The sequence below is a fragment of the Macaca thibetana genome, chromosome 2 (assembly GCF_024542745.1).
Source record: "Macaca thibetana thibetana isolate TM-01 chromosome 2, ASM2454274v1, whole genome shotgun sequence".
NCBI lineage: Eukaryota > Metazoa > Chordata > Mammalia > Primates > Cercopithecidae > Macaca > Macaca thibetana.
In genome coordinates this window covers 154,927,728-155,033,125 of record NC_065579.1, presented here as the reverse complement: position 1 = coordinate 155,033,125, position 105,398 = coordinate 154,927,728, and the positions used below count along the sequence as shown (strand labels likewise).

Sequence of the window (105,398 nt, the reverse complement as noted above, 5' to 3'; positions counted from 1 at the left end):
AACCTTTGGGTCTAACTGTGCTGTACACACACACACACACACACACACACACACACACACACGCTCAACGAATCTATGCTATTTGATAAGAGGCAATTTGATGTCAAGAGAAGAACTATTTAGCCTAGGCTCCATGCCAAGCCTTGGTTGTGCCACTAACTGTGAAACATACCCTCTCTGACCTTCAGTTTTCTGGCTGCAGACCTATTTTCCCTGGGATGCCAGGGAGGGAGGATAGGCAACTGGTCCATTGGTTTATTCTCCCCACCTTCCTGGCGCAGCCTTCTCAGGGAAACTCCGCCTCAAGGCTGGGGACTGGAGGAGGGGTGCGGGGGGAGGAGGCAAGGTGGCCATCTTTGTGCGGGGCCGCGCTTCCGCCAGCGCCGCGGCGGGGAATCTGCAGCAGGTCGGCTGGCGATGGAGTGGTGGGCTAGCTCGCCGCTTCGGCTCTCGCTGCTGTTGTTCCTCCTGCCCCCAGCGCAGGGCCGCCAGAAGGAGTCAGGTGGGCTCCGGGCAGTGCCGAGCCTGCCCCTTGGGCTCGTGGTCTGGTCGTAGTCCCGAGGCGCTCCCCCGCGCGGCCGGCGCCCAGGAAGATGCTGTGGCCGCTGTAGCGCGGATCTGGGCAGAGGGCATCGGGGCGCCTTGCGGCGGAGAGTGAAGTGCCGGGGTCTCTGCTCTTGCTCTGGATCCTGGAGAGTAACCCATCCCCCAGAATTCAGAATGACAGGGAGGAGAGAGAATTCCCCGTTCACCCGCAGGAGGCGTCGCCCGTGCTTGGCTACTCTGGACCTGCCTGAAACACTGAGGGTCGGGGATGGGGGTGAATGTCATTCGCGCGCGCGTGTGTGTATATGCGTTGCCAGAAGAAAAGAAGAGGGGTTTATTGTCTGTAGCTTTTAACCGATCCTCTTTGTGGAGTTCAATTTGATTAGTAGAAAGTGAGAGTCCGCGTCACTATCCATAGCATTCTGAGGGTTGGGCGTTAAGCTTGGGAATTTTCCAGTTTCTTGGACACCTGACACCCGGGTAGAGGAACACACAAAAATTCCTCCCTGGCGTTTCGTTTCCATCAGTTGGATGGGAAGGGGATTTCTGAAAGTTTTGGTCTTCTGTTGCTTCTGCCTGTGTGGTGTTAGCAAATAACGCTCAGGAGACTTTTTTTTAACTCTTATTTACTTCACTTTTTAAAGGTTCAAAATGGAAAGTATTTATTGACCAAATTAACAGGTCTTTGGAGAATTACGAACCATGTTCAAGTCAAAACTGCAGCTGCTACCATGGGTGAGTTCTTTTCTTTGATGTGTCTTTGAGAGTTTAGTTGCTGTCACAGGAAGTATTCTAACATCCTCGAGAGATTTTGGTTGCAGTGGTCCGAAAGGCAAGGATGTTTTTCTATTTCTAGGGAATAAATATGCCCTGGGATGGGAAGGGCTCAGGTGGTCTCAGCCTAACCACTGACTGGCTGTGGGATTCAGTGCACGTGCATCTGTTTTTCCCACTGGGCTGCAAGCTTCCTGAGGTCAGGGTCTGTGTCTTATTTGTTGTTGTCTCCCTGGTGCTAGCCCTCAGTACGTGCTCAATAAATATTGTTGAGGAAATAAACCCATCTATAGCTGAATCTAGTCCTAAATTTCCTGATGGTTATCTTTAGAAAATGCACATCAGGCTGGGCATGGTGGTTCATGCCTGTAATCCTAGCACTTTGAGAGGCCATGGCCGGTGGATCACCTGAGGTCAGAAGTTCGAGACCAGCCTGACCAACATGTGGAAACCCTGTCTCTACTAAAAATACAAAAATTAGCTGGGCGTGGTGGCACATGCCTGTAATCCCAGCTACTCAGGAGGCTGAGGCAGGAGAATTGCTTGAACCCGGGAAGCAGAGGTTGCATTGAACCCGGATCACGCCACTGCACCCCAGCCTGGGTGACAGAGGGAGAGGGAGAATGCACCTCAGGGCCGGGATGAGGTATGGTAGATAGATAACTCTGAAAACAGACTTGGGTGTTAGTGCCGGTACTCCCACTGGTAACCCCTGTGCCAAGCCACTTCAACTCCTCTGGGTCTCAGATTCTTCATCAGCTAAGTAACAGGGTCTTTTAAGCTCCACTTTATGTTATTTTTGACTCCTCAAAAAATTCCCTGGATGCTTATACTTATTGAAAACTTACTATGCACTCAACTTTAAAAGGAATTATAAAATAGTGTAATTTTGGTTACTGCTGTCAGGCTATCAGAGTAAGGGGGTATCTGTGAGAGCGTGGACCAGACAGACCAGAACAAGAGAGTCCGTGCTATACTGTAAGGCAGAAGCTTCACCTCCTGTGGGATTGGGAGGAGATGCCAGGAGGACTGAAGTGACTGGAAGGACACAGGTGTGGCATGAGTGGTGAAAGAGGAATACAGACCTGCCAAGGGAGGGGCAATCCAGATGGAGGGAGGAAGAAGAGACATTGACCCACTTTTTACTTTTTATTGCCTTATTGCCATTGATGTTTCAGATTACCTACAGGGCTTCTAGGGAAGAGCGGTTCATTCTCACCCTCGATTCTTTCCTTCCACTTACTGTGTTCTCTAATACGAAACCTAAATGCACTTAGGAAGTAGGTGGAATGGCACCACTCTCTTGGCCTGCTTTCCCTGATGACTCCCATTCTTTCCCAGTGTCATAGAAGAGGATCTAACTCCTTTCCGAGGAGGCATCTCCAGGAAGATGATGGCAGAGGTGGTCAGACGGAAGCTAGGGACCCACTATCAGATCATCAAGAACAGACTATACCGGGAAAATGACTGCATGTTCCCCTCAAGGTAAGAGTTACGAGGTAGATATATCTTCTGACTTTATTACATATAGGCTTACCTGATACCCTTTTATAGAGGAGCCAATTCATGGGACTAGCAAGCAGATCCCTCCTCCCATTTCAGGCGGACTACGAAAGAGTGACAAGCTCTTCTCCTTGCCTGGGAATTTTTCTTGCGAGCTACTCTCAAAGCCTGTCTCCTCTGTGAGACTTGGTTCATCACTGGTAGTACTGGTGGTGGCTCTGCCTCTTCTGCTCCTTCCCTGGGATACAGTAGCAGCAGGATACAGGCCGATGAGGCCTAGCAGGAGGGAGCTGGACTGAAGAAGGAGGAGGAATTGGTTGAATGTCATGGGCCAGTGCAGTTCTAGATACTGAATATTCAAGGGGAGGTGGTAGAGTCAAGAGGAGTAACTAGATGGGGTATGGTTGCTCCCACCTGTGATTCCAGCACTTTGTGGTGGATTGCTTGAGCCCAGGAGTTTGAGACCAGCCTGGATTATGGCGAATAATCTGACAGAGTGGCAAATAATACGACAGAGTGAGACCCTGTCTATAAAAAAATATAAAAAATAAAAAACAGGAGTAGCTAGTGCTGCAAATTACGCCAGCCAAGACTTCAGAAATTCAGGTGTGAGACCCGAGGTACCATGTCATTTGGCTGAAGGCAGGGTGGTAGGCAGGGAGGGTCATGGGCTGAGCGTGGAGGTTGAGTTTAGGCAGCATTGCATTTTGGAGTTTTTTGTTTTTTGTTTTTTAACTCAAATCTTTATCAAATTAGAAGATACAAAACTCAGAGGGCATAATATTCCCTTATGTAAGAGCATCTTTCTAAACAATCCCTATTCTGTCATTAAAAGTAAAATAAATGTGCAGAGTTGCAAAAAAATTATCAATTTGTACATAAAGATTTGTATTATTTGTATTTAATAACAACTTTGTAACAATTTAATATTTACTGTTATAAATATGTAAAGTAAGCCAGGTGTGGTGGCTCAGGCCTGTAATCCCAGCACTTTGGGAGGCCAAAACGGGCAGATCACCTGAAGTCAGGAGTTCGAGACCAGCCTGACCAACATGGAGAAACCCTGTCTTTACTAAAAATACAAAATTAGCCGGGTGTGGTGGCGCGTGCCTGTCATCCCAGCTACTCAGGAGGCTGAGGCAGGAGAATCGCTTGAACCCGGGAGCCAGAGGTTGCGGTGAGCTGAGATTGCGCCATTGCACTCCAGCCTGGGCAGCAAGAGTGAGTAAATAAATAAATAAATAAATAAATAAATAAATGTAAACGAGAAAACAGGCTGGGCATGGTGGCTTGTGCCTATAATCCCAGCACTTTGGGAAGTCAAGGCAGGAAGATCGCTTGAGCTCAGGAGTTCAAGACAAGCCTGGGCCACATGGCAAAACCTCATCTCTACAAAAAATACAAACATTAGCTGGGTGTGGTGGCATGTATTTGTAGTCCTAGCTACTTGGGAGACTGAAGTGAGTGGATCACCTGAGCCCAGGAGGTCAAGATTGCAGTAAGCCTGAGCCATGATTATGCCACTGCACTCCAGCCAGGGTGACAGAGCGAGACCTGTCTCAAATAAATAATAATAAGAACAATGAAAAAGAAAGATTATTTAATATCCCACAACCCTGAGGAAATCAGTTACCCTTTGGCTATCAGATATCAGGGGAAATAAGGTTGTAGAGGAAAAAATCATTAAGGTATTTTAAACAGACATTTGTTATTTGGGACTCAATAATAGAGACTTTAAATATAAATTGTGAGTCTGGAGGAATTTTTAATTTCCACAAATGAGAAAGAAAATAAGAATATAGACATTGTTGGACTTTGAAAGCTTACCCAGTGTTTAATAGTTTGCTGAACAATTGCCAAATGAAATGAAATGCTTTCAAAGTTTCTGAAAGGCACAATTCTCTTCTTCCTGAGCTCAGAACATTTTGATCATAATCATGAGCTTAGAAATGTTCTGAAGGGAGTACAGTACATTTCATTAGCAATAAAGTAATGTATATTTCCAATGGCACTGAAAGTTCCCTATCCTAGCTACACGTACAACTAAGTAAAACAGAGAGGGACAAAATACAAATAGAATGCAGTATTCCAGAACACAATACTGAATGAAATGCACACAGTTGTATGATATCTTAAAGATTCCCATATAGCTAGAAATAATATCTTTCTAGATCTAGATACGATCTTTTTTTTTTTTTTTTTTTTTTTTTTTTTTTTTTTTTTTTTGAGGCGGAGTCTTCACTCTGTCGCCCAGGCTGGAGTGCACTGGCACCATCTCGGCTCACTGCAAGCTCCGCCTCCCGGGTTCGCGCCATTCTCCTGCCTCAGCCTCCGGAGTAGCTGGGACTACAGGCGCCCACAACCGCGCCCGGCTAATTTTTTGTATTTTAGTAGAGACGGGGTTTCACCGTGTTAGCCAGGATGGTCTCTATCTACTGACTTCGTGATCCGCCCGTCTCGGCCTCCCAAAGTGCAGGGATTACAGGCGTGAGCCACCGCGCCCGGCCTTTTTTTTTTTTTTTTTTTTTTTTTTTTTTGAGAGGGAATCTCACTCTGTCACCCAGGCTGGAGTGCAATGGCGTGATCTTGGCTCACTGCAACCTGCACCTCCCAGGTTCAAGCAATTCTCTTGCCTCAGCCTCCTGAGTATCTGGGACTACAGGCACCCGCCACTATGCCTGGCTAATTTTTATATTTTTAGTAGAGACGGGTTTTCACCTTGTTAATCAGGCTGATCTCAAACTCCTGACCTTGTGATCCACCTGCCTCAGTCTCCCAAAGTGCTGGGATTACAGGCAGGTCTAGATACTTTTAATCTATCCAGTTTCAGAAACCTATGTGACATTTTAAAAATTCAGTTTTGAATAAAATGAAATATAAACTCCACATTTCAAGGATGAGCAGAGGAACCAGAGATTTATCTAATTCTAGAGACAAGTCATTTCAAAACTGAGTTGTAATAGTATTTTTTAATAACAGCTTTATTGAGGTGTGGTTAACATAAATTACATGTGAAGTATAGAATGTTCCCACAACAAAAAAAGTATGTGAGGCTATGTTAATTAGCTTGATATACTCATTCCACAATGTAAACATGTATCAAAACATTACATTGGATCCTGTAAATATATACAATTATTATTTATCAATTAAAAATAAAACCTACAGTGTACACTAAGTCTTCATGTATGTTTATGCCAAGATAATGAACCTTCCATCACAACCAAAATATTCTTTCTGCCTCTTTGCAGTCCCTGTCTCCTGCATCTCCCTGTCTCCCTCTCCTCCCCATGCCCCACCTTCAGGCAGCTGATGACTACTTTCTCGAATTATGGATTATTTTCTAGAGTTTTCTATAAATGGAATTATATAAGAGAGTACTATTTTAAAAGCCAAATGTGGCTGGGCGTGGTGGATCACACCTATAATCCCAGCACTTTGGGAGGCTGAGGCGAGTGGATCACCTGAGGTCAGGAGTTCGAGATCACCCTGGTCAACATGGTGAAACCCCGACTCTACTAAAAATACAAAAAAATTTAGCCAGGCATGGTGGCAGGCACCTGTAATCCCAGCTACTTGGGAGGCTGAGGCAGGAAAATTGCTTGAACCTGGGAGGCAGAGGTTACAGTGAGCTGAGACCACGCCATTACACTCCAGCCTGGTCAACAGGAAAGAAACTCCATCTCAAAAAATAAAAAAATTAAATTAAAAGCCAAATGTGAAAGAAATATGAGTGTTTTAGCTGTAATGTATAAATTGTACTGCAACTTTTAAAAAACTTTTTAACTAGATTTTTTTTCTTTTAGTGTCAAAGAATATTACATGCACTTTGGATATGTAAAATATCCAAATATTTTAGCATGGTAAAATAAGAAACAGAGAGGGACAAAATACAAATAGAATGCAGTATTCCAAAACACAATCCTGAATGAAATACACAGAGTGGTATGATATCTGGAAGATTCCCATATAGCTAGAAATAATATCTTTCTGGGTCTAGATACGATCCTTTTTTTTTTTTTTTTTTTGAGAGGGAATCTCACTCTGTCACCCAGGCTGGAGGCTGGCTGCCTTTTTGCAGTCCCTCTCTCCTGCATCTCCCTGTCTCCCTCTCCTCCCCATGCCCCACCTTCAGGCAGCCAATGACTATTTTACCATGCTAAAATATTTGGATACCTCCAAAAGACATTCAGTGAAAAGGAAGTTTCTCTTCCACCTCAGACTGCTAGTCCCTGAGACCTCTTTTCAAAAAACAATAAGAATTATGTGTCTTGTATATCCTTCTAGAAATAGTCTATACATATACAAGCATCTAGACTTATCAACGAACTAAAACGTGCTCTATCTTCTGTTCTGCACTTAGATGTCTTTTCCATATAACAGTAGATTTTGAGATTGTTCCATAAGAGTCCATAGAGAACGCCTCACTTTTTCATGGCTGTATAATAATTTATTATATGGATTTCTTTATTCAGCCCTCTATCAATGGACATTTAGATTATCCCTCACCACATCCCTTTGCTTTTTGGATAATGCAAGCAATGCTGCAGTGAATATCCTTGTTACCGTGAACACTCATGTAAATATATATGTAGGCTAAATTCCTAGAAGTATAATAACTAGGCCAATTAATGTCATTTTAAAATCTTGATAAATAGGCTGGGTGCAGTGGCTCATGCCTGTTATCCCAGCACTTTGGATGGCCGAGACGGGCAGATCATCTGAGGTCAGGAGTTCGAGACCAGCCTGGCTAACCTGGAGAGAACCTGTCTCTACTAAAAATACAAAAATTAGCTGGGCATGGTGGCCTGTGCATGTAATCCCAGCTACTCAGGAGGCTGAGACAGGAGAATCACTTGAAATCAGGAGGCGGAGGTTGCAGTGAGCTGAAATTGTGCCATTGCACTCCAGCCTGGACCACAGAGGGTGGCTCCATCTCAAAAAATATATATATATATATATACACACACGTATATATATATAGATAGATAGATAGATAGATAGATAGATAGGCTGGGCACAATGGCTCTCACCTGTAATCCCAGCACTGTGGGAGGCTGAGGTGGGAGGATCACTTGAGCCCGAGAATTCAAGATCAATCTGGACAACATACCAAGACTCTGTCTTTACACACATACATACACACACACACACACACACACACGCCAGGTGTGATGGCACACACCCGTAGTCCCAGCTACTCAGGAGGCTGAGGTGAGAAGATTGCTTGCTCCTAGGATTTTTGAGGCCACAGTGAGCCATGATCATGCCACTGTACTCTTCAGCCTGAATGGCAGAGCAAGAGACCCTGCCTCAAATAAAAAAATTTAAAAAAAAAGAGAGAAATCTTGGTAAATAGAAGCTAATTGTCCTACAAAGAGGCTAAACACTTCCATAGCTCATATATCATATGCTGGAAATAGATCTCACACCCTCACCGACACTGCACTATTGGACTTTTGATCTTTGTCAATCCGATTGGTAAAATTGGTATCTAGTTTCGTTGATATTTCTTTATTATTAATACAGTTGAGCATCTTTTCCTATGTTTGTGAACCGTTGATATTTTCTGCAATTATCTCCCTATATATAAAAAACACTTGTTTTTTTTTTTTGCTGGGGGATCTCACTACATTGCCTACTGTGTCACTATGTTGCAGGTCTAGAACTCTCGGGCTCAAAGAACCCTTCTGCCTAAGTCGCCCAAGTAGTAAAACAATATTTTAAATCAGTCATTTCCATGCTGCCAGGAAATTTTGATCAAGCCTTTGAATGCTGCCTCTAGCATCGTACTGGTCAGGACCTCAAAGAATGAGGCAGAAACCAGCTAAACTGTCAGTGTATCTTCTTTTTCTTTCAAGAAATCCTCTGAGGATTCCCAGGGAATCTAGTCAGAAAGCTATGTTACAGTGTTTATGATTCTGTATATAACACTTTTTCTGGCTTGCAGAACTGATTTTGATAGTGTTCTTTATTCAGGTTGAAGATGATGAAAGGTTTTCTATCTGTTCTCATAAACTAGGAGACTTAATTATAATGAAATAAAAATGGTGTCTGTGAGAAGCAAAGCCAAAGGAGCACAGGTAGAAAATTAGCTATTTCACCTACGAGAAATAGGTTACGAGAGTTTGTATCTTGTCTACTAATTAAACGATGCCATATAAGGGAAATAAAGAAAAGAAGAATGAATAAAGTGGTAGAAGTAGCAATAATATTCCCTTCAAAGCTATGATGATTTATTTGGAAAATTTTATTAAGTATTTTAAGCTGGAGCAGCTTAGCTAGGAGTGAACTTGCACAATGCAAAAAAGCAGAATGACCCCTTTAGAAGCATTGCTTTCAGGGAACTTTGCAGTAGGCTGATGATCTGGAACACTGAGTTGTCTTACTTTAAAATGTGAATGGGACCTCACCTTGTCGTAGAGCCTGCAGGCACTGCTCTGCTGAATTTATGGTATGTCTGGTTGACAGGTGTAGTGGTGTTGAGCACTTTATTTTGGAAGTGATTGGGCGTCTCCCTGACATGGAGATGGTGATCAATGTACGAGATTATCCTCAGGTTCCTAAATGGATGGAGCCTGCCATCCCAGTCTTCTCCTTCAGTAAGGTAAGTACAGGGAGAGCCACATGGGTGGATGGAGGGTGGTCCTCTAAGTTATGAGCATGAGATCATTGTCCTGTGACATAGTCTGATGGGCAATGGTAAGGATGAGGACTGAGGTACAGAAATGGGTCTGTGTCTCTATTAGTGTCACAGTGATTGAGCAAAAAGACAGAGGAGAGGAAGTTGAGAACTGGTAAGTCATGTAAGATTGCTTGAGTGTCTATAGGGCTAGAGATGGAGGCTAGGGCGTGAGAGGCCTGAGAAACCTACAGGAATTAGAGGTGGGTCCTGAAGATCCTACAGAGCATGGGAGGAAGGAGTCCAAGAAAGCTTAGAGTTAGGGAGCACCTTCATTCCAAAAGTTTATTGAGCTCCTACTATGTATATATTCAGCCATAGTGCTGGGTATCATCTGTCCCATTTGTCACCATATTCCAGGGGCCCAGCATGGCTAAAAGTGAACCTGAAGGTGCCAGATAACTCCACACGATGTGTGTGCAGGCAGTGCCTTGAAGGGATAGGCCAGAGATAGCCTAGAGGGCTATGCAAGGGGGTGATCTTTTAGACTCATTATGGAAGATTGGAGTAGCTAGGACACACCTGTAGGCTTAGGGAATTGGGGCAAGGAATATCTTGTCAGTGCTCAGGTTCATGTACATGTTGTATCGCCAGGGATGGGCCTTGGTTCCCCAGAGACAAGGAAAGCATTTGGGGGTGGGGGTGGAAAGGCTAGAAGAGAGTGGATGGAAGATTCTATGGGGTAAGAGTGAATTGAGGAAAACCCCATGGAATTTGGGGAAAGGAACACTATCTCTGATTGGTTTGTCCAAAGCAGAGGGACCTTTTATCCCCACTTTTTCTTTATCACAGTTTACTTTCTCCCTAGACTTGTTTTATTTCCTGTGTTGCAAGTGGGCAGAGGCCACATTTGTGTTGCATTTCCCATGATCTAGCCTCATTTCTCAAAAGTGCTTGGTTCCATTGTTTGTCGTGAAACTCACCCAGAAGAACAGATAGAGGCTCCCATGTAAGTCAGTAGGGACTTCGTGTTTGTTATCTATCTATTGTTTCTGCAGATAATAAAGTATGACCATCGGTATACTAACTTTCTGTTCATCTTTACTTCCCTCCTGTTTTTTAAATCAGTGACTTCTAGTTTCCAAGGGAGGGTTTTACTCTGTCAACTTTATAGTTAATTGTGCAGCTTCTATTGAATAGCTGTTATGTTTAAGGTGGTTGATGAATCACATCTTTTTTTTTACTTATTTGAGAGACAGCAAACAGCATATTGTGCATGTATTTCCAGTGGAAGAAACAGTAGAGTTAGAGGTTAATCAGTGGCCAGATTTTGAACAGAAGTAACCATAAAAAGGGAACAAATGGAGGCCAGGCACAGTGGCTCATGCCTGTAATCCCAGCACTTTGGGAGGCCGAGGCAGGTGGATTAAAAAAAAAAAAAAAAAAGGAACAAATGGTTTCAAACTTCTTTCTTTTTTTTGAGACAGAGTCTCACTCTGTTGCCCAGGCTGGAGTGCAGTGGCGCGACTTTGGCTCACTGCAACCTCCACCTCCTGGGTTCAGGCGATTCCCCACCTCAGCCTCCCGAGTAGCTGGGACTATAGGCACCTGCTACCATGCCCGGCTATTTTTTTTGTTTTGTTTTGTATTTTTTAGTAGAGACAGGGGTTCACCATGTTGACCAGGCTGATTTCGAACTCCTGACCTCAGGTGATCCACCTGTCTCGGCCTCCCAAAGTGCTGGGATGACAGGTGTGACCCACCGTGCCCAGCCTCAAACTTCTTTAAAAAGATGTGATAACACCCCTTCCTCTCATTCTGCTCATCCATACTTCTGACCCTGATCGATGAATAACCAAGAATGTATTGACCAATCAATGTGAGCCCAACAGTGCCATAGTATGAGATAACACTAGCTAATATTTATGAAGTACGTAAAATGTGCCAGATACTGTTCTAAGATTTTTATGTGTATCAACTCATTTAATATTCAAAATAAGCCTTTTAGGTAGATCATATTATTGATATTATTGTTTCCTCCATTACAGTGATAAGGAAGCTGAGGCATAAAACCATTAAGTAACTTGCCTAGAGCTATAAAGAGGTGGAGTCAGCATCCAAACCCATATGATCCACGTCAGGAGCCCACACTCTTAACCATTGCACTGTATTTCTTGGCTCTTGCTCTCAAAAAAACCCATTGGGAAATAACCAAAAACTGGTAAGACAGTGTAAACTCTTAAGCGTAATAGTCAAACAATGAGAGAGCTCTGTGATTATTCAGAATTGGGCATATTGTTTCCTTAAATTGAAAATCTTAACATTATATATCCTCTAGGAAAACAGAATTTGGGGGAACTAAAAATGTTGACCTTTAATGTGATTCTAAATTCTGGAATTCAGTGAGCCCATGACTTTTAATCCATAGTCACTTTTGCCTTTTAATGTCTACAGGCTAGACTTTGGAAAATAGGGAAAATATATCTTTGGCAATGTGACACTAAACCAAGGCTGTCCAGATCCAGTGGCATGATTGCAGTTGCCTCTTTTCACTCTATTCCAAGACTGATTTAGAACGACCTGTCTGTTTTTGTTGAAGACATCAGAGTACCATGATATCATGTATCCTGCTTGGACATTTTGGGAAGGGGGACCTGCTGTTTGGCCAATTTATCCTACAGGTCTTGGACGGTGGGATCTCTTCAGAGAAGATCTGGTAAGGTAGGTGCTTTAAAGAAGTTTTATTTTTTCCTCTTTCTGGGTTTTCTTGAAATAAGCCATAGAATATAACCAATTGTTTACTTTTTTTTTTTTTTTTTTGAGACGGAGTTTCACCCTTGTTGCCCAGGCTGGAGTGCAATGGCACGATCTCAGCTCACCACAACCTCTGCCTCCCAGGTTCAAGTGATTCTCCTGCCTCAGCCTCCTGAGTAGCTGGGATTACAGGCATGTGCCACCACACCCAGCTAATTTTGTATTTTTAGTAGAGATGGGGTGTCTTCATGTTGGTCAGGCTGGTCTTGAACTCCTGACCTCAGGTGATCCGCCCACCTCGGCCTCCCAAAGTGCTGGGATTACAGGCGTGAGCCACCACACCCAGCCTATTTACTTTTAAGTAACTAATTTTTAAGTTAAAAATTAAGGACAGAAAACTGTAACATAAGCAATTTTGTATATGTCTAATAATGTTTACATATCCATAGAAAAGGGCTGAATAGTCCATCCTAAACTATCAGCAATGCCTCTTTGCAAGGGATTGTCAGAGACTTTTGTTTTCTATTTTAAATTTTTCTTTTTTTAAATTTAATTTAATTTAATTGTTTTTTGCAACAGAGTCATGTTCTGTCTCCAGACTGGAGTGCAGTGGTGCTATCGCGGCTCACTGCAACCTCTGCCTCCTGGGTTCAAGTAATTCTCTTGCCTCGGCCTCCTGAATAACTGAGATTACAGGCATGCACCACCACACCCGGCTAATTTTTTGTATTTTTAGTAGAGATGGGGTTTCACCATGTTGACCAGGCTGGTCTGGAACTCCTGGCCTCAAGTGATCCACCCACTGGGTGCTGGGATTACAAGTGTGAGCCACTGTCAGTATTTTCAGTTTTTCTATACTTAAGATTCTTTAAATAAGAGTGTGTTCTTTCATAGTAAGAAAAAATGAATGACCGTGTCATGTGGGGGATAGAAAATTATTTGGAAGAATATAAACGTACTTGGCAATTAAGAATGAAATACTTTAGGCAAGGCTGAGGGAGCATAAATGTTCCATAAGCATCTCAAGTACAAGCTTATTCCAGATCCTCTCTGATTCATGACTGAGACATGCCTTGGCCTGTTGACTCCATCCTGCTATCATTTCAGAATTTAGATTGTGTAGCTCATCCAAGCTGTAGGTATTTCTTAACTAGCTACATTTTACATCATGATTCAAACAACTTTGGTGCTTAATTAGGGAACTTCCAGAAACACAGTCATTATAGGCCTTCTTTCAGGTATAAGGAAAGCAAACAATTCAACCTTGTTTCCATAAATACCTATCACCTCTCCCAAGTGTGGCTGAAGGTTCAAAGAGGGTTAAGGGAATATTCCCCTCCTGAAGAAGCGTACAGGGCTGCAGTCCTCAGTGGTGGGTAGAGCCCTTTGTTAAAAAACAAACTTCTTCAGTGGGTATAATTTGGAAATTTAAAAAAATAATAACAGTCTCATATTTTACAGAACTGGAACTAGAAATTGTCTTTGTCCAGCCCTTAATTTCAGGGATAAGGGAATGAAGGCACAGAAAGGTTTAGTGATCTGGTCAAGGTCAGAAGCAAATCTAGGCCTAAAGTCCTGGTTTCCAAGTGCTTTATGCAACCTTCTTTACTGGTTAATATTCCTTGTGTTTTCCTGACATTGAGACTGTCATTGCTTGTTTATTTTTGGGTTTTGAACATAATTTTGAGACGGGGGAAAAAGGTATGTTTTTTTTTTGTTTGTTGGTTGTTTTTTAAAATTTTTTGTAGAGACAGGTCTTGCTATATTTCCCAGCCTGATCTCAAACTCCTGGGCTCAAGTGATCCTCCCCACTTGGCCTCCCAAAGTGCTGGGATTACAGGCATGAGCCACCACACTAAGCTGGAAAAAAGGTTTTAAACTTTTTTTTCCCTAAGTTATTCTTGGCCTTGGCCTTGGTTTTCTAATCCTTTCCCCCACCCCACCCCCTCAGGTACTTGCAAATACCCTTTTCACATTCTTCTTTTTGTAGCTCTTTTCCCACCTGCCATGCAGCTACCTTGTTTTTAAAATCTTTAAAAACATTTAACTGATTATGAAACCTATATATGCTCATAAAATTTTACAAATATGTATAACTTAGGCAACTTTCCCCCTAACTTATTGGTGTATCTAAGTAATCTTTCCATGTCAGTACATATGAAGCAGTCACTTTATTTATTTATTTGTTTATTTGTTTATTTTTAAGAGGCAGGATCTCACTATGTTGCCCAGGCTGGACTCAAACTCCTGGGGTCAAGGTGTTATCCAGTTACTCCACCATGTAGTTATTAATACCATTTTCCCCCATGTAAACTAGTAAACAATTTTTAGGCAGATAGAATGTTTTAAAGTATAATCTTATATGAATGCTTTTTTTCTTTTGATACCTTCCTATTTTATTCAATTGAATTTATTCATGGTTATAGAATTGCCATTTTGTTTTTTAGAACCCTCCGTTTGGAATCTCTAGTGATGTTCATTGGTTACCTTGAAAATTTAATAATCTGCTTGTTTATCCATCTGCACTGATGTCTGCCTGCCATTTTCCATTCTATTTTTCTGATATTTTGGGAGTTTGTGCCCACTGATTTATATTTGACTCTGTAGAAGAATTCATTGTTCTTTACAGATTAAATATTTCATTTGTTATTGTCAGAGAGAGTTTGAAAAAGAGGGCTGGGGTAGCACCAGGCTGTGGTGGCCACTGTTAGCACTTGCCTGGAGAAACAAGTCCTAACCTAGGTCTTTTGAGGGAGGATGGGTAGGTTAGGAGAATGAAAGAGAGAGAACAGTGATACACAGTTTGGGTCCTGTGTATGTATATTAAACACAGCTTCCCCAGGAACCAAGGAAATAAAGAGAAGTAACTTTGAGTATAAATTGATACATTTTTTGTTAGATAGATTGACAATATGTATCAAAATTGGAAATGTATACTGTGTATCCTTTGACCCAGCTGTTTCACATCTAGAATGTATCCTAAGGAATTAGACAAGTGTGCAAAGATTTGTGTACAAGGATGTTTACTACCATGTTGTTTCTTAGAGCAGAAAGTTGGAAACTACCCAAAAGCCCATCAATAAAGGATGAAGTGAATCATAATATGACTGTAAAATGGAATTTTTGCAGTGAGTCTTTGCCAGAGGTTATAAAATGGAACATCGTGCATGAATGGAAAGGCAGTGTAGGTTTTAAAAGCTCTGCGTTCAAATCCTGGCTCTTATTAGCTGCATGACTCTGCGCAAGTTGCTTAACCTCTGAAGGACCTCATTTGTAAAATAGGGATCATAAAACCTACCTCTTAAGATAGTGAGAATGATTTTATATTTACAAAGCACTTATAACAATGTCTGTAACATAGTGAAGTGCTATATAGATGTTGGCTGTTATTATTATTTATATTTCCTATTAAGATTGTTACCTGGGCTGGGTGCGGTGTCTCACACTTGTAATCCCAGCACTTTGGGAGGCCGAGGCGGGCGGATCATGAGGTCAGGAGATCGAGACCATCCTAGCTAACACGGTGAAACCCCATCTCTACTAAAAATACAAAAAATTAGCCGTGTGTGGTGGTGGGTGCCTGTAGTCCCAGCTACTCGGGAGGCTGAGGCAGGAGAATGGCATGAACCTGGGAGGGGGAAGTTGCAGTGAGCAGAGATGCGCCACTCTACTCCAACCTGGGCAATAGAGTGGGACTCTGTCTCAAAAAAATAAAAAATGATTGTTACCTAACAGTATGTATGGTGTGACCTCTGTTACATAGAGCAAAGTTTCTCAGTATTAGTGTTGCTGACATTTTGGGCTGGATAATTCTTTGTCCTGGGAGCTATCCTGAGCACTGTAGGATTGTTTAGCAGCATCTCTGATCTCTGATCTATACCCACTAAATGCCAGTAGCAGTCCCCTAGTAGTAACAATCAAAAATGTCTACAGACATGGCCAAATGTCCCCTGGGTGGGAGGGAAGGGCAAAATTACCCCCAGTTGAAAGCTACTAATATGAAGAAATGATTGCCAGGAAATTCTTGGCTAAAATGTTACATTGTTACCTGTGGACCGGGAGATTCCAGAGGACTTCTTACTTTTATCTTTATGCTTTTTCATGAGAACTTTGCATGAGGAGCATGAAATATTTTCCACTAAAAACAAAACAACAAAAATCCAGTGCTATAGTGTCTCTGCTTGGGCAGGAAGAAGTAGGAGGTAAACAAGATAGTTCTGGCCTTAAGACTGGAGAATCAGGTAAAGGTGATCCATCCAGAAAAGGCCAGAGGATGAGCCAGGTTGGCTGAGGGTGGAGGTCTGAGGACCTGGAAGATACTGAGTGCATTCTCAGCTGAGTGAAAATGAGCAGCATGACATTATATGTATCTGAAAAGGATCTATGCCTAGAAAGTTTATATCCTGAGTTTCTCCATTACTGTAATACAGCCCACCAATCCCTCATTAACTTCAGTTCAGCCTTCCCCTCCTTTTTCAGAGGAAGATGCTGTGCAGACTTCTGTACAGGGAGGGTTCCTACAAAGCAAGTTAAGAATGATGCATCTGTGAGCTAGCAGTTTCAGTAAGGAAGGCTGGCCGTGGTAATGTGTACTGAGATCTGAGTTTCAAGGACTTCATCTTTATGGAGCACTTAGTCTGGCTTTAAGAATACAAAGGTGCTTTTCAAATATCAGACTAAATCCGATGACACTTCCCACCTATGCAAAACATAAAATGAGAGAGTGATTTCCCTTTCATTCCATTTCTGGTGCTTTTTTATTTTTTTGCAGTTTTGTTCACATAATTAATTTCATCAGTAGCACCCTACTTAAGGTACAGAGGAAATTCACATTTGCCAAATTATAAAGAGACCTAATCATGACCTTCACGGTTTGGGGGCTTTTCTTTCAATGTTGTTAACTTGTTAATGGGGAGTAGATTTGTAGATACAACTGAGTAGCACCTCCAGAGCCATGAAATGGTAGCAAAAGGAAACAAAGTGTCCTTTAGGGCTTTTTCTTTTGAGTAGCTTTGATTAGACTTATTTAGAAATATGAAGCTCTGAACTAATCTTCAGAAATGGTTTAAGCACATTCTTACATAGTTGAAAAAGATATATTGAAACTAATTAAATTCTGTATTCTTAGGTCAGCAGCACAGTGGCCATGGAAAAAGAAAAACTCTACAGCATATTTTCGAGGATCAAGGTGAATTATTTTCTGACATTTTACAAATACATTCTTCCAAGTAATGTAAAATATAAGTAACCTTGAGGGTATGACAAGCTCTGTAGTTCAAAGGGAAAGCTAAGATAACAAAGAAAGAAATGTGGAATCACAATTTTAGATTTGAGAATAATTCACATTATTTGCCCAAATCGCCATTGATTGAGTTGATATTCAAAGAAGTAAAGTTCATCCACTTCAGTCATTTAGCAGATATTTTACATAGTGTTACAAGTGTGTTGGGCATTGATTGTGTGATGTCAAACACAACAGATGGGTGTCTTCTTACAGTCCCTAGGAGTAGCTTATGATCAGTTTCTAGTAGCTTATGATCATGCCACGGTCACTCTGCTGGTTAATGCAGAGCAGGACTCAACACCATATTTCTTAACTGCCTTTTTTATCAGAACATGTGGCTGCCAAATAGTAGTTAAGAGCACAGACTGAGACTGCTGAAAATGAAGAAGAGAGCAGGGAGGAAAGAGAAGAGAAAAATGGCAAAGGTAGTAGAAGGACCCTGTGTTGTTCAGTTCCATAGTCCCAGTGCCAATAACAGTTCCTAGCATGTCAATATACGATAAGTATCTGTGGAGTAGATGAATAGAAAAGACCATGAAGGGAGAAGGGTTTTGTAGTTTTAGCAAGTGAGGCCTTGCCAGAGATTATACTCTCTCTTCACCCTCCTCTTCGCTTGGGAGATAGACTTTAGGAGGTAAATGGATTATCCAGCTACTATGTCCTGTTTCTTACCAACTTCTTTGATTCTTAAATCTTGAAGTCACAAATTAACTTGGGGACCATGTCTGGACTTCAAGAGTTTTAGGACTCCCTTGAAATTATGTGGGGATATGTGCATTTTTCTGGGAAGGAGAGGAGGTTGGTTCATAGTTCTTAACAAATTATCAAGGAATCCATGATGCCTCACATGTCAAGACCCTCTGCTACTTGGAACATCACTAGAAATTTTTCCACATATAGTCATTAGGTTTTTAAGCCCTTTGGTTTTTGTGCATTTTTAAAAAATTAAATATTATACTGGACTGTACAGAGTGTACATAACAAAGGTCATGTAGCTGTTTTAGTGAGTGGTGACTAGCTAGCCTCACAGTTATAAGCACCAGTGATTATAGAAGCTACATGAACTTTCCTAAAAGGGAAATCATCCCTGGAATTTGACTATAGTGACCTGAACAACATACCCTTTAAGACCAAACGCAGACAAAGAAGGGCCAAGCACTCCCCAACCCTAAAGGTACAGAGGGGACCAGCCCTGGACAACCTAGAGGCTGCAGTACCCAGTGTTCCTCTCCTCTGCTGTCACGGCACCAGTGAATTGTCCATTTGTGCAGAGTCATTGCCTTGGGTCCTAGTCCTGCTCACCTTTCAGGGATTGGGAACAGTATTCTAATACAGGCCACACAGTTTTATGTCACGTGTTTCTTTTATAGGACAAGTCCAGAACGAGATCCTCTCATTCTTCTGTCTCGAAAAAATCCAAAACTTGTTGATGCGGAATACACCAAAAACCAGGCCTGGAAATCTATGAAAGTAATCACCAGTCATCTGACTAGAACTACGGCAGTGAACATTCTCACTCAAAGAACATTGCCACCTGGGTAGAATTTGAGATTAGGTTTCCTCTCAGTGGTGAGGTGAATGTAAAGAAAGTTCCATGAACCAGCATTAGCATATATGTAAATTCTCCTTTTTCAAACTTACATTGCTTTTCTGGCCATATTATGACTAGTATATTGCACTACTTTGAAGGTTTAAACCAGGGGTCACAAACTTTTTCCAGGAAGGGCCAAATAGTAAATATTGTAGGTTTTGCAGGTCATATGGTCTCTGTTGTAGTTGCCAGCAGTAGTATGAAAGCAGCCATAGGCAGTGTGTAAATGAATGAGCCTGGCAGCGTTCTTATAAAAACTTTATTATGGCCGGGCATGGTGGTTCACACCTGTAATCCCAGCACTTTGGGAGGCTGAGGCGGGTGGATCACTTGAGGTCGGGAGTTTGAGACCAGCCTGGACAACATGGTGAAACCCTGTCTCTATTAAAAAATACAAAAATTAGCCAGGCATGGTGGTACGCACCTGTAATCCCAGCTACTTGGGAGGCTGAGGCAGGAGAATCGCTTGAACCTGGGAGGCAGAGATTGCAGTGAGCCAAGATTGTGCCATTGCACTCCAGCCTGGTGACAGAGCAAGACTCCATCTCAAAAAAAAATAAAATAAAATAAAATAAATAAAAAAATTAAAAGTTTATTTATGGGCACCGAATTTTGAATTTCATGTAATTTTGTCATAAAATATTCTTCTTTTGCCTTTTCTTTTAACCATTTGAAATGTAAAAATTTCTTAGTCCATGACAAAAACAAGCAGTGGGTCAGATTTGGCCTATGGGTCATACTTTGCCAACCCCTGGTTTAAATTAATGGTCTCAACCCTGGCTGTGCAGTACAACCAGAGAGCTTTAAAAAATGAATTAAATGAGTCAGAATCTCTGGGGCTGGTGTCCAGGAATCTTCATTTGTTTAAAACTTTTCAAGTGATTCTAAGGTGAAGCCAGAAATTGGACCATTGGTTTACAGTCCACTCTTTCCTCTTAACTCTATGGCTTTTTGCCTTAATCAAAGAAATTAAAGCCTTAACCTTCCTTTATATGACATTTCCATATACCATATGAGGATGCTATGAGAAAAAGCTTTAGACTTCTTGGGAGAAAACTAAGTAAATCTGAGGTGTATGTATTATTGCATACAGTTTTTTAATCAGATAGGAGCAAGTGAGCTTACAAAACTTTATTAAATAATAAAAATATGAAAAATGTATTCATTTAGAATACAAATTGTTAGCATCTACTGTGGGAGGCTGCAGAAGCAAACAAAACTTGTCCCCTCATCAAGGAGTTTACCATCTGCTAAGGTAGATGGAGTGTACATGGGGATCTCAAACTCAGATGTCCCCAGGGACCAGCAGGTGATATCAGTAGGTGAGCAAGAGAGAATACTAACACTTCCAAGTGTTAGTAAGAGCCCAGTTTGCCAGATCATCCTTTTTATTCCCCAAGAAAGATTGGAAATCTGGATTTTTGCAAGAAATATCCTACCACCTATAAAGGTTGGCAATGATTTGATTTTTTTTTTTTTTTTTTTTTTTGAGACAGAGTCTCGCTCTGTCGCCCAGGTTGGAGTGCAGTGGCCGGATCTCAGCTCACTGCAAGCTCCACCTCCCAGGTTTACGCCATTCTCCTGCCTCAGCCTCCTGAGTAGCTGGGACTACAGGCGCCCGCCACCTCGCCCGGCTAGTTTTTTGTATTTTTAGTAGAGACAGGGTTTCACCGTGTTAGCCAGGATGGTCTCGATCTCCTGACCTCGTGATCCGCCCGTCTCGGCCTCCCAAAGTGCTGGGATTACAGGCTTGAGCCACCGCGCCCGGCCTTGATTTGATTTTTTTAAAAAATACTTTGCATGCCCAACATAATTTGAGCATGGGCTGTATACACCCCTAAGGTTATCAGCCAGCACTTGGGATCTTCTCTGCATACATAATTTATACAGAGTGAAGTGTGCTGCGGGCTGTGACATCTGAATTCAAAGAAGGGCAACATGGCTTTAGGTGAGCTTAAACTCTGAAATCAGACAGGCCCTGGTTAAAACTCTGTCTTCTATTTAGAGCCACATTGACCTTGAGCAAATCTCAACTTCCGAAGCCTTGGCTTCTGCATTTATATAATGGGAATAATAATGTCTCCTGGTATATTGATTATGAAGCTTAAATGAGGTAATGTTGATGAAATGTTTAACAATGCTTGCTGCACAGTGATCACAATAAATGCTGTTGCTGCTAATACTAATAACTTCCTTTCCACTTAAAGGATACCTTAGGAAAGCCAGCTGCTAAGGATGTCCATCTTGTCGATCACTGCAAGTACAAGTAAGATTTCCAGTATGGTTTCCATACTGCTTTTGAAATAGCTTCACTTTGGGTGAGAACTTTAATATAAAGGCCCAGCTGGAGTAAATGAAAGTTGCATTAATGCATTTCACTGGCTTTTTCTGAGGGCCTGTATGCACTGACCTGAGTTCTACGGGGACTGTAGAGAAGAATGGAACATCTGTAGAACAGAACAACAGATAGCTGCATGCTAGCTAGCAATCACAGTAATGTAATTACCTCTCCATATGCCCCACCCACTCAATAGTTGAAGTTAGAATAAATATTTCTCAGTTAATAAGTATTAGAATTATTATCCTGGTGTGCTGGCATGCTCCTGTAGTCTTAGCTACTCGGGAGGCTGAGGTAGGAGGATCCTTTGAGCCCAAGAGTTCAAGACCAGCCTGGGCTACATAGTGAGACCCTGTCTTTAAGAGAAATAAAATAAAATTCTGGGACTAAGAATTCGATGAACAGGTAAAACCAGGTCTAGAGGAGGGCAGCAGTGGTGGGGGTGGCTCAGAGTTAGGAATGCCAGTGACACACAGAGTAGGATCTACATGGTGAAAGCAACACTGGTTGGAGACAGGTGCATGCATGAGAAATGCTGAGAAGACAGCCTTTTTTTTTTTTTTTTTTTTTTCCTGTGGGCAATCTCTGAAAATTGATTAGGTTTTCCTCATTCTCCTCTCTATACCAGAGGGCCCTTATCCCCGGCCATGGTACTGGTCGGTTAGGAACTGGGTTGCACAGCAGGAGGTGAGCAGTGGGGAAGTGAGCATTACCACCTGAGCTCTGCCTTCTGATCAGATCAAACCCTATTGTGAACTGCGCATGCAAGGGATCGAGGTTGCGTGCTCCTTATGAGAATCTAATGCCTGATTATCTGAAGTGGAACAGTTTCATCCAAAATCATCTCCCCCACACTGCCCATCCATGGAAAAATTGTTTCCCATGAAACCAGTCCCTGGTACCAAAAAGGTTGGGGACCATTGCTCTATACTTTAAGAGAAGAGGGTGATGTCTAGGAAGCAGTGGAGACCTTTGAGCAGATGGGGTACACTAGAGGAAAAACAAGGCTTTGGGAGGCCATGACTAGTTAGAGACGTTAGGCCTAGAAAAGCTTGGGAATTTTTTTTTCACTCTTTATATTTTATGTTTACCATTGAACATTTATTTTCTCAAATATGTTCCAAATCTACAAACTGTCATTTCCTTCTGAGCCCTGTATACACTCTAGCCGGCACCCAGCTCCTGACCCTATCTAGCTCTGTCTGGAGAAAATAATCCCCTATTTTTCCTCACCCTGACATTCCCAGAACAACCTGTAGTCCTAGCCCTGGCAAAGCAAAGAGTTGATAGAAACCCCTTAGGAACATACAATGTGTCCTTGAAAACTCAAAGTGGAAAGAGAGTGGAGAGGAATCATGAAAGAAGGGGAGGGGAGAATAAGCATAAAAGGTCATATTTGTGGCAGCAGGCATATAGTATCAAGTGTATTTTGCTCTTTTTTCCCCAGGTATCTGTTTAATTTTCGAGGTGTAGCTGCAAGTTTCCGGTTTAAACATCTCTTCCTGTGTGGCTCACTTGTTTTCCATGTTGGTGACGAGTGGCTAGAATTCTTCTATCCACAGCTGAAGCCATGGGTTCACTATATCCCAGTCAAAACAGATCTCTCCAATGTCCAGTAAGCAGTTATCCCCCAATGCAGAGTTTCTAAAGACCCTTCCAATCTGCTTTTAAAAATGCCTTAATGCCTTAAAACCAGTCATGTAAGACATTTAGTCCTATGATTTTTTTCCATTGAAAGCTTTTTTTCCTCTTGGTTTACATACATAGTATTGCATTATTATCCAAGTAGGCTATAAGTGGAATTTAATTTGAAAAAGCGCTTTAATACTGGTTTCAAATGAAACATTCAGACAAAATGAAGTTAAAAAGCTCTAATCTCTCCAAGACTAAAGATAGGGATATTCAATCTTATTATATTGTCAAAAGGATTTTCAGATACAGCGTGAGAATTGATTCAAGTGAAGCTTCGGCAAATTTCCTCTCATGATGGGAGGAACAAGGAAGAGGTATAGAGAAGGACCAGAGTTATCTGCATATTGTTATGATGGTGATATCTGTGTGTATATATATATTTTTCTATATATAAAAATATATTTATATATAAATATGTAAGATAAATATAAATATATAATATATTGTAAAATATACGTATACAAAATATATGTAAATATATAATGTAACTTCTGTATTTTCTCAAATATGTCCCAAATCTACAATAGGGTATCTTTAATCAGTGTGTGGGTTTTTTTTTTTTTTATTATTTTGTTCTTGAGAGAACCCTGATATCTTTGCTTTAAGGAAATAATCCACCATCCACATACCTAAAATTATCCATAGACCTCAATCTATATGGTCTTTCTGACTTAGTGCTAATGAAGTTGGTCTACATTTCAGAATCTAAAATTCTTTTCATTTTAGAGAGCTGTTACAATTTGTAAAAGCAAATGATGATGTAGCTCAAGAGATTGCTGAAAGGTGAGTTTTGTTCATTTTCCCTTTCCATTTTACTTTGTCATCCCCATTATGCCCTAGCCAAAGTTACCTGAATACTGTTATCATGGTGATATCTGTATTTTATCCTCATCATATGGAGATAATTCAGAACTAAAGCTGTCCTGGGGGGAAACATATACACACGTCTACATATGCCCAAGCTTTATAGAAGTAGACTAAAATCTTTGAGGTAGTTAAACAGGTATGAACCTTGGCTGTTTATAAGTTGTTTTAAAGGAAAAAGATGTTAAGTTCTATTGCTACATGCATGTATGTGGATATGATTGCCATATGGTGGGTTCTTGAGGCTCAAATGAATTAATTTATATAAAATGCTGAATAATGCTTGGCACAAGGTGAGCACTCAAATGCAGACTGTTATTATTATTAAATTCTGTGCTTTAACATTTTCTTGTTAAATCTTGTCTCTAGGGGAAGCCAGTTTATTAGGAACCACTTGCAGATGGATGACATCACCTGTTACTGGGAGAACCTCTTGAGTGAATACTCTAAATTCCTGTCTTACAATGTAACAAGAAGGAAAGGTTATGATCAAATTATTCCCAAAATGTTGAAAACTGAACTATAGTAGTCATCATAGGACCATAGTCCTCTTTGTGGCAACAGATCTCAGATATCCTACGGTGAGAAGCTTACCATAAGCTTGGCACCTATACCTTGAATACCTGTTATCAAGCCAAATACCTGGTTTTCCTTATCATGCTGCACCCAGAGCAACTCTTGAGAAAGATTTAAAATGTGTCTAACACACTGATATGAAGCAGTTCAACTTTTTGGATGAATAAGGACCAGAAATCATGAGATGTGGATTTTGAACCCAACTCTACCTTTCATTTTCTTAAGACCAATCACAGCTTGTGCCTCAGATCCTCCACCTGTATGTATCCACCACTGTGAAATTGACCGTGTCCATGTGATGATGCCCTTTGTCCCATTATTTGGAGCAGAAAATTCATCATTTGGAAGTAGTACAACTCATTGCTGGAATTGTGAAATTATCCTAGGTGTGATCTCTGTCACTTTATTTTAATGTAGGAAATCCTATGGGGTTTATGAAAAATACTTGGGGATCATTCTCTGAATGGTCTAAGGAAGCGGTAGTCATGCCATGCAGTGATATAGGAGTTCTCTTTTGTAAAACCATAAACTCTGTTACTCAGGAGGTTTCTATAATGCCACATATAAAGAGGCCAATTGCATGAGTAATTATTGCAATTGGATTTTGGGTTCCCTTTTTGTGCCTTCATGCCCTACTTCTTAATGTCTCTCTAAAGAAAAAAAAAAAAGACAAAGCCTCTTAATAAATTTAGGAAGTAGTCCTCATTCTTTAATGGAACTATACATAGAGCAGCAGCTCTTCCTCACCCTTTGCATACCTTTAATATTTTTCCTTCTTAAATTGGCCACAGCAGGGGTCATTCACACTCTCACTGTCTTGCAGGAACCACAAGAAGTCTTCATATGTGAATGTGCCGTTCATTTGGTAGTTAAGAGCTTTCAACTTCAAATATATAGGAGATGTTTGTTTTAGTGCAAATCCATGTTGGAGTGCCTCATTTTTCCTTTTTTCCCTTTTTGAAAAAGATGTTTTGGGTAGTAGTTTAATATCTCAGGGTGCTCTTTCTAACATAGTATAAAATGAAGAAAAATATTTAGATTAAAACTCTGGAGTCTGATGACTTAGAACTATCCTTGACCCTTAGGCCCACCCTTTCCACAGAGAAATCACCTCTCTTCTTTTGTCTCTTAAGACCTATTTGGTATTAACTAGTTTCAGAATTAGTAAATGTGAGATTCAGTCACATAATTATCAGACATTCCATTTGTCAGAAATCTATTAGGCTTTTTAAACTCTTTTCCACAAAATTTTAAGTCTGTTGACCTTCTTAGAGAAGTTGAACATGCTTGGCAAGATCATTTCACGGAATAAGCAGATGTTTAAAGTTGGATTTTTGTGTGTGTGTGTGTGTTTGTTTGTTTTGTTTAGTACTAGCAATGCACAGGGACTGTGTTCTTAGGTGCTGTGAGTCTGTCTATAGGCAGTCCAGATTTCTGAGTTGTACTATGGTTTTGCCTTGTCACTATGAGGCCCTACTAGGTGTAAGCATTGTCTCTGAATTTTAATTTCCTCTCATTAAAATAGGAACAAAATTTACTATCCTTTATATTAGGAGCTGAAGATTCATTTCCCTGGGAATGTTTCCCATTTAGCTTCAAGTTTTAGCTCAAACATCACCTTCTTTCTGACTCCTTTCATTCATTCCTCGAGGCAGTAAGGGGCTACCATAGTACTTTGCTTATGCCTGTATTATATGACATCACTGTAGTTGCTTGACTGTTTCTCCTACTGTTCTGTGAACTTATTAATAGGTGAGAATCTAGTTTTACTCATCTTGATGTCTCCAGGATCCAGCACAGTGCCTCATACAGAATAGATCCCAAAGAACTGGTGGGTGGGTGGATGGATGGAGGAATGGAGACAGTTGGCTTAACTGGATCCTATATACAGATTGTTACTGGCTCCAAAGGATGATTAGATAAGACTGTAAGAATTGGATCAATGTAAATCCTCACTTGCCCTTTGAAGAGCCAATAAGAGCATCTTTGTCTTTAAATACAGCAAATATTATTCAGATTTTGTACTTGTCTGTTTACCTCAGTGTAGATGATATGAGGATGGTATAACTATGTAAATGGTTTGTTTTTGAAAATAATTTGTTTCCCCACAACTTTTGAAGGTTTTATTTGTTGTTGTTGTTACTAGTTCAGTCCCAAACTTACCCTTTCCTTTTCAGAGAGCTAATGGCCATGCTTTTCTTCAAGGAAAGAATAGTTTATTTGAATGAAGTTGGATACTTGGATAACACAAATAATGCTTTTTATTTATTTATTTCGGGAGTGTTATCTATGTGCTGTCAGTGACCCACCTTATTCTACTATATCAGGTCAAATTTTCCTAGTGGTCAAGAACAGAAACTGCCTCTTGCTAGTTTAAGCAAAGTAACTTACTAGAAGAATATGAGGGCATCTCGTGGAATCTAAAAAGGTTTCATAGTGGTTAGAAGGATAGAAGCAAGGGCACCTCCAGGAATCTCAGTAAGAATTTTGACTGTTTCCAGGGTGCTACCATAATGCAGTTCCCTTGCCTATTGGACTCTGTCTCAGCCCAAAATTCCCAAGGGCAAAAAATTTAATTGGCTCATTTGGGTCCCCTCCAAGAGTTCCCTACACTTAACCCCCTAGACTGACTACAAACAAGAGCACAAACAGGCCAGACACAGTGGTTCACACCTGTAATCCTAGCTCTTTGGGATGCCAAAGCAGAAGGATCACTTGAGCCCAGGAGTTCAAGACCAGCCTGGGCAACATGGTGAGACCTCAGCTCTACAAAAAAAAAAAAAAAAAAAAAAAAAAGAGGCAGGAGGATAGCTGGAGCTTGGGATGTTGAGGCTGCAGTGAGCCATGATCACACCACTGCACTCCCACCTGGGCAATGGGAATGAGACCCTGTTAAAAAAAAAAAAAACAAAAAACGAAAAACAAAAACCACAGATACACAAAAGTCTATCTTTACATGCGTCTAAACATGCCCTCTCTTGGGATAATCTTACTGCATCCAGAGGTAAGGTGCTGTGGATGGAGCAGAGAGTTATATTTACAAGTCACTCATTTAATACTTACCAGATACTTCTTGAGCATCTACTATGCACAGAGACAAGGTAAGTTTACATGAGGCTTCCAAACTTCAAGAGGCTGTGCTGTTGAGATGATAAACAATATGAGAGGCATCATATATACGTGGAAGGTGATTAAGACAACAGGAGTGCTGAGTATTCATGAAGACAATGTGGATCTGGAGTTTAGAGGAAGAATAAACTTCCAACTGGAGCAGATGGGAAACTTTGTGGAGGTAAAAATTAATTTACACCATGAAGGATAAGTAAATGAAATGGTCCTTGGAGTTCTCAAAATTCATTATCTCTCTACATGTGGAAAAGTTTTATATCATACATAATGTAACAAAATGTAAAATATGTAGCAAGGGCAGTACTTGGTGAAACTGGCAGGGAAGGGAACCTGCTGACCCCTGGGAAAAAAATTCACTATGAGGGAAGAAACTATTAGGTTCTACAAACAGAATTCAGCAACAAGGGCTGATGGTGGAAGAATGGTGTTCCAGGCAGTATGGTGATTCCACTGAAATCCTTCCCTGATGCAGTTACTCTGCTGTCAAACACATGTCCTGGGGACAAGAAAGCCATATGTGAAACAGTGGTCCAGTAAACCCCATAACACCTTTTGGTTTAGACCAAGCTTGTCCGACCCATGGCTCACAAGCTGCATGCGGCTCAGGAAAGCTTTGAATGCGCCCCAACACAAATTTGTAAACGTTTTTAAAACTTGAGATTTATGCATGGACTTTTATTATTATTATTATTATTATTATTTTTAGCTCATCAGCTATAGTTAGTGTTATGTGTAGGCCAAGACAATTCTTCTTCCAATGTGGCCCAGGGAAGCCAAATGATTGGACACCTCTGGCTTAGACTGTGTTGATCTGAGAACCTTCAAAAAGAGCAGACTACAGACTACAGGGTTGGGCACGGCGGCTCACACCCGTAATCCCAGCACTTTGGGCAGCTGAAGCAGGCAGATCACTTGGGGCCAGGAGTTTGAGACTAGACTGGCCAACATGATGAAACACTATCTTTACTAAAAATACAAAAATTAGCCAGGCATGGTGGCACATGCCTGTAATCCCAGCTACTCAGGAGGCTGAGGCACAAGAATCGCTTGAATTTAGGAGGCAGAGATTGCTGTAAGCTGAGATTGTGCCACTGCCCTCCAGCCTGGGTGACAAGAGTTTAGACTGTATCAAAAATAAAATAAAATAAGTAGACTACAGAGGAGGGTGAGCATTTCCTTCATTCTAAAAGAAGGTAATCCCTAAGGGATTGGGGAAGTAGGAAATGTGGGAGGGCTCAGATGGAAGAGCAGCAACAGTGTGAGCAGTAGCCAAAGGACTGGGGACTTTTTTGAAGTACTAAGTGGCAAAAGAAACCTTACAAATGAGTCTTCAGTTACCCAAAGGAGAAACAAGTTATGGAGTTTAAAATTTGCCTGTTAATATGACCTCATCTATAGGCTAGTGAATCCTGGGGCACTTGAGTTGCACACAAATGATTTCGTCAGTATCTTCCCAACACCCACCCAAACCCTCCTACCCATTTCAAGTCCTCCTACATCCCAGAATAATTCTGGGGTCATCTTATGCATTTAGCTTTTTCTACATATGGGTTAGAAACAGACTGTACAGCCATTTTCTTGGGCTTCCAAGCTTTGCTAACTTATCTTGGTGCCTACTTCTACCTAACATGAGATAAGCAGCAACCCAGCGCCAGAAGTCAGGGAATCTAAATTATTCATTCAACAAATATTTACTGAGCACCTACTACAGTTCTAGGTCCTGGAGATACAGAGATGAATATATGTGGTCTGTGACCTCAAGGATAGTTTATTGAGACGGATGAACAAATAGGAAATTATGATGCAGTGTCATAAGTGCCATGATGAGTGCTGAATCAAATATTGTATCCCAGAGTAGTCTTTGTAGCGCCGTCACTAATTCAGCTGGTCACTCTAAGTGGTCAGCCACTTCTCGGAGACTTGTGTATAGAATTTCCAGCTATCAAATTCCAGAAGTCTGTTTACTGTATTTACTACAGTGTGGCAATTTTGATTTACAACTAGAAAGGAATAAAGGAGGTGAAGGGATTGGTAAAATGAATAAGGGAGCATGCTTGTTAAGGATTGAATGAAATTACACGAATACTGAAAATATTTTAAATGCATTCATTTTAATGAAAACTATACTTCGAAGCATGTTAGCAGAGGTTGTAGTGACGGCAAATTATACAAACACAGAAATTCCAGAAATTCTCCTGCCTTTTGAGAAGCAGTAGGCATATGAACTAAAGGGAGTGAAATCCACCTTATGAAGAGCTGCCAAAAAGCTGATTCTTCAAAAAAGTGTTCTCGAAATCTTGGTGTAACTGGCACCAAGACCCATCCCCTTTACCTGCACAAATCGCCTTTCCCTCTTTCCCTATTCCACTTGCACTGAATATTGCACTTTCTTCCTCACTGAAGCGGGATTCCTGGCTTTTTTTTTTTTTTTTTTTTTTTTTTTTTGAGACGGATTTTCGCTCTTGTTGACCAGGCTGGAGTGCAGTGGTGTGATCTCGGCTCACTGCAACCTCCGCCTCCTGGGTTCAAGCGATTGTCCTGCCTCAGCCTCCCAAGTAGCTAGGATTACAGGCGCCCGCCACAATGCCCAGCTAATTCCTGGCATTTTAATTACGCTAAATTACTTCAACCTATGACCACCTCAAGCTGAATGTAACTAGCCGCAGACGCTGTTTGCATGACCCAGGAACCACTAAGACACGGAACGAACGCCTGCCGGCAACACGCAGAGCTTCACTACCCGCAGCCAACTCACTTCCGTGGTGGACTCAGCACAGCAGTGGCCCGACCCCCCCTCAACCGGAAGTCTTTTGGGCTCCGGCTTTGCCGTCGCCCGGCCCCCTGGCCTTTGCCCCGATTGGGCGGGACTTCCTGTGTCGTATTTCCAAGGACTCTAAAGCGAGGCCCAGGACTGAAGGCGTTGGTGTCGAGCCCTTTGGCAGAGGGTTATCCTGGGCCAAATGCACGGATTCTCACCTCGTACAGTTACGCTCTCCCGCGGCACGTCCGGGAGGACTTGAAGTCTTGAAGGCTCAATTTGCCCGTAGGTCGAGAGAAGGACATGGAGGTGCCGCCACGGGCACCGCGGAGCTTTCTCTGTAGAGCCTTGTGTCCATTTCCCCGAGTCTTTGCTGCCGAAGCTGTGACTGCAGATTCGGAAGCCCTTGCGGAGCGTCAGAAGCGGCCTCTCTACGTCCCAGAGCCCTATTACCCGCAATCTGGATGGGACCGCCTCCAGGAGCTGTTTGCCAAAGAGTAAAAGTGCCTGGGGTCTGAAGTGGGTAGGGGGACGCGAAAGCGATGTCCTGCAGCGTTGGCAGCCTGGGTCAGCCTTAGGACGCCAAGTGTGCTTCATTTTTAAATTATATTTAAAGGTTCTGATATTTGTAACCCAAACTTGTATCTTTTTTTTTTTTTTTTTTTTTCCAGACAGGGTCTTGCTCTGTCGCCCAGGCTGGAGTGCTCTGGTGCGATCTCGGCTCACTGCAACCTCTGCCTCTCGAACTCGAGTGATCCTCCCACTTCAGCCTCCCGATTAATTGGGACTACAGGCGCGCGCCACCACGCCCGGCTAATTTTTTTAAAATACATTTTTTATAGACAGGGTTCTTACCATACTGCCCAGGCTGGTCTTGAACTCTTGGACTTAGGTGATCCTCCTACCTCAGCCTCCCAAAGTGCTGGGATTACAGGCGTGAGCCACCGCGCCAGCCCAAACTCGTATTTTTTTTTTTTTTTTTTTTTTTTTTTTTTTGAGACTGAGCCGTGCTCTATCGCCCAGGCTGGAGTGCAGTGGTGCGATCTTTGGCTCACTGCACCCTCCACCTCCGGGGTTCAAGCGGTTCTCCTGCCTCAGCCTCCCGAGTAGTTGGGATTACAGTTGCCCACTACCATGTCCAGCTAATTTTTGTATTTTTAGTGGAGACGGGATTTCACCATTCAGCAGGCTGGTCTCTAATTCCTGACCTCACGTGATCTGCCTGCTTTCGCCTCCCAAAGTGCTGGGATTACAGGCGTGTGCCACCGTTGTTGGACTGCGCCCGGCCTAGAAGGGAAATTATTTTATAGTAACTTAAGACAGCTATTTGTTAGAGCAGTTTCAGGATGACATCTTGGAAGCTTCATTAGCAGTTCTAGCTTCTTATGCGTTTAAGAGTAACAAACTGAATTAAATAGTAGCTTTTCCTTATTATTTTAGATTAGCATGTGCCACCCACTGCATAGTGAACTTTCTCAGTGCGTTTTTTAAAAAACATGTATTTATTTGTTTATTTTTAGAGCCAGGATCTTTGCTACGTTGCTATGCTGTCCAGAACTGGGCTCAAGTCCTGCCTCAGCCTCCTAAGTAGCTGTGACTACAAGCATGTGCCACTGTGCCCAGCCCAGTGCTTTTATTAATACAGTCCTATCTGAGTATTTCATGAAATTATTTAGTAAAATAGAATTTAGATTTTTTGTCTTAACGTCCACGTTTTTTTTTTCTTTGATACATTGCCCTAAAATCTCACGAGTTGGTGTGATTTCTTAAAGTTAGCTTAAGATTTAAACGGAAATATTGGTCTATCTAACTCACAAATTCTTCCTGTTTCTAGGGGTGTAATAGTCATCAAATAAAAGCACCTTTTAAAAAACTTTTTATTGAAGTAGGAAATGCGTTTCAAAAAATGTACATAAGTAGACTGATGAATGCATTTTCACAGACTGAACATAGCTGTACCCAACACTCAGAAGGAAACGGCAACTATTATCACATCCCAAAAGCTCCCTTTGTGCCTTTTCCAGTCATTGTCTTTTCAGGAGTTGCCACTATCCTAATTCTAACAGCATAGCTTCGTTTTGTCTGAGACTTACGTTCCTTTTAATATAACTGAACAGTTTAATTCATCTGCGGATTCTACCTATGATGAAAAATGTTGTGGTGTTAGCATTCGGGATAATTCTGATTATAGATTCTTTTGGAGAGCAATGTCCATAAACTAATCCCAAACAACATTGTCTTTTTGATGTTGCAGTGAACAGCAGAGAATTTCAAAGGAACTTGCTGATATCTGTAAGATGGCAGCTACAGCAGGCGTCCTCGGCTGGGTGTATGGGGGTATACCAGCTTTCATTCATGCTAAACGACGATACATTGAGCAGAGCCAGGCAGAAATTTATCATAACCGGTTTGATGCTGTGGTATGTACTGGTGGTCTAAAGAAATTTAGGGCACACTGACTTAGCAATTCACTTTACACTTAATCATTCAATTAGCTTGTGGGGATGGAGGGTTGTTTTAAAGTGTCAGAGTAAAGAAATAAAGTCTATACTTAATAACAGTGGAAGTACTAACATTAAAGTGCCTGCATGTGGCTTGAGACTACTTTCTTATCTTCAGAACAGACATGTTTGGCATCACCACTGTGGCTTTTCTTTCTGAAATATCTTTCTTCCAATCCCCTGCTAAATCATCAAGGCTCAACTGTAACATATTTACCTCATTCACAAAGCCTCCCTGAGTATAGGAGCTTACACTAAGACAATAGTTAACATTTATAACTTTATAGGAGTGCTAACTCATTTGTTACATCATTAGATCTGTACATCAGTTCTATGAGAATATTAAAGCTCAGAGAATTTTTAACTTTTTATTTTGAAATTATGGCAGGCTTGAAAGTTGCAAAAATAGTACAAAGATTTCCTATATAACTTTCATCCAGATACTCCACTGTTAACATTTTACCGTATTTTATCATTCTTCCTCTGTATAATATGTACTAATTTTTTCTGAACTACTTGACAGTAGGTTCTAGACATGATGAATACTTCAGTATGTATTTCCTAAAAACAAGGAAATTCTCTTATACAACCACGATTATAATATCAAGATCAGGAAATTAACACTGATATAGTACTATTACCTTATTTAAAGACCTGTAAATTTTGCTAGTTATGCCACAGTATCATTTATTTTAAAAATAAATTAAAAATATGTATTTTTCAGAAGTTAGGCTTGAGTTCTTATTAAAAAATTGAAAAAATTTTTTTGTCTGGTCCAGAAACTGACCCTGATCACAGGTTGAATTTGCCTGTGGTGCTGCTTTGGTCTCATTTAGTCTGGAAGAGTTTCTCTTTGTCTTTCATGGCCTTGACTATGGGTGATTTATTTTGTAGAATATCCCTCAGTTTGGGTTTGTTTGATGGTTTCTCATGATTGCATTCAGGCTATGTTTTTTGACAGGAATACCCTAGACCTGAAATTAAATTAGAAACCTGTGATATCTCTGTCCCTTTACTGGTGATATTTACTTTAGTTACTTGGTTAAGATGGCCTCTGCCAACTATACACTGTAAAATTACTATGTAATTTTATAAGTAATTTGTACGTTTGTAATTTATAAGTATTTTGAGTACTTGTTAGTTCCTTTGAGACTATGTAAATATCCTGCTTTACATCAAATTTCTACTATATAAAGGCTATTATAAACTATAATATTTCTACTATCTAAAAACTATTCTAAATTATAAATGCTATCTTAGCATTTGATTTAAAAAAAAAAAAATATTTTTTCATTTATTTATTTTTTGAGACAGAGTCTCACTCTGTTGCCCAGGTTGCAGTACAGTGGCACAATCTTGGCTTGTTGCAACCTCCACTTCCCAGGCTCACTCGATTCTCCTGCCTCAGCCTCGCGAGTAGCTGGGACTGTAGGCATGTGCCACCACTCCCAGCTAATTTTTTTTTTTTTTTTTTTGAGACGGAGTCTCGCTCTGTCGCCCAGGCTGGAGTGCAGTGGCGCGATCTCGGCTCACTGCAAGCTCCGCCTCCCGGGTTCACGCCATTCTCCTGCCTCAGCCTCCCGAGTAGCTGGGACTACAGGCGCCCACAACCGCGCCCGGCTAATTTTTTGTATTTTTAGTAGAGACGGGGTTTCACCGTGGTCTCGATCTCCTGACCTTGTGATCCGCCCGCCTCGGCCTCCCAAAGTGCTGGGATTACAGGCGTGAGCCACCGCGCCTGGCCTCAGCTAATTTTTGTATTTTTTGTAGAGACAGGGTTTTGCTATGTTGCCCATGCTGATCTCAAACTCCTCAGCTCAAGCAGTTCACCCTCCTGGGCCTCCCAAAGGGTTGGGATTATAGGTGTGAGCCACTGTGCCCAGCCTATTTTTATTTTTTAATTTATTATTTTTTTTTTTTTTGAAATTTTTTGAGGCAGGGTCTTGCTGCCTCAGTGCAGGCTGGAGCGCAGTGGCGGGATCATAGCTCACCACAACCTCAAACTTCTGGACTCAAGGTTTCCTCCCTCCTCAACCTTCCGAGTAGCTAGGACTGCAAACACACATCACGATGCCCAGCTAATTTTTAAATTTTTTTTGTAGAGGCAGGATCTCGCTATGTTGCCCAGGCTGGTCTTAAACTTGTTGGCTCAAGTGATCCTCCCTCGTTGCCTCCCAAAGTGCTGAGATTACAGGCATGAGCCACCATACCCAGGCAGTTTTAGCATTTAATGATGATTCTTGCCTGTAACAATTATGACTGTGGTGGCCAAATGGGCATTTTCTAAAGTCTATCATTCTTTCTACATTTATTTGTTAGTATTATGCTCTAAGGAAATGTTTTCCCTTCCCCCTCTATTTACATATTTATTTATCTATTTATAATTTATTTCTATCAGTAGGGTCTCATGGATTCTTATTTTATTCTGTAGATTTATAATTCGTTACAGGTTGAGCATCACAAATCTGAAATCCTGAATGCTCAGATTCAAAACTTTTTGAGCATTGACATGTCATTCAAAGAAATTGCTCACTGGAGCATTTCAGATTTCGGTTTTTTGGATTTGGGATACTCAAGCAGTAAGTGTTAAATACGCATATTTCCAAATCTGAAAAAATCCGAAATCCAAAACACTTCTGGTCTCAAGTATCAGATAAGGGATACTCAGCCATTTTTCATCTCCTGACAGGAAAAGCTACACATGGAACCTCAATAATTAAAGAATAATATTTCTAGAGATTTTCTAGTGTTTCTGTCTGTTTAAGTGTACCTGACTAATCCATGGCTAAAATTCCTCTACCACAGTTCTAGAATAGGGAAAATATGATGGTGTCTTAGAACCTCACAGTTTTTAAATTAACTTTAGCATTCTGCACATCGTGCTGCTACACGAGGCTTCATTCGTTATGGCTGGCGCTGGAGTTGGAGAACTACAGCATTTGTGACTATATTCAAGTAAGTTCACTCTGAATTGTGAGATAGTGACTTTTCTTGATACGGTTTTAGGAGTGTGTCTTTTGAGCGGGTGGGGTTATGAAAACTGAATACCCACATGAAAGTGATTCATAATGCCTTTTTTTTTTTTTCCAAGAACTTTTGTCTGTGTAAAAGACTGGTGCAGTTATGGTTTTATAGCCATGTCTGGAACACATTGAAGGGCCTAGGCTAGGACCAGGGGTTGATATAGTAGGCTTTTCTAAATCTATTAAGTCAGTGAAAATAACACTAAAGAAGGTAAATGGGATATGCTTTAAATCTTATATTTTCCTTCTCCTCCCTTTTTCCCAGCACAGTGAGCACTAGTCTGAATGTATACCGAAATAAAGATGCCCTAAGCCATTTTGTAATTGCAGGAGGTAAGACATTTTTGTTTATATTTTTCAATCTTCTCAAATATAGTTTAGAAAATATGTAAGGACTTATACATCAGAACTACTGAATTCTTTAGTTGGCTTCCCATCGCATCTCATCAACATTCATGCAAAATGTATTTATGGACAGTGTTGTGCTTCACCCTTGATATACTCAATGGGCAAAACAGCAAGGCCCTTGCTTTCTTTGAATTTTAATGTCTAATATGTATGTGATAAAACAGGTTGCTGTGATAGAAAGTAACAATTCGGTGGAACAATGGCATCTCATATGGACAGGGTAGTCGGAGAAGGCCGTTCTGAGGAAGTGACATTTGAGCTGATACCCAAAGAATAGGAAGGAACAAGACTTGCAAGGAAGGGTGTCCTAAATAGAGGGAACATAAAGGGGGGAAGGCTCTAAGGCAATACATTTCCTTAAAAGCAGGATAGTAACCTGGTGAGTGAGGGTAAGAGTAGCTTGAGATGAGATTGGTGAGGACGGTAGGAAGGGACTAAATTTTTTATGCTAAGAACTTGGATTTTATTTTAAAGCTTTCTGCCTCTAGTATATATGTCTTCTTTTAAATGAGCATTAAAAATAGAAAGTACAATGGTGATTACCAGAGACTGGATATGGGGTTGGGAAGATGTTGGTCAAAGGATATAAAATTTCATTTAGACAGGAGGAATAAGTTCAAGAGATCTATTTAGAACATGGTAACTGTGGTTAATAACAGTGTATTGTATACTTCAAAATTGCTTTTAAAAAGTAGATTTTTGTAATCCCAGCACTTCGGGAGGCCAAGGCAAGTGGATCACCTGAGGTCAGGAGTTTGAGAGCAGCCTGGCCAACATGGTGAAACCCCCTCTCTACTAAAAATACAAAAATTAGCTGGGCGTGGTGACAGGTGCCTGTAATCCCAGCTACTTGGGAGGCTGAGGCAGGAGAATCACTTGAACCCAGGAGGCAGAGGTTACAGTTAGCCAAGATCACACCATTGCACTCCAACCTGGGCAACAAGAGTGAAACTCTGTCTCAAAAAAAAAAAAAAAAGATTTTAAATGTTCTCACCACAAAAAATGGTATGTGAAGTAACATGTAGGTTAATTCGCTTAATTTAGACATTCCACAATATATACATATTTCAAAACATGTATACCATATGTGTACAATTTTTACTTGTCAGATTTAAAAAATAATTTTAAAATGAGCATTCGTTTCAGAAAGGTAAATTAAGTTAACTGCCGTATACACTCAATCACTAACTCATGTACATTCTTGTACGTACAAAAACACACATACATATTCTGAACATGTTTGTTTGTTTTTGTTTTTGTTTTTTTGAGAATCAGTCCCTCTTCTTGAATGCACTTTCTCACTACCACGATTAATTTTGTTCGGCTCCTACTTAACCTTACCTTTCAAAGTCTAGATCATTTGTCAGCCTCAGCTTCCCTAGAGAGTTCTCCCTAGCCATTTTCCTATGTTTAGTTCTGTTTAGGTGTCTTTCCCCTGTGTTCACATACTTCACTATTTTTTTCTTTATCTTTGATTTTCTGCAGTTTGAAAATGATATGCCCCGGTATAATTTTGAGAAACATTTACTGTGCTTGGTGTTTTCTGAACTTTCTGGATCTGTGGTTTGTTGTCTGACTTACTTTAAGATAAATTCTCAGTTATTGTTTCAAAGATTTCTTTAGCTTTCTCTTCTCCTTCTGGTGTTATAATACACTTACACCTTTTGTAATTGTTTCACAGTTCTTGGATATTTTATCTGTTTGTTTGTTTGTTTGGTTTTGGTGGGGGAGGTTCCCATCTTTTTTCTCTTTGTCTTTCGGTTTTGGAAGTGTCTGTTGATACGTCTTCAAGCTCAGGGATTCTTTCCTCAGCTGTGTCCAGTCTACTATTCTTGAGTTCTGTCACAGTGGGTTTTTAATTGTTTTATTGCTAGCATTTCTCTTTGATTCTCTCTTAGAATTTCCATCTTTCTGCTTATATTGCCTATCTGTTCTTGCATGCTATCTACTTTATCCATTAGAGCCCTTAGCATATTAGTCATAGTTGCTTTAAACTCTTCATCTGGTAAGTCCAGTATCCCCACCATATCTGAGTCTGGTTTTGGTGCTTACTCTGTTAGTCTTACTTGGTCTCTTCAAACTGCTTTTGCCTTTTGGGATGCCTTGTAATTTTTTTTCTTAATAGCTGGACATGATGTACCTGGGTAAAAAGGAATTGTGGTAAATAGGTCTTTAGTAATTTGGTATTAAGATGTGGGAGAGGGAAAGTGTTTTATAGTCCTGTGATTAGGTTCTTAGTCTTTTGGTGAGCCTGTGCCTCTGAAATGTTAACTTCACAAGTGCTTTTCAGTTTTTTTCCTCTCCTTTGGTGGGACAGGATACTACAGTGGGTTGGAATGGGTATTTCCCTTCTCCCACATGGGAGACTAGAGCAGTTGCATTTGGATATTCCCCAGATTGGTTAATCTCTGACAAAACCCCAGTAGGTTGGGCTGTGCAAAACCGTTTATCTTGAGGGCAGGCCTTGGTGAGAATAACAGAATGTTCTGGCATATTTCATAATGGTTACTTTTCTTCCCCCTTGCCAGAAGCCTGAGGGGATTTTTCTCAGATCTTTACTGGGAGAACCTGGTAGAGCTCCTGGAGTGTGGGGACCCTCTGTGACTGGGCCCCCTACAGTTTTTATGTCTTAGACTTTTCTATACTGAGCTTCCAGCGATTTATCATTTATAGTCAAGGTTTCCTACTCTGGTACTGGTTTCAATGGAGGCTTCTGCTCATGGGTTTCTACTATAATAAGGTGTGATTCTCTGTACTTATCTGTCTGTCTCTCCTATTTTGAGGGCAGCAGTTTACCCATGGTCTCACTTCTTTGATGCATCTAAGAAGAGTTGTCAGTTTTTCCATTTGTTTAGGAATAAGTGTTAAATTGTTGTTAACACTTGTTGTTAGGAATAAGTGTTAAATTCTAAACTTCTCACATGCCACACCAGAAACTGGAAGTCTCCCTTTGCTTTTTGCCCCACATCTTGAGAAGCTGATAAGAAAGCCCAAGTGCTACCTTGATTGACACTGGCAGGAAGTTTCAACCATTCAAGCTCAGGCCTACATGAGGGACCTCTTGCTCTAGCCCCACCTTCTAAAACCACAAGCCAGTCAGTCACCCTTCAGGTTCTCAAGTAATTTTGGGATGTGCTTGGGATCCTGCCTTGCTCTCCCTAGAAAGCCTCATTATGTGTATAATAAACCTAATACCTCTTAGTACCTCTCGGTACTTTCGCATCTCAATATCTAATTCAAATTTTGGGTAGGGAAGTTTATTGTCTCTGGAGGGTAACCACAACATCTTGGATGTAGAAAAGCCAAATGAATTCAGAAAACTGTTGGAAGGCCAGGTGCAGTGGCTCATGCCTGTCATCCCAGTGCTTTGGGAGGCCAAGGCAGGCAGATCTCTTGAGGTTGAGAGTTCGAGACCGGTCTGGCCAACATGGTGAAACCCCGTCTCTACTAAAAATACAAAAATTAGCTAGGCGTGGTGGTGCATGTCTGTAATCTCAGCTACTTGGGAGGCTGAGGCAGGAGAATGACGTGAACCCGGGAGGCGGAGCTTGCAGTTAGCCAAGATGGCGCCACTGCACTCCAGCCTGGGCTACAGAGCAAGACTCCGTCTCAAAAAAAAAAAAAAAAAGTTAAGCATAATTTAGTGTGCAATTCAGCAGTTCCATGTCTTAGAATCTGCCCAAGATAAATGAAAACATGTCCACGCAAAGACTTACGTATAAATTTTTATAGTGATGTTATTCCTGACAGCCTCAAACTGAAACAACCCATAAGTTCATCAACTAGTGAATGGGTAAATAAATACATGTCCATTCACTTGAATATTTTCATCAATGAAAAACTGATACATGCTGCAACATGAATAAAACTTAAAAACATTAAGTGAAAGAAGCTAGACACGTAAGACTTCATAATGTGTAATTCTATTCATATGAAATGTCCAGAATAAGCAAATCTGTAGAGTTAGAAAGTACATTAGTGGACTGAGGTAAGATTGGGAACCAGGAGTAACCACAAAGGGGCATGGGGGATCTTTTTGTAATGATGGAATCATTTTAAAATTGGATTTTGGTGATGATTATATAACAATGCAACTAATTTTTTTTTTTTTTGAGACGGAGTCTTGCTCTGTCACTCAGGCTGGAGTGCAGTGGCGTGATCTCAGCTCACTGCAACCTCCACTCCCGGGTTCAAGCGATTCTCCTGCCTCAGCCTCCTGCGTAGCTGGGATTACAGGTGTGTGCCACCATGCCTAGCTAATTTTTGTATTTTTAGTAGAGATGGGGTTACAGCATCTTGGCCAGGCTGGTCTTGAACTCCTGACCTCATGATCCACCCATCTCAGCTTCCCAAAGTGCTGGGATTACAGGTGTGAGCCACTGTGCCCAGTCCCAGTTTTTTTTTTGTTGTTGTTTGTTTTTTTTTGTTTGGAGGATCAGAAAAAAAGACTCACTCATTACTGACTCTGGGTAATGGGATTAAAGGTGATTTTGGTTCTGGTGAATTTTGAAAATTTTAAAAATGAATATATAGTACTTAAAAATATAAACCTCAACTGTTATTTCTTTTGTTTTTTTGAAACAGAGTCTCATTCTTTCGCTGAGGCTAGAGTGCGGGAGTGTGATATCTGCTCACGGCAGCCTCCGCCTCTGGGGTTCAAAGAATTCTCATGCCCTCAGCCTCCTGAGTAGCTGGGATTACAGGCGTGCACCACCACACCTGGCTAATTTTTGTATTTTTAGTAGAGACAAGGTTTTGCCATGTTGCCCAGGCTGGCTTAGAACTCCTGACCTCAAGTGATCTGCCCACCTTGGCCTCCCAAAGTGTTGAGATTACAGGTGTGAGCCACTGCACCTGGCCTCAAATGTTATTCTTTAAAAAGTGTTACCTCCTTAGATGGTATTAGTTGCATTGTGCATAGTGAAAGGAAAATGAATGAGCATGATTGATGCACAGTCCCAGCAGAAAGGAAAGAAGGCCAAATGCTGCTTTCTTGTCACCCTGCCTGAGCGGTGTCGTGTAGCAGTACAGAGAGAGTGAGTCTAGGGGAAGGCATAAACTGGAGGGGCTATTGAAGGTTTTTTTACTTTTTTATTTTCCTTGAAGAAAGAAGAAAGAAAGAAGGGGGAAAACATTTTCAAGTTTTTAAGGAGAGTTGGAGAAAAATGAAGCAGAATAAATGGATCCATAGAACAGATTGGAGATTTTTTTTGTAGGAGAGATGTTTCTTCCTTTGAATCTGCGGAGTGGATGAGAAACTGCCTGTGTTGGCATATTCGATTCAGGAAGTATAGGCTGTAGTGGTATATTAACATTGGATTCAGAAAGCTCACTTAGGGATTTGGGCCCATTTTATAGAAGGAAAGTTTTAAAATAGGATTCTAGTATTTAAAGATGATTTAATATTGCCTTTCTTGTTTTTAAATAGCTGTCACGGGAAGTCTTTTTAGAATAAACTTAGGCCTGCGTGGCCTGGTGGCTGGTGGTATAATTGGAGCCTTGCTGGGGTAAGCATTAACATGGTTTGGTTCTAGATTGGCACAACTTTCATTAATGCCTTGCCTATTAAAAAATCTCATTTATTTTCAAAAAACAAATTTAATCCTTAGAATCTATAAAAGATCTCTACTCTTGTATTGGTAGTTTGACTGTCCAGTTCTAATTCTACCCCAATAGTTTATCTTACTTACAGTTTTTTTTATAGTTTATTTTACTTAACAGCTATTTCAAAAAATAACATTTATTCAGTACAACTATCTAAGATAGGGCCCTTATTCAAAATTCCTTTTTACCGGGTAAAACTGTTTAAAAACTGCTAACACCTGAAACTATAGTTTGAACAAACGTATTTATGGGAGCAGGGAAAAAAGAACAAAAAACAATTAATTAACAGGCATATTCTATAAAAATTGTTGGTAGGATTTTATTTGTTTTGCTTAACCCCGTCTCTACTAAAAAATACAAAAAACTAGCCGGGCGCGGTGGCGGGCGCCTGTAGTCCCAGCTACTCGGGAGGCTGAGGCAGGAGAATGGCGTAAACCCGGGAGGCGGAGCTTGCAGTGAGCTGAGATCTGGCCACTGCACTCCAGTCTGGGCGACAGAGCGAGACTCCATCTCAAAAAAAAAAAAAAAGTTCTTACCCCAACTTTTTACTTTGAACAATTTCAAACCTACAGAAAAGTGGAATGAATTAGTACATTAAAATCCCATATACCCTTCACCTAGATTCACCAATTGTTAATGCCTTGGTGATGTTTTCCATATCTGTGTATATGTGTGGGATGTGAATATATTTCTTTTTCTTTCCCTTTGCTTCTTGGATAAACTGTTTGAGACCTCATAATACTTTGCCTCCATATATATTAGCGTGTATCTCCCAAGATGAAGAATACTCTTCCATGAAATCATAATACAATTATCACAGTAAACATCGTTTCAACACAACTATCTAAGTTAGGGTCTATATTAAAAACTCCTCAATTATCATACTAATGTCCACAATGTTTCTCCATTTTGTTTGATCATCCCATCATGATTACATTAATGTACTTCTGTCAAGAATACAACATAGGTGAAGTTGTATCCTCATGTATCACATCGGGAGATACTCTGTTACCCATTATAAGTAATATTAACTTCAATTACTTGATATATTGGTTTTCTGCTGTGTAACAAATTACCACGAACTGAGCATGTATTGCATGTGAAACAACACCCTTGTAGTTCTATAGATTATAAGTTTGGCTGGGTTTCACTGCTCAAGATTTTACAAGGCCAAAGTCAAGCTCTTGGCCGGGCTGGGCTCTTTCCTGGAGGCTCTGGGGAAAAATCAGTTTCCAAGCTCATTCAGGTTGTTGACAGTTTAGTTCCATGTGGCCAGGCACAATGGCTCACACCTGTAATCCCAGCATTTTGGGAGGCCGAGGTGGGCAGATCTCTTGAGGTCAGGAGTTTGAGACCAGCCTGGCCAACAGGGTGAGACACTGTCCCTACTAAAAATAGAAAAATTAGCCAGGCACGGTGGCAGGTGCCTGTAATCCCAGATACTCAGGAGGCTGAGGCAGGAGAACTGCTTGAACCCCATATACCCTTCACCTAGGCAGAGGCAGAGGTTGCAGTGAGCCAGTATTGCACCATTGCACTCCAGCCTGGGCGACAGAGTAAGACTCAGTCTCAAAAAAAAAAAAAAAACAGAGAGAGGAAAAGCAAAAAAAGAATTTAGTTTCTTGTGCCTGGAGGAGGTCTGAGGTCCATGTTTCCTTGTTGGCTGTGAGCCAGACTATTCTCTGTTCCTGGAGGCCACCACCCACATATCTTCTCCCAGGGCCCCTTTGTGTTTAAACCAGCTATAGCACATTGACTCCTTCTCATACTTCGAATCTTCAACTTCTACTCTGCCACCAGCCAGGGAAAACTCTGCTTTTAAGTGTTCACTCAGATATCTATCTCCTTTTTCATTACCTCAGATTTAACTAATTAGTAACCTTAATTACATTTCTCACATAAATTTTGCCATGTATGATAATATAATCATGGGCATAATATATTCACAGTTGAGTGATTAGGCAGGATATTTGGGGGGACCACTTTAGAATTCTGCCTACCACATTTGGTTAAGGTGTTATCTGTTCAGTGCCTCCATTGCAAAGATATCTTTTTCCCAATGTGATTAATTAGTAATCTGGAGGGTGACACTGAATATCCTGCTCTCCAACTATCTTTTCATCATGTGTTTTTAATGATCCATTGACGACCCATGCTGTAATCGGTTTGTTACTAGAAAGGTGGTTGTAAATGTTGATAAGCTAATTCTGTCAGTTCTTCTGTTTTTAGTAGTTGGTATTTGAGTAGAAGAGTGCTACCTTCCTCCTGCACCTGTTCACCCCTTTTTCTGCCTCCTTTAAAGGAGAAGATAATGCTATAGATTTAATGATTTTTTAAAAATTTAAATTAAATAAAATCAGCATGTCATAATCTACTACTGCCATTACTTTTGTTGTAGTGTTAATATACCAGTTTGGTTTGAAGGGAAGACTTGTAGAAGTTAGCAACAAAAATATTTTATATTGTGGTAATAAACACATAGCATAACATTCACCATCTTAATCATACTTTAAGTGTATAGTTCAAAAATGCTAAGTATATTCACATTGTGTGTGAGATCTCTAGAACTTTTTTCTCTTGCGAAATGAAACTATATCCGTTAAAAACTAATTTTCCCTCCTCATACCCTCCAGCCCTCAGCAAACATATTTCTACTTTCTGTTTCTATGATTTTGACTACTTTATATACTTCATTTGAGTAGAATCATACAGTATTTTCCTTTTGTGACTAGCTTATTTTACTTAGCATAATAATGTCCTTGAGGTTTATCTATGTTGTAGCCTGTGACGGATTGCCCTCTTTTTTAAGGCTGCATAATACTCCATTGTATGTGTATGTCACATTTTCTTTAGCCATCTGTCAGTGAACATTTATGTCGCCAAGTAAAAGTAGTTTTTAGTATGAGGTTACTTAAATTGTAGCTGGAGGAAATTTAAGGTATGTGAAGGTCAAATACTTCTAGTTTGAGAACACAAGAACCAAATTCTCTTCATCACTATAGCAATTATTATCTAAATCAGTTTCTCAGTGGGTTGCTATTGGCATTGTTGGTGAGACAGTTATGCCAGACTCTTGAACTTTAGGATATTTTGGTGATCCCACCCTCAAAAGCCAGTAGCATCCCTTCCTCAACCAAAAATGCCTTCCACATTTCCTGTCTCCTAGAGGAGCTGGTGCCATTCTGAACTAGAAATTTCATTTCTGAGAATTCTTTGGTGTGGGACTACTTACTAGATCCTGTCATAATTATATACTTTTTTCTCTTCGTTTTGATTTATTTCTCATTCCTCATAAAAACAACCAGTTTCTAGATCTGTTGTTTTATTATATATCAGTTAACTTTAGGAGGTTGTAGTGATTGTTTTTCTCTGTTGTTCAGACCAGAGAAGAGATTACCTCAATGTTTTTCTTTATTTGACAAGGACACTTTAATTCTCAAATGTTCCTATACCTAATAGTGAACAAGTGGCTCTGGTGTTGCTCACACCTTAGCAGAGAATCTCACATGTTGCAAGGTCTAATGATTCTTTTTTCCTAAGCTTTCCCTCTCCTTTCTTCTCAGTACTCCTGTAGGAGGCCTGCTGATGGCATTTCAGAAGTACTCTGGTGAGACTATTCAGGAGAGAAAACAGAAGAATCGAAAGGCGCTCCATGAGCTAAAACTGGAAGAGTGGTAAGGAACATGTTAAGCCCAGGGAATCTTGGCTGTCTTGCCCCAGGCCTTATATAGTGGTGCTCTGTTAAACTTGTGTACTCTAAACTGCCACTCAGTTCAAAGAAGAGTTTATTTTTACTGAGTCCTTCAACTCATTCTGTATATTGTCTTTTAATCTATTTAAGGAGAATGGAAAAATGAAAGACATTAATTTTAGTTTCAATTTAACAAAGGTCTTTCTTTGCATTTTTTTTTTAAGTTAAAATGTTGTAAATCTTACTTGCTTGCATATTTTTTATTTTCCTATGTTCTTGACTGCATAGGAAATTACCTAAAGGGAATATTCACCAAGGAGTGAGCTTTACCTGGCTTACTTAAAAAGTGACATCCTTAGCCAGGCAGGGTGGCTCATGCCTGTAATCCCAGCACTTTGGGAGGCCAAGACAGTTGGATCACCTGAGGTCAGGAGTTCGAGACCAGCCTGGCTAACATGGTGAAACACCATCTCTACTAAAAATACAAAAATTAGCTGAGCATGGTGGCACGTGCCTGTAGTCCCGGCTCCTCAAGGAGGCTGAGGCAGGAGAATCACTTGAACCCAGGAGGTGGAGGTTTCAGTGACCCATGATTATGCTCCAGCCTGGGCCACAGATCAAGACTCCATCTCAAAACAGGAGAAGAAGTGACATCTTTTTTTTTTTGCACAAATATGTATGTAAGACACAGCATGTTAAGTCTCCACAAAGATTCTGTTTCTTGCTGTAGACACAGAGGAATTAGGTGGACAGCGGTTGTTCATGCACTGAATGCCACTGAGGAGCATGAAAACTTTTACCTATTGCATCTAATCATTTCCTGGGATGCAATTTGTGGGGTAGGGCAATCAGACTGATAGCTGACTTTGCACAGATTCAATATGTAAGATGAATATAACAGGCTGCTATCTAGTGCTCCTGAGTACAAATGATTCTCACTAGTTCAGCTTCCTGGGTACCTAAGATAGCATTGGCTGCTGCTGCTGTTCTGTTTTGGTATTATAATTGGATAGATAAGAAATCATTTTTTTCCAATGTTTTCATTTGAAACCTCCATTTCTGCTAACCACACACACATACATGGAAATTCTTAAGAGCTGTAGTCCATTATCCAAAGACTTATGTGCTATATGAGAAAAAAAGCATTGAGGTTGCAGTGAGCCGAGATCACACCACTGCACTCCAGTCTGGGCCACAGAGCAAGACTTCATCTCAAAAAAAATAAATAAATAAAAATTTAAAAAATAAATGAAAAATTAAAAACTACAGAAGTTTGTCAGTGATTTAGGGGTCAGTGATTTTGAGATAGAAAAGCTTAAGAGTGGCTGGCTAAGGCCATTCTAAGGTCATTCACCTGGAGTCTTCCACCACTGGCAACACTGCCAATTCTAGTGGTTGAGCTGTCATGTGCACTGCCTAAAGACTGGCCCATCCAGGGCCTGCTGCCACCATTTACCTCCCCCCATCCGGTTAACAGCAGATTTGCCAGCAGAAAACTTACAGGTCAGGAGAGAATGGGATGACACATTCAGAATGCTGAAAGGAAAAAACAAACAAAAAAACCCAAAAAAACTCCTGCAAAGGGTATTATACCTAGCAAAGCTGTTCTTCCAAAATGAAGGAGAAATAGTCTTCCCAAGACAGGCAAACACTGAGGGAATTCATCACTACTGGACTGCCTTATAAGAAATGCTTAAAGAACTCCTGCATGTGAATGCAAAAGTATGGTAACTGCCATTATGGAAACACATGAAAGAATAAAACTCACTAGTAGAGCAGATAGATACACAAATAAGAACGAGAAAGGAATCAAACTTTATAATTACAAAAATCCACCAACTATGGAAGTAAATAAGAGGGGAAGAAAGGAACAAAGATTATACAGAACAACCAGGAAACAACAAAATGACAGGAGTAAATCCATACCCACAATAACAACGTGGAATATAAACACTTTAAATTCCCCAATTAAAGATTTAGACTGGCTGAATGAATAAAAAAGAATTTAAAGACTCAACTATATATACTGACTATAAGAAACTCACTTCACCTGTAAAGGTACAGATAGGCTGAAAGTAAAGGGATAGAAAAAGATGTTCATGCAAATGGAAACCATAAATGAGCAGGAATAGCTATACTTAGGCCAGATAAAATAGGCTTTAAATAAAAAACTACAAAAAGAGACAAGGTCATTATATAATGATAAAGAGATTAATTCAGCAAGAGGAAATAACTGTAAATATATATACATCCAATACGAGAGCATCCATTTATATATAAACAAATAATAATAGAGCTAAAGGGAGAGATAAACCCTAATGTAATAGCTGGGGACTTCAACACCGCACTCCCAGCACTGGACAGATCATGTAGACAGAAAATCAACAAAGAAACATCAGACTTAAACTGTACTATAGATCAAATGGATCTAGCAGACATTTACAGAACATCACATCCAAGAGCTGCAAAATACACCTTTTTCTTATCTTGGAATGTTCTTCAGGATAAACCATATGTTAAGCTACAAAACAAGTCTCAACAATTTTTTAAAGCTCAAAATAACATCAAGTATTTTTTCAGACCATAGCAGGATAAAACTAGAAATCAGTAACAGGAAGGACTTTGGAAACAGTGCAGATACACAGAAATTAAATAATATGCTCCAGAACAATGAATAGGTCAGTGAAAAAAGAAGGAAATTTAAAAATTTCTTGAAACAAATGAAGGTAGAAACACATCATACCAAAACCTATGGGATACAACAAAAGTATCACTAACAGGTACGTTTACAGCAATAAATGCCTCCATCAAAAAGTAGAAATGTTTCAGATAAACAACCTAACACTGCACCTGAGGGAACTCGAAAAGCAAGAACAAACCAAACCCAAAATCAGTAGACGAAAATAAATAAAAATATCAGAGCAGAGCTGAGTGAAATAGAGACTTAAAAAACACACACACACACAAAAGAACTAAATGAAAAGTTCGTTTCTTGAAAACAAACAAAATCAAGAAACTACTAGGTAGACTAAGAAAAAAGACCCAATTAAGTTAAAAAACAAAAAAGGAGACATTACAACTGATACCACGGACATACTCGTATCATTAGAGATTATTATGAAACAACTATATGGCAAGAAATTGGAAAAGCTACATGAAATGGATATGTTCCTGAAACCCTATAATCTATTGAGATTGAGCCAAAAAGTAATAGAAAACCTCAACAGACCAATAACAAGTAACAAGATTGAACTGGTAATAAAAAGTCTCCCAACAAAGAAAAGTCCAGGACCACATGGCTTCGTTGCTAAATTCTGCCAAACAGTTAAAGAAGAATTAAGACCAATTCTCAAACTATTCCAAAATATTGAAGGTGAGAGAATTCTTCCAAACTCAGTCTACAAGGCCAGCATTACCCTTATACAACAAAAACCAGACAAGGGCACGTTAAAAAACACCACCACCACCACCACCACCTACAGGCCAATGTATTCTACAAAACAATCCTTAACAAAATACTAGCAAACCAAATCCAAGGGTACATCAAAAAGATTATACATCATGAACAAGTGGGATTTATCCTAGGTATGCAAGGATGGTGCAACATACACAAATCAATAAATGTGGTACATCATATAAACAGAAGGAAGAACAAAAACCATATGATCATCTCAATAAATGCAGAAAAAACATTTGGTAAAATTCAACACCCCTTCATGATAACACCTCCCAAAAAGTTAGGGGTACAAGGACTATTTCTCAGTACAATAAAGGCCATATATGCCAGACTCACAGCTAATATCATACTGAACAGGGAAAAATGAAAAGCTTTTCCCTGAAAGAACTGGAATGAAATAGGAGTGCCCACTCTTACCAGTCTTATTCAACATAGTATTGGAAATCCTAGCCAGAGCAGTTAGGCAAGAAAAAGAAATAAAAGGCATTAGAGGCCAGGCACCATTGCTCACACTTGTAATCCCAGTGCTTAGGAGGCTGAGGCAGGTGGATCACTTGAGGTCAGGAGTTCAAGACCAGCCTGGCCAACGTAGTGAAACCCTGTGTCTACTAAAAATACAAAAATTAGCTGGGTGTGGTGGTGCACACCTGTAATCCCAACTACTTGGGAGGCTGAGGCAGGAGGATTGTTTGAGCCTGGAAGGTGGAGGTTGCAGTGAGCCAAGATGGCGCCACTGCACTCCAGCCTGAGTGACAGAATGAGACAAAAGAAAATTAGCCGGTCACAGTAGTGCATGCCTATAGCCCCAGTTACTTGGGAGACTAAGGCCAGTGGATCCCTTGAGCCCAGGAATTCAAGGCAGCAGTGAGCCATGATCGTGTTACTGCACTCCAGCCTGGGCAACAAAGTAAGTCCCTGTCTCTTCAAAAAAAAAAAAAAAAAAAAGAGTGGGGCAGGGGGTTGGGGGGAAACTTGTGTTTCTCAAAAAATACATACAAGTGGCTAAAAAATATATGAGAAAGTATTCAACGTAACTAATCAGGGAAATGCAAATCAAAACCACAGTGCAATGTGGTTTGGGGACAGTTTGGGGAATTGGGGTGATATTTACCCCAATTAGAATGTTATCAAAAAGACAATAAATTTTGGCAAGGATGCAGAAAGAAAAGGGAACTCATGTACTTTTGGTAGGAATGCAAATTAGTACAGCCATTATAGAAACGGTATGGAAGTTCCTCAGAGAACTGAAAAGAGAGCTACTGTATGATCCAACAATCTTCCCTACTGGGTATTTATCCAAGGAAAAGAAACCAGCATATCAAAGAGTTATCTGCACCCCCATGCTTATTGCAGCACTATTCATAATAGCCAAGGTATGGAATCAATGTCATTGTCCAACAGATGAATGGATAAAGAAAATGTGGTATATATACACCATAGAATACTATTCAGCCATAATAAAGAATGAAATTCTGTCATTTGTGGGAACGTGGATGAGCCTGTAGGACATTGTTGTGTAAAATAAGTCATACACTTACAAATACTGCATGTTCTGTTGCTCATGTGGGAGCTAAAAAATGGGCTCATAGAAGTAAAGAGTAGAATTATGGTTACCGGAGGCTGAGGGGACAGGGAGAAGCATAAGAAAAGGAGATTTAAGGGATTGATTAATAAATACAAAATTATAACTGGATTGGAGGGATAAGTTCTAGGGTTCTGTGGCACTGTAGGATGACTGTAGTTAATAATAATTTATTGTGTATTTTCAAGTAGCTAGAAGAGAGGATGTTCGAATGGTCCCAACAGTATGAAATGATAAATGTTTGAGGTGGTGCATATGCTAATTACCCTGATTTGAGGTGATGCATATGCTAATTACCCCAATTTGATCATTACACATTGTATATGAAAATATCACTTTGTACTTCATAAATATGTACAATTATTAGTTTCAATTGTAAGAAGGATAGATAAAAACAACTTGAATCATAGTAATGAAAGAATACTTTGGCAGAATGAAAGTGTCAAAATTGTATAGCATATACACCTATGTGTGTTTATGTGTGTGTGTGATATTTCTAAGGACGGTTAATTCAATAAACGTTTAAGTGTCTTGTATGTGCCTACTTCTTCGCTTGAAAATAATACAGGAAAATCAAATTGAGAGTCAAGAAAATTGCCTCAATGAGCAGAAAATGTAGAAAACTGACTATAGAGATATAGAAGAACAAATGACCAAATCTGTTTGTGAAGAGTTGAGAAGAAGCTTTAACCCTGATAATCACTTAAGGAAGATACTAATACTTGATTTAGAAACAGAACTGATCTATTATTTGGAAATTAGATTTTAACTCTTCATGAATGTAAATCTATAGTGTTGTTCTATCTGACTTTTCTCTACCTAGGATTACCTTTTTTTTTTTTTCTTTTGAGACGGAGTCTCTCTCTGTCACCCAGGCTGGAGTGCAGTGGTGCTATCTTGACTCACTGCAAGCTCCGCCTCCCAGGTTCATGCCATTCTCCTGCCTCAGCCTCCTGAGTAGCTGGGACTACAGGTGTCCGCCACCACGCCCGGCTAATTTTTTCTATTTTTAATATAGACAGGGTTTCACCATGTTAGCCAGGATGGTCTCGATCTCCTGACCTTGTGATCCACCCGCCTCAGCCTCCCAAAGTGCTGGGGAGGCATGAGCCTCTACGCCCGCTGATTACCATTGTTACAGCCTTTGTCCAGTTCCTACAAGGTCTGGTCACAGAGTTTAAGAGTGGCAAGGTACTCACATTCCCCCAGCCCTGGGAGCAAGAGGAGAGCAAGACTTCAAGCCTTCACACCTTAGCACAAAGTGTGTTGGTTCCCACACATCACTCCTGTGAGAACTCTAGGACCCAGCATACTAGGAATATCTTACGGATCAGAACTGTCACCACAACGGTATCCATTATGGTAATGTGAAAAATAATTGGCTTTCTTCTCTCCTAACCTATTAGAATATAGAATATAGTCTCCTCATAGAATATAGTTTTACAAAGGAGAGAAGAGAGTTACTGCATTTGAAGTGCAGGCAGCAGTGTTCACTTCTAAGTTGCTGTACCAAAGCAGGGAGGAAAAGACAAATGCTATCCTTTTTGTTTTAAATCTGTAAGAACTAAAGAAGTGGAGCAGTATTTGATTTATCCTTTTTTTTTTTTTGATTACAGGAAAGCCAGACTACAAGTTACTGAGGACCTCCCTGAGAAAATTGAAAGTAGTTTACAGAAAAATGTACCTGAGAATGATGCTACGAAAATTGAAGCACTGCTAAACCTTCCTAGAAACCCTTCAGTAATAGATAAACAAGACAAGGACTGAAAGTGCTCTGAACTTGAAACTCACTGGAGAGTTGAAGGGAGCTATGCTGCCATGTCCGTTGAATGCCAACAGACAGGCCACTCTTTGGTCAGCCTGCTGACAAACGTAAGTGCTGGTACCTGTGGTGGCAGTGGCTTGCTCTTGTCTTTTTCTTTTATTTTCTTTTTAAGAATGGGGCTGTTGTACACTCTCTTTACTTATCCTTAAATTTAAATACATATTTATGTTTGTATTAATCTGTCAATATATACATACATGAATATATCCACTCACCTAGATTTTAAGCAGTAAATAAAACATTTCCCAAAAGATTAAAGTTGAATTTTACAGTTCATATATTCATGTGGTCCTTTGAAAGGGTATTCTAGAAATCACTGGAAGGAGGAGAGGAAAGAACCAGGTAGGCAAATGGTCTGTGAAACCCTTGGGTCCTGGAAGCAGTGTGAGTGTAAACGTGTAGTAGTGTTTGGTTTAATCTTAATAAAGGTCATTTATTTCACACTTGAAATAAATACAAATTCAACAAAAAGTAGATCAGTGTTATTAAAGAAACTGTTCAACTTTGTTTCTTCCCTTAGTATTGCTGACAAAGTATTGCTGTAGAATACAGGAATTACTTAGAATAGGAACATAGTCATCACAACTGTTACTAAATGGAAAAGAAAAGAATTTCTGAATTAATTATTCCTGTCAATACAGGAAACACTGCTAGTATCTTATGTTGGTATTAGACCTCTCTGCCTGCATTGAGAATATAGTTTTACATAGTAGCAAGGTTTGTGAAGCAGCATAGTGAGGTAGCTAAAGCCATGGGCTGCCTCTAAAGGCTTTGAATCCCAGCCATGTGGCTTAGCCATGAGATGTGCATTTGAGAAATGTTGTCGTCTTTTGCTGTCCAACTCCAAATTTTCAGATGATAATGTGATTATCCCAGCTTAAGTTGCATCCTGAAGGGGTGGCCTGCCCCTCCACACCTGTGAGCGTTTCTCGTTAGGTGGAACGAGAGACTTGAGAAAAGAAATGAGACACAGAGACAAAGTATAGAGAAAGAAAAAGTGGGCCCAGGGGACCGGCACTCAGCATACAGAGGACCCACATGGTCTCTGAGTTCCCTCAGTATTTATTGATCATTATCTTTACCATCTTAGAAAAGGGGAAGTGGCAGGATAATAGGATCATTGTAGGGAGAAGGTCAGCAGTAAGACATGTGAATAAAGATCTCTGTGACATGAATAAGTTTAAGGAAAAGTGCTGTGCCTTGATATGCATATGCAGACATCTCCATAAACCTTTTTAGTGCATAAAGAGCAGCATTGCCACTAGCACGTCCCACCTTCACCCCTAAGGCGGTTTTCTCCTTTCTCAGTGAACAGAACATACAATCAGGTTTTACACCGAGATGTTCCATTGCCCAGGGATGGGCAGGAGACTGATGCTTTTCTCTATCTCAACTGCCAGGAGGCCTTCTTTCCTCTTATACTAATCCTCCTCAGCACAGACCCTTCACCCTTCACGGGTGTCAGGCTGGGGACGGTCAGGTCTTTCCCTTCCCATGAGGCCATATTTCAGACTATCACATGGGGAGAAACCTTGGACAATATCTAGCTTTCCTAGGCAGAGGTCCCTGTGACCTTTGGCAGTGTACGTGTCCCTGGGTACTTGAGATTAAGAGAATGGTGATGACTTTTCACAAGCATACTGCCTTCAGGCACTTGTTTAACAAAGCACACCCTGCACAGCCCAAAATCCATTAAACCTTGAGTCACCACAGCACATGTCTCTTGCAAGGACAGAGTTGGGGGTGGGGTCACAGATTAACAGCATCTCAAATACAGAACAAAATGGAGTCTTTTATGTCTACTTCTTTCTATATAGACACAGTAACAGTCTGATCTCTCTTTCTTTTCCCCACATGTCCCCCTTTTCTTTTCAGCAAAACAATGGTGATTTCAGCATAACAATGGTGATTGTTATCATGGCTCGTTCTCGATGGTCGCTGTCTCTTTGGAACTTGGGTATACCTGCAGACTAACAGCAGACAGGCACACAAGGATTAATGTGAAATTTACAATAGTAGTACTTTACATGGTCTTAACCGAAGTGACAGGGTTAAGATTTGTGAGGCCATCAGCAACTCCTGCAATTGCCTCAGTTTCTGCTACCAACACAGAGATCACATACTTCACAAGGTAATAAAATATCACAAAGCAAGTGGAGGCAGGATGAGATCACAGGACCACAGGATGGCGTTAAAATTAAAATTAAAACTGAAAATGCTAATGAAATTTTGGGCACACTTTGTCATTGATAGCATCTTATCAGGAAACAGGGTTTGACAGCAGACAGCCTGTGTGACCAAAATTTATTAGGCGGGAATTTCCTCATCCTAATAAGCCTGGGAGCACTACAGTAGACCGGGGCTTATTTCATCCCTTTGGCTTCTACCGTAAAAGGCGGCACACTTCCAAGGGGGTCGTTTATAGGCCTACCCTCAAAGTGCATTCTGTTTCTCAGGGATGTTCCTTGCTGAGAAAAAGAATTCAGTGATATTTCTCCTATTTGCTTTTTAAAAGAGAAGAAATATGGCTCTGTTCCATCCAGCTCACTGGCGGCCAGTTCAAGGTTACCTCCCTTGTTCCCTGAACATTGCTGGTATCCTGTTCTTTTTTCAAGATGTCCAGATTTCATATTGTTCAAACACACATGCTCTACAAACAATTTGTGCAGTTAACGCAATCATCACAGGGTCCTGAAGTGACATATATCCTCCTCAGCTTACAAAGAAGATGATGGGATTGAGAGATTAAAGTAAAGACAGACATAGGAAATTATAAAAGTATTAATTTGGGGAACTAATAAATGTCCATGAAATCTTCACATTTTATGTTTTTCTGCTGTGGCTTCAGCGGGTCCGTCCGTTCAGGGTCCCTGACTTCCCACACATCTGTTCTTCTGATATCACCACTTTGTTCATCTTGCAAATCAATGGTGCTCGATTGCGGTGTTTCCGACTCCGTGGAGGCGCTTTTCTTTGCATCTCTGATGGGTTCATTGTAGAACTTCAAATGTCTAGTGGGTATCCAAACAGGAAGCTGATTTTCTTCTGGTGAAACACAAGCAAAACCTCTTCCCCAGGTTATCACCTTCCTTATTTCCCATGTCTTATTTTTGTTATCTTTCCACCAAATCAGTTTTCCTTCATGTGGACTGTTCTTTTTACCAGTAAGATATTGCTCTGCAGAAGTAGTAGTCTGATTTCTATAAATGTTTAAAAAAATTAAAGTATAGAGTGCTAGATTAAGTTGCATCTGAGGAGTGGTATACTCCTTATTGTCTCCCCCTTCTTTTTGTTTAACTAACTGAGTTTTGAGTGTTCTATTAGTTCTTTCAACTATGGCCTGTCTTTGGGAATTATAAGGAATTCCTGTTATATGTGTAATTTTTCAGTGATTTAAGAATTTTTGGGAAGCTTTACTACAATATCCTGGTCCATTGTCAGTTTTAATTTTTTCTGGAACTCCCATTACAGCAAAACAAGATAATAAATGCTTTTTAACATGGGAAGTACTTTCTCCTGTCTGGCAGGTTGCCCATATGAAATGTGAATAAGTATCAACTGTTACATGAACATATGATTATTTTCCAAATGAAGGTACATGTGTGACATCCATTTGCCATAATGCGTTAGGACACAGACCTCTGAGATTAACTCCTGCCTCTTTAGTGGGCAGGTGTAGTACTTGACACTGGGTGCAATGTTGTACAGTATCTTTTGCCTGTTTCCATGTGACATCAAATTTGTTTTTTAACCCTGCTGCATTTACATGAGTCAAAGCATGAAGTTCTTGTGCTTTTATGAATGCAGAGGATACCAGTAAGTCAGTTTGTTCATTTGTTTTAGTTAAAGGTCCTGGTAAATTAGTGTGTGCTCGAATATGAGTAATATAAAACGGGAAATTCCTTTTTCTTACAGTTTGTTGTAATAAATTGAACAGCTGGTTTAACTGAGCATCCATGCTATATTTAATTAGTGCTGTCTCAACATCCCTTGTAGCCTGTACTACATTTGCAGAATCTGATACAATATTAACAGGTTGATTAAAATCTTGTAACACTGTAATGACTGCAACCAACTCTGCCCTTTTAGCCGATTGATATTGAGTTTTGATTACTCGCTCTTTTGGCCCTGTGTAAGCCACTTTTCCATTGCTGGAACCATCAGTAAATACTGTCAGAGCATTTTCTAAAGGTTCATGTCTGGTAATTTTAGGTAAAATCCAAGTAGTCAATTTTAAAAACTGAAGATTTTTGGTTTTGGGTAATGATTAGCAATAATTCCCACAAAATCAGCAAGACCAATCTGCCATGCACCAGAATTGATAAAGGCTTGTCTAATTTGTTCCTTGGTTAAAGGAACAACTATTTTGTCTAGGTCATTACCACAGAATTTTATTATTTATAATCTTGCCTGACCAATTAATGTAGCTATTTGATCCAAGTACAATGTAAAAGTCTTAATTGTACTGTGAGGAAGGAATGATCACTCCACAAGATCAGTATTTTGAACAATGATGCCTGTTGGAGAATGTGCAGTAGCAAAAATCAAAAGTTGGAATGGGGCTATTTTACTTATTTGCGCTGACTGAAGTTTTTCTTCCACTAATTTAATTTTTTTTTGTTGCCTCTGGGGTTAATATTCTTTTACTATTTAAGTCTGGGTCTCCTCTTAGGATAGAGAACAAATTTGACATGGCATAAATAGGAATGCCTAGAGTTGGCCGAATCCAATTAATATCGCCTAACAATTTCTGAAAGTCATTTAATGTTTTTAATGTGTCTTTTCTTACTTCTATTTTTTGTGACTTAATTTTTTTATTTTCTATCTGCATCCCTAAATAATGAAAAGGAGTAGAGGTTTGAATCTTATCAGATGCTATTGTTAGTCCTGCGTTGGCAACCTCTGCTTGCAGAAAAGTGTAACAGTCAATTCATTTGTCTGTTTCTGTAGCACATAAAATATCATCAATATAGTGAATGATATAACAATCTGAAAATTTGTCTCTAACTGTTTGAAGGACTTGACCTACAAAAGTCTGACAGATAGTTGGACTGTGAAGCATTCCCTGAGGTAACACTTTCCACTGAAACCTGGTGGCTGGTTCCTTATTATTTACGGCTGGTATAGTAAAGGCAAAGTTTTCACAATCCTGCTCTGCCAGAGGAATGGTAAAAAAGCAATCCTTTAGATCAATTATAATTAAAGGCCAGTCTTTTGGAATCATGGCCGCGGAGGGCATCTTGGGTTGGAGAGGCCCCATGGGTTGAATTACAGCATTTATGGCTCTTAAGTCCGTTATGCCATTTGCCTGATTTTTTCTGAATTACAAATGCAGGAGAATTCCAGGGCAAGAATGAAGGCTCAGTGTGTCCCTTTTCTAATTGTTCCTTTGCTAATAAATGTAAAGCCTCCAGTTTTTGTTTCAGTAGCAGCCACTGATTTACCCATACCGGTTTTTCTGTTTTCCAAGTTAATGGAATGGGTTTAGGAGGCTCTACAGTGGCCGCCCCTAAAAAGGATACCCTATTCCTTTTCTTTCTTGAGTTTTCTCAGTCTCAATTGGGACTTTAATGCCATTTTCATTTTTTCCCATTCCCTTTCCTGGTATATATCCCATCTTAGTCATGATTTTTTGACTCATGGGGCTGTATAATGGAGCAGGCATAATGATTTCTGCACCCCACTGTTGTAACAAATCTTAACCCCATAGACTAACAGGAATTGAAATAATCATTGGCTCAACAGTACTTTCTTGATTATCTGGCCCTAAACAATGTAAAATCATTGTACTTTGAGACACTTCTGAAGCTGTGCCTACGCCGACAAGTCTTGTAACAGCCTTTTGTTTAGGCCAATTTTCTGGCCACTGATTTAAAGCAATGACAGAGACATCTGCTCCAGTGTCTACTAACCCTTCAAACTGTTTTCCTTGAATAATGGCCTTACACACAGGTCTGCTCTCAGAGACCTGACTTGCCCAATATGCAGCCTTTCCTACAGGATCAGTGCTTCCAAACCCTCCTGTTCTTTTTATCTCACTGTTTCCAACTTTAATATAAGGTAGGAGTAATAATTGAGCAATCCTGTCTCCTGGACTGGCACTCCAAGGAATTAAGGAACTAATAACCAATTGAATTTCGCCTTTATAGTCTGAATCAACCACACCAGTACGAATTTGAACTCCCTTTAGATTTAAACTTGATCTTCCTAAGATTAGTCCTACAGTCCCCTCAGGCAATGGGCCGTATACCCCTGTGGAGATTTTTTGTGGAGGCTCCCCTGGAAGCAGAGAGACTGCTTGTATAGTACATAAATCTACTGCTGCACTGCCACTTGTGTGGGGGGGATAATTGCCTATTGTGATAACTGGCTCATTCCCTGAGGCACTTGTGGCAGTGGGGGTTGTTCCTGAAAACCCTGGGGAACAAAGGGCTGAATTGGGAATGCCCCAGTTTGTTGCGGGGCCTGAGGCTGGCCCTCCTCTGTTTCCCGACTGGTTGCCCATTTTTATCAAATTTAGAACGACATTGATTACCCCAATGTTTTCCCTTTTTACGTCTTGTACATAGGCCAGGTGGCTCTTTATCTGTTGTAGTAGCTTGAGTAGTTATATTTTGTTTATTTGAGACTAGGCAATTCTTTTTTAGATGACCAATTTGACCACAATTATAACATTTTCCCCCAAATGTTCTAACTTGTCCTCCTAAAGTAACTCCTGTGATTGCTTGAGCCATAAGCATAGCTTTATGCATAGCCTCTCCAATTCCATCACAGGCTTTAACGTACTCTGAGATTACATCTGATCCTGCTGGGACCCTTCCTTTTAATGGCTTAATGGTTGATTGACAGTCAGGATTGGCGTTTTCATACGCCATCAACTCCACTATGACCTTTCAGGCATTCTCATCGGTAACTGACTTTTGAGCAGCATCTTGAAGCCTTGCTACAAAATCAGGGTAGGGCTCTTTAGAGCCTTGTCTTGTTGTATTGAAGGAGGGGCAGGCGGTTCCTGGGTCTTGGATTTTCTCCCAGGCCCTAAGGCAGATAGCCCTAATTTGCTCAATGGCCTCATTTGGCATTATTACTTGTTGACTTAGCAGTGCTCCAATTTTGACCTGTTCCTAATAGTTGATCTACGTCTATGTTAATTGGAGGATTGGCAGTCATATTTCTTAGGACCTATTCTTGTGCCCCATCAATCCACCAAGTCTTACATTGTAAAAATTAAGAGAGTGAGAGTGATGATTTTGCCAGAATCTCCCAATATAAGGAATGAGTCTATGTCCATGAGCAATGGAATCTAATAATGTTCTCATGTGAGGAGAGTCAGGTCCATACTGTTTTACTCCCTCTTTCTTTTAGCATTTTTATAGAAAAGGACTCATATCTGGCTTCAGCTATGGGAGGCTCTCCCTCTTCGGCCCCTTCTCCAGGTGGTCTTGATTCTAATATTACTGGGAATTGCCACGCTTCAATAGCTCCTTATTTTCTTGCCTCATCAATAATTTTATGTAATGCACCACTCCGTCCACTAGGCAGTGCTGTAGGATTACGTTCCATGGTGGGCAGCTGAGGATTTAGCGCCCTGCCCTGTGGCGCTGGAAACATTCCTGGCTGTCCATATGGATTTTCTGCGGGCAGCCGATACTGAAGTTTGTCTGGTGGCCACTATTGATAGGCTACTGGCGGCTGGGTCTTATTTTCTACCAGCTGATATTGTGGACACTGTATTTGGATTGGCATTGCCATGACAGAGACTCTATCTTTTTCTATTTGATCTTCTTTTGGAGTTTGTACTTGTTTAACCTGCATTTGAGGTTGTAAAGTTACAGGCATCTGAGCTGCTGTAAGAGGAGTTGGCCATCGTGGTTTAGACTCTGATGGCTCTGCTAATTCTGGACCTTTTTCTTCTAATTTTAACGTTTCAGGATCTATCACCTCCTGTAATTGATTATCGCCAACATTTTGCATTGACCGAGCCATTACCGGCTCTGATTCACATTTACAATGTGAACTTTCCGTTCCTGTCCAGGATTCTATCCCTGCCTCTTTTTCACAATCTACTGCACAACTTTCAGGGACATCAGAAACTGAAACACTATCTTCTGTTTGAAACGGTTCTAAAGCTATTTTAATAATGACCCAATCATTCCATACTGTAAGTGGGATGATTTTACCTTCCCTACTTGCTTGTTGTAATTCTTTGCCAATTTTTTCCCATCTTTTAGTTCTAAAGTTCCCTGTTCTGGAAATGATGGACAAAATTGTTCTATTGTTTGAAATAGTATAATTAGATTTTTGGTACAGACTTTAACTCCCCCTCTTTTTAAGAGAATTTTAATAAAGCTGCGATAAGAGGCATATTTACTTTTAGTTTGCCCCATTGTAACCCTAGGTTCTTCCGAGTGCACAAGCTTACCGCAAGGCTGACTGTAGACATACTCAGGAGTCTCTCGTCGACTTGTCCTCAATGACCAAGCTCAAGCGTACCTTCACCTTAGAGAAAAGCACCCACGTCGGGCACCAGATGAAGGGGTGGCCTGCCCCTCCACACCTGTGGGCATTTCTCGTTAGGTGGAACGAGAGACTTGAGAAAAGAAATGAGACACAGAGACAAAGTATAGAGAAAGAAAAAAGTGGGCCCAGGGGACCGGCACTCAGCATACAGAGGACCCACATGGTCTCTGAGTTCCCTCAGTATTTATTGATCATTATCTTTACCATCTTAGAAAAAGGGAAGTGGCAGGATAATAGGATCATAGTAGGGAGAAGGTCAGCAGTAAGACATGTGAATAAAGATCTCTGTGACATGAATAAGTTTAAGGAAAAGTGCTGTGCCTTGATATGCATATGCAGACATCTCCATAAACCTTTTTAGTGCATAAAGAGCAGCATTGCCACTAGCACATCCCACCTTCAGCCCTGAGGCAGTTTTTTCCTTTCTCAGTAAACAGAACATACAATCGGGTTTTACACTGAGATGTTCCATTGCCCAGGGACAGGCAGGAGACAGATGCTTTTCTCTATCTCAACTGCCAGGAGGCCTTCTTTTTCTCTTATACTAGTCCTCCTCAGCACAGACCCTTCACGGGTGTCAGGCTGGGGACGGTCAGGTCTTTCCCTTCCCATGAGGCCATATTTCAGACTGTCACATGGGGAGAAACCTTGGACAATATCTAGCTTTCCTAGGCAGAGGTCCCTGTGACCTTTGGCAGTGTACGTGTCCCTGGGTACTTGAGATTAAGAGAATGGTGATGACTTTTCACAAGCATACTGCCTTCAGGCACTTGTTTAACAAAGCACACCCTGCACAGCCCAAAATCCATTAAACCTTGAGTCACCACTGCACATGTCTCTTGCAAGGGCAAGGTTGGGGGTGGGGTCACAGATTAACAGCATCTCAAATACAGAAAATAGAGTCTCTTATGTCTACTTCTTTCTATATAGACACAGTAAGTCTGATCTCCCTTTCTTTTCCCCACAGCATCCACTTCTGGTCTTGTGAATTGTGGAAGGCAGTTTTAGAGAAAGGAGTCATGAGTAACATGACAGCAGTTGGCTATGTCTTTCCAGTTCTCTGCTGATGTCGGAAAGACCCAGAAATAAAAAGGAGGAAAAGCCATCTTAGGGATCTAAGGAGGCCCTATGTGAAAAGTTACTACCTTAGACATTTGAAGATAGCTTACTGTTTAGTGCGTACACCGTAAACAATGATCTCATTTTAAATGAGAACTTTCTCATAAATGGTTTACAAATGAGGTGAAACTAGTATAAAGCCATTTAAAGAGATTATCAGTCCAATATGAACCAGTTAAGTCTTTGGACTATCCCTTTCCTCCTTGACTACTGCTTTGAGGTACATAAATCATTCATCTTACATGTCAGAGGAAATTAGTTTTGGATAGTTCTACTTTCTCCTGTGTCTCATGGGAGAGTGAGAGAGCAACAATAGAGAACACAATGAAAAAAATGGAATACTGGGTAAACACCAATAATATTTCCATTAGCCTTCTAAAGATGTTCATGCCATACTTCCTATGCATTGCATTGGGCTTTTGTAAACAGCAATATAAAATCTACTCTGACATTAGGAAATCAGACAGTCTCTGAAGTTGACCTGATATTGGACAAATTCTACTTCCAGCAGCACTTTGCCTGACATGTATATGTATACACCAGTTAACAGGCCACAGTCAAACTGATGAAAGAGCACCAGAGTTAGGACATCTGGGTTCTGGCTCTGGCCTTTATAATTCTGGTCACCTCCCTGGGCCTCAGTGCCTTTGTCATTAATAACACTGGTATTCTCTAAAGTCCCTTCTAGAACTCAAGAATTCTGCATTTCAAAACCTGTTGATCAAGGTCACCACAGCTACTTCTGTGCCCACCATATTCCTCTAGACACTTCCTGCAAAGCAACTGAAGTGAAGAAGCATCTAAGAACAGATATATAAAGGGCAAGGTGGGGTAATCTTGTCCATCTGAAGAAGTTCCCAGAAGAGGTCAATTGCAAACGGAGCTGGGACCTGAGAAAACAAATGATTACATCAAACCCTATATTGGCAAAGGAGGAGAACATCTTAAATTTATATATCCACATACATATAAATTTTAATGTTAATCTCTTAATTTAGATTTTAATCTCAAGATCAAGGGTATTCCCAACTTGTACATAGTAACCTTGATAGCTGAAGAATATGAAGGGAGAGCTAAATTATGAGAGAACTTAAAACTACTCTGGCGATTTTTATCACATGAAATACTGATCAGGCAAATGTTTAGTTATTACCAGCTATTACTAAACGACCACATGCTTGATGAAGGTACTCAGATTCTATGTATGGGGCTATCAGGCATGGTTGCTTTTCTCAGTAAGCCTACATACAGTCCGGTAAAGGATGGAAGGAAGATGTGGTACATGAAAATCAACCTATGCTAGTGGTATGAGATGTGCTCTACAGGTGGAACTGCTTGAGCTGGATAAGATGGCCACAGAAGGCCTTGTGTAGAAGATTGGATACATGGCTTCATTCTGAAGTATCAGCAGACTGAGCAGAAGACTTTTTAGATAGAAAGTCAAGAAAATAATGACAGAACTGAGCCACAGCAACATCCTGGAAAGGACATTCTGAGGAGTGAGCAAGCATTCAGTGGCAGTGAAAAAACAGGATAGGAAGTTGAGAGACTGCCTTGGAGGAAAATATGTATAGGCTGGCAGGTTGTAGGGAAAGGAACCTGAACTTGATGTCCAGTTTGAATCTTGGTTTTATTCCTCCTCTGTATGACCTTACAAGCAAATTAGTTAACCTCTGGGAGCCTCTGGTTTCTCTCCCATAAAATGGAAATAGATCTTGCTCATAGAGATTTTTATAAGACTAAGATGAAATCGTGTTTTTGCAAAACAACCTGTTGTATAAGTCTCAGGTATTATTTTTCATTTTTATTTCTATTTCCCCCTCCTGCCCAGGACAATTCTTGCTTTCTTTTATTTTTAAAGATAATTTTGTAGACTAGTTTCTTATACTGGTGTTACTCCAATCTTCACAAGTCAAAGCTGAACTGTTTAGGGAGGCTTGTAACTACCTTAGACCTGGTATCAGTCTCTTGGATTCTAATGTCCCATGTAAGTTTCTCTTGCATGAAAATACCTGGGGATTTGTGACTCACTAAAGCTAGTGCTGTGTTAGGATCTATTAACAGAATGGACATTCCAGACCCCAGATAATAATTATCTCATTGTATGTAGAGTCATTAAGACCAAATCTAAAGTCTTGGGTTCCGTTTTCCCCATTCATGTGAGGCTCTGGAAACCATGCCATGTGAGGAACAACTGACAGAACTCAAGGGTGTTTAGACAAGAGATCAGGTGGAATGTAGAAAGTTAAAAAGCTTTGAAGCTTTTCCTGTAGGCACGGGGGTCTCTTCTGAGTTTTTGAGTGGGAAAATGACATGACAGAGTAATTCTTTATGAAATTTGGCTCCATGATTGGTCAGTAGGATGAGTCTGTTAGTAAGAGGCAGAGAAACCAATGAAAACGTTACCATATTAATACAAAGTGGCCCCAACCCATGTCCATCAATACTGAGAGATATAGGGAAAAATGAATGATCAGAATAAGAAGTTACCACAGGAATATTCAAGACAAACTCAATTAGTGTTTAATAGGTAATGACAGACATTGAATTGGCTGACAGGGGAATATTTCAAGATGGCAGAATGGAAACATGGCAAAAGAAGAGGTTGCATTAAGCAAATTACATATGGGGAGAAAGGAGAGGGATGCCAGCCATCTTATAACTGTCCAGCTTAATCCAAAAGATTTTTGGGAAGGTGAGGTAGTAGGTAAAACAGCTTAAATTTACTACTAAGAGTAAGGGAACACTGCCTCATGATCCCCATGATCCATGTATCCCCAAAGAGATGACGGAGGCTACCTTCAGATCTTTTCAGCCCCTTGCTTCTGCCGATACGGTTATATAGGGCGTACACTTTCCCTTCTCAATGTCTCATTCCTTCTTCTCTCTCTGCATCTTGGGGCAAAACCTTGGAGACAAGAACAAACAATAAAAATGATTAGTGAGTTTCCCTTGAATTGTGCCCATATATTAATATTTACTTTAGCAAGGCTTCAGACTGACTTAGAACTGGAGCAGTGGTTCTTACATCAGGGGTGATTTACAACCTACCTCTTCATCTCTTTGTCAAGGGGACATTTGGCAATGCTTGGGGATATTTTTGGTTGTCACAACGGGCAAGGAGTGCTACTGGCATGTAGTGATTAGAGGCTAAGGAAGCTGCTAAACATCCTACAGTGCACAGAACAGCACTCCAAAACAAAGAATTATCTTGCCCAAAATGCCAATAATGTTGAGGATGAGAACCCCTGAATTAAAGGGGTAACACTGGATAGTTGGTATTAGAAACATCCTTGAGCCCACCAGACCTCTTTATCCTACCCTTGGGATAAGTTGTTAACAGCACATACTCTCTAAGGAATTCACTGAGCTTTGGGGTTTTTTTGGTGCTAAATCCTGGGAAAATCAGCAGATGTTGATCTTCCAATTTTATTTGATCAGCGTACATGATTTCTACTCAAAGAAGAATTGGTACCCCTTCATAGTGATTATGGCCTTATTTCAGACCATAGAACTAGCAGTTCCTCTTCATTTAATCATAGAGATTGAGGGCAGCATATGTCTAACACCCAAAGTGTAAATTCATAGGGTAAAATATCTTAGAAATCTCTTCTTTCATCAGCCACTCCTGATCTTTCATCCAAAAATGTATTCTAAAGAACTGAGAAAATTGACATTTTTCCAGACACCTATGTGTGTGGCACTCTACCAGGCACTGAAATTACAAAGACAAGAAGTCCTAGCACTTTGGAAAGCCAAGGCGGGCGGATAACGAGGTCAGGAGGTCAAGACCATCCTGGCCAACACGGTGAAACCCCATCTCTACTAAAAATACAAAAAACAAACAAACAAAAAAAAAAAACTAGCCGGTGTGGCAGCACATACCTATAATCCCAGCTACTCAGGAGGCTGAGGAAGGAGAATTGCTTGAACCTGGGAGGTGGAGGCTGCAGTGAGCAGAGATTGGGCCACTACACTCCAGCCTGGGTGACAGAGTGAGACTCCATCTCAAAAAAAAAAAAAAAAAAAAAAAAAGAACTGAAAATGTGTGTGTTTGTTTTTTGAGATGGAATCTCACTCTGTCGCCCAGGCTGGAGTGCAATGGCGTGATCTTGGCTCACTGCAGTCTCCGCCTCCTGGGTTCTTGGGTTCAAGCGATTCTTCTGCTTCAGCCTCCTAAGTAGCTGGGGCTACAAGTGCACACCACCATGCCTGGCTAATTTTTGAATTTTTAGTAGAGACGGAGGTTTCACCATGTTGGCCAGGCTGGTCTCAAACTCCTGACCTTAAGTGATCCACCTACCTTGGCCTCCCAAAGTTCTGGGATTACAAGCGTGAGCCACCTTGCCCGGCCCAAGAACTGAGAATTGGTAGGATCACCTGTAGCCATGTAGTTTCTCGACTGTATCAGTGCATCTTGCCCTCCTCCAAGAAAATGATTCTTGGCCCCAAAATTTGTCAATTTGCCTTTTCTCTAACTCCAAATCAAAATTAGAGTATCAGAAGGATGGTGGCCATGGAAGTTGGAATTCACTAAGGAGTGTTTAACAACTCACCTGCCAAATTGACTAGCCCTTAAAAAAAATTAGAATATCATTTAGCATCAGAAACATTTTCAAATTAGTTAGCAAACCCCAGTCTCCAAAAATATATGAAGTTAAGGAAAAAATAGATGGACTAAACTAGAATGTGTCTTGAGGGCAGCGACTTCTTAGCTCTGTAATTCCAATGCCTAGTAGAGTGCCACACGTGTAGGAGGTGTCAGAAAATGTCCAGTGAATGAACAGAACTTACTGAGACAAGTAAAGGAGATGCTAATGTTTCCATAGACTTTCTGTAAATATGAGAGAGAATAGGCTAAAATCTCAGAGAGCTGCTGAACCATGCTAATAAAGTTTGATCTTCCAGAATTGAGATCAGGATGATAGTATGATAGTACTTACAGTAGGTCAGGCAGCATATCACAAAAATTCCATTTACTGAGATTAGGGTAATGGCCCAGGATGGGAGCAGGTTATCAGGAAAATGCTCTTGCTTGGCTGTGGAGGGAAAAGAATAATGTCAGCTGTAATGTGTTTCCTACTGCCTGATATTCATTCTGTGCCTTTTCTATTGATGCAACTGTGGAGTATTCTTTGTCTGGTCACCTCTCCAGTATGCAGCTGCTAGCATTTTTCTTGCATAATTCTTCAATCAGGCACATACTTGTGGGCAACTAATATATCAGATGTCAGATACTAAAAGTGAAAAAGGCACTTTGAATGTCTGCATTTACTGAGTTAAGTTGATATAAGGAAGATTTTAAGGAAATCTTTTACAAGCCATCTTGTAATATCTCACTTTTATAGCTGATTATAACTATGTATTACTACTAACTGGTTGATGTTGTGTTCTATGTATACTTTATTTTTCCTTCTCTAGCTCTGTCATGCCTTCTCCCTTTCTCCTACCATATTGTCTCTCAACACATACACATCACACACATCCTTACCTCACAGTAGCTGCCCTAAGGAGCTACTGTGCATTCACAGGAGCCACTTTGCATTCACTTTCGGGTACAGGTTTTTCACCCTCTAGCCTAGAGCTACTGGAAATACAGAACAAGTCCAGCAAAGAACTAAGTGTGGATATGGCTTGGTATTAGGTGGGACCATCCTAGAAGAGAGCTCTGAAGGTTATCAGCTGTAGTTTCAGTCCCACAGAGCACAAGAAGTACACAGGAAGGATGAGGGTGGAGAGGAGAAAGGTGTTGGTGGATATGGTGCTGCTGGTCCATGCCTCCAGATCAGGAGCAGCAGCTACACTGTTTATTCTTCAGCTGCTTTGAAGAATAGTTAGCAACATCTGGAAAAAGGGCAGGGACACAAATTATAGCAGCTCATCTGGTTTCTCTGAAATGGCTTACAAATAAATGAATATTTAGTAACTTATTGTTTTTCCTTTTTTTTTTTCCCATGCTGAAGTTTTATTTAAAACATAAAAGAAATGTTCCCCAAAAATGCTGGTGAATAAAGCAAAATGGTACGATACAGTGCTCTCTCCCTCTGAGTTAGCCAGCCTATCCAAGTACAGGGTAATATACAGTACTCAATGCTGGTAGAATTTCACAGTAGTTTAGTGTTAAAGATTATCTGTGCCTAGATAACGAAGAGATTATCAGTGTGTGATGCTTAGTTCTGGGTTTACACCTTACTGGGCATGAACAAGAGCCCCTGCTCCTTGGTCATAGCCAAATCCCTTGGGCCCAGAGTTCTTTGCATAGCATCCTTTACAATAGATTTCACCTTCTTTTTCAGTGGAGTTGTTGATTCAAGATTCTTCCCACACTTTGCACATCAGAAACAGTTTTTGTGCCAGGGCTTTCCAGCTCCAATTATCTTCTCGGCAGCATATACCGAGTCCCCACATCTGGAACAGTTCTCAGCACCTCCAGATTTCTGAGCAAATTTAGAAGTGTTTGGATTTGTTGTAGGCCTGTGAGGCTGAACACTCTGGCTTGATGCCCAGCCTCTCGCCATGTTAAGCGTGCCAGCGCCCTGGCCATAACCATAGCCTTTTGGCCCATATTCCTTTCCATAGCAGGATTTGCAGTAGATCTCTTCATTGTGAATTGCCACTGTTGTGCTCTCTAAATTTTTCCTGCAAACCATTGAGTCAGAGGCAGGAGCATGCACCAGATGCGGAGCTAGCAAGGCTGGGCTGGAGACAGGGTCCAGGGACCAGGGAGTCCAAGATCTCTGTTTTTACTTTTCTGATTACCAAACCTAGTGGTAAGTTTTTTTTTTTAATTTATGTATTTATTTATTTATTTATTTGAGATGGAGTTTCACTCTGCTCCCCAGGCCAGGCGTGCAGTAATGCGACCTCAGCTCACTGCAGTCTCTGCCTCCCAAGTTCAAGCAATTCTTCTGCCTCAGCCTCCCAAGTAGCTGGGATTACAGGGGCATGCCGCCATACCCAGCTAATTTTTGTATTTTCAGTAGAGTCAGGGTTTCCCCATGTTGGCCAGGCTGGTTTCAAACTCCTGACCTCAGGTGATCCTTCCGTCTCGGCCTCCCAAAGTGCTGGGATTACAGGCGTGAGCCACTGCGCCTGGCCTAGTTTTATTATTTCTCTTATTGGACTTCTCATCAGCATTTGGCCAGTTGGAATCTTCTCCTTCTTGGACTTCTGTGACACCACATCCTTCTGTTTCTGTTTGTTGCACTCAGTTTTCTCTGAAGGCTTTGCTTCGAAGACTTTTCTTCCTCTTCTTGTCCTCTAATTATTGTTGTTCCCATAGTTCTGTTTGTGGTCCCATTTTGCCCTTCCTGGCCCCAGTCTTCCTGGGTTATATCCTCCACACCCAAGATTTGAAATGCCATTTGAGGCCGGGTGCAGTGGCTCACACCTGTAATTCCGGCACTTTGGTAGGCCAAGGTGGGCAGATCACCTGAGGTCAGGAGTTTGAGACCAGCCTGGCCAACATAGTGAAACCGTGTCTCTACTAAAAATACAAAAACTTATCGGGGCATGGAGGTGCATGCCTACAATCCCAGGTACTCGGGAGGCTGAAGCAAGAGGATTGCTTGAGGCCGGGCGTGGTGGCTCACGCCTGTAATCCCAGCACTTTGGGAGGCTGAGGCAGGCGGATCACGAGGTCAGGAGATTGAGACCATCCTGGCTAACATGGTGAAACCCCGTCTCTACTAAAAATACAAAAAATTAGCCGGGCGTGATGGCGGGCACCTGTAGTCCCAGCTACTCGGGAGGCTGAGGCAGGAGAATGGTGTGAACCTGGGAAGTGGAGTTTACAGTGAGCTGAGATCATGCCACTGCACTCCAGCCTGGGCCACAGAGCAAAACTCCGTCTCAGAGAAAAAAAAAACAAAAAGAGAATTGCTTGAACCAAGGAGGCAGAGGTTGCAATGATTTGAGATCACGCCACTGCACTCCAGTCTGGGTGACAGAGTAAGACTCCATCTCAGAAAAAGACAAAGAAAAAAACAAAAATGTCATCTGATTTTTAAATTTATATATTGGATGGATGCCAGAATCTCCACTTGATTAAAACTGAATTTACTGCATGCTTTCCAGATCATATCTACCGCCTGTATTCTCCCATTTCAGTGAATAACAATACCATTTAGTTACCCAAATAAGAGTGTGGTATTTTCTTTGTGCTCACTTCCCAGTAGTCTCCCATGTATTTTCTGTTCTATATTCAGAATATCTCTGGAACTTACTGCTTTTTCCCAAATCTCTTGCAGCAACTGCCTTAGCTGAGATTTTTCTCATCTCCCACTTAGTAGCCTGCAAACCGGTCTCTTTGCCTCAGGTTTCCTAGGCTCTAATAATTCCTGCACATTGCTGTCACAGTAATCATTCTAAAACACCTGTTTAATCATAGTGTATCTACCACTTAAAGATAGGAGAGTTGGTTTTTCTTTTTTCTCTAAAACACCAGATTGCATAGAGACATCAAGTGATTATAAGAGTTGACCTCTACAGATTAGAATGACACAAAAAATAACAAGCCATTGCTGTTATCTTGGGCGTCTAGAAGTTTCACAGGCTTCAGCTCATTCCTGGCTTCCACTCCACACCCATCCACAAGCCTCATTCAACCTAGAGAGAGTATGTGTGTGAGGGAAAGAGGGAGGCCTCGGTAGCAGCAAGCCAGGTCTGTCATGACACCTGTTAGAAACCTGGTAACACCCCACAGGGGCAGACCCAGAATCCAAGGTGCACAGCTGTGTGAGGGCATCTGCACATGTAGCTTATTAGATACCATGAGTATGACTCTCCTAGATTTATCTCCTTCCAGTTTATCAAGGGAAAACAAATTTGGTGGGACTACACTAAAAAGAATCATATGCCCAATCTGCTTAATTAATATATTTGGGCTTTTTTTTTTTTCCAGACCAGTTATTTACTGATACGGTTTGGCTGTTTCCCCACCCAAATCTCATCTTGAATTATAACTCCCACAGTTTCCACATGTCATGGGAGGAACCCAGTGGGAAGTGACTGAATTATGGGGGCGAGTCTTTCCTGCTCTGTCCTTGTGATAATTAATGAGTCTTACGAGATCTGATAGTTTTAAAAACAGGAGTTTCCTTATAACAAGCTCTCTTTTTAGCTGCTGCCATCCATGTAAGACATGACTTGCTCCTCCTTGCCTGCTGCCATGATTGTGAGGCCTCCCCAGCCACGTGGAACTGTGAGTCTAATTAAACCTCTTTATTTTGTAAGTTGCCCAGTGTTGGGTATGTCTTTATCAGCAGCATGGAAACAGACTAATACATTTTCACGTCAAAACTTTACTCACATTGACCTGTAACATTTCTATGAACTGTACATCTAATGTATATTTGTAAGTGCAGTCAGCCCTTGACCTCCCATAAATGCATTATTTGCTTTTGAATCTTATTCTAAAGAATCCCCACACAGTCCAATTAATGAGATTTCAGACATTTATACACCAAAGCTCTCCAACCACAAAATCTTTAAGTTAGCAAACTATAGCACATGGGCCAAACCTGTCCTGCCACCTGTTCTTAAAAATGAAATTTTGTGGCTGGGCGTGGTGGCTCACGCCTGTAATCACTTTGAGAGGCTGAGGCAGATGGATCACCTGAGGTCAGGAGTTCGAGACCAGCCAGGTCAGGAGTTCGAGACCAGCCTGGCCAACATGGTGAAACCCCATCTCCACTAAGAAAATACATAAATTAGCCAATTGTGGTGGCAGGCACCTGTAATCCCATCTACTTGGGAGGCTGAGGCAGAAGAATCATTTGAACCTAGGAGGCAGAGGTTGCAGTGAGCCGAGACCACACCATTGCACTCCAGCCTGGGCAATGAGAGCGAAATTCTGTCTCCAAAAAAAAAAAAAAGCAAAGAAAGAAAGAACGAAATTTTGTTGGAACATTTATGTCTTGTCTGTGGCTGCTTTCATGCTACAACCAGCAGAACTGACTTGTTGCAACAGAGACTGTGACTGCAAAGCTTAAAATATTTACTATCTGGCTCTATTCAGAAAAAATTTGCCAACCCCTGTCCTAGAATGTCACATATATCCATATTCCAATATAAATAATGTCCAAATCAAAATGCAGTTCAAGCTAGTATTACTGATTTAATAATCAGGACTCTACTGTTTTCTACCTTCAATCAGAATAATATAAAATTCGTTAAATAATTCTATAACAAGAAGGTAAAAATAGAGACTTAATAAACTATCTTTATGATTGAAGCCTCATTTTAATAAAATTTTTACAACACATAAAAGATGACTGAGACTGATAAGTTTGGAGTATCAATAGTCATGTCAATGTTTGGTTTATAGTTGACCTAATTTTCCCACGAAATTTTATCTCATTGAGGAAAATAAGGAATCTGCTGTAGCTGGGCGCGGTGGCTCACACCTATAATCCCAGCACTTTGGGAGGCTGAGGTGGGCGGATCACCTAAGGTCAGGAGTTTGAGACCAGCCTGACCAACATAGTGAAGCCCCGTCTCTACTAAAAATACAAAAATTAGCCATGCGTGGTGGCCGGCACCTATAGTCCCAGCTACACAGGAGGCTGAGGCAGGAGAATTGCTTGAATCTGGGAGGCAGAGGTCACAGTGAGCCGAGATGACGCCACTGCACTCCAGCCTGGGCAACAGAGCGAGACTCCGTCCCCCCCAAAAAAAAGAATCTGCTGTAACACTGAAAGATCTAGAGTAAATCATATACTAGCATGAATTACTAGACCATCTAAAATAAATTATCCACTTCACAACTATAAGTAAAGACATACTATATAATATATATTGTGCTATATACTTATGTGCAACTGTATATCAAACTCAGTGTATTGTTTCTTACTATAGTCACAAAACCTATCCTTGGGAGTGGGGCTAGGGGTAGGAGAGAGACTGTGGGCTTCTGTATGATCAGCCATACAATTTAAACAAGTATTAATATTTTGAGCATCTGAGTTCACCTTGTAAGCCATCTTAAGCCATTATAGGCCTAAGATGCATATATTCATGGAAACCCAACGATTTCATTTTATATTTTCAAGTGATTTCACCTCTTGGGGAAAGAGAATTCTCTGAGTTTACTACCAGTAGGGTAAAATATTTGCTCCAAAATGACCTCTTTTCAGGCGTTGTCTTCAAGGAGTTTGTCACTCACCTTTCCCAGACTTGGTTCAGAAGGAACCAATAGTTCTTAAAAAGCACATTCACCCACAAAAAAACAAAACAAAACAAAAAAAAAACAGTTGTTTGGTACCATGGAACCATGTGGGTGGCATGCCCTAAAAGAAAGTACCAAATCCCTAAGGGCAATTCCAAAGGGCACATTTTAATACTTTCAATAACAATATTGTTACAATAACTTTTTAAGATGATGGATAGTGGTTATTAGTATATATAAATTTTAGAATATTTATTACAAGAAAATAAGGCCAGGCACAGTGGCTCATGCCTATAATCGCAGCACTTTGGGAGGCTGAGGTGGGTGGGTCACGAGGTCAGGAGTTCAAGACCAGCCTGGCCAACATGGTGAAACCCATCTCTACCAAAGATAGAAAAAATCAGCCGAGGGTGGTGGCTGGCACCTGTAATCCCAGCTATTGGGGAGGCTGAGGCAGAAGAATTGCTTGAACCCGGAAGGCGGAGGTTGTGCCACTGCACTCCCGCCTGGGCAACAGGGTGAGGTGGTCTCAAAAAAATAAAATAAAAAGAAAATTAGTAACATTATCACACCTTGCACAGTGACTTTATTTTTTAAATTTATTTTAAAAATTATTTTATTTATTTCTTTTAGAGACAGAGTCTCGCTCTGTTGCCCAGGCTGGAGTTCAGTGGCATGATCATAGATCACTGCAACTTTGAACACCTGGGCTCAAGTAAGCCACCCACCTTACCCTCTCGAGTACCTGGGACTACACGTATGTGCCACCAAGCCCGACTAATTTTTTAAATGTTTCATAGAGTCAGGGTCTCATCATGCTTCCCAGGCTGGTCTTGAACTCCTGGGCTCAAGTGATCCTCCCACTTCAGCCTCCCAAACTGCTGGGATTACAGGCGTGAGCCACTGTGCTTAGCCCTCACAGTGACTTTAATAAGTCATAATAGGACATGGTCATTTGTGTATCTAAAAATACTATAAAATACTATCAAAGTAAATATGACAATTCTAAAATGTATCTGGCTGAGTTACAGGAATGTGCCACATAACAATGTTTTCAATGACCTACCGCATATATGATGGTAGTCCCATAAAATTATAATACTGTATTTTTACTGTACCTTTCCTGTGTTTACATATGCTTAGATACACAAATACTTATTGTATTACAACTGCCTATGTATTCAGTATAGTAACATGCTGTACAGGTGTGTAGCCTCAAGCACTAGGCTATACCATGTAGCCTAGGTGTGCAGTAGGCTACACCATCTAGGTTTATGTAAGTCTACTCTGATGTTCAGACAGTGGCAGAATTGCCTAATGATGCATTTCTCAAAATGTATCCACATCATTAAATGACACACGACTATATTGTCTTTTTAGATTCGATATAGTAGAAACTCCCCAGAACAATGTCACTTACGTGTATTCCAGTTGAAGGTCTGATTCACTCTTAAATGTCCATACTTGATGAGACACATGAAACTGTGATTGGTTGTCATATTGAAATCCAGTTTGCTGCTAACAGTATAGAGCTCAGTTTCAGGATCTTGGGAAACTGTTGTGCTGATGGCATTTAATTCTTCTCCATTTTCCAACCAGGAGAGGTGAGGCTCTGGAAAACCTCCAGAGGTTGAGCAAATTATCCTTCTAATGTTAGAAGGTGGAATTTCAAAGTCAGTTATACTAGGTGTAGGGAAGTCAGCTAAAGAAAGAACAAGAATATATAATTACATATAGTTACAAACCTATGTGTGTAGAGGTTTATTTTTAAATAATTTTCTAGCTTTAATAAGAGTTGATTAAGGCCAGTCGCAGTGGCTCACGCCTGTAATCCCAGCACTTTGGGAGGCCAAGGCAGGTGGATCACCTGAGGTCAGGAGTTTGAGACCAGCCTGGCCAATATGGCAAAACCCCATCTCTACTAAAAATACAAAAATTAACCAGCCATGGTGGCAGACACCTATAATCCCAGCTACTCAGGGGGCTGAGGCAGGAGAATTGCTTGAACCTGGAGGGTGAAAGTTGCAGTGAGCCGAGATCGTACCACTTCACTCCAGCCTGCGCAAAAGAACAAGACTTCATCTCAAAAACAACAAAACAAAACAGGAATGATAAAATGAGAGATAACTTGCAACTTCCTATTAATCATTAATAGTTATGTATAATCCAAAGACTAACTTTGATTTGAATTGGTTATATCAATTCTTTACCACTTTTGATGGAGATAGGAGGGCACTTACTAGAGAAAGGAGGTTCGTGTGAATAAATGTTGCCAGAGTACTTGCAATTGTAAGAGATGAAGAGAAGAATAATAGACAACATTTACTGAGCTCTTGTTTGTTAGGTCTGGACTTTATCTCATTTTGTCTTCACAGAATCCCTAGAGAGGTAAGTTGTAATCTAAAAAGGTCAAAGATCAGTAATTTCATATGATTTAACCTAATATAATTTCCATTTTATAAGTAATCAAACAGGTTTAGAGAAATTATTACCAACCAGTAGTGGCAGAATTCAAATCTGTCTGACACCAGAGCCTGTCTTTTCTTGACCTTGCCTTTCTTCCTTTCCTTTTCTTGTCTTCTCTTTGTTTCTTCCTGATGCCTGAGGTACACAGTGGCTTTCTTCTATGTTATCTATTTATTTACTAAACTATAGTGAACACCTGAAAACCCACCATTCAACTTGAGACCCAAAACACTGACAGTAACTGAGGTAAATCTGCTACTATGATGTCACCTATCCTGTCCCTCTCTTTCCCTTACCTAAGGTAATCGCTGTCCTAAATTTATGGTTAGCATCTCCTTCCTTTTTAAAAGGTCGTCTTTTACATGAGGGGCCTACCCCTTTGCTCTTGAGAATGGTTTCTCATGTCCTCCTTTCTGGTCTTATCCTTTGAACACTGACTCTTAAGTCTGATGCAGGTAAGGGCTCCATGAAGTTGTGTTCCCTCTTCTCTCTGACTACCTAAACTCAATACATAAATAGAGGAGGCTTCGCCTAACACAGAACTTTCGTTTGGAAAGGGTCTAGATGGGGAGAGAGAAAATATAAATCTGGTCAAGGAGAGGAGATCTTGGAGAAAGGAAAATGCTGCCTAATTTGCAAGCCTGTGACCTGGCTTTTGAGGGGGCATTGTGTGTGTGTGAGTGGGGGGCGGGCGCTGAACTATAGTCATGAGCTTTTGCTTCTACTGAGTCTCACCAACACCCCGCAGCCCCCCCAAAAAAAACACCCAGGATCAATATTTTTAAATTTGCATATCTATTTCTGGAGGGGGTTTCTCCTCTCTTTATTCTGTCCTGAGACCATGGGCAAAGCTCTTTATTTTAGGTGAGAAGAAAAACTGTGAACCATATCAGTAATATTTTCATTTGAAAATGTCATTGAAATTTATTTGAATAAATTTATTTGAATTCATTTGAATTTTTTTATCATTTTGATAGTAGACATGCTGTTTATTTATTTAATATGTATACGGAAGCCTGAAAAATAGAAAGCTGTATAGATTGAGTTTAGTTGTTAATTGGTTTGGGAGTCTTCCATGTATAATTTATGACTTCTCTGCGTTCTGTGTATTTGTCTGAATTAATTACTGGGATGAAACTATGCTAGCTTTCAAACAGGAGATACCTTTCAGAAATTTGTATATTGTGCAGTTGCCAGACCAATTAAATACCTGGTTGAAATTTAAAAAAAAAAAAAAAGTAGTCTTTTACTCAGAAAAACGTATATCCAAACTACAACATTGAGCCTATAACCTCATCCACCATACTTTATTGATTTTCTTAATATTTTGATATGCCTTAAAGGGACAGGAAGGCCTTCCTAGCATTCCTCCAAGACACTTGAGGCACTCTTTCATTTATATATTTGATCCCCATAAGATACTGAAGTACAAAGTACAGGAAAATAAATGCAGAGAACATAGGAGAAAGATCCCCTAGCGACTTCCTCACTTATTCTTACACGTAAAGAGTTTAACTTCTTAGCATGAGTGTGGGGATTCAATCTCCCCATAGAGTTATCTTTCTTTTCAGAATTCTGAGCCCCACAGAGATGTCAAGTAGCATATGATCGTCAAGAGCAGGTTTTAAAACCAGTTCTGCCTTGTGACCCTGGGTCAATAACTTACCCACCTTTAGTCTTAGTTTGCTCATCTATAAGATAGGGATACTAATACCCAGGGTTGTAAGAATTAAATGACATCATTCATAGAAATCACTTAGTACAGAGCCTGACACACAGGAAACTGTCTCGCTCTGTTGCTCAGGCTGGAGTGCAGTGGAACCATCTTGGCTCACTGCAACCTCCGCCTCCCGGGTTCAAGCGATTCTTCTGCCTCAGCCTTCAGAGTAGCTGGGACTGCAGGCACACACCACCACACCCAGTTAATTTTTTGTATTTTTAGTAGAGATGGGGTTTCACTGTGTTAGCCTGGATGGTCTCCATCTCCTGACCTCATGATCCACTAACTTCAGCCTCCCAAAGTGCTGGGATTACAGACGTGAGCCACCACACCCAGCCAATGATAGCTGTATTTAAGTGGGTCTTGAATTTATCCTCTCTTAGGTAAGCCCCCTCATTTAAATCAGGTTGCCAGGCAAACACTTCCAGGAATGCCTTGTGGCACCTAGAATAAGACGATAAAGGGAAGCCATGACAAATGATTATAATTGCCAGGAAAGGGGGAAAGCTGGATTTGGTTGGAGGTGAAGTTACCTTTTTTTTTTTTTTTCAATGAACCCTATCCTTAAATGAAGTTTGATATGTTCCCGAGCCATTTTTATTTGGCATTGTTATTTCCCACTTACTAACTTATCCTATAAGATCGACTCATGACACAGGCAGCTGACATCTAGAATATTCTGTTTCTTATAACATCAATATGTTTTGTGTTATAATTAGGAATAACAAATCCAAATAACTCATATCCTAAATTATTAATATGATTCATGTTAATTTTTGTTCTCTGCTTTTCTGGGAAATAAACTACAGGAATGCCACTTATACCAAGAATTGTATTAAAAATATTTTCAAGGCCAGGCACGCTGGCTCACGCCTGTAATCCCAGCAGTTTGGGAGCTCAAGGCGGGATGATCACTTGAGGTCAGGAGTTCGAGACCACCCTGGACAACATGGTGAAACCTTGTCCCTACTAAAAATAAAAAATTAGCCAGGCGTGGTGGCACACGCCTGTAGTCCCAGCTACTTGGAAGGCTGAGACAGGAGAATCGCTTCAACCCAGGAGGCAGAGGCTGCAGTGACCCGAGATCACACCATGGCACTCCAACCTGAGTGACAGACTGAGAGACTCCATCTCAAAAAAAAAAAAAAAAAAAAAAAAAAAAAAAAATTTCAAAATCTCTCTTGGCTTAGAACAGCCCAAACTCCATCTCCCACCATTTTTCTAGGGTGATCTGTTTAGGGTAACCACTCCTAAGGTCTTGTGAGATTGTGAACAATCAAAGACGTTATAAGACTGTGACCTTTGTATCTCATTTTAATTAGTTAACCCAAGTTTCATCACTCTTAATAGGGAAAGGTAAGAATATCTTATGAGTAAAGGAATAGGTGCACACGTTTTAGAAGGAAAAATCCATTAACCTAGTTAAGCTGTTAACTAATGTAGCTAGTTCTCATACATGCCAGTTAATGGAGGTTTTCATATAGCTATGCTGGTATTATATTACCATTTTGCAATCTTAGACAAATATAGGGTAACCAACTTGTCCTATTTGCCTAAGGACCAGTTTTAGCACCAAAAATCTTGTGCCCCAAATAAACTCTTTGGTTCTGAGCAAAGAGGATAACTGGTCACTCTAGCCAAATGAGAGCTTAATTCCTTGCTTCTCAAATTGTGGTCCTCCACAGCAGCACAGGCATCACCTGAGAGCTTGTTAGAGGTGCAGAATCTCAGATCCAAATCCTGGACTTACTGAACTTAAATCTGCCTTTTTAACAAGACCCTCAAGTGACTCATAGGCGTATAAACCTTTGAGAAGCACTGCTTTGACTCAGTTGGAGAATTCAGAATGCTTCTCGGTAAAGTTAAGCAAGTAACCTTTTTGTCTTCCCTTTACTGGATTTTGTCCACCCCCACACCCTCGGTTCTGAGTACCCCAGAAATGTCACGTTGTCCCCTTATGGTAATCTGCTAATAGGGCCTGCCCCCTTGAAATGTTTCAACAGGGATCTTTTAGGAGGAAAATGGAGAAACTAGCAGGAATGGCTATGATGATGAGAATTTCAGGAGTCAATGCAGGTGAAAATTGTGGAAGAGGTAGGCTTCTTAGTACCCCTCAAATCACATCACCATATAATAATTTATTCTATCCAAGAGCAGAGAAAACACTGAGTGAAGTTTAAGATAGTTCCATGTAACTTTGCCTTACTCCCCAAAACTTTAGGTGTGATCTGGATGTCACAAGGAAAGATTCATAGCTAATGATCAAAACGAAGAACAGTAAGGAATTCACTAAGGATCTGCTGAAGTTATCTATTATCAAGATTAATCATTATGTTTTATTAAGTGACAAGTTTGGTTTTCACTACAGTCTCAAGTGCCCAGGGAAAAAAAGAAATATGTTCAAATTCCAACTGTGAGAAAGTGGCTCAGGGCTATAATTTCTCAAGAAGGGCTCTGGCTCCTTCAGTATCCTCTGTTATACTGTGATTAAAGTGAAACCCCCTTTGCAAAATTATGACTGAGACAGTGAAAGAGATCTAACTTAACTGACTCCATCTTGCTTCTAACCTCCAAGCTGTCTTTGTTCATTCCTGGGCGTAGGCTGAACTAACTTTGGGAGAAACTTAGTTTATAGTTTATAGTTTAAACAAAGATGGTAACAGCCCTTTCCCAAAGCAGACCTCCTTCTTGCCTGGGGAGTAGATTGCCTTTGTAGGACTAACATTTGCCGCAAGATTATAAATTATGGTTTAGGAATCATAAAGCCAGAGGCTACGAGATTCTGACCCTCCCTAAACTGCTCCCTAAGATCAGTGCTTGAGCTATTTTGCAGCCCCTGCACTTGATGGATCAGCTGGCACCACCTAGATCAATAAACTGGCTCATCTGATCCTGTGGCCCCCACCTAGTGCAAGAAGACAGCTTCAACTCCCTATGATTTCATCCCTGACCAATCAGCACTCCCAGATCACTGTCTTCCCCTGACCCACCAAGTTATCCTTAAAAACTCTGCTCCCCAGATGCTCAGAGAGACTGATTTGAGTAATAATCAAACTCCGCTCTCCCGCACAGCCAGTTGTGCATGAATTACTCTTTCTCTGTTGCAATTCCCCTGTCTTGGTGAATCGGCTCTGTCTAGGCAGCAGGCAAGGTAAACCGCTTGGGCGGTTACAAAAGCCTTTCTTTCTGAGACCAGAAATGCTTGCCTTCCACAGTACGTAGATAAATAGGGCTATGATTCATAGATTAGTTTTTTTCCTTGTGGCAGGAATTAATTATGCATTCAATTCTCTAACTTTTTTTTTTTTATGACAGAGTCTCTACCACTAGGGAAATGTTCACCCTCCTCTGTAGTCTACTTTTTTTTTTTTTTTTGAGACGGATTCTTTGCTCTGTCACCAAGGCTGGAGTGCAGTGGCACAATCTCTGCTCACTGCAACCTCCGCCTCCCAGGTTCAAATGATTCTCCTGCCTCAGCCTCCTAAGTAGCCACCACGCCCCTGGCTAATTTTTGTATTTTTAGTAGAGATGGGATTTCACCATGTTGGGCAGGCTGGTCTCGAACTCCTGAGCTCAAGCCATCCACCCACCTTGGCCTCCTAAAACGCTGGGATGACAGGCTTGAGCCACCGTGCCTGGCCCAATTCTCTAACATCTAACTTTTCAGGACTGACTGCTAGATTAGAGTTTCAAATATGCAATAAGTAAATGATCACTTTGAAAATATTAGAATATAATAGTAAAATAGCCATAGTAATAGACATTCACATACTACCTGAAAGAGATTTTATGCCTCCATTGTTCTTTTTACTTCTTCTTTTCTTTCTTTCTTTTTTTTTTTTTTTTTTTGAGATGGAGTCTTGCTCTATCACCCAGGCTGGAGTGCAGTGGTGTGATCTCGGCTCATTGCAACCTCCGCCTCCCAGGTTCAAGCAATTCTCTGCCTCAGCCTCCAGAGTAGCTGGGATTACAGGCATGCGCCACTACGTCTGGCTAATTTTTGTATTTTTAGTAGAGATGGAGTTTCGCCATGTTGGCCAGGCTGATCTTGAACTCATGACCTCAAGTGATCTGCCCGCCTTGGCCTCCCAAAGTGCTGAGATTACAGGCATAAGCCACCATACCAGCCCCGTTACCTTTTCAGCATACTTTCACAAGCAGATATTGCTGGGTCAAGTGCAGTTAGTAGCAAGGCTATATCAAGTCAAAGATGCCCCTTGGTGATTGAGAGGCTCTTTAGGTCATTACAGTGCCCCAGGATGATTGTCATGAACTTGGATTGTCAAAGAACAAGAAATGCACATTAACAGATATTTCCAGGACATCTTTAGAAACCGGTTAGGGTTTATCGTACAACTAGAGACTTAACCCCAAGACATGAAGTGAGTTACATCCCTCTTTGGTAAAATTTTCACCTAAATCAATAGCCATGTGTCTTTAAGGGCATTAAGAATCTGCCGGCCTAAAGTAAAATCAGAAAATCCCACCAACCTTTGACGGATAACATCACTTCAGCCAGGTGTTCCCGCTTGAAAGCATCTTTTTCATACTTCAGAACAACACACTCGTATGTGCCCTCGTCAGATGGGCGCAGAGCCAGAATCACAATGGAGAGGTTATTCGTGATATCAAAGATGGTCCGGTTCTTGTACTCGGGCCATATATTCATGTCCCCAGACATCATAGTCAGCACCATTTTCTTCTCCTTTTGCCAGTAGATGCGAGTTTGTGCCAGCTCTTCAACAGAAACATTGTGACCACAGGACAGCGTTGCCACTTCTTTCACTTCCTTGGTCACGTGGATAACACCTATGGAGAGGCAAACAGAACAGGATTGTATATTTATTAAATATAGATTCCTGCATGGTCAGGAAAAGTTGGCAGTAACAGAACTTAGGGTGTTGTGTCTAGTGACTAAGCATGAATCCAGTTTGACTTTTTGGGTCCTCAATGCTTTTTTTCTCTTCATTTTTTAAAAATTGTGGTAAAAAACACATAACAGGCCGGGCATGGTGGCTCACACCTGTAATGCCAGTACTTTGGGATGCCGAGGCAGGCAGATCACTTGAGGTCAGGAGTTTGAGACCAGCTGGGCCAACACGGTGAAACTCTGTCTCTACTAAAAATTCAAAAAATTAGCCAGGTGTGGTGGAGGGCACCTATAATCCCAGCTACTCGGGAAGCTGAGGCAAGAGAATCACTTGAACCCAGGAGGTGGAGGTTGCAGTAAGCTGAGATTGCACTCCAGCATGGGCAACAAGAGTGAAACTTTGTCTCAAAACAAACACATAACATAAAATTTATCATCTTATTGATTTTTAAGTGTACAGTTCAGTAGTGTTAAGTATATTCACGTTGTTGTGAAACAGGTCTCTAGAAATTTTCATTTTGCAAATCTGAAACTCTATGCCCATTAAACAACTCCCTTTTCCCCCTCTCCCCTCAGCCTCTGGCAATTGCCATTCTGTTTGTTTCTATGAATTTGGCTACTTTAAATATCTCATAGAAATAGAATCATACAGTAACAGCCTGTTTATGATCGGCTTATTTCACTTAGCATGATGCACTCAAGGTTCATTCAAGTAGTATACGATAGGATTTCCTTCCTTTGGAATGGTAATGATGTGATCATGAGGATAATGAATAATATTATGCACACACACCCCCCGCACATTTTGTTTGCCTATTCATCTGTCGATGCACATTTTGCTTGCTTCCCAACTCCTGGCTGCTGTGCTGCTGTGAACATGGGTGTGCAAATGTCTCCTCAAGACCCTGCTTTCAATTCTTATGGATATATGGAATTTTGGGGTCATATAGTAGTTCTATTTTTAATTTTTTGAGGAACCTCAAAAAGTAGCAGTTGCACCTTCAATGCTTTTTAAAGGTTTTGGAAGTCACTATTTAGAAAAACTAAATGTGATTGCACAAAAAACAAATTTGGTTTCGAAAACAGTGAAGACAAATCACTAAAATTGGACTCGTGGACCAATCATTATAACATAAACTATCCCTTTCCTTTTTCTTGAGAATTTTCCAATGACATGCAAGATTTAGGAGCACATGAGCCTTCTCTTACAGCAGGCGTGTTTAGTCCTATTACTTCTTATTTGGTTTATCTAACACAATACCACCCCCAAGAGAAGTCAGTCCTGACTAAGGTTCTGGGCACCGTGGTGGTGGAGGAGGGCAAGGTGCTGCTGCCCACCTCTGTCTAGATAGCCTATATTGAATTACTCTTCATAATATTTCCTTTTTTTGCTTCCTCTGTGGTGGCTTTATGGAGGGGACAGGTGCTATTTCATTTAATCCCCCAACAACCCCATGAGATATGTATTATTTTCCCCATTTTGCAGCTGAGGCAACTGAGAGATTGCGAGGTTCAGGAAGTCTAGGACAGGGCAGGTCAGCCTGAGATTCCAAGGGCCTATGATTCTGCAGCCATGATGAAGAATAAGGGAGGGAGATGAGGTCAACTAAGAAGAAAAAAGAGGGCCATACTTTAAATAGGTAGGGAACATAATCAATCTTCATTATTCATGAATTCCCACTTACAGAAGGCCTCCTTCTTGGCTCTGTTGCCTAGTCACTTGATTAGGTAATTTTCAGCTACTACTGCCTTGAGAAATTAGAATTTCACTATAAAGACCTAGTCTCTGATGCTTACTGCCCTTTCCCTTGCGTTTCTCCTACAGCCCCTCTCCCCACAATCACGTGATGCAACAACACACACACACACACACACACACACACACACACACACAGAGAGATATGCACGTGTACACCCATTCATTGAAACTACAGAACTGCATTTAACCATGGAAAAAATCTAAGGATAAATTTTATCCAGATTAAGTGAGCTAAAGACAATCCATTTCATGTGACTTCACTGGCTTGGCACAGGAATAAAACCTTCATCTGTCACCTTAATACACATCCTGATTCCTCCTCTTTTCACTTGAGTGACTTAGGATTTAAAGCTCTCAGGACTGCCTACTTCCCTCCTTACCTTAAAGGCAATCATGACTAAGTGCCCCCTGCTAGCATCCTTGCCTAGAGGCTCCTGGTTGTTGATGTAGAAAGAACATGGGTTTTTTGTGTTTAATAAAATCCACAGTAGCTGTGTGACCTCAAGCAATTTGCTTTACTTCTCTGAACCCCAATCTTCACATTGGTTATTATGAGGATTAAATGAGATAATTTATGGCAAGCACATACTGTATTTCAGTGCCTAGATGCACACCAAATATGAATCCCATTCTCCTTTCTCCAAGGGGGTGGGGAATTTACTAACTTCTAAGGCTTTTGATTTCATCTTTGGACAGTTTGACTGAGGAAGTTTTGCTTTGCTTTATGTTGAAGTCTGTTTCCCTCTATCTTCTACATGTATTACAAAACACATCTCATTCTTCTTACATGACAAGACTTGCAGATATCTGAGTATAGTGATGTCCTCTCTCAGATAGTTCTGCAGGTTCTCATCTGCCCCTGTTCCTTATTGATGTATTGAAAGTGAGTGCCCTCACTTTCCTCACTACACAGTTTGATTTGTGTGTATATTTTTTTGAGAGAGCAAAGTCCACTAAATCTAACATTCCAGACATCCACTGTGTGATTGGCTCAGAGTAGAACTGGGTTGTCACCTCCTTTACCTAAATCTATGTTTGCAGCCTAAAGTTGAATTCAATATATTAGCAGCCACCTTACACCTTTGATATACCTATTGATATATTGACAAGCAAATTGCCTTATTTTTCCACCTGCACATACCACTGAGTGCTGCTCCTACATCCAGTTCAACACCCAACCAAATGGGTAAAGCTCTTCCAATGATGTTACCTTTCAAGAGTTATCCAGAATCTTCCCCTTCCCCTGCATCTCCATATGATGACACCTCTTTCTTTCTCTTCTTTCTCTTTCTTTCTTTCTTTTTTTTCTTTCCTTCCTTCCTTCCTTCTTTCTCTTCCCTTCCTTGCTTCCTTCTTTCTTTCTCCTTCCTTCTTTCCTTCCTTCCTTCCTTCCTTCCTTCTTTCCTTCTTTCCTTCCTTCCTTCCTGTCTCTCTCTCTTTCTTTCTTTTTTGAGACGGAGTCTTGCTCTTTTGCCCAGGCTGGAGTGAAGTGGCGCAATCTCGGCTCACTGCAACCTCCACCCCCAGGCTCAAGCAATTCTCCTGCCTCAGCCTCCCAAGTAGCTGGGATTATAGGCCCCCACCATCACGCCCAGCTAATTTTTGTATTTTTAGTAGAGACAGTGTTTCACCATGTTTGCCAGGCTGGTCTCAAATTCCTGATCTCAGGTGATCTGCCCACCTTAGCCTCCCAAAATGCTGGGATTACAAGTTTGAGCCACCACACCCAGCATGATGAGACATCTTGAGCATTCAGAAATATGGAAAGGCACTTGCTTGTTTTATGTATATAGCCAGATGCCTATGGGCCAGGAGTTGGGGACAGAGACAAGGATCCCTAGTGAGAGAGAAAGTCCACTGGTCCCCTGAGAAGGCCTGGATATAAGTGCCAACCATGGGTTAAACAATGTACTCAGCCCCAGGGGATATGAAAGTCATAGTAAGGAATGTGAGGTCTGGAAGGGATTTCCATGATCATTCATTCTCGTGGCCTTATCTTACAAATGAGGAAACTGAGCTGAGGAAAAGAAACTGCCCCAGTTTTACACATTTTTTTCTTTCTGGCCCAGGCTTTTAGAGCCATTCTTCTTGTTTATTGATTTCTTCAGTTTTAGGCCCCAGTTCCAGTAAGTAAGCCAACACTGTCCTCCCCCTACTCCAACCCAGCCCTACCACTGAGCCCTTTTGCTTTAAGAAACAGAGTCCCAGGCCGGGCATTGTGGCTCAAGCCTGTAATCCCAGCACTTTGGGAGGCTGAGGTGGGTGGATCAGGAGGTCAGGAGTTTTAGACCAGACTGGTCAACATGGTGAAACCCCATTTCTATTAAAAATACAAAAAAATTAGCCAGGTGTGTTGGCACACACCTGTAATCCCAGCTACTTAGGAGGCTGAGGCAGGAGAGTCACTTGAACCCAGGAGGCGGAGGTTGCAGTGAACCAAGATCATACCACTGCACTCCAGCTTGGGTGACAGAGTGAGACTCCGTCTCTAAATAAATAAATAAATAAGAAACAGAGTCCCTTTCTTTCCAGGTCTGATTGATCCCATGGTTTCAGACTGAAATGACTCCCATGCTTATACCTTTGGACTATTTCTACCGTCTTCAGGTACCCTAAATAGATCCTATAGCCTGCCTTTATCTCTTTGGCTATCTGCAGTCCATGCTATACAGTTACCCTCCAGCCTGGATTTGCTAGAAGTGTTGTTTAAAACATTCTGTTCATTTCTCCATCCGTATAACCAAGAAATATCAGCACATCAATATCTAAACTAGTCTCTGTGTCAATAGCACCAAAATTCCTTAGCAGGCTATATTTTCTGATTTTTGGTTTAGAAGGCATGGTCATTCTTCCTAGGCTGTTGTAGGACCTAAAAGCAGCATCCCTCTAAGGCCCCAGTGCCCCCTGCCCAGGGCTGTCATGCTATGCCTTCTGGGCCCTGTATTCCCTGAAGCCATACAGATCCCCTTAGGGAGACCCATGTCTAGGGACTTCATTTCCAAGCCCTCTCTCTTCTTAGATAGCAGGATCATGGGGCACTAGCACCTTTCCATCTCACCAGCCATTCTCAGGCCTCTGTGAGACTGGATACGGCCCCACCACAGCACTGAGCAAGAGAGTGTTGTGATGGTGGGTATTTGCATAGCAAAGTGAGGTAATGCAGAATAGTCCAAGCACCCCTTCAGCAATTGTGTGGAATGTTGCCAGTCCCTGCTTTAGGGAATATAACTGAAAGAAGGGAAGAAATGAAAAGATATACTTGAGGGGAGCGTATTTCAAAGTGAAGCTATATTAGCTAAAGATCAAATGACAACCCAGACACTCCTAGTGTTGCAAGGAAAGCAAAATGAGACATAGAAGGAACATGGGCTATCCATCTCCATTGATGGGATTCTAGTTCCAGCTCAGCCACTTGCTGTTTCATCTGTTTCCTCATCTCTAAATTGGTATGACACCTACCCCTTGGGATCACTGGAAAATTCAATTCAATTAAATGGTATAAATAAAAAGTCCCAAGGACATAGCAGGTCTTCTGTAAGAGTTTCAATTTTTCTTTCTCCCTCCTCCCACTGCTAACTCTTACCTTTCATTTCACTCAAGGGTTATGTCAGATATAGGACTCTGGTCTTGCTTTGGGCCAGACAGACAGCAACTCACTTATCTGGGCCCCCAATAATACAGTCTTTCCCCACCGAGCTATTTGTTCCCACCCAAAAAGAATCCAATATTTCTCACTGATTTGGTATAACATCTTTTGGTGATGTTAGCAAAAGAGATAGCGTAACTGAAAGAGAAACCATGTAATTTTGATGATGGCTTCTAAGGAGTTTTTGTCCAGCCTTCTGAGGATAAGCGTGAGGAAGAATAGAACTAAAAAGAGGAACCAAAATCTTCTGAACAATTTGGAAATTCACACAGAAACTCAGTTTTCAGGGTTCCACCACACAGAGACAGAAAACAGTCATTATAAATTTTCCCAACAAATTTATATCAGTTTTGTCTGTTTTAGGGACTCTGTCACACACGGACAAAAAGCGGTTGACACTGACATGTCTCTAACGGTTTTGTCTGCTTCAGTGACTCTGGCGGGGAGAGTCAGGGCCCGGAAATTTCAATATTACTGTTTCAAACCTGGTTGAACTTCTGAGCTTGCTTTGCCATTTTTGAATGGGCATTGTGAGACCTACCCATCCCAGTGGGTGTGAGGATTCAAAATGAAGTACTGCTCATAAAAGTCCTCCACAGTACCTGGGACATTAAAGGGAGCCAGTGTCTTCCCCAGAGATCCACACAGTTCAGGTCTCACTTTGCTCACATCTGCTCTCGTGGCCCCTTGTCAAAGAGGCCTTCCCTGACTCTCCTTGAACAGCATCATCCTCCTTGCCCAGCTCCATCCTGCCACTATTTAGTCTCTGCCTGATTTGTTTCTCTTCAGGCTTGTCTCCAACTGATATATATTTTTACAACTGTGATGTATATTTACATGTATATGTGATACATAATTACGTATGGATCTATGGAGCAGAGGCTTCCTCCTTTGTTCACTGCCATATCTGCAGTGTCTAGAACGGGACCTGGCCCATAGTAGGTGCTCAGTAAATACTTGCTGAATGCATGTCTAGGCATGAGGAAATGAGATCTGGCTCCATCCACTGTGTATTAGAATCATAACCATGAGCAAGGTGGGTAACCTCTTTGGGCTTCAGGTTCCATCTCTGTAAAACAGTCATAATACTATTGCTATGATTTGAATGTGTCCCCTAAAGTTTTGGTGTTGGAAATTTAATTCTGGGTGTAACAGTGTTGAGAAGTGGGACTGCTAAAAGGTGACTAGGTCATGGAGACTCTGCCATCATGGATGGATTCATGCCATTTTCTTGGGAGTGGGTTCACTACAGCAGGAGCGGCTTCCTTATAAAGGATGGTTTTGGCCTCCTTCCCACTCTGTGTCTCGTGCGTGCTCTCCTGCCTTTTTATCCTCTGCCATGGGATGATACAGCAAGAAGGTCCTCATCAGATGTGAGCCCCTTGACCTTGGACTTCCCAGCCTCCAGAACAGTAAGAAATAAATCTCTGTTCTTTCTAAATTACCCAGTGTCAGGTATTCTGTTATAGTAGCACAAAACAGACCAAGATAACTATCTTCCCTGCTTCACATAATTATCACAGTGATCACAGGATACCAGATGTAAAGTGCTTTCTTAAGTGTAGAAGGCTCTACAGATTTTTAATGGGGCTGTTCTTTCTCATGCACAACAGCCTGCTTTGCTGAACCACACCCCCACAGGACCACATCACCATGGTAACTGGCTGATTCTTGAAGTAAGTTCAGTGCCCCTAGCTGGCATGGGGAGCCCATCCAGCACCTCTACCCAGCAGCAGTCAGAAAGGGAGCTGCATTGCCACTGCTGGTGGAGAAGGGAGAGAAGCAGTTGACACAACATCTTAAAACTTACCAAATGACAGGGCATACATGATCTCCCTGTAAACACAAGTGTGCTTTTTAAATAAACATTTTCCCTGACTATAAAATAAACATTCTTAGAAAGAATGGAAGATATAGAAAAGCGTGAAAGTCACCTATTGTCTCACCACCTGGAGATTTTACCGCTCCTGGTTTGTGCACACCCTTCCAACAGGAGTGACCATCTTGGACCCCGCTCAATGTTTGATCAGGTGAACTAGCACCGACAGGGCTGGTGTCAGCCATGGGCTAGGTGCTAGCCACACAAAGGAGACAGGAAGAGCTGCCTCTGGCGGCCGCAGGCTTGAGACCTGTGTCTCCTGGTGTTCACACTGTTCCTGACTTTTCCCCCTGTTTAGACCCCGCTCATATACTCTGTACCATCTGATCCTTACTTTTTCTCTTTCTACACAGTATTTATATCCTTAAAATGCTCAGGGACTTGAACAACAGTTGTCAGGGTGATGACGGGAACAATCACTGGTCATGGGACCCCTGGGCCAGCAGCATAGCGGTATGTGTTGCGGGGAGAGGAGGATGTGTTCTGTGAATGGTGGCACTTTGGGGCATTCTCTTTTCTCCTAGCTCTGAGTTCTCAGGCTATAAACTTATAGGCAATGCTTTTCCTGCATCTCTTGCCTCCTCCTGCAGGAGGCCTTTCCCCTCTCCTTAGACCTGACCCTCTCTTAAAGGACTCTGGCTCCGAAAGAAAAGCTGCCCACATTGGTCCTTCTGAGGGCTGCCCTGGTAGAGCCTCTGCCTTACTGCCACTTACTTACTGACAAAGCACTTATTGTACTTTGCTGGAGTACAAAGTCAGGCGTTTCTGCCCCATAGACAGTGCCTGCCGACCTAGAGCGGGAGAGGAGCCTGGCTGGTTCCACCCTGTGCATGAAAGAGGGGTCCCTTCCCCTGGGCATCAGTGACTGGGCAGGAGGAGAGGGGGAACACCTTTGCCATGGTATAGCTTTCTGACCCAGGGCAGGAGAGGAAGACCTAGTGTGGCAAATCTCTGCCCTGAATAAAGCCCTCTATAATCCTACTCCACTTTATTCACTCAATCTCGCCTCCCACAGACCACGCACAACTCACACCTACACTCCCGTTGGGCAGTCTTCACTAATTTTACATGGTACACACTCTCCATCAACTTCCCTCTGACTCAATTCTTTTCATCAGACACATCATCAGTTACTGTAAGTACTGAAATAACCTCCTAATAGGTTTTGCACAGTCATGGGGGCTGCCCTACAAGCCCTTCTTCAGTAACACTTTTTCCTTTTTGAAGTTATTTACACCTTTACTACTGAAACTCAAAGTGTATGCGGAGCAGCATCAGCATCACTTAGGTGCTTCTTAGAAATGCAGAATCTCAGGCCCATCCCAGACCCACCTAAGTGGAAACAGCATTTAAAAAACTAGATAGACTTTATCTTTTAGAGCTGCTTTAGATTCATCGAAAAATTGCGTGTAAAGTACAGAGGATTTCCATATACTCCCTCCCCACATATTCACAGCTTCCACCACTGTCTACATCCGGCGCCAGAGCAGTCCACTTGTTACAATCAATGAACCTACATTAACACATCATTACCGCCCCAATCCAGAGTTCACGATAGGGATCACTCCTGGTATTGCATATTCTATGGATTTGGACAAATTTATAATAACTTATATCTATCATTACAGCATTATGCAAAATAGATTCACTTCTCTAAAAAATTCCCTGCGCTAGAGACTGCAATTTAGCAAAACCCCCCGGTTACGGGTATGTGGGAACAGAGCTGGGGTAGACCACGCCACTACCCTGGGTAAAGCCCTTCTAGCCTCCTGAATAACATGCGGATTCGTGACTACAGCCCACAAGTGCTGCAGGGTCTGGTTTTGCTCACTGGGCCAGTCCCTCCTCTGCTCCTCCCATAGCTCACTGCCACTCCTCACTGGCAGGGGAAGATAGCACTTTCTCAGGCAGTGCCTATGCCCTGCCTTCAAAGCACTTGGCTTTGTTTGTTGGCCAACAAACAAACACATTCATTTGAGTGGCTATTGGATTACTTTCCCTCTTCCCAATGATAGTAAATTTCACAAACGCCCGAGCCATGTCCCCGGGACCAAGAAAAGTCTCTTGCTTGTAGATGATGTTTGTTGAATTAATAAATGATTAAACAAAAGAATGAACACCTGTGCCAGCCTCATCCTTACCTTTGTGCCTTTGTCCAGGCTGTTGCCCTGACCAGAATTCTCTCTCCATCATCCATCTGCCTCTGTAAAGCCTGCCCTCCTTGCTGTAGCCCAGTCTGGTACTCCCTTTCCCAGATCTTGGGCTCCTACAATCAGGGCAAAGCATTTCATTGCTCTTTGCTTGTTTTACATGGGTTAGCTTTGCATTCCCCCAACTAACATATGCAGACCTCTTTGAGTGCAGAAATCCTAGCCTCGACTTTATGGCCCACCTGGCACACAGTAGGTGGTTCATTGACTTAGTCACAGCAGCAGTAAAATCAGGATATAGCTGGAGAACAAGGTGCTTTCCTAAACATCTTTCTTTAGCTCAAAGATCTCTTTCCATTTAACTCTGACTCTAATTTTCCTGGTACAGTTTCTAAAGTTTGGGTTTTAATTTTTATTTTATGTCTTCTTTTACTTTTTTATCGTTCTCCCTCTTTCTATTCTCTCTCCCTTCCCACCTCCCTTATTTCTGGGAAGCCTGTACAAATTTCCTTCTAAATATTTTAAACTCCTCTGTACTCCCCAGAAGACTAGTTTGGGAATGCTTCCCCAGCTCCCCAGAAGGAAATTGTAACTGTTGGAAATGTAATGTAACTGTCAAATATATACAAAATCTGAGGTGTAAATTGTGAAATGTAAGCCATGGTTCTCTTGGTCCTGAAAACAATGCAAAATAGCTCTGGAGAGAAAATTTTAAATGACCACCATTGCAGTCAAGTAATCTGTGTGCCCCCAACTCCTCTTCCCTTCCCTCTACCTCTCTCTCACACCTCTGATATTCTAGGCAGTACTTTACGTGAGAAGTTTTTAAGACAAGAACCCTTAATAGTCAGGTCTTTGCAGACTGGCAAATCATGCTGGAGCCCAAACTTCTTGATTTGTGGGAAACCAGGAGGTATGCTGCTCACTAGAAAACCGATCTTTTGTTTTCTGACTTAAAAAAAAAATCAGAACCATCCTGCCAGCAGGGACAAGCCTCACCCTTCTTGACAGTCCCAAAAGTTCAGCACTCTTAAGATCACCTGAGCAGGAACAAAAGCCTCTGGAAGTCAAATTATTACTTTCAGGACATATATGTAATACCTCTGTGGCAGATTAGAAACAACTAAAAATATAATTTTATGTTAAATCTGATACCACTTAAAGTCAGATGCCAATGTTGAAAAAAGATCTCAGCATCCAAAACAGAACAAATAAGATTAATGTATTAAGAGGAACTTAAGAAGGTTAAGAAGATTAACGTCATTAAGAGGAATTGTCCTCAACTACTCTCCCGCCTTCAAATTGGAAAGAAGATCACCATTGTTCAACTTTAGAAGCAGGACACTTTCACTGAGCTGTATCATGAAAATATAGTTTGGGAATGGACTCTGAGGCTGGTATTAGCACATCACAAAATGTACGTGAGCATCTAATACTCATCTAATGAAAGAGACCATTATGAATCGGCTCTATGGTTTTGTTAAAATAACACCGTCCCTTCCATGCTTCCTTGTACGTTCTTGAGTTAACTTGGTTGCTAACTTGCTGTGTGATGATAGGAATGTCCTTTAACCTCTTTGAACCACAGTCTTCTCATCTTTAAAATGCTCTGAAAACACCCTGAAGGTTCCTTCCAGCTGATAGGATAATAGAAGGGAGCAGCTCAGAGAACCCCACCTCCTTTCTCTTAACCCTGTAGCAGTTGACTCTGTTAAGTTCCTGAAAGTTGCTTACCTGAACAGAAATGAGAAAGACAAGCCAGCACCAAGAGCTGAAAGAACTTGAGGTATGGACACTTGGATGGTGATATTCCCTGCCTCCATGTGTGGCCCATGACTTCAGATGCTTCGGGTCAAAAGTGAAAGCCAACAATTTGGAGCCAAGCAAGACCAGGGCACTTCCCAGGCACAAAACAGGCAGGGTGGTGACAATCCAATTGCCAGCCCAGAGGATTCTCCAGTGACGTTTACAAAGCACACAGAGATTGGAGGGTGTTCCTGGGTCTCCAAAGGTTGTGGATTTAGTTTCACAACCTGAAAAAGGAACAAATAAAAGTCATCCAGGAAGGAAGGTGTGCCTACTGTGAGTTGTAAAACTCCAGAGTTGCCTGCTAAAATTAGTTAGAGAGTTTAACCTAAGCAACCGCTAAAGCAGGGCATGACCCTGAGGGAAAGAAAGTTGAAATTCTGTGAAGGGATCAGTTCCAAGAACCAACCACAGCCCTTCCATGTAAAGGCTTTCTACTTAATAGGCGGGATTAAGATTTGGTTAGAAACACAGAGAGCTCTAAGGACCCTCCATATCTGCTAGCCAGCCTCCAAAAGTTCAAATTCTCTTCTGAACATACCAAGAAACACAGAGCAGACAGTAAGGGTGTATTTTGTCCAAGGCAGGACCTAAGTTATGAAATAACTTCTTTCTTGACATATTAACATAAGAAAACAGGTATCTCAATTCTTTAAACCCGCTGCTCAAATAACATATCATAAAGGGGTATGAGATCTCAATAACCAGAAAAGTCTATCCATAAAAAGGGAGGGAAAAAAGACACTGCACACGTTACTTATTAAAATTATGTACTCCAGGGCCAGGCGTGGTGGCTCATGCCTGTAATCCCAGCACTTTGGGAGGCTGAGGTGGGCAGATCACTTGAGGTCAGGAGTTCCAGACCAGCCTGGCCAATGTGGCAAAACCCCATTTCTACCAAAAATACAAAAATTAGCCAGGTGCGGTAGTGGGTGCCTGTAATCCCAGCCACTTGGGAGGCTGAGGCACGAGAATTGCTTGAACCCAGGAGGTAGAGGCTACAGTGAGCCAAGATTGCACCACTGCACTCCAGCCTGGGTGACAGAGAAAAAAAAAATTATGTGATCTCATGTGAGACGGCTAGGGTTTAATTTTTCCAGTAAATATGTCAAAATTGAGAAATGAAAATGAACACTGTGCTCCACTGTCACGCCTTCAGGCTGCTACTAGGACACAGCCCCGTGCTGCTCGGAGAATACTTGAGTGTCCTCTTTGGAGACCACGCTGAAGCTAGAGTTCGTCACGCCATATTGTTTTGTTAGTCATCATGCATTTTAGGCAGGATTAGCTAAAAGAGACTTATTCACCAGAATTTGTTTTTCTTAAGATAGAATCTTGCTCTGTCGCACAGGCTGGAGGGCAGTGGCGTGACCATAGCTCACCACAGTCTCAACCTCCCAAGCTCAAGCGATTTTCCGACTTTCACTAGAATTTTACTGGCTTGAGAAATTCAAATACAGCCCACAAAAATAATATTTGCTAGCATCTAGGACATTTTAAAATAAAGGGCCACAATGCTGACTATGATGCTCCAAATGTGTTGGGAAGCCACAGCCTCCTGTGGGAATGAGACCCTGAAGTTTCCTTTGAGGGCAAGCATGGATCCAGGAGGTGGTAGTGGCGGTGTGTTTGTTTAAAAAGCAGTGAGGTTGCTGGTAACTAGTTCTACCAAGCTATCCCACAGTAAGATAATAGTAAATGTACTTACTTGCTGAAGAAAAATTCCACTTTTTCTTTAACTCCTTTGATTTCAGATGAGACTCCACTTCTGAGATGTTCTCTTCTTGTAGTCTATAAAGCAATGATGAGTCGCTCCGTTTTCTTCGGGTGGGTCGTCTATCAGAGAGGTGGCATTTCCCCTTCTAGCCTGCAGTTGCTTGACAGAAGATTTGAATTGACTCAGAAGTACTTTGTCAGCGCAAGCAGTTTTATTGGACAGCAGAGGAAGCTGCCTCTGCTGCTGACTTCTCCCAGTTGCTTTTGCAGAGGCTGTGTCTGGGGCAAATCACACAGCAGCCTCCCTCACCACCGTGCACAGATTAACAAACACAAAACACCAAGAGCACCCGGCGGCGCAGGGGAAGTGAAGAATGATGCCCAAGAAGAGGGAGGGGCATCCCGCTAGCCTTGCTGTGTGATGGAAGGCGAACTTCATGGGCTGGCTGTTCCTGTGCTGGTCTCAAGTTTTGTTTTAGCACCCAGAGTTACTCCTGAGTCCCTGCAGGAATAAGCTGTTGACCTTATATGTAGGGGACACTTGTGGAAGAGTGCTCAGCTCACAAGATCACCCTCAACTGTACTCCCACCTCTGCATCCCACCATCTTCAGAGAGTGGGCTCTTGCCAGCGACGCTGGACAGTGAATTCTGGTCACCCTAGCCACAGTTGAGTGCATCTCGGGTGGGGTGAGGAAGACTTTAGTCATGCCCATCACTCCCATTTCCAACTAGCTTGCCACCCACCCCTGTGTGCCCCTTTGCAGGATTCTGGAGCCCCTGTGAGTGAGCAGCTGACCCATGCTGGACCAGTGTACTTGTTTGCACAGGTGGAACCTGACAGCACCTTGCATGGGCCTGCAGGATCCACACTTTGATTCCATTCTGTCCTCACCCAGGGCTTCTCTGCTGTCTTGGCATTCTTTGAAAGTTCACTCAAGCATGTGCAATCCAGGAATACAGGGAAGTCGATGCCCATGGAGCTGCTCTTGACCAAGAGGGTTGGAAGCTGGTGGATAACTGCTTCCTCCTTTGCCTCCCAGGTGAACAGTTCTGACGGACATTGCGTGAGGCTCCCCAGAAAGTCCCTGTGGGATCAAGTACCAGTGGCCCCTAACAGTGGTCACCTCTGTGAGGCTTCCTTGTACTGGCTGTGCCTCCTTCCCAGGCCTGCATTGCTGGACCAATGTTTCCAAATAAATTACTTCACTCAAGCCTTTATCTCCAGCTTGGCTTTCTGGAGAATGCAGGCTAAGACAGCAGGGATATTCAGTGTGGTGGAGATACAATAGTTTTTTTTCTAAATTAAGCATGTAGAATGAAGAGTACATTTAGAGAGAAATAAGAAAATGATAGTAGACATGGTATATGAACGTGACAAACATTGTGAATATGGTATAGAAGTGTCTGAATATTGACTTAAGGCCATTAGAAAACAAACTTTCCTAGCAAAAATAGCAATTTGAGCTGCTAGCCATCCTATATTTTTCAGTGTTACTGAAGACACTGAGATCCCTTTAAATAAAAAGATGACTAGGAAGAATGAAAGCATGAGGCTTCTGGGTGTCCATTGGGTTGGGAGAGTGAAAATCATCCTAAAGAAAGAGAGAGGAAGAATACAGGCGTTTTCCACTTCTAAATAGGTCCACTTCTAAAGCGTCACTACTACTGGCACCCCACAATGCATGCACTTCCCTGCCACAAGATGCATTCACTTGGGCTGAGGCAAGCTCTTCAAACTGAAGTACTCGTATTCCTGAGAACAGTTGGGGATTTTCACAGGGTATGTGGGCACTGATAGTTTTTAAGAGAATCAATTTTTAGGTTTTCAGTCTTGTTATGTATTCTTTCCTAAAACTTAACTTGCAGTGAGAAGGATCCTGGCCTTAACCTCATGTAAAAAGAAAGGCTTACCTCTCACCCAACCTGAATCTTACTGTGGTACAACATTCTAGAAAGTAAAAAAAACTTCAGAGTGTCAAATAAAGGGACCATTTGAAATACTGGTGCTTTTATCAATTTGGCCTCCTTAAATCAAGACAATATAAGCCCAAGATCGGGCCAATGTGTCCTTCCTATCTTGCCTGTATTACTATTAAGTAGATACATGGCATTAGAAATACATGTATTGCCGGGCATGGTGGCTGACGCCTGTAATCCCAGCACTTTGGGAAGCAGAGGCAGGTGGATCCCCTGAGGTCAGGAGTTCAAGACCAGCCTGGACAACATGGCAAAACCCCATCTCTACTAAAAATACAAAAATTAGCCAGGTGTGGTGGCAGGAGCCTGTAATCCCAGCTACTCAGGAGGCTGAAACAAGAGAATCACTTGAACCTAGGAGGCGGAAGATGCAGTGAGCCAAGATTGTGCCATTGCACTCCAGCCTGGGGGACAGAGTGAGACTCTGTCAAAAAGAAAAACAAAAAACAAACAAACAACAACAACAAAACCAGAAACAAAAAAACAAAACAAAACAAAAACAACAAAAGAAATAGATGTATTGTAGTGGGGTGGCAGGAATGACGGCAGCTTTTATTTAATAAACTTGCGTCTTCTACTTCCTACCTATCATCAAAGACGCCAGCCGGGCACAGTGGCTCACGCCTGTAATCCCAGCACTTTGGGAAGCTGAGGTGGGTGGATCACAAGGTCAGGAGTTCAAGACCAACCTGGCCAATATGGTGAAACCCTGTCTCTACTAAAAATACAAAAATTAGCCAGGCATGGTGGCGGGCACCTGTAATCCCAGCTACTCGGGAGGCTGAGGCAGGAGAATCACTTGAACTTGGGAGTCAGGGGTTGCAGTGAGCTGAGATAGCACCACTACAATCCAGTCTGAGTTTTTTGAGACTCTGTCTCAAAAAAAAAAAAAAAAAAAAAAAAAAAAAGACACCGTTCTTCCCATACCAGCCAGAAAGAGAGCAAAGTGTGTGGGTGAGAAATACTGACTGCAGCGAGACTTCCTTCATCTCAGCAACAAGTTTTTGGCAGGGCTTAGTGGATACTACCCTATTCACCTTAGATTTGGAATACTCAAGCTTTGGAAATCACGCAGGCAGAACTTGCTATGAAAGGACTCCACTGCACTGTCACCTTCTGTATTGGCAGAAGGGGCCTAGTGAACACCCTTCTTCACCTGTGTCTTGTTCTGGTCTCAGATGCATATTTTGAATAATTGCAAGGAATATGGACGTGACAATTTCCGCCTTACCTCTGGTAGATCAACATTAAATTTTCAAGTAAAGGGAACACAGATTAGAGGTAAGTTCATGCTTTCTATTTTCTTGAACATTTACTCAGATCAAATAAATGTTTTCACTGATTTTTGCCACTTCTACTTGATACATTATTCCAATGCACTGGAAGTGATATTTTTTCCAGGTATTTGAAGTAATAGAAAGTTATAGATGTCAACTTAAAATGAACAAAGAAATACAGAGTTTTAGAAATTTCTTTTCTTTTCTTTTTTAGATGGAGTCTTGCTTTGCCGCCCAGGCTGGAGTGCAGTGGTGCAATCTTGGCTCACTGCAACCTCTGCCTTCTAGGTTCAAGCAATTCTTCTGCCTCAGCCTCCCGAGTAGTTGGGACTACAGGCGTGTGCCACCATGCCAGGCTACATTTCTGGATTTTTAGTAGAGATAGGGTTTCACCGTTTTGGCCAGGCTGGTCTCAAACTCCTGACTTAGTGATCAGTCCGCCTCGGCCTCCCAGAGTGCTGGGATTACAGGCGTGAGCCACTGCGCCCAGCTGAGTTTTAGAAATTTCATGAGGGACTATATGAATAAAAATTTTGACGATCACAGACACCCTCAAATTTTAAGAATCCCAGTGAAATCCTAACCTGCCTTGGTGAAACACCCATTAAACAACTTTGCCATTAGCATCTTGATGTGACTTAATCAAAGAGGCTGGAAGAAAGGAACACCAGGCAGGTACTTTACAGGGTTTCCCCAATCCTGATTGTAAAATTCAGAAGGCTCCTCTTCCAAGATTATGTACTAATGGGATGTGTTTAATTCCTCTTCCTCCTTCAATGGGTCTAGGAGCATGACCTGTGAACCACAGATTTCTAAGGTAAATTTCAGGACACTGGAGGTGGTGATGGATGAAGAAGGGCAAAGGAAGCTGACCCCGAACACCTATATTACTGGAAAACAAAACAAAACAAAACCAAGTAAAAGATCTAAAAGGAGGCCGGGCACAGTGGCTCACGTCTGTAATCCCAGCACTTTCGGAGGCTGAGGCGGGCGGATCACTTGAGGCCAGGAGTTCGAGGCCAGCTGGCCAATAAGGTGAAACCCCATCTCTACAAAAATAAATAAATAAATAAATAAATAAATAAATAAATAAATAAAATTAGCTGGGCATGGTGGTTCACGTCTGTAATCCCAGCTACTCGGAAGGCTGAGCCATGAGACTTGCTTGAACTTGGGAGGTGGAGGTTGCAGTGAGCTAAGGTTGTACCATTGCACTCCAGCCTGGGTGACAGAGCAAGAGTCTGTTTCAAAAACGAAACAAAACAAAACACAATAACAAAAACACTTTAAATGAGTTTGTTCTGAGGAGCAGACCCAGGGTTGGAGAAGAATAGAGCAGGAATTACTGCTCCTCAGTGTAAATTCGTCACCGCCAGTTATTTTTTTAATCCATCCTTGGCTTTACTGTAATAAAAGTGAAAGAAATTATTTTAAAAAATTTTATGTGAAAAATTTAAAGGATAAATTTATGAAAGTATATTTTTGTAATTCTAGGGTGAGCAAGCCACAAAACTTGGAAGCCATGAAAAAAGAAAAGATACACAGATTTGAGTTCATAAAAATTAAAAATATGTGTACAATGAAAGACACCATAAATGAAATGAAAACACAGTCACAGACTGTAGAGGACCCAGCAAGAAGAGATGAGGAGAGGGAGATGCAGCTTTGTGACTCAGGAAGCACACGTGGTGCAGAGGCTGTTGCGACACTGTAGGGGCTTTACCCCTGAGCAAGATGATCTCTGTGGAAACGAAGATTCCATCTTTCCACTCTTGACCTCAGAGCCACTTCACCTCCTCAGCTGATAAAGCCGGCCTGAGCTCAAACTTCCTACCCTTCCTTCCAGCATCCACAGGGAAGGCTGGGCTGGCTCCAGGCAGTGGCCTCAGAATTACTGTAAGTGCTGCCATTTGCAGGTTGCCTACTCAGGTCCCACGGTGCTAGCCTGACTGCTGGGAAAACCCGTTTCCCACAGTGCCACGCAAACAAAACCCGTTATTGCACTGACAAAAATTTTCAGGGGAGTTTTTCATGTTCTAACATTACCCTCCCATGGAGTTTAGAAGTTCATTTTTAGATGTGGCTGCAGTCTCGGCAGTGAAGGATAACAAGAAGCCTTCTGACCATTTCAGTACAATTCCCCAGCATCTTCACACTGTTTTCTGTCACAGAATATGGTGGCAGTGACCGTCAGCTTCTCTGTGGAGGGTTGAAATGCTCCTGGCTCCTTTCCCTACTTTAACCCAGCACGTCTATAAGGCTTGCACCCCGCATAGGGCAGCTGATCTAGGCTTTAAGGCTATGGGGCTCCCCAGGAGTGCCACAGTCTGCTAAAGCTGGCAGCAAATGTCATCAAAGTGGAAGAGTTCACCTCTTCATCTTAAAATGTTGTCACGTTCTTTCTGGTTCTTTGAGATGGAAATCACCAAAATGCTAAAATGAAGAGAAGTGGACATTCAGAGCTAGCCCTCATTCAGAGTGAGGGCCCTCTTCTTACTGCCAACTGCCCACTCTCCCTCCTATACTTGGCATCTTACTCTTCCTGCCTGTGACTCTTGACACACTGTCCCCCAACTTCCTTGGCTGCCTTTCCCCATTCTCTCTGCCCATCTAAACATCTTTCTTCCTCAAAGGACCAGGCCAAATGCCATTTCCCCAAGAAGCTTTCCTGACTCTTCTAAATATCCATCTGCTCTTTCCCTTCTCTGAGGTCCTATGTCTGTGCCACTCATTTGGCACCAATCCAATCCCTCCCCACCCACCCACCCCCAAATTTATTGAGTGCCTACTATGCGCCTGGAAGGGTTCAAACACTGGAGAAGCAAAATGGTTTGACCAGGAGAGAGAGGACAATGTGGACAGATCCTAAGAAAAAGAAACAGCAGAAAAAGAGCAGGGCAGCTAGCTGAATTTAAGTCTGCAGTGTGGCGAAAATGCCAACAACATATTGCGAGATATGAGTGGCAACATGACATACCATGGCCAGAAATTATCTTTTTGGATTCTTTCTACATGAACCCAGATCCTTATTGAAATATTACTTCCAACTTCAAACTAAATGTGGACAGGATCCGGCAGAAAGTAACAAACAATAACAAAAAGGATGCTAAACCAGGTAGCTCAGAGAACAGAGGAATGGGGAGCCGAGATGTTTTAGACGGGCCAAGTGGTTTTGAGGCATTTGGTAATGATCCTCTGTGGCTTTGAGGTGTGTCTGTTTCTTTGTTTTGAGCTAGTCAGGGACATAAATGCCCTCTACATCTGTAGGCAACCAAACTGGAGAAAATAATCTACATGTAAGCAGGATAAATTTTGATTGTGTTTAAGGAAAACTTTTTTTGTGTTGAAGCTGGAAAAGGTGACTTTCAAAGAAGGTTGCAAATTTTTATTGCCTGATGCTTTAAGAAGAGAAGAGACAAATCCTGTTTTGGAAAAACAGAGGTTTCTCTGCCTGAGAGTATGGAACTGTGGTGGAATCCTGGGCCGTCCACGATTCTAGGATCTGAGGCATTACATGTCACTGCCACTGGCTGCCACTCCCCAGCCCTGACACACTGTCCACCAGAACCACTAACAAAGTTATAAAAGTCACCCTTTTCAGTTTTCTATTTCATTTTCCCTGCCCCCTGAGAAACAGGAACCAAGGACCAGGCAGTAGGAGAAGCCAGACATAATCTATGCTTTCAAAGTGGGCCACCATGACGTGAATGAATTAGAGCTGAAGGGTCATGGAGGCAGCCTGTTCCTCCTCCCTCCCTTCTCCCCAGCTCTGACCCCTACTTCTTCCTTTTTGTGTATTATTCTGAAAAATAAATCAAACAGTTGCCATTTGTTTTATATTACGTTGGTCCACAACGTCAAAGGTCATGGTTTCCAGATTTCGGAAAAGGAGTTTGATTCTGTTCCTAAAATTAAAGAGAAATTGCAAGACTTGAATGGAAAGGGGAAGTTCCCCTTCACTAACTCTTTCTAGAAGGGTCAACATTTAAAACTTAACCTGTGGCCGGGTGTGGTGGCTCAAGCCTGTAATCCCAGCACTTCGGGAGGCCAAGGAGGGGGGATCACTTGAGGTCAGGAGTTTGAAACTAGCCTGGCCAACATGGCAAAACCCCATCTCTACTAAAAATTAAACAATTAGCTGGGCATGGTGGTGGGTGCCTGTAATCACAGCTACTCCGGAGGCTGAAGCATGAGAATTGCTTGAACCTGGGAGGCGGAGGTTTCAGTGAGCTGAGATTGAACAATTGCACTCCAGCCTGGGCAACCGAGTGAGACTCTGACTCGAACAAACACACAAACAAACAAAAACCAAAAAAGTTAACCTCGTGTGGATATTTACCTATGATTTGAATACGAGAAGGATTTGACCACTTGAGGGTCTGATTTATACAAGTACCACATGATGAAGAACAGGATTTTATGGAGTGAAGATCCTTAGCAGCACTCTCTGACTGAATCTCTCCGGAGCCTGAATTGATTTCTCCAGTGGCCACTGGTAGAAGTTGAGTGACTCCTCCAATAGCCCCAGACACAACTAGGAAATGTGCCTAAACTGGCTGCCATTTGAAACCTTTTGGTGTCCTTTTTTAGATGCACCACCCTAAACTTCAGGAGTTCTCTCCAGAGAGTAATTTTAGGAATGAATGCCAGAGACCAAGGAATGAGGGACTGTTGCCTCATCAGAGGGAGAAGGAGCTAGCTGGAAAAACGAGAGGAACAAAATGTCCCCTGACTAGATTTTTCTTTACCCTTTGTCTCAAGGACTCTTCTAGAAACAGAAATGAGAGTAGATTCGTGTATGTTTGCCCAGGTTGACCCCAATGGAGGGATTGTGGGGCAGAGGCCGCATGAAAGAAAGATAACTTCAGTAGGGCTCTCCAAACTTTTGGTTTCAGGAGCAGTCACTTTTTACTTCCTAGAAACTGTATTTTCACCTACTGAGAGTCTAGCAGGCAGTGAAGTCCCCTTAGGATGGGACCGTGGGCAGGAGGATTGATGTTTCATTGCAAACCCTGGAAGCGGAACTTGGGACTCAGCTGGCCAGCTGAGCTTCTCTTCCTGTGGGAAATCCCAGCAAAACCAGGAGAAAGGGAGCAACAGAGGTCATCTGCTAGGAAATGTACCAAAGAAGATTTGAAAAGTACTGGTGGATCTCCAGAGCAAAGGCTGGAAAGCCCTGACCTACAGGAGCAGGCTACTGCATTGTTGGGAGGGGCGGGATTCACATCCACATGGACTTCCCTCGGGTCTCTTTCCGCTCTGCAGGGAAGGGTGGAAGCTGCTCCTAGGGTTTTTTTTTTTCTTCTTTGAGATGGAGTATGGGTCTGTCACCCAGGCTACAGTGTAGTGGCATGATCTTGGCGCACTGCAACTTCTGCCTCCCAGGTTCAAGCGATTCTCCTGCCTCAGCCTCCCGAGTAGCTGGGATTACAGGCTTGCACCACCACGCCCAGATAATTTTGTATTCTTAGTAAAGAGGAGGTTTTGCCATGTTGGCCAGGCTGGTCTTGAACTCCTGACCTTGTGATCCGCCTGCCTCAGCCTCCCAAAGTGCTGGGATTACAGGTGTGAGCCACCACACCCGGCCACTCCTAGGTTTTAAAACACCAGTTTGTATCCACTTATCTCTTTTGCTCCTCTCCATATAGTCTCCCATCTCTACCTCTTGCTATATTTGATTACTACCTCTTGTTAGAATTACAATGCATATCTTAGATTTTTCTTTAAATACAACTATTAGAGTGTCATCAAGAAGAGACTTAACCCTCTTTGGGGGCAGGGTATAGAATATTTATTTATTTATTTATTTAGAGACAGGGTCTCACTCTGTCACTTAGGCTACTGTGCAGTTGTGTGACCCTAGCTTATTGTAACCTCAAACTCTCAGGCTCAAGCAATCCTCCTGCCCCAGCCTCCTCAGTAGCTGGGACTACAGGTGTGCACCACCACACCTGGATAATTTTATTTATTTATTTATTTTGCAGAGACAGGGTCTCACTTTGTTGCACAGGTTGGTCTTGCACTCCTGGACTCAAGTGATCCTCCCACCTCTGCCTCCCAGCATACTAGGTTTATAGGCATGAGTCACTGTACCCAGCAAATATTTTAAAAATCAGACTCAAGAGGTTCATATCTTTAACAGATGTTTAGTCTATCACGTAATTTCAATTTTTTCCTAAGTGACAGTAGAAGGAATGGAAGAAGTCCTGGCTGGGAGTTCAAGAGGCCAGGCCCACTTCTCTCCACGTGTGAAACTGAGTTATATAAACTCTGAGTAACTGTCTTCACTGGCCTCAGCTTCCTCCCTAGAAAGTTATTGTCAGCCAGGCAAGGTGACTCATGCCTACAATCCCAGCACTTTGGGAGGCTGAGGCAGGTGGATCACTTGAGGTCAGGAGTTCAAGACCAGCCTGGCCAACATGGTGAAATCCCCTCTCTACTAAAAATACAAAAATTAGCCGGGCGTGGTGGCAAGCACCTGAAATCCCAGCTACTTGGGAAGCTGAGGCAGGAGAATTGATTGAACTTGGGAAGTGGAGGTTGCAGCAAGCTGGGATCACACCACTGCCCTCAGGCCTGAGGGACAGAGCCAGACTCCGTCTCAAAAAAAAAAAAAGAAAAAAGGAAAAAAAGAAACTGTCGTCAACTGAGAATTGACAAGTTTATAAATCTGGAAAGGAGAGCTTTATTTTTCATAAAGGGTTGCAGACCGCAGGGTGTCCGTTCTCAGTCTGGGAAGTATAGCCTTCCAGCCAGAAGCCAAAAAGAGGCACTTCGAGGGAAGGGCAAAGGGAACAGGAATGTAT

General features: G+C 41.5%; 3 protein-coding genes and 2 pseudogenes across 4 annotated transcripts; 2 read left to right on the top strand and 3 right to left on the bottom strand.

Annotated features, from left to right (window-relative positions):
- Positions 1 to 334: 334 nt before the first annotated feature.
- Positions 335 to 26,796, top strand: POGLUT1 (protein O-glucosyltransferase 1). Its single transcript, XM_050778753.1, has 11 exons — positions 335 to 502; positions 1,191 to 1,281; positions 2,662 to 2,805; positions 9,295 to 9,430; positions 12,045 to 12,166; positions 17,328 to 17,387; positions 18,854 to 18,953; positions 21,282 to 21,340; positions 22,860 to 23,027; positions 23,831 to 23,887; positions 24,338 to 26,796. Exons 1-11 carry the CDS (start codon positions 418 to 420, stop codon positions 24,492 to 24,494), a joined length of 1,179 nt encoding a protein of 392 aa, XP_050634710.1. The 5' UTR covers positions 335 to 417; the 3' UTR covers positions 24,495 to 26,796.
- Positions 26,797 to 30,110: 3,314 nt separating this feature from the next.
- On the top strand, positions 30,111 to 52,780 carry TIMMDC1 (translocase of inner mitochondrial membrane domain containing 1). Its single transcript, XM_050778756.1, has 7 exons — positions 30,111 to 30,928; positions 32,686 to 32,851; positions 35,799 to 35,887; positions 36,221 to 36,288; positions 41,792 to 41,870; positions 45,531 to 45,641; positions 52,314 to 52,780. Exons 1-7 carry the CDS (start codon positions 30,735 to 30,737, stop codon positions 52,462 to 52,464), a joined length of 858 nt encoding a protein of 285 aa, XP_050634713.1. The 5' UTR covers positions 30,111 to 30,734; the 3' UTR covers positions 52,465 to 52,780.
- On the bottom strand, positions 52,631 to 95,560 carry CD80 (CD80 molecule). Of its 2 annotated transcripts, none has more exons than XM_050778754.1 (8): positions 95,330 to 95,560; positions 93,550 to 93,848; positions 82,003 to 82,320; positions 74,746 to 75,027; positions 67,102 to 67,197; positions 64,958 to 65,066; positions 61,437 to 63,048; positions 52,631 to 53,797 (listed from the first exon to the last, which is right to left on the bottom strand). In XM_050778754.1, the coding sequence occupies exons 2-6, from the start codon at positions 93,647 to 93,649 to the stop codon at positions 64,996 to 64,998; spliced, it is 867 nt and encodes a 288-aa protein (XP_050634711.1). In that variant the 5' UTR covers positions 93,650 to 93,848; positions 95,330 to 95,560; the 3' UTR covers positions 52,631 to 53,797; positions 61,437 to 63,048; positions 64,958 to 64,995. The 2 variants fall into 2 exon arrangements, with proteins under 2 accessions (XP_050634711.1, XP_050634712.1); XM_050778755.1 differs by lacking the exon at positions 52,631 to 53,797 and adding an exon at positions 54,437 to 55,722 and having other exon boundaries at positions 60,942 to 63,048; positions 95,330 to 95,551.
- LOC126947751 (endogenous retrovirus group K member 5 Gag polyprotein-like) lies at positions 59,795 to 60,948 on the bottom strand (annotated as a pseudogene).
- LOC126947752 (cysteine and glycine-rich protein 2-like) lies at positions 68,013 to 68,938 on the bottom strand (annotated as a pseudogene).
- Positions 95,561 to 105,398: the final 9,838 nt, after the last annotated feature.

Bases quoted from the DNA above. Each gene is read 5' to 3' on its own strand.
- TIMMDC1 (XM_050778756.1), top strand. From the start codon at position 30,735: ATGGAGGTGCCGCCACGGGCACCGCGGAGCTTTCTCTGTAGAGCCTTG. The intron at 32,852-35,798 runs GTATGTACTGGT...AATTAACTTTAG, and splicing joins ATAACCGGTTTGATGCTGTG to CATTCTGCACATCGTGCTGC. The intron at 36,289-41,791 runs GTAAGACATTTT...GTTTTTAAATAG, and splicing joins CCATTTTGTAATTGCAGGAG to CTGTCACGGGAAGTCTTTTT.
- POGLUT1 (XM_050778753.1), top strand. From the start codon at position 418: ATGGAGTGGTGGGCTAGCTCGCCGCTTCGGCTCTCGCTGCTGTTGTTC. The intron at 12,167-17,327 runs GTAGGTGCTTTA...CTGTATTCTTAG, and splicing joins TTCAGAGAAGATCTGGTAAG to GTCAGCAGCACAGTGGCCAT. The intron at 23,888-24,337 runs GTGAGTTTTGTT...TCTTGTCTCTAG, and splicing joins GCTCAAGAGATTGCTGAAAG to GGGAAGCCAGTTTATTAGGA.
- CD80 (XM_050778754.1), bottom strand. From the start codon at position 93,649: ATGGGCCACACATGGAGGCAGGGAATATCACCATCCAAGTGTCCATAC. The intron at 75,028-82,002 runs GTTGGTGGGATT...TTCTTTCTTTAG, and splicing joins AGTGATGTTATCCGTCAAAG to CTGACTTCCCTACACCTAGT. The intron at 67,198-74,745 runs GTAAGTGACATT...TTCCCTCCACAG, and splicing joins GACCTTCAACTGGAATACAC to CCAAGCAAGAGCATTTTCCT.